The following is a 144,179-nucleotide window of genomic DNA, read 5'->3' as shown; positions in this document are numbered from 1 at the left end:
ATGGAGAAACCCTCAAAACATGCAGCAAATTCATGTTAGTTTGTTTAAAAACTTGTGCTAGGAAAAACAAGCTGGGAGAAATTATTGGATTAAAGATGCACAGTTGGGGGATTCTGAGAACAAGGAACAGTAATTGAGGCCTGGCACACACAAGCTGGGAATGGCACCATTTCACTGAATGGAATGCTGGATTCACTCGCTTTTGCTCTGCCTCAGTGGAAGAGAAAGGCTGAGCGGAAGATGAGCGAAGCCAGTACCCTGTACAGCCAAAATGGAGGAATGATGTTCCTGAGAAACACAGGCTGTTGTCTGATCATATTAACTAAAGTGCCTGCAGTTTTAAAGAAAAAAGAGACAACATTATCAGGACACTAGGTGAACACAGACCTGCATTTCTGAACATGTACATAGGGATCGATGGAAGGTCACAGCAGCGGAAGAGAGAAGGGTAAATATGAGGACATACACAGAAATAAATATGATGGCAAGGAAACCTGGGCAAAGATTGGGAAAGTGATTGTTAGTGTGGCAGCCGTATCACTCTCAAAAACTGCCACTAATCATTCATAATCACTGTTGAATATGTGACAAGAGGAGAGCTACAAACCATGTCAGAAACTGGTTTCTTAGACTGAAGAATATACACATAGCAGAGTGATACAAAAGAGGTAATGGGGTTGGGAGGAAGAGGTACATGTACAGAGAAAGAGAAACAGCATTATAAAGAAAGAATACGTTATGTACTTAAGAGAGAACAAGTCATCGGAAAAGATGGATAAGGTGCTGAACAAAGGACAGTATGTGGACATAGCAGCTACGGCTGTTCCACAATCATTTGCACAAAAGCTTACCATGGGAGATCTGTAAAGAATCTGTTAAGTAAAACATTTAAGGGTGCCTCCATAAAAATGGTCTTTTGACACAATCTGCTGAATGTGAAAAGACCATGGAAGAATTAGAAGTAGCATCTTTTAGGGTGTCTTTCCAATTAAAACAGATGTTTCCAGACATCTGTGCATTTAAGCAATTATCCAGAGCAGTTGAATCATGAGAAACATTCACAAGTGAAGCATGAGTATTTTATCCAAAAACATGTCTCAGCAAGATAGTTATGAGCATGGATCCAAAGAAATAAATGACTTCTTGGAAACTCATACATTAACAAATTATCCATAGGAATATGCAAACCACAAAATTTGATCCAGCCATGGGGCACAGAAGAGGGAGACCGGCAGATAGAGGGGGGGAAAAAAACTACAAATGGGTAAAAATAGCAGTACTGTGGAGATGAGGAGAGACACAAGAAAAGTAATGGTAAAATCAGTATACATGCTAAGATGTTCATGGCCTTTTAAAACTTAAAAACGGCATAATTATATATATCAAAGATAATCAGAAATGCTACAAGTAACGTGAGGCCGTTTTAATTATTTCATGTTACAAAAGTAAAGTATATTCAGATCCTTTACTTGGACTTCATTTCTAGGGAGATGGGCAGTCCAATCCTGAGCTTCCCAGCACCCAGGGCTGCAGTGGAACCAAAATGGCTACTGCTGCATTCCATTGGGCTGGGAAACAGTGCTTGGGCTACTCGGGATAAGGGATCTTATGAGCCCTTAACCCGTGTAGCAACCAGGCAGACCTGATGGGTTTTCCTTGGATATGGATCCACTATTGAGTATGTGCTCACATCCAGGCTAGGCGTCCAGGCTAGACGCCATCACCACATCCTGTGCTCACATCATGGTGGGTCACAACTTCATGGCAAATCTTCTTTAGCCCAGCTCCAGGGGGTCTGGGAAGGCACCTCAGCTGTATCTTTCACTGGGGCATCAGGTGGTAGTGGGCTTCCTGACAGGCTTGGGACTTCATCGCTTGTCAAAGATGAAGTGCTGCTCAAAGAACTGAGGGAGTCCAGGGATGTTTTTGACAAACAAAATTGGCACCTAGTGGACACAAAGATATACAAGGCATTAGAAGTCCAACTCACTGATGAGCAGAAATGAAGTTGAGCTGAGCATTGCTGAGAGGTGCATAGACACTCCCAAAGAACCCGTAATCTATGACACGAGATGTGAAATCGGGCTTCTCTTTCCAGATATAGGAAGTTATGTCAGGGCTAATGTAGGCACCAAAACAGGGCTAGAAGGGGACCAAAACATGGCAGGTATAATGCTTGTATGATGTCATATCCCCCTCACCTACAAAAAAAATCAGTGGGTCTAAGGTAGATGCTATTGGGTAGTGGTTCTCTGTGAGTACAGCGAAAGGCTGCCACTTACATCCCTCTTGTAGCCTTCTTCTTCTTCGTGCAGTAGATCTTGCAGAACACATTGCTGTAGTTTATGATGGAGCAGATCAATAATGCTGCAAAGAGGAGATGAAGGACCATGTGAACCGATGGGAGAAGGTGAAGACACTGGAGGACCTTCCACTTCTCATGAGGTCTCTGACTAAGAGAGCAGCTGCTCACCAGTCCATGTCTCTTTCTTCATTGAGTGCCTGGTTTTGGGCCCACAAGCCTGTTACACAAATGGGAAAGAATAAAACACTGAGAAAGTGTGGGGATATCTAGTCTTTGTTTCTTTTGAATTCATATGTTATTTTTCAGTTACAGACTGCCACACACTCTGCTGCTGCTTAATTCTTAGGGGATTTCCCACATTTGGGGTTGACTTTTCATTTGGGGGGGTTTTCTCAAGGAGGTTTCCTTATGTAGGCTCTCTAACTTTGGGTGGTGGCAGTGTGAGCTACCTTTTCCCTGTTTACTCTCAGTTAAAAGGGTGAAGCAGGGAGGTAGGTGTTAGTCATTGACTGCTAGGTGTTCCACCCATGTTGACAACCTTCAGTCTCGAGAGACTATGGTATCACGCTCTGAATGGTGGTTCTGGCACAGCGTCTAGTGTGGCTGAAAAGGTTGATACGGGAGTGACAATCCCTTCCACACTGGGAGCAAGTATAGTGTGTCCCTGGTCTGTCTCCCTGGCTATGGGCCTTCCTTCTTTGCCTCTTTACCTCAGTCTGTTGGCAAAGTGTCTCTTCAAACTAGGAAAGTCCATGCTGCACAGCCTGCCTCCAAGCAGGCCGCTCAGAGGCCAGGGTTTCCCACTTGTTGAGGTCCATTCCTAAGGCCTTCAGATCCCTCTTGCAGAAATCCTTGTATCGCAACTGTGGTCTACCCGTAGGGCACTTTCCCTGCACAAGTTCTCCATAGAGGAGATCCTTTGGGATCCGACCATCGCCCATTCTCACGACATGACCAAGCCAACCCAGGCGTCTCTGTTTCAGCACTGTATAAATGCTGGGGATTCCAGCTCGTTCCAACAAACTGTGTTGTTTGGAACTTTGTCCTGCCAGGTGATACTGAGGATGCATCGGAGGCAGCGCATGTGGAAAGCGTAGCAGGCAGCGCAGTAGTCCGTTAGTCACAAAGTCAGTCAGAGAATCCAGGGCAAAGTCCAAAGTCAATAAGCCAAGTCACAGTCCAAGGTCAGATTCCAGGTAAGTCAGTCAAATCAGTCAAAGTATCAAAGTCAAAATCCAAAGTCCATAAGCCAAGTCAGTCAGTCTCCTCTCCTACCTGCACTCCTTCTACAACCCACAACCCTTCCTCCCTCGGGTGCTCCTTATATCCCTGAGGGCCCTATTGCCTTCCAGTGGCTGCAGCTGTGCAGCACACTCTGCTGGATGCCCAGGCCTTACCCTTAAAGGGGCCACTGCTGACACCACATCTACCTCCTCATCAGATCTTCCGCGATTCCAATACATGTGGGGCGGGGGAAGCTGTATTTGTATTAATTGAAGAGCAGGGCCCATGTGAGGTAATTTGTACCCAGACTCAGGGTCAAAAAGGGGCCAAGGAAAGGACTAAAAAATTTCCTGGGATTTTACATATTCCAATCTCACCAGGGCCCATGAGAGAGGAGTGCAGGGGGTACATCATACCTGGGCCCAGGGTCTAAAAGAGGCCTGGGAGCCAATGGATGGGAACTGGAAATTTCCTGGAATCTCAGAAAATGTTTGTGTATATTGTGTGAAGACTAGCATTCACATTTTGGGTCAGCCCACTTAAGTTTATATATTGTGATTCACAGAAATTATAATCCAATGATCGTATGAAATTATGATCCAATGGAAAAAGGAAAGGGCACAAAAGAATCTTTCTACCCCAAAAGGACCCCCCAAAACCTTCGTACCCCTGATAAAATTTTTCTCAGAGGCCTTGTCTGCTCCCTTACCTTGAGGAAGCCTCCATGACTCACCCTCCACCACAGGATGCAGAGCACGCCCTTTTGGCATAGCTGCATCAGAGCTGAAAAGTTGGAGAGAATATTTGGAACAACTAAAAAGTCCTCCAGGACAGGGTGTTGTGAACAATCTGGTACCAAGAATTGAAAAAACCAAAAACAAAAGAAAGGTAAGAAGAGAAAATAAGGAAATGAAATAAATTTAGTATAGGTATAAATTGAGTATAGGTAAATTGAGTATAGGTATAAATTTATAGGAAGTCAAGCTGTATATAAGTATACAAGTATATACCGGTAAGCCAAATTGAGGGACGAAGTACAGAAAATAAGACAATCTCTAAGCAAATACCATAACTGGATGGTATTTGCTATGTGTGTGTGTAGGTGTGCGTAGGTGTATAGGGACACACTACACTTGCTCCCAGTGTGGAAGGGATTGTCACTCCCGAATCGGCCTTTTCAGCCACACTAGACAATGTGCCAGAACCGCCAACCAGAGCGCGATACCATAGTCTTCCGAGACTGAAGGTTGCCAACTAAGCAAATACCATTTTTTCTGATGGGGCTAGAAAAAAAATACTGAGACTGCAAATCCTATCTACACTGCTTGGGAGTAAGCCTCTTTGAACTCTATGGCACTTCCTTCTGAGTAGACATGCAAAGGGTGCACTGTAAGCTCTTGTTGCTTAAAAAAAATAAAAGGTCTAGACATAGTCTGTAAAAACATTATGGAGAACACAGACCCACACAAATAAAACTCAAGAACAAAAATGATTATAGTGATTTCAATGCACAGAGAAAAAGCTGCACATTTAGAGAGGATGGATGAAGAAATAAAGGCAACCAAAAAGCTCTCTTGAAATTATGGACACACACACACACACAAATGGAAAGGAATGTTATAAGAAAGTCACAATCCATCTTCTTGTATATGAATGTACTCTGCTTGAATGACTGAAAATGCAAACAAAGGCACTAGAGGAACTCAGCAAAAACTTACAAAGTAAGAAGCAGTTGCGTAGTTAATGATTGTGAAGCCCAGTGCTGAGCAAAAAATGATGCCCTGGAAGTGCTGTCACAACCAGAAATTATGTCACAAAGTGAAAATTGGGGGAAAACCCACTTCCTCCCCCAAGCAGCTCACCACCCGCTTGCTCTGCCACCTCCACCCAGCCAGTGGCATAACTAAGGCATCTAGCTGCTACTTGGGGTCCAAGATGATTTTGTAGTCCCCCGCCACGACAAAATCAAATTTAATTAAGCCATTTCTGTCCAATGTTGCATATATGTAACAGGGATCAAATGTGTACACCTGTGGGCTGGGCAAAAATGGGTTAAGTAAATAAATAAAAAATGTGCCCCATACTGCTTAGAGACTCTGTGCTGGGGTGACGAGGGATGTTTATTCTTCCCCTGCTAAATATAAGAGGAGCACCACTTGAAAAAATGCCTCTTTACCCAGCAGGGGTAGCTGTATTATGATACATGGAAATTAGAGCTGAGTCATTTTAACAACTTATTGGTTCCATGCTGTATCATAATAACATCTCATTGGCTCTCAGAATAATCAGTCTTATAGGTCCTCTGAGTAAATAAAATCCACTTTTTGTTCCATAAGGCAGTTGTCCTTTCATTTTTGGGTTAATTGTCCATAGCGCTTGATATAATACAGATATTCCAATGAGTTCTGTTTCATTGCATTCTGCATTAAATTACCTTTCCAATGATATATAACATGATGGTATTACTTGTACATACCAAGTAACACAAAATTTCACTATCTTGGCCACTAGTGTCAAGCTCAGCTTGTAGCTCCCCTAAAGCTTGTTGCCCAATGTGGTTGCTACCCCCTGCACCCCCTTAGCTACCCCACTGGTATGAAGGAAGTTTTAAAGGGGGGAATATACATATATTTTTATTATTGAATTATTGCTAATGTGTATCTACAGCACAAAAGTTTGTATTTTAACACTTAATTGAAAAGAGCTTTTTTCATAATGCCAGAAACATTTTAAAGAAAAATAGGAATAAATGCAAAGATAACTAATATAATTGCTTGGTAAGTACAGTTGCTGTGTTTTTAGATCATGTGCACACATATACATACAAAATCACAAGCATGATAAATAACCATCTAGTTATTTGATTTTTTTCTGTAAACCGCTTTGTGAACTTTTAACTGAAAAGTGGTATATAAATACTAATATATTTACTAATAATAATAATAATAATAATAATAATAATAATAATATTAATGAGACATGATCAAAATATATAAAATTATGCAGAGGATGGACAAGGAAAGTTCTTTTCCCTCTCACAAAATACCAAAACCAGAGAACATCCAGTAAAATTGACTGGCAAGAGAGCCAGAACAAATTTCTTTACCCAGTAAGTAATTAATTCCTTGCTACAAGATGTGATGGTACCTGGTGTAGATGCTTTCAAAAGGGATTGAATATATTTATAGAGGAAAGTCCCTCACAGGTTACAAGTCATGATGATTGTACTCAACAGTCAGGTTTTAGGAAAAGCCTATCTCTGAATGCCAGATAAAAGGGCACGGGAACATGATACATGTATATTGCGTGCTCCCAGTGGCATCTTGTGGGCCACTGTGAGATACAGGAAGCTGAACTGGATGGGCCCTTTGTCTGATCCAGCAGGGCTCTTCCTATGTTCCATAGTAAAATGTTGCAAAATTGCCTAGTACTGATGACAGATCACAGTAACTGATGGCTTCTATATCTTCCCCCTCCCCCCAAAAAAGAGACAATGGTGATTGTGTTTTGTTTTGTTTTTTGCTTTGTTTCCTGGTATAACCAGCTAGCTCTGAACGACAGAAGTTGCATTTTACCTTCTTTTTAAATCTGCGCTGTATTTCCATTATACTGTAATTTTGATTGCTTGTTTTATATGCTGCTTTACAGGGCTTTTATAGTTTCATGTTTTTCTCAAAAGCCACCTTGCTTATCATGAAAAGGTGGGGTACAAAAGTCAAAAATTTGCTGCAATGTTTTGCACCAAGCACTGTCTCACTTATTTAAATTAGCATAACATTTCCTACACTACATCTTAACAGGGTGGTTACAAATTGTAGACTTGGTGTCAATCTCAGAGGGTAAGCCTACCCAGGCATGTCCCAGGGACCCAGGTCTCCAAAAGGCTCCACAAATGTATATAAAAGTCCACTTTGAACATCTCAATGCACAATGCCTCTAGATTTTCAAATGGGGCTTTTCAGCCACAGTGAGCACCACAGCGCACTGCAATTTCTTCCAGGAGCCACCTGTAGCCCTGAGAGCAATTCCTAATGGCCTTTGGGGAGGGGGGAGGATGAAGAGCTCTTCCTTTTCTAGAAGCAAAGTGGGCTACTACTATCCAAGGAAGTGAGATTGCTGCCTGGAAACATTTCAGAGTGTGAGTCAGAGATTGTTCAGCCAAGGATGAGCCCTAGGACCCAGGTAAGCTGCAGGGCCAACCACAGGGTGAAGGAGAAAGCTAAGGGTGGGGAAGAGCAAGGTGAGGGAGGGGAAGGCCCAGAACCAAACCATGCCCCAGAGACCAGAGGGCAGGGGCACCATTCACAGGCAGATTTTCATCCTTTTTGTCTCACTCTCTCCCCCCTCTGGTTTCAAAGACCAGTTCTGAAAACTCCAAAAGCTTACTCAGTACTTTGAGGCATTTTAGTTGGCATTAATGAAAGCATTTCCCTACTGTGAAAATTACATACAATAAGCAAAATAAATAGAAGCTAGAAAACCATGTTTAAAATCAAAAGAACGGGTTATATATCATCCCAAGTTGTTAGTCCATGGCTATAAGGGTCTTCTGTTTGTGCAGTGGGGAGAAGTGAGCCCCTTCTTTCCGCTAAAGCCCCCTTGCTGCCCTGGTTTCAACCATCTCTTACCCTCATGAGCAGATTTGGAGACGGGATTCAGGAGACTACAGAGAAAGGTGGGGGATCAACCCCCACCCCAAAAACATTCCTTGTCTTGCGCAAATGGAAGTGCCTTTTTTGCTGGAAGTAACAATGAATTGTAGTTAAAACAGTGAATTGACACAGTGAATTTTAGTTTACAGTAAAAAGAAGGAATGTGGTGCAACAAAAACAATAGAATTAAAAAATACACAAACTACAATATTTGCAAGGTTTTCACTTGTATATCTGCTTCTTCAGACAGTGCATAATTTATCTACGGCCACAAGTTTGGATGCTTTAAATTTCTTTACTCAGCGTGTGGTCGGACTGTGGAACTCCTTGCCGCAGGATGTGGTGACAGCATCTGGCCTGGATGCCTTTAAAAGGGGATTGGACAAGTTTCTGGAGGAAAAATCCATTATGGGTTACAAGCCATGATGTGTATGTGCAACCTCCTGATTTTAGGAATGGGCTATGTCAGAATGCAATGCAAGGGAGGGCACCAGGATGCAGGTCTCTTGTTATCTGGTGTGCTCCCTGGGGCATTTGGTGGGCCGCTGTGAGGTACAGGAAGCTGGACTAGATGGGCCTATGGCCTGATCCAGTGGGGCTGTTCTTATGACATATCTATAGAGAACAACCCCATCAATGGCTACTAGTCATGACAGCTATGCATCCCCTCCAGGTTCAGTAGCGGTAGACCTCTGAACACCAGTTGCAGGAGAACACTGGTGGGAGAGAACAATCCTTTCTCTCCTGTTTGTGGGTTTCCCAGAAGCAGCCTGTGAGCTTCCCAGAAGCAGCTGATGGGCAATCAGAAACAGGATGCTGGACTAAGGGCACAATCCTAACCCCTTATGTCAGTGCTTTCCAGCACTGACTTCCAGTGCTTTCCAGCACTGACATAAGGGCAATGAAGCTCCGAGATAAGGGAACAAACATTCCCTTACTTCAAGGAGGCCTCTGCAACTGCAGGATGCAGCACATGTCCCATTGGTACCACTATGCCAGTGCTGGAAAGCACTGACATAAGGGGTTAGGATTGTGCCCTAAATGGGCCTTTGTCCTGATCCAGCAGGACTTTTCTTATGTCCTTTTCTCATAAGCAGTTTATAAACAGGAATAACTGTGATGGACTTGGGATTTCAAGCATGCATTTGTGATGTGTGAAAGCAAATGAAAGCAAATACCAAACAAAACAGTTTCACCGATTATCACAGTTTATGCTCCTATAGTTTCTGAAGTATTCTGGCACTCTGCCAATACTTTTGTTTTTCTTCATTGTCTCAAGAACAGCTATTAGAGGTGAAGATGAGAAAGCCTGCTCTGAGAGGGAAAGGTCATGTTGCATATTTCTCTTTACATAACATGATCAAAATCCTTGCCAGTGGGCTACAAAGTGTTATTTAATTTCACAGGCCACAAATCCCACTATGAATGGATACGCCCCTGCTGCTACTGACAACACTGTAATAAAGCACAGAACCTGAGAAGTCGTGTTTTAATGTTATGAGCAAGAGCAGCTTCTCTTTTGAATTGGCAGTGCTAAAGTTTTAAACGTGAGGCAATCTGACCAGGTTGAATTCTAAAATGCCAAACATAACTCACCTTATGAAGAGAACACAGAATTACCGATGCACAAAAAAGCTTTTCAAGTTTATGATGTCTATATTGTGCTACATTGGAACAAATAAGGTCAGCAGAAAGCTGAAAAAGGTGAACGAATATTAGGTGTTTTTCAGACCATGATCCAAAATTAAATAACCAAATGTGCATTAATGCACCGCTTTCCATTTTCCATTAACCTTATTTCTTTCACAATAGGAAAACACAGCAAGATCAATGAAAATGATGGCTGAACTGAACCTACCTTTGGTTGTTTTTTAATATTATATTTTTGATATTTCATTTCTTTACATGGATTGGATCCAAAGTTGAATCAGCAATTGCTAGTCACCTGTTCAGACCACATGCAGTTCATGTGTTGAGGGGATTGAAAGGATCCCACTTAACCCTGTCTCCATGCAGAAACACACCCAAATCCCCAGTCTGTATCTGCTGTGACAAAGAGTGGGAGGTGGGGCTTTTTGGCATGCTGTGGGGGCATACTGACTTGGGAGAGAGGCTAAGCAGTGTATTCATGCTCCCCCTAACACGTCAACTGTGTCCATGTGAGGTCTTAATGCCTGAGCAGGGCATTGCTGATTCCATCCAGTATTTAAGCACCTGCAAGAGCCTTGCTGAAAAGCATTACAGCAGATAGCATTACAAGGTGCCATAAAATAAATGTTTCAGGCACTATTAATTATACTCAGCTAAAATTGAACTGTCACAAAACATGAGACACTCGCAAGAAAAATAAAAACTACAAAAGTAAGAACCAGTCAGCCAGAAAAAAGGGCAGTGATTTACTGCGCTAAAACTGCTTTTTATGCAGATACAGTACATGAAAACATAATGAGAATGTTGTGATCAAAATACAAAAATAATGGACACTCTCTAGCCTGTGATATGATCACAACACCGAAAAACATATTGAGTTTGAACTTTGGATTCAGTCCACTGCAGGTTCAATATCTTTGCACTATGGGATCCATACTGGACTTCTCAGAACAATGTTGATTACTTCCTCCATGACAAATGCAGTGCATTCAGTGTGTTGGTGAACGGAAGGACTCTGCTTGGTCAAGAACAGAGATCTCAAGGTTCCTGTGCTGTGATCAGGCAAGGAGGAGGAAATATAAATGGATATGTGGGAGGTGTGCACAACCATCCCTGTATCGCTAGTACATAGATATCTATAGACATTCACATAGGCACATAGTAGAAAACAGCATTCTGTTATGTCCAATCAAAATTCTTCCACACCTAAGACCGCCCCGAGAAGGACTGGATCTAATTCTAATTTGAATCTAAGATCTAATCTAATTAGATCTAAATCTAGTTCGGCACTGAAGAATAGAGGAAGCATTACAGCACCATTTGTGTACTGATAACTATCTTCTTCATTTAATTTGCTATGTAAATCACTTTGTGATTTTGTTGTTGAAAAGCAGTATATAAATCTTTTTGATAATTTCTCCAATTAGCCCTTATAGACTGTGCTCAAGGATCATATGCATTGAACAGATGACTGATGCTCTTAGCTTTGTCGATGAATGCTGGTCATCTGTTAGAGAAGGGAGAAGAAAGTGGAGAATGAATACCTCCACCTCTTCACGACGTGCCATGGATTTAAGTGTTAGGATGAAGTTAAAGTATTAGAACTGTGTTCATTTCTCTTGGTGTAGTGCTTTATGCTGTCAAGTATGAGCTGCTGCATTCTGAAATACAAATCTGAGGATAATAACCTGCGTGTACAAGATTGATCTGCTTTTACTGAAATGCTGGCTGCAACATATCTTCATACCTTATAACAAGGAACCACCATCTACTGCCGTCCCCAGTGACCTCCGCGCACACACGTTTGTCTCTCTTTTGAACATTTCACCCATATCATTTCAGCTTTTTCTGTTCAAAACAAACAAACAAAACTGGGAAGAAAAGAAAGCTACAAAGTTAATGACTAAATAAGGGAACTCTAGAACTAAAACCATTTCCATTGAAGTGAGGTTGGTTAACATTTCACAGGGGTTTTTTTTCCTTTTCTTTCCCAAGGAGACCATTTGCCACAACCACTGTGTGAAAAGTTACACTTCTGAAGCATAAGGAATCACCATGTTTTCCTCTTGTACCAAACTAGCAACAGTTGCATCTAGGGACATGTGGCACTGCCGTGGGGCATCTCCTTGCAATGCATCAAATAGATCATGCCGAGTTTTTTGTCTTATAGTACCTTCCCCATTTTTCTTTATGGGGTTACATACACCAGCTCTGCCATTGGTGTTGCATATTTCTAGCCTCAGGGACATGTCCGTCTGAAGGGGAGCTGGGATATGATCTATGTAAACTCCTCCTCATCCCTCCCACGTGTCCCGTCCCCCCATGTCACACCCAAATCTCCCTGTTTTGGCATCTCTGCCAGTGGAGTTGCTCTGGCTTCCAAGTTATGTCTGAGTTATGTGAGGTGGTATTTTTCCAGCATTCTGCCATGGTTTATTCATCAGCAGATGAACTTCTACACAAGTGGGGCTGTCGTTGAACCAGTATGCATTGAAATATGCCAACATATCTCAAGGATAGGATTGGACCTTTTGTTTGCTTAGTTACTTTTCTTTTCATAATCATGCTCACTCATATAATCATCTCTTTAACTGAGGATATCATTATTTATATCTGTATTCTTGTTTTAGTCATATTAATTTTTCTTAATTAATTAGTTTTTTGAGGAACTGAGTGAACTCTAATTCACTTTCCATCTCTCCTAATAATGGCAGCTGGTGAGATAAGGGAACATTTGGTCCCTTGCCCTGAGGTAAACTCCTGCAGGTCCGGTGGGTCAAGTTGGACTTGTAGCAGCGATATCTTTATTTTTGAATCCAGGAAGCAAGAGAAAAGAAATGGGAAGAGCAGCAGCTGCACTTAGGGATTTAAGCTTTGGTCCACCACCTCAATCACCAAGAGATCTTAGAATCATAGAATGTTAAGAGTTGGAAGGTAGTGCAGGCAACTGTTACAGCATCCCTGACAGGTGCCTGTCCAGCATCTGCTTGAAAACCTCCAAAGAGGGAAAGTCCACTACTGCACAAAGCAGACTGTTCCAGTGCCAAAAACTCTTACAGGCAGGAAATTTTTCCTCATATCTAGCCTAAATCTACTCACCTGTCGTTTCAACCTATTGGTTCTAATCCTGCCCTCAGAGTGTAAGTCCTCCCTTTCTTTTTGTGCGAAGGGCCTATTTGTTACACAAACAGTGCACAGAAATGTACTAAACTACATTTCAGGAGGGCAGAGGAAGGCGGTCCCAAGGGCCAGTGGGTGGGCAGGCAGGGAGTAGGAGGCGGGGCTGTGACCCTGCAGTTATGCCAGATCCCAACCCCATTCCCCAAGCAGAGCAGAGCGGCTTCAAGCCACTCCACTCTCCTTGGACTTGTGGCACCTCAGGAGGTGGCGCAAGTTTGAGGAGACCCATAGGGACTGCAGTGGTTTACCTGGCGGTAAGGGGAAGAGTTTCCCCTTCCCTTTGGCTGAGCCACTGTGATACCCTATCTCATGCTGGATACAGCACAAGCCCCCTGGCTTGCTTGTTCTAGTGCAAGATAGGATTGTGCCCTAAATGAATGCTAATAAACAGGGAAGGAAGGATGTATATTAGAACAAAAGAATTAAAGACACTGGATCAACATCAACGGAAGTTCCAAGCATAGGAGGATGGCCCTAGCCTAGCCTTCACTTTTACCTGCTCCTTCTCAGCTCTCCAACTGCGAAGTGGACATACAATATAAATTACATTTGATTACCCTATGCACACAGACACCCAGCTGCAGGAAGCTTGCCTGTGCCCTATGCAGCCTTGTCATGCAGATACAGACCATAAAGAAAATTCATGTATGGGGGGTTTATATTTCCCTCCCTCAATCACTGCAAAGTGTGGAACACATAATAAAAAGTAGAAGAAAAAAATCTTACCTTATATTTCAAAATCTGCATAAAAAGTAAGCAAAGATAAACAGACCCATCAACAAAGATTTTGTTGAAGTTAGAATATCGGAAATCTGTCAGAGTTTCTCTGTCATGAAAATTTCATCCATTACTAAATACAGTCCAATCCTATCCTGTGCTGGGACAGGTCGGCTGGCTAGAATGCACTGGATACAGGGCATGGTTGGGGCTGTCTTCGGTGCAACCTCAGGCAAGGTGTTCCACTTACCCCTTGATTCCTCTTACCCCAGGTAATGCAGTAGCAGCCTGAGGGGGCTATTTGGATCTGCACCACCTGAAGAGGTGGTACAGATTCGAGCAGCCCGGCACTAGGCCAGGCCACCCAGGAGCAGGCCTAAGTGCCAGATCCTCCCGGGCGGTATACCCACGGGCCCACCTGCTGCCCACTCTCCCCCATCCCAGAATGCCTCTATTTTGCCCTCCCCCCCACCCTCCCCAGACTCCTGCACTGGCCAAGGCAGGCTGGCACAAACATACCTGGCGCTGGCACACCGGAAGCTGCATTTGGCCTCTGGAGGCCGGCGCACATCCTTGTACCAGCCTACTTCCTCCTGCGGTGGCCTAGGAGCTGGCACAAGGGACTTGCACCAGCCCAAGCGGGCTTTTATATTGCACCCTTAGACTAGCTGTTTTTAAATTCATGTTTACACATCCTATTATACTGTTAAAAACAAAGTGGAAAGCCAAGACATCAATCTAGTTTAATTTTTAAAAAGCAATGAGACAATGCAGCAATGGCTCCCCCATCCTGACAAGTTGGAACACAAAATTGAGGCAGAGAAAGAAGTATACTGAGAAATTATGGTCTCTCTTCACATTGCTTTCAGCTTTCTTTTCCTCAGATTTTAATAAGTTTTGTGGCCAAATGGGACTTCTGTAAGACGCTTGTTTGACTTCCAGAATAACACAGGTCAGAGAATTTCCACTGGATCCTGTCTGAAGGGAATCATTATTCTCCGCTATATAACCCAAACATGTTCCACATCAACAATCTGAGATGGAATAACAGCACTTTTATATGCTACCTGCTTTAATGAACTATGGAACTCAGCTACTGAAACGGTGTGTGGCGTGTAAAAGTTAATTGACCCATCTAACAAACGTAGTCTGCATGCTGAAACAGACTTTTGATCAGTTGTACTGGATAGCTGAGTGCTGTTTCACACTTCACTCAACAGTTGTGTTTGTATTAGCAGTACAACAGTTTTTTCCTGCAATAGAAAAGAATAAAGGACAGGCATATATAAAGGACAGGCATATATAGGCATATATACTTATTCTTAGCCAGGGACAGACTGCACTTGCTCCCAGTGTGGAAGGGATTGTCACTCCCGAATCAGCCTTTTCAGCCACACTAGACACTGTTCCAGAACCACCTTTCAGAGCACGATACCATAGTCTTTCGAGACTGAAGGTTGCCAACTAACTAACTAGACAAAAGTGCTGGCAAGAATGGATTAGTCATGGCTCCTCAGCAGATGACCATTGCACTGCTACTTTTTCTTTAATCTCTAGAATGAGAAACGTCCTGACAGTTAACCAATCTTCAATTGCTAGATATCAAAGTATGTTACTGAGTTGTTGTGCTAGGTGAGGATGAAGACTTGTTGGGTTCTTCAGCCAGGAGTCATATACTTCATCTCTTTCAGGAACTGTCCAGTTCTCAGTTGTTTTTGCAAACTTTTTATTTTTATAAGTAGATCTTCCATTGATTTTCTTTTCAATTTTGTTTCTACATCTTTTAATCTGATAAGTTTTTTTATTGTATTCTTTTGAATCTTCCCAAAGGTCTTTCCAGAATGCAGTAATTTCTTATTTATTTCATCTCACTTCAACTTTCAAATCCCTTTACAGCTCAATCCTGTGCAGGAATAGAAGGAATCCTGCAGGAATCCTGAAGCAGGTTAGAAGGTGGCTGCTGTGCAACTTGGAGTAATGGGATAGATTTCCTTTTACCTCATACCATGTGGCAGCCACCCCTATGGGGCTACTCAGGTCTGTGCCAGTGAAATTGCTGGTGCAGATCTCAGCAGTCCAGTGTAATGCCAGGCTGGTCAGGTTAGGATCTGGCTTAAGTTGCCCAGGCCAGGCTGGTCCCACCCCCCTCCTGGGCCCAGACCACTCACTGGTCAGCCCTCCCTCCACCTTCCCTCTGCCTTAAAACACCCCGTTCCACCCTCCCATTACCCTCTTCAACCCCCGCACAGGCTGCCCTCATCTAGTGCAAACTTACCTTTCCTTGGTAATGCGGAGGCTGGATTTGCCCTCCGTGCACTAGCTCAGCCAACTCTCCAGGAGGTTTACGACACGTTCACCACACTCCTGGGTCAGCGCAAGAGACTTGTGCCGGCTCACCAGAACTTCAGGATTGTGCTCTTAATTTTTTATAGCAGTGTTTCTCAAACTGTGGGTTGGGACCCACTATTTGAGTTGCGAGCCAATTTCAGGTGGGTCCCCATTTCAATATTTTATTTTTAATATATTAGACTTGATGCTACCAGGCTTTCGACCTGGTCAGCAGAGACGGCCTCTTCAAGATTCTCCCCAAGATTGGATGTCCACCCAGGCTCCTCAGCATCATCAGATCCTTCCACAAGGACATGAAGGGCACTGTTGTCTTCGATGGCTCCACATCAGACCCTTTTGACATCCGAAGCGGAGTGAAGCAGGGCTGTGTTCTTGCACCAACCTTGTTTGGGATTTTCTTCGCTGTCCTGCTGAAGCAGGCCTTTGGAACTGCAACAGAAGGCATCTATCTCCGGACCAGATCAGACGGAAAGCTCTTCAACCTCTCCAGACTGAGAGCAAAATCCAAAGTCCAGCTGAAATGTCTGCGTGACTTCCTCTTTGCCGACGATGCAGCTGTCACTACCCACTCTGCCAAAGATCTCCAGCAGCTCATGGATCGTTTTAGCAAGGCCTGCCAAGATTTTGGACTGACAATCAGCCTGAAGAAAACACAGGTCATGGTTCAGGATGTGGACTCACCTCCCTGCATTACAATCTCTGAGCATGAACTGGAGGTTGTCCATGACTTTGTGTACCTTGGCTCAACGATCTCCGACACTCATTCTCTCGATGCCGAGCTAAACAGGCGCATCGGTAAAGCAGCTACCACGTTTTCCAGACTCACAAAGAGAGTCTGGTCCAACAAGAAGCTGACGGAACATACCAAGATCCAGGTCTACAGAGCTTGCGTCCTGAGTACACTTCTGTACTGCAGCGAGTCATGGACTCTTCGCCCACAACAGGAGAGGAAACTGAGCGCTTTCCACATGCGCTGCCTCCGACGCATCCTCGGCATCACCTGGCAGGACAAAGTTCCAAACAACACAGTCCTGGAACGTGCTGGAATCCCTAGCATGTATTCACTGCTGAAACAGAGACGCCTGCGTTGGCTTGGTCATGTTGTGAGAATGGATGATGGCCGGATCCCAAAGGATCTCCTCTATGGAGAACTCGTGCAAGGAAAGCGCCCTACAGGTAGACCACAGCTGCGATACAAGGACATCTGCAAGAGGGATCTGAAGGCCTTAGGGATGGACCTCAACAAGTGGGAAACCCTGGCCTCTGAGCGGCCCGCTTGGAGGCAGGCTGTGCAGCATGGCCTTTCCCAGTTTGAAGAGACACTTTGCCAACAGTCTGAGGCTAAGAGGCAAAGAAGGAAGGCCCATAGCCAGGGAGACAGACCAGGGACAGACTGCACTTGCTCCCGGTGTGGAAGGGATTGTCACTCCCGGATTGGCCTTTTCAGCCACACTAGACGCTGTGCCAGAACCACCTTTCAGAGCGCGATACCATAGTCTTTCGAGACTGAAGGTTGCCAATACAATACCATGGTATGGGACTGCATTTGGGGAAATGTTACAGACCTGTACTTTTAACAAGCTACTATTATTTTAACAATGATAGTAAATGGGACTTACTCCTGGGTAAGTGTGGGTAGGATTGCAGCCTAGGTTTGTTCAAAATTTTCCTGCTTGCTGATGTCACTTCCAGTCATGACATCACTTCTGGTGGGTTCTGATAGATTCTCATTCTAAAAAGTGGGTCCCGGAGCTAAATGTATGAGAACTACTGATTTATAGAACTGTCTTTGAAACTGAAAATTTTGTATATATTGCCATATCCTGCCATTGTATCTGTTGATCTTCTTAAATATTGCAATTGTCCTTTGCTTCAATTCTTCCAGAACCTGGGCTATGGTTCTTGCATTTAGTTGGTATTTATTCTATATACCAACTAGATTTCATTGTTTTGTTTTAGCATTTTTGTTTTCGCATTCCTATTTTGTTTTAACTTTGCCTTCTTTCATTTCCTTTAAGGCACTTATGTCTGAACAATGTCGTTTAATCTTTAGTTTGAGTCTTATTTGCCACCTTGGTTTTTTGATGCTATTATTGATCTTTTTAAAATATCAATTCCAAGTTCAATTGCTGTTACAGCAGCAGCACTGTATATCAGCTGATTTGTTTCAGTGGTGTTGGTTGTTGGAATTTCTTCAACGGCTGCATTCATATATTTAATTATTTTTACAAGTTCTTTTCTGATGTTATTCTGAGGACAGGCAACCATTGTCTATCTTGATTGGTGTTGGTGTGTTCTAATTTTTTTTTATTTTCAATTCTTCTTGTCGAGCAGGTAGCTGATTTTGGAATTGCAATAGGACATCAATATTAACTTTTTCTTCTCTCTGATTTCCTTGTTCTTCGTTGCTGATAGCTATTATAGGTTCACCATTTTTCACTTCAAACTGGCTGTTGTGTTCTCAAATTCTTCCAGTTCCACAGCTGTAAACATGCTATTTCTCATAATAAAACAATCTTGGTCTGCTAATTCCTGTTCTGGGATGGCGGAATTCGGACACTTTCATTTTGATATTTCATCTGTAGCTTCAAATATCTTCACTCAGATGGTCTAGACTGAGAATAACACTGCATGATTATTGGTTTTCTTCTTTTGACCACTTTCTTCTTTGTTTATTTCTTGGATGCATATTTCTTTTCAGTAGTTGATCAGATCTCTGCCCTGGTTGCTTAACAGAAGATCCAATTTCCAGTAACACGTCACAGTTTTGTCCTGGTTGCACAACAGAAAGGACTGTGCCTTGTAATCCATGTTCCACCAAAAGTCCAGGGATACTAGCTTCTGACGCAGTCTGTGGTATCTCAGAGTATGAGCAAGTTGCAATTTTTTAATTAAGACATAATAATGCATGACCAGTTACAGTCAGTTCTCTTTTTATGTGATTTGCTTATTTGCGAGGGGCAGAATTGCCACTTACCTCATTAACTGATTCTGTTCTTATTATCTGTGAATCCAGCCAACTATACTCCTTGTTTTTAAGAAAATTGTCTGGATTGGATCAATTTTCTGCATCAAACAGACATTGGTATTGGCCCATAAAAAATTGTCAGACACATCTGTGTCCACTTTTAGAGTCCGTCCCGTCCCCCCCACCAATCTTAGCCATCATCTTGGAGACTCAAGCTGAACCTTCACAATCCTGGAGATGATGAAAGGCTGATGATGAAAGGTCTCTGGAAGGCTTCCTAAGTGCTGCTCAGGGCTGGGGCAAGCCTAAGGAAGGAGCCAACAGGCAGGTGGAGGACAGGTGAAGCAACCCCCTCCCCGCTACTGAATTCTGAGGCCTTGTTGTTAGGCCAGCAACCTTCAATAAGTTGAGGGATAGCCAGCATGGAGAAATTGCCATTACCACAACCTTCAATGCATTGAGATATGCAAGCACGGAGGAGGAAGCATCAGATGTTGATGAGCCCTTGCTATCACCCAGCCCCATAGACTTCAAGTTAAGATTCAGGTTCTTAAAGTTCATAGTGTATGGTGAAGAGGGTCCCCTGGAACCTAATCCCATTTTTCCCATAGGTGCCATGATTCAGTATCCGCCAACGTATTAGGAACACAAGCCAGTTATAAAAATATTTTTACGTGTGTATCCTTTTGAACAAGTGAATTCTTATCACCTTGCAAGAGTCACTGTCAGATTAAAACACTTTAGATGGACTCCAACAGGATCAACTGGAGCAGTTTAGAAAACTACATCCTCAAACTGAATGCGTAGTAACTGATAGATTGTGTCATTCAATCAGACAGCTGTCAGATAGCTTCCAAACATAACGTCTTGTGACAGTACTTTACATTCACCTGATCTTCTTTTCTTTATATTAATAGAACGTCAAAGATAAGACTGCACAAAAATAGTGAATATATGCCACAAATGAATATCTTCATTTATGTTGGTAAAAAATTGGGACGGTAAGGTTAAATCAGTATTATTTCTATATTAGAGTTTTCTTAATTTTTACCGTAAGACAATAAGTTAAGGACAGGCATGGCTGCAGGGGAGGTGGAGGGCAGGGACTGGGTTGTTCCCTTACCTTGAGGAGACCTCTGTGACTGCCCCCCCCACCGCAGGATGCAAAGCATGCCCTGTTGGCATGGCTGCATTGGTGCTGGAAAACTGGATAGGATTGGGCCCTCAGGATACTCCCTAATGTTGACTATGTTTACATCATGTCTGTTTACTGCCATCTGACGTTCTGAGGAAAGGGAGATTGAGAGATGGGGCCACCCCAGAGCAGCAATCATCTCCCCACACTCTCCAAGAGCAGAGCCAGCATCATCAGCATCAGGGACTCAAGCCTGAAGTGGCTACAGGGCCAGCCCATCCATGAGGCCAGGTGAAGCAGTTGCTTCAGGCAGCAGATTGGTACCAATTTCTGTCCACTGTCCCTTTTTCTACTTGCACTCCCTTTATTGGAAAATGAAGAGCAAGGATAGAGGAGGAAATGGGGGGGGGGGAGTACAGGGCTGATCTAGAACATTGGAGAATGGAAGGAGCAGAGGATGGCACACTATCAGGTAAGTGGAGGTGGCATTTAGCTTGTTGCTTCAGGCAAAAGAAGGTCTTAGGCTGGCCCTAAGCAGCTGTATTCCAACGTGGGGCCATAGAACTGCAAACTAGGCCTGAAGGCCTAGCCCTCTCCTCAGCCCCTCCTATTTTGAGTTGTATACCGATTCACCTATAAAACTGTATATGTATTTGCATTGTTCCCCTTGCTTCCTCCTGTTCAGTTTTCCTCCCTATGAAACAAATCCCTACGGTTGTTTTCCCTCTTTTATTAAGGGCGCAATCCTAACAATTGGTTAGACCAGTGCAAGTCCCTTGCACCATCCCAGGAGGATTGCAAACATGCCGTAAAGCACGTTTGCACCTCCTCGTGTGTCAACTGGGCCGGTGCAGGGATGTGCACTGGTCTAAGGAGGCTGCATCCAGTTTCTGTGATGACTCACGGAGGGAAGGGGTCTGGGAGGGCGGACGAAGGACTTTCCAGGGGGCGGACAGGTGGGGAGCGGGAGGCAGGGCTGGGACTCAGCAGTTATGCAGAGCAGTTCCAAGCCCTCTGTTCTCCTCAGACTTGTGTCTGAGATGGAAATCTCCTTTCCATCAAATGTTATGGCCAAAAAACCTGAAACAAAAAAATGCATGGAGCCCCATGGAAAGTGAAACCGAGCCATATCGCGCGTTTACTCATGAATAGGCAAACATGCCTTAGTCCGTCGGAAAGGGCAGGCTGAATCCAATGACACCAGGATGGTTCCTATCCAATAAAAGCAGCCCCCCAAAAACAGCCAAGAAGGACGTCCCTCCCTCATAGCAGAGGAATGTTTTGAGCCCGATGGAAAATGAAAGTAAGCCACATGGTCGCATTTACTCATGAGTAAGCAAGTGTGCCCTGGCTGCTGGTCAAGTCAGGCAAAGGGGAATGCAAGGTTAGCTGCCTGGTCCCAATCTGATGAATGTGGAGCTCAACAAATGCTCCAGAAGGCAGCACCTCCCCCCCCCCAAGAATAAAACAGAGGCTTGAGCTGGTAAGGTGGGCATTGGGGAGGGCTGAAAATCTCACTGATTTTTTTTTTTGGGGGGGGGTGTTATTGCAGGCAGGCTACAGAGAAAATTCACTTGGTGAAACAGGGTCCTGGACAGATTGTCATTCTAAAAAGTGGGTCCCAGAGTTAAAAGTTTGAGAACCACTGCCTTAACTCAAAACAGGCCAATGAGACATCCTTGGGGGGGGGGGCATCCTAGTGACCAAAATTCTGGAAATCATGGCTTTTAGGAGTAATACCATCATTATATACCATTTGATGCAGAATTTCATCCATTGCTTGTGGGGAAATATTCACTGCATTTATTTTCTGGCCATTATTGTTAATTTCATGTCATGACTATTACTATCTCTGTCTCACTTACCTCACAGGGTTGTTGTGAGGACAAAATAAGGAGAGGAACCATGTACACCATCCTGAGCTGCTTAGAGGAAGGGTGGTATAAAAATGTGAATTAATTAATATAATTAATAATAATTAAATAATTAAATAATTAATTATGTCATATGGGGTGACAAAAATTTATGGGTCCCAGGAGACAAATGACCTAGCTACGCCTCTGCCTGCTAGTGTGTGGCAGTGTGGGCTGGGGCTAGTGGGTTGGAGGTACTGTGTATTAATTTGGAACCTGGGATAATCTTCCAGTCACCCAGTACACTGCACTACAGTCTGTGGAATCCAGGTCCGAAAGCCTCATTTCCCACAATCTGACACTGTAGTGATTGAAAGCAGGCTTAGACTTGGAATACTTTTAACACAAAAAAGGCACTTAAGTACCTTGAGTTTAAAAAAATTTCATCTTTTTTTCTTCACTCTGAAAGACGGGGACAAATTGTTGTTTAATGTTGCTGTTGAAATATAAAAAATATTTGTCTTTTTTATGCCAGCCATTTTCAACCACTAGGCCAGTGTTATTCAAACTGTGAGCCGCGGCGCCAGGAACTCAAAGGGGAGGCGCGGGATGTCCTCTCGCAGCGATACAGTCACACTCCTGGCACAATACAAGCCCGTCTTCCGCCCGTTGTCTGTGCTTTTTTTAAAAGTAGAAGAAACGGGAGTTGCTCAGCTGCGAGTGGCTGCTGCCGCCCCACCCTCTTCTCCCTCCACTCTGAGGCTGCCACCTTCTGCGTTCGCTGTATGTTGTTTCCAAAGCTCTTCGACTCCAACCCCCATCTGACAAGTACCAAGCATGCTCAGCTTGCAGTCCTTGTCCTTGCTGACCGTCAGAAAGAAACCCTCCTTGATCCTTGTCTGGTTGGTTCCTAATTCCCAGCCTGGGATTGCTTCTCATCAAAGTGAAATCTCTCTTTTCAACCCCCTCCCTCTTCCACTCCCCCCTTTCAATCTCCAAACCTTCCCGCTTTCCTCCCCCTCCCCAAATAAAACGCTTCCTATTTTACCAGTCACCAGGGGTCTTAAAGTTGTTTCCATGCAGTTGGCAAAGGGAGAGGGGAGAGACAAGCACACATTTTACTTAGCCAGGAGCAGAAAAAGGGGACTGTTTTTAAAGTGATTTATTAATCTTGTTGTTTGACTGAAGAGGAGAGGCTGTATTTTTAAAGTGATGAATCTTGCTATTTGAAGGGAATACTTATCAGCCACTGATGAAGTGATTGCCAGCCCAATCCTATCCACACTTTCCTGGGAGTAAGCCCCATTGACCCTAAGCCCATTGACTTCTGAGTAGGCATGCATATGATTGGGCTGTGCATCTCCTAGTATAGGAGACAAATCAGCTTCCTAACCAAGCCCTTATCAGCTCTGATATATTTTCATGGTCTATTTTTGTTTTCCCACCAGCTGCTGGAAAAATTTAATTTCATTAAATTAATAAAGGGTTCAATCCTATCCAAGGAGAATGGGAGAAATGACTAGTTGGATTGGGGTCCACAGGGGTGGGTGTGTATAATGTTGGTCAGGCTGGTTGTTCACAAAGTTCATTTGATAAAACAATTCTATTGGTATGCTTACAAAGTTTTAAAAAATGAGTCTTCCTGGACCAGACAAAATCTACCTACTCCAGCGTCCTGTCTCCAACAGTGATCAGCAGCTGATCATTTATAAAGCATGTATATTGATGTGTATTAATAATATAATTTTAAGATCTGCATTTAATTAATGATATGATTAATATAATTAATATTAATATAGCTAATATTTCTGGCCACTTCCTGTTTAATGATGTCACTTCCAACCCTCAAGAACATGCTGGGAGTCATGGACAATAGCCACGGGGGGGGGGGGTCAAGGGAGGCACTGGCTAGAAAAGTTTGAGTACCACTGCGCTAGGCCATGGCACATTGATGTGCTGCAGATGGTCTGCAGATGTAACATGAGAATTTGGGGAAGGGTCTTTTGTTAATAGGGCCACTGGGGGGGATGTGAACCCCTGCTGTCAATGGGTGTGCCTTGTCAATTGTCAAAAAACTGATGGTGTACCTTGACAATATTAGCACCTTGTCAGTAGGCCATGAGATGAAAGAGGTTGAAAATTGCTGTTTTATGCATTCAGTGCTTTGTACACATGCTGCCTGTTTTCAGTCCTGCACATTTTTGTTCCAATCAAGGTTTCAACAAACTTCAAACTTGTTCAATTATTTGCATCCTTTACTTCTACCTACTAGAATTCCTGCCAAATTTTCAATTAATTGAATTCAGTACTGTTGGGCTACACAGCTGAATAGCACAATATTGTCTAAATGCTAATTTGGAGTTTGCTCAGACACTTCTTAAAATTTCCATGTTCTCCCACCCTGGATGTCCTATTAAATCATTTAAAAAACCAATTAGGGTGTCTCTGTTTGCCACATTATACCATTTACTATAATGATAGACTTAACTTTTTATTCTACCATCACTCTTTCTTTCTTTCTTTCTTTCTTTCTTTCTTTCTTTCTTTCTTTCTTTCTTTCTAATGAACAGTGGAAATAGCATATTCCACCTTGGGGAATTTAATACAAGAAAAACAGAAGGTCAAAGCAGAGCAAAATCCCATAGCAATACTAGAAAAATCTCAAGGGATTCTGAGACATTTTTTCAGTAGTTACTTCTCTCAGCAACCAATGAACAAAGCTTAAGGCAGTGACATGAATCAAACTGTATTCTTGTCTTCCTGTAGTACTTTAGCAGTATGAAGTTTCTCACACTGCCTGAATGCAAAGAACCACACAATGGTATGTACTTGATAGCACAATCTTATGCATATCTACTCAGAAATAAGGATCCAGGAGAGGGCAGGATAGGCAGAAGCAATGCATGCCAAATTCTGACCTCTTTCCCGGGCCTGATCTGCCTTCCCAGGGCAACATGAACTTGTGCCGACAATTGAGCAGGCACTTGTTCAAGTTGCCCCACAGCAGCTGTTGGGGCTTATTCCAGGGCAAGGGGCAGGGGAGGAATATTCCCTTACCTTGAGGAGATCTCCAGCAGAAAAAACTCCCCTGTGGGATGCAGCTGAAGTCGCACCATCACCATTGCAAAGCCATGTGGAAAGTTGGATAGGATTGGGCCATATGATGCTTTAAACTTCAGTAAGTGAACTTCAATGCCCTTCGAGTTAGTGTCCACATTCCAGCATATAAATTATGATAGATGTAATACGGAAATAACTGGACTTAAATGCAGTTGACTGTGGCCAATATACTTGTTACCTGATACCAATCAACAACCCAATAGTAAGGTGGTTCTGAAACTGGAGAGTCGCAACCCATCAGTCTGTCTCTGATGTCCTGTCATCAGAAGTCCTGTCTCTGCGCCCTTAAGGGGCAGGGTGGGGGATGGTAGTGATGTGATCACCGGTATCACACCACTGCCAGAGACAGAGGGCTTTTTAAACTTGCCACAGCATGCACCGACCTCTGGGGAGGGGGTGCGGGGAGCTCCGGAGACCGCTCTGCAGGGCTCCCCTTCAGAAAATGTAAAAATAATGATTGTGACCCACTTCTGGCTTCAAGATCACAAACCGGAAGTCATAATATCTATTTTTGCCTTTTTCAAGGCACAGACAACCATACAGAGGGATCCACAGGGCTCCCTGCACCCCCTCTGTCCAGAGGCCAGCACAGGCAGTTGTAAGTTTAAAAAATCCTCTGTTCCAGGCTGCACAATCGTGGCAATTGCATCACCACCATCTCCACATCCCTGCAAAGACTTAGGGCACAATCCTAACCCATTTTCCAGCACTGACATAAGGGCAATGCAACTCCAAGGTAAGGGAACAAAAATTCCCTTATTTGGAGGAGGCCTCCATGACTGCCACCCAAGTGCAGGATGCAGCACATGTCCCATTGGCACAGCTACGTCAGCACTGGAAAGTTGGCAAGGATTTGGGCCTTAGAAGCAATTATCAAACTCCTGGAGAGTTTGAGAACCGCTGGTATAGGACATTTCATTGAGCAAGAAAATAGTTCTTTGAATCCTGCAATGTTAGAGTCCAAGACACTTTGCCAACCTCCTGCTCAGTACAGGTGTCTATATAATATCCCAGAAAGATAGCCATCCAGCTTTTGCATGAAAATATCGAACAAAGAAGGGCAAACAACTTGGTATAACGTTCCAATGCTATACAGTGCTTCTGATAGCTAAGGCCAGAAGGGAGAGAAGCCAAAGAAACTTCTAAAATATGAAGTATTATAGGATATTTGTTTCTGTGTTGCCCAGCAACCAAAAGGTGCTTATAGCATACAGCATGCATCAAATGAATAAAAGGCAAGTTTAAAAGTTGGCATCTGTGTTGTTAATAGGCTATAGAAGTTTTGTAACTGTTTCAAAATATTTTTAAAAAAATCAAGAGTATGAAAGGACACAGAAATGGAAGAAACATTAGCAGATGTTTTATAACCTATTCGCTTTTAGAATGATCCCCTAAGAATAAGCAGTTACAATCTTTTTTTAAAAAAAACACCGAGGACATAAGACACAAATTCCTTGGCTAAGCACAATATTCATTCAAATTGCTAAATTCTAACAGAAGATCAGATATTAGGACTGAGCTGCTAGAGAAACAGATCAGTGTATCTGTTCAAAAGCATATCCCCAAAGATAACCACATGATGAAAACCACAAACCCAACAGTCCAATTGCAGAAATAAAAGGCCATGCTTTCCTAATCATTTCTGAATTAAGACCATGTAAAGCAAAAATCATATTTTCAATCAAGGTATGACCAAGAAACATAGACAAGAGGGAGGAACCATACAGCTGAGCTCCTAAAGGAAAGCAACATTTCTTTCAGTCAAGGCAGTTACTCAGCTAAAGACTGAACATCTCTTTGATTTTTTGAAACCCACACCAGAAACAACTTCTTTCATAAATTCTTCCTTTATTATATCCTTTTGGGTTTCACTTCAAACACGATAACACAACTACATTGGTTCAGAAAATAGATGCATAACTATCATAGTTCTCTTGCCCCTGATTTCAGACACTACTTGGGATGAACACTTATCCAGACAAAAAAAAAAAGGCAGGTGTCTTCAGTGTTTTTTGTTTCTGCAGGCATGGCAAAATTTAATCTGCCAATTTCGCTGTGCTGAAATGAGAATGACCATGTTCAAAGTGTAACTGTAACATTCCTTTTGTGTAGCTAGAGTGTACTGCTGCCAGGTCCAGCACATTCATGAGGCTGACTGAAGCAGTCCCCTCAGAAGGCAGACTGGGAGGGATTGGGGGGATCTGTCTCCACTGCTTTCCTTCTCCCAGGACTTGAAAAAGAAGATGAGAATGGAGTGGAAATGTGGAAGAGAGAAGAGTGATGGGCAGGGGTGTCAAACCTGTTGCATACAATGGGTCAAATAACATTCATAGAGCCTGCTGAGTACTGGAAGTGAGATCATTTAGCAGAAAGTGACATCATTAAATAGATGGTCAGAAATAAGCACATAGGAACAAACGATCAAAATGGGCAAATCTTAATAATATGATCAAAATGGGCAAATCTTAATAATACAGGTGGGAGCTCCGTATTCACTGGGGTTTGGTTCTGGAATTCCTCACAAATACCAAAAACTGCATTAAATAAATGCAGATAAAACAAACATAAGTCAGTCAAGCAGTCAATTAGAACTGCTATTTTGTAGCTCGTTAGGAGAAACGTGACCCCCTCCCTTTGCCCTGGCTCATGGCCCATGATTAATCATGTCCACATTCCATTGTTCAACTGAACCAGGGTGAGGTCACATTTCTGAGAGTGAGCTGCAAAATAGCAGTTTTAATAATCTGACTCCCTAGAAAAGCTTTTTTTTTTTTTTTTTTTTAAGAACTGGGATTGTAAAAGGACTCCCCCACCCCTTCTCCAGGGATCAGCAGGGCCCTTCTTATTTGCAGTGGCCATCAAGAGTTGAGTCTAATCCATGGATTAAAAACTCAGTGTATGAAAAAGTTGGACCTGTTTTTTTCAAGATACAAAAGAGCCCGGTTAATGTGTGTAATTAACATGCCCAAGTAACACCCTTTCAGCATCGCCACTTCTGCCAGGGCATCACCTCACAGCTCAGCAGATGAGAGGTGGTCTGACACCTAAGCAAAAGCAACACAACTGAAAGGTTGGCCCTTTAGGTTGGCCTCCGTGTGGTCACCGGAGCCAGGCGGTTTGACTCTGTCAGCCCGCTTCTCCGGGGGCTGCATTGGCTGCCCATTCGTTTCCGGGCCCAATTCAAGGTGCTGGTTTTGACCTTTAAAGCCCTATACTGCTCTGGGCCAGGATATCTTAGAGACCACCTACTCCCGTACAATCCGGCTCGCCATCTCAGGTCATCAGAGAAGGCCTTTTTGCAAGTGCCGCCACCCAAGGAGGTCCGGGGGGTGGCTGCAAGAAATAGGGCCTTCTCGGTAGTGGCACCAACATTATGGAACTCCCTTCCCCTTGACTTGAGAATGGCTCCCTCTCTTGAGAGCTTTCGGCGAGGCCTGAAAACACTGTTGTTTAAACAAGCCTTCTGATTTCTGGCCTTCTTAACTTTTTATACATCTTTTAGTTTTACAGGCTTGATTCCTCGGTGATCTGCTCTTTTACTCTTTTAATCTGACTACTGTTTTTATGGCCCTGTAGTGTGTTTTTAAATGTTTTTATCTGTTTGTATTAATGTTTTTTAAATTCTATTGTTTTTAATATGTTGTTAGCCGCCCTGGGTCCCGTTAGGGAGAAGGGCGGGATAAAAATAAAGTTTTATTATTATTATTATTATTTAGGTGATAATTGGGTTCTCCCAGAATCTCAGCAGTTTTTCCCTCTCTCACTCCTCTTGGTCTACCTCAGGCACTAGGAGAACTTTGACCCAAAACCTGACTGCCCCCTTTAATATCTTTTATGAACAATCAATTCTAATGAATATGTGTATATGGGAGGTGGAGAGAGAAGGCATGGTCATATATGGGAGCTTAACTGGGTCCCCACTGTAACAATTGTAAAAATTCCACTACTTGGTGCAGTCCTTGCGAAAAAGAGACTCTAGGAGAATGGCAACAGCTACCGTTGTCACAACAACCAAGAAGCAAACAGAAGACAATTAAATACCTTCAGACACAACCAGAAATGCAAAAGAAACCCAAAGTTTCTCATGCTTACTCCTCCTCTCCAATACAGGTTATGCAGTCTTTAAATTATTCTGGCCATGCACAGATATTCAACCTCAGTGTTTCTCAACCAGTGCTACTAGTACCACCACAGATATTTCAGGTGGAGTCTGGTGGTACTCATGGGACCCCCAGACCCTTGCTGCCTGGCAGTGAGACCAGTAATGCAATGCAACAAGTAGCAATAGGAGGCTCAGAGCTCCAGCATGTGCTTTTCTCATGCTCAAAAAAAAACTCCTGTCCACCCTGAGCCTCTTTACTGGTGTTTGTCGTGTTGCATCTGACCTCCCAATCTGGACATGTGGCAATGACATCATAGTCATCATAGATACTTCCAATAGGTGGACAATATGAAGTGGTGCGGCAGGGGACAAACTTTGAGAAACGCTTCTCTACACTCCCAAGGATCAAGAACAGTGAATGCTACACATTTAGACCCTCATTCAAGCCAGCAGCATGTGAAGAAGAAAAAAATCCTCAGTGGTAATGCTGTGGAAGCCTATTATGATTTGGGAGACAAAGAATGAACTAGGATATAGCTGGAGAAGAAATGTCTACACTGCCTTCATCAGTGCAAAGCCCTCTATCGGTTCATACCATGATACTAACATTGACATTAGACGTTGTGGCTGCTCCATTGAAACTACTTTAAATTGTTCCATGTAGCATTTCATCCACTTAAAACTGGCAGTTCACCACAACTATTTTGGTTTGCAGTGGGGTGCCATCAAACACATGTCCTGCATGGTAAGCCTCTCCATAAATTATTTACCACACAAGGCAGCCACCAAATGGAGCAATGTAATGCCATTTGATGGCATCAGCAATGAGAAAACTGGCCCTGGTGCCCAGTCATGGGTCTTTCCAGGATGTGGCAAACAGAAACATAATCCACTTTCGCAAAGAGCTAAACTAATCTCTTTTTTTTTCTAATCTGGGAGAATTTATGATATATTATTTTGATACTTCTGCAAACTCTGAAAAAGAGCTTAAATAATTTATTGAGGCACCGAGGCGTTATCGCATGAAATAAAGATGAGTTTTTTTTTGTGTCACAAAGAAAAAAAAATCTGTTAGCATTCAGATCTTTTCACATTAGTCTATTGACTTTTGAAGATTGAAATGGCTGTGCATCTTCTACCAAACGCTCCCCACCTAAAGACAACAGGTGCACTTGATCAGCAGCAATGCTCAGCAGGAATGTGTGAGGAAATAGAAGAAGCACAAGGTAATTACAACTCCAAAAATCAGAATCTGCATTAATTCTAGCTGTAAAACTCCAGGTGAAGGGCAAGGCTTGGAACTATGCACACCTGGAATTAATACAGAATCCAGTGTCCTAAGTATCTTGAAAAGGTATTTTATTCTCCCAACAATCCTATGAGGGAAATTAGTGACTGGTTTCAGATTAACCTACTAACAGCTCAATCCTAACCTGTGCTGGAACAGGCAGGCCATAGCGGCCTGCGCTGTATCCAGTACAGGTTAGGTGCAGGCTGGAAGTCACCTCGGAGTAGGAAGATATTTTTCCATAAGAACATAAGAACAGCCCCACTGGATCAGGCCATAGGCCCATCTAGTCCAGCTTCCTGTATCTCACAGCGGACCACCAAATGCCCCAGGGAGCACACCAAATAACAAGAGACCTCATCCTGGTGCCCTCCCTTGCATCTGGCATTCTGACATAACCCATTTCTAAAATCAGGAGGTTGCGCATACACATCATGGCTTGTACCCCGTAATGGATTTTTCCTCCAGAAACTTGTCCAATCCCCTTTTAAAGGCTTCTAGGCTAGACGCCATTACCACATCCTGTGGCAAGGAGTTCCACAGACCAACCACACGCTGAGTAAAGAAATATTTTCTTTTGTCTGTCCTAACCCGCCCAACACTCAATTTTAGTGGATGTCCCCTGGTTCTGGTTCCCCTTATCCTGTGTTGAGTCCCAGCCACCCCATGGGGCTACTCAAATCTGTGTCAGCTAATTCGCTGGCACAAATCCAAGTGACCCACTTTAGGCTGTTTGGTCAAGGGATGGGGGTTAGGATGCAGCCCGTGCTGCTGTTGCCGATCCTGCCCCCCTTCAGGGCCCAACTGTTCTGCCCTCCCCCCCAAAAGCCTCCTCACCACCACCAGCTTGGCGAAATTCACCCCATCAGGCTGGCACAGGACCTGGTTTATGGCACATTTGCAACACTTGGGAGCCAGCCAGGACAGCTGTGTTGGCTCAACATGCTTTCAGGATTGTGCCCTAAATGAATACTAAGTGAAGATTCAGACATGGCACTTCCCAGCCATCATACATCATATTTTATATACGCCATGTATATACCCCACTAACAATACACTTACACCATGCAATTTAATCAGACATTACAATTCTTCCACAGGCCGATACAAATGTTTACTGTTATTTAGAAACACATTTCGAACATCATAAAATATCATAACCAAAAAATAAACTTCTACATAACCTGACACAGATAAAGATAATTCATATCCAGAAACATAAAGGCTAGGATCTGTCTTTCATCCATAATCAAGCTCTGAATATGATACAGTGAGATAATCCAATCAACATTCAGCACATTGTTTCAATGGAAGATTTGAGCACATAGCTACATTTTTCACATAAAAGCAAGGGAAATTAAAATTGTTGAAAGAAGGCTCTGCAATATTGCCATTCTGAAAGCTGCTGGCATAACTTGGTTGACTTCATGAATGCAGTGCAAAATCCATTTCGCCTTCTGATTTCATACAAAGCATTTTGCTTATCAGAATATGCACAATGTTCCGCTCCCTTTAAAATACACAGAGAGAGTTGCCCCTCATACACATGGGTTATGCTCCAAGGTCAGTGCATAAAACTAAAATTACATTTTAAAACCCTTACATGAGAAAAAAAAATATATGTCCTGTCTCTTTAAAAATTGCAGGACACAGGTAGGAACTGAGGCAACAGCAGCTTCATTCTTCCATTTCAGGCTAACCCTGGGGTATGTATTTAGTAAGTGGAATCACCTTCACTGTTTTAACTGATGGGTTTTTTTCTGGGTGCGTTTTTTTGCCAAACACATATAATTGAATTTGTGCAAGTCATCTGCATCTAAGATAAGGGACAACTGTACACACACATATGGTACTTTTCCTTACACCAATGAAGAGTTCTGGAGAGGGCATTTTTTGCACTCAAAACAGGGTGGGGGGAGAAAATTTTACCATAAATGGTTGAAAGGAAAGTCAATAATGTTCAGAAAATGTTAACTGGGTTGGTACTACTCTCTCTTTGTTTGTTGCAACCTTTTCCCTTGACACAACCACAGCAAAGCACACAGCATTCTTTTGACATTAAGAAATGAAGAATCACTTCATACATCATTGTCAAAAGTACCTGGTAAGTCTATCCACAGACTCAATTATTCAGAGGGCACAATGAAACAAAATAGAATATTTCTTTTAAGTTCTCCCATAGGCATGTTACAACCTGTGAAAGAACTAGGACAAAGATGGGCAATTGTGGGCCATTGTCGTCCTCCAGTTCATTCTTTGTAAAACCCACAAATAATGAATTGAAATGGATTTGCGTGTACAGAAAAGCGACCAGACTGCAGAGCCACATGACTGCTTTTGTGACTCATCAGACCTTTGTGAAATTGATTACCACCACTGATCTAGGATATCATGATGCACTTCATGTAGGACATTAAATGCACAACAACCTTTATCCAAAGCACTAGCTTCACTTCTTGAAAGACCTGTTTGCAAAGTTCCCATTTACAAGAATGCCACTAATCATATCCTGTGGATATCCACAAGATATGATTAGTAGCAACACTGAGCTAGATCCCCTATCTTCCATGAAGACTGTACAAAGTTAGAGGCATTTGAGATTTTTCTAAAGGAGCCTCTTGCTGACTGTGGTGAGTGACTCATGCATACTTTCCAGTGGCCATCGAGTTGGATGTGGTGCTCGCAGGATGGCACAGGTCTTCCCACTGGTGCTGCTTACTATCCGGGTATCGAAAAGCACTTTACAATGCTTTTATGACACCCAGCACCTGTGCAGCGGTCACTGAGCCAGAGCTCATCATCAGTAAGATTTGGATCTGAACCTGTCACAAGCCAAGGCACTGAAGGCATAAGAATTCTGCCCTAAACTTTGCACCAAGGTGCGAGGTAGCAAAATAAACTAATGTCTTTATAGCCAGTTCTATAAAATACAGTATTCAGTATTAAGATGCCATGTTTAAAGTTTGACAATACTAATTGAATAGAATCCTGATTTTAAAGTCTAATAACATTGCAGTTATTCCCTCAAAAAAAAAAAAAAAAATCTCAGGTGTTCATCTCAGATAAGCATTCACTTTGTTAACATTTCTACATATAGTATTTTTCATGTATATCTGTTTAGTTTAAGATTAATTTCTCTTACTGCTTCATGTTAAACCTAATATGTTAGTCATCAAGACCCAGAATTTGTACTTTCTTTTTTTAAAATTTTTTTATAGAACACAGATAAACAATATAGACAAGCATATGAACACAGGAGAGAAGGGAAACTCTGATCCCAAACCTCCACTGCTTTGTGGCTATATCCAGTTATGGAAAAGGCTTCAGGAGTCAACTTCAAGGCAAAATCCAGAGCCGGAGTCCCTGCAGCAGTTCATGGCTGAACACAGTCACGTTCTGGCAACTCCTGCGACGCCGCTGGAACCAACCTTATTGGCTTCTGCCTTTCCATTGGACCATTCCAGCGTAGTGGAGAGGGGGGATTTGATGCATGGGTAACAGTCTATCTTCCATATCTACTTTACCCAGGCTTCACGGACTGGAGAGGACATTCTGTTCCAGAACCACCATTCAGAGTGTGATACCATAGTCTTCTAAGTCTGAAGGATGCCAACAACAATGAACACAGGAACCAGGATTATTAAAATATGATAATCGGGCATTAAAATATGCCACACACGGGCAGTGGCGTCGTTAGGGAGGTGCGGGGGGTGCGGGCCGCACCGTGTGACGCGCCCAGGGGTGACGCGCTAAAATTGCGCCTTTACAAGCTACCATGTCATGCCATACACCGTTGGGTGCGGAATGACCAGCGGAACACAATGCAGAAAACCCCATTGAAATCGTTCCTTTCGTTCAAATGTTATGGCCCAAAAACCGGAAGGAAAAAATGCATGGAGTTGTATGGAAAGTGAAAGTGAGCTGTATCGCTCATTTACTTGCGAGTAGGCACACTTGCCATAGTCTTTGGAAAGGGCAGGCTGAGAGGACTCCAAAAACGTCAGAAAGGTCCTGATCCAATGAGTGCAGCCCCCAAAAACACCCAAGAAGGAGGTTCCCCCCCCAGCTGCGAGTGTGTTCTGCTCTATGGGAAGGGAAAGGAAGCCAAGTGACCGAGTTTACTCGTGAGTAGGCAACCTTGCTTTGCTCCATCAAAAGGGCAGACTGAGAGGACTCCAAGAACGTCAGAATGGTCCTGATCCAATGAATGCAGCCCCAAAAACACCTGAGGAGGAGGTCCCTCCCCCCCAGCTGCGAGTGTATGGAGCCCTATGGGCAGCGAAGCAGCCTCAAGTAGTGTTTACTTGCGAGTAGGCAGACATGCTTTGGATGGTGGTCAGGCCAGGCAAAGAATGTGAGGACACCAGAATGGTCCTGATCCAATGGGACTGGAGTGCAACAAACGCCCCAGAAGGCAGCCCCCCCCCCACTAGAAAGGACCAACAAAGAGGCTTGAACTGGTATGGGGAAAGTTTTCTATTTTGCACTTGCAAATTTTCCCTCACAGCCCAATCGTACCGACACTTTCCTGGGAGTAAGCCCAACTGACTGTAATGGCACTTACTTCTGAGTAGACATGCATAGGCTTGGGCTCTGAGGCTGAACTTTTATTCCCACTTTCCAGGGCGTAAGCCCCATTAACTCTAATGGGACTTACTTCTGAGTAAACAGGCATAGGATTGGGCTCTCAGACTTGTAAAGCCAGGTGGGTCTTTGTATTGATGCGCTTGTAATAGAAGGACTTTAAACAGGGCACTGGGAGGGCTGAAGATCTCACTGATTCTTTGGGGGGGGGGTGTTATTGCAGGCAGACTACAGAGAAAACTTACTTGGTGGAACAGGACTGGCTCCCCCTTATTCAATCATTTCTTTTATTTTAACTATTTATAATTATTTATTTTAATTTGCTTGACGATGTCACTTCTGGCCTTGACATCACTTCCAATGGGTCCTGGACAGACTGTCATTCTAAAAAGTGGGTACCAGTGCTAAAAGTATGAGAACTGCTTAGGTGTTAGTAAGTTGACATGGGTGCGTGTGTGTGTCTCCACAAGTTTTCAAAATCACTAAAATCAGAATTTGGAGGAATAATACCATCATGTTATATATCAGTCAATGTGTAATTTCATGTAGAACACAATGAAACAAACCACATTGAAATATCTGTGTTCTATCAAAAGGTACTGCCAAAAAACCAGTGGGGGTGGGGCAATGGTACATCACCACCCCCACCATCTGGGGTGTTGCCCCGCCCACTGCATGGGGTGATGCGCATCCCTCCCAAACTGGGGGACGCGAATCCTAGTGATGCCACTGCACATGGGTCTCTCTTATAGGGGTTATTTCTGCACAATTGAACCTAGATAAAATTATATTTTCTAATCCAGTGTTTCTCAAACTGTGAATCAAGACCCATTAGGTGGATTGTGAGCCAATTTCAGGTGGGTCCCCATTCATTTCAAAATTTTATTTTAAATATACTTGACTTGATATGGTATGTGACTGCATTTGGGGAAATGTTACAGACCTGTACATTTAACAAGCTACTATATATATTTTTTTAATGATGATAGTCAATGGGACTTACTCCTGGGTAAGTGTGGGTAGGATTGCAGCCTAGGATTGTTAAAAAATTTTCCTGCTTGATGATGGCACTTCCGGTCATGACATCACTTCCGGTGGGTCCTGACAGATTCTCATTCTGAAAAGTGTGTCCTGGTGCTAAATGTGTGAGAACCACACATTCTGTATTTGTTCACTATATATAATAGATTACAGATCCGTGGGGCTGGTTAATCATCTGAACACTGTAAGCAACATTTTTGTGGTGCTTTTGTTTTAATGAACAACAGCCCAATCCTATGCCTGCCTACTCAGAAGTAAGTCCCATTAGAGTCAATGGGGCTTACTCCCAGATAAACGGGGATAGGATTGGGCTGTCAGTTAACAAATATCATAACAACCCAGAGTATCGACAACTATTCTTTTGGTGGGTTGTGAACCATTTCCAGTTTCTTTCCATTGACAACTGTAGCTATTTGCTAACAAGTATAAAATTACATTGCAGCATTATTTTGGAATCATATTTTACATAATTTAGAAAAGTTACTGTTGGATCCATTGGCAACAAAAGTTACCACATTCCAAACAATCTATCAACCAGAAACTTGGATCTTTCAGCAAATCATAGCAGACATGCATAAAATGTTCTACATCTCCTAGGTTGTTGGCTGACAATATTACTGGTGTGTAGCAGAAAAGAAAAAAAGTATCAGTAGAGGAGGCTCTTACTTGTGTTTTATAATAATCTAGAATATTCCATGTTATAGAGGAGGTTATTATATTGTACAGTGATTTTTTTTGAAAAGCAGCAAATCATCTACCAGAGTTATAGGTAACATTAAAATGTCTAACTCCAACTTTAGAGCAACTAAGGATGTATTATTTACCTTTAAAGACTATTCCATCAAAATTTATGAACTAAGAGTAAAAAAAGAGATGGGAAAGAAATACATTGATAGAATTAGCAAACTGATAATAGACTGCAGAAAAGAAAGCTTCTGGTTTATGATTCGCCAACCATCTAATAGCTAAGTTTTCATACAAACTAATCAACATTTATCATATTCCAGTTTGGTCAAATCACTTTATTTATAGCACCTATTATGCCCATGGAATCAATTGTTCCTACTCAAATGGATGCTTTTAGTAGTTCTTATACATAGGATGGTGCGGAAAGCATGATGGGATATAAAAATCAATGATAAAACTAGTACATATTCATCATCGATGCCGTCAGTGTGTAAGAAATAAAGATGTGTGCCACAGTTTTTATAAGGAGTTCTAAAACAAAATAAACATGCAAATGGTATACAAAATAAACACCTAGGCAGATTAAAAATATTTGGGAGAACAGTATCCTGTAAAACAGAAACAGTGGAATAATATACAGGGGTGTGCCTCTTAATAACCTTCTGGCCAGTGACAGGTCACATATGTGACAGCTGCCACTGGTCAGGAGGTTGCACTCATCAAGCCTCCAGAGGCGAGGGGGGCGGAGCTTCTCCTCGCCTTTGGAAGCTTCACATAGTGTCAAGTCCTGCTTGATTACAGGGATGTCGGTCTGCATCCCTGTTGGTCAGTGACACATGACTGTACTGTACTGAACTAATGTCTTAACTCTGCAGATGCTTAAGCAACATGCTGCACTTTAAATACATTAAGTACACAGCACATGGTGTCTTGAACCTGTGCACACGCATCAGTATTTGTACAAGCTATGAACTGGGCTGCATGATCTAGAACAGTGCTTCTAGATCATGCTGGGCTGCATGATCTAGAACAGTCACGACCCAACAGTTCATGTTACACTTCCCCCGTTTTCCAGGAGGTGCTTTGCGCCCGCTTATTTTGCAGGTTCCAAGCATCAGGGAGCACTGCAGAGGGCTGCACAGGCCTCCCCACACCTCCTGCAGCCTGCTACAGCCCTACAGTGTAAAAAGTAACTCACAAACACCCCCCTCACCCCTCTTAGCTGCCCTAGGCCCTCCCCTGCGAGAACTTACTGAGGGAGTAAAGGTCCCTCAAAGTTTGAGAAACCCTGATTTAGAACATCAGATGGTCAGAGTTGAGATCCAAATATATGCATCAATAACCAAATATATGCATCAATAACCCACTTGCTTGCTCTGTCTGTCTTACTCACTCCCGCATTAAAAGGCCTGATAATACAGAGAGACAGTGACCACTTGCATTCTAGGGAGTTTTAGGGAATATCAAAGAATTACAGTAAGTCTTGTTTATGTATACAAAACAATAATCAAGATCCATCACTTCTATGATTTCTTTTTCTGGAGAGAAAAATAATCCATGAGTAAAGAACTTCTCTACTATCTTTTGTCTGAATTGGCACAACCCCATTTTTAAGGAAGAACATTCTGTAATAGTACAGATGTGGTACATCTGTATAATAGTACAGTGTAGCTGATATTGGGTTGGATGCTAAGGGTTGTATGCAGAAAAAAGTGACATTTTGCACTGCTTCATGTGCAGTTGCACAAGCAGAAGAAATTGCACAATAATACCAAACTGAGGCTTGTGTGTGAGAGACATCTTTTGCAACATGTTGAGCAAGCGCAAAGCCAAGTCAGGATTCGCATGCAGAATTTATATTTGCATTGCAGACACCTTGTGCGACCACTTCTGCATGCACAAGGCCCTTTATGCCAGTGTTTCCCAAACTGTGCACCACAGCACCCTCAGATGCCACAGCAAACTCACAGGTGTGCTGCCGAAGTCCCTAGCAGCCTGGCTTGCCCTGGCACAGCCATTTTGGATCACACAAAATCTCACAAGATCCATGTGAGATTCAAGATAGTGGCACCTGGGACAATTGGAAGAAGAGGGTGCCCTGAAGAAGGGAACTATGATCATGGCACCGAATATAATCATGAAAAGTCAAAAAGGTATGCCTTAGAATTGACCTGCAAACAAGGGTCGACTTATACACAGGCCAATATGGTGAGTGAGGCTTCTAAGAGCAGCTTCTTGGTGACGTGAGAGTGGTAATGGGCTGAGAGGCAGAATGTAGGGGTTGGAGGGAAGGGAAGAAGCAGTTTTACATTTCAGTAATTGTTTTGAGGCAGCAACAGAAAGCAAACAAAAAATAATAGCCATGTTAGCTTCCTCTTCAAACAGGAAGAGAAATGAATGCGCTTATGGGAATTACAGACTCGTATAGTCTGTATGAAGTCTGCTCCTATGGAAGTGTAGCACTGCACACAAAACCTATGATGGTCCCATAGGCACCTTCTTCTCCCTTCCTGTTTGGAGAAGAAGCTAAAGTAGCTCCTTTTCTTCTTTTTGCTGCTGCCTCAGAACAATTCCTGGTAAGTTGTTGTCAAAGAATTTCACGCACCCCTAAGTTTTACCCCCCGATTTATCTGAAGGTCATAGAAAATTTCATGATTTTTGACTCAAAACTTGCCCTTGACTTATCTGTACGATCAGCTTATACTCAAGTATCTGCGATAGGTTTGGGAACTACTGCCTTACCTGAATTGAAAGATGATGAAGGATACAAACCTATATTCCTCTTTCTTTCGATATGAACACTTGATTTTGGAGTTTACTTGAAAAATGGCAAAGCTCTTGGTGAAAACTTAAAATCCACAAAAGAGTTACGTTCAGAAAGCAACTGAAATCAGCAGCTATATGAGCTAATCAATGTTGAGTTGCAACTAAGGTGTGTTTTGTAATAGGAAGATTAATGTGATTTCAGGTTAAGGTATCATCTTCTATCAGCTTCTATTAAAGCTTAGGCAAGACACTCAATCAATAGTACCCATGCGACTAAATCTATAAATATGAGTAAGCAGAAAACCCATTTACCCCAAATATGACACAATCTTTTTTCACCTAAGCTTAATGGTGGAAAATATCCTAGGCAAACAGACACCATTAATTGGCCGAGGAACATCTGCTACTTGGCATTTGATCTTAGCAAGAAAGATTGCAGTACCTTTTGATTTCCCTTCTGGGAGCCAATAAAATGCAAATATGAATGCTTGGATGGAATCCAAGATTTGTTTACAATGGATTCAAGCCAAGACGAAAAACAGACATAATGCTAGGAAAAGTTTCTACAAATGGATCAGATGCAGGTCAGATGACTGATTATTCCCAAATTATTCCACTCTGCCATTGATGAAAAGCTAAACACAGGCTCTCAAAAAGTTAAACATTTCTGCATTTGTCTTGGGTCACATATATTAAAACTAGATGCATACAAGCAAACTGCTTCCCCAGCCAAGAAAGTCTGTTGCCTGTGGTAAGTGCTGCTAAGGCTCTTCACAGCTGCCATTGATTCTGAACAGCTGAAGTCATTCTCAAGGAATGTACGATTAACAAGGTGACAGAAAAGTGCTTTCTGAAAGCCTTTGAACCCTCTTAACATATCACAGGTGTCAAATTGTGTATGAATCCTGTTGGGCTCAAGCTGAGCACACTCTCCACTTGGCTCAGCAACTGGAAAATTGAGACAGAGACAAGCACTTCTCACCATGTGCATCAAGTGTAAAAAAAAAAAAAATGTGGCCATGGAAGGGAGCCAGCTCATAAGTGAAATTAGTGAGCAGAGTAGCACTGCAGGACTCCTCCACAAATGCTCATCAAACTTTGAGATTTGTGAAGTTTCTTTGGCAAAGAAGCAATGTGAAGGTCAAACATTCTCCAGCATTTGAATGAACAAACATTTCTTCTGGGTGGAACGAGCCTGTCTCTCAATGGCTGATCTTGCCACGCCCCCACCAGCCATGTGGAAAAGGCGGCAAAAGCAAGGCACATGATTGCTGCATTTGTTTATGAAGGGAAGGAGCACAGGTCACTGCAAGCAGCATTTCCCACTGCTCCTGTCAGTCAGGCTACAGACTGCAACCTGTGAGGTAGCATGTGGTGTTTTTTCAAAGGCTACTTTGATCATTGTCCTCGTTGGAAGCATCGTACCCTCATGCTCCACCTTCTGGAGCTGCCCACTTGTCCTTGCAGCATGCTGCTTGAGAATTGGCTCCTTATATCCAATTCACTGCGTTCCTTTGCCTTTTTCCCTTTCCACTCAGGGGAGGGGTCTTTTCTGTTCTGTCCCTGGCTTTGTTTTCAACATTGAAATTCTTTTGCAGCCTTTATAACAAAGTTATAGAGTTAACGTTTGATAACTTTTTAACACTTGTTTTGTAGCTCATTTTTTGGCGCCTTTTTTCTCATAAATTATTTAATTGATAATTATTTATCTATGGCACCTTTTTCCTCATTAATTATTTAACACAATTCACATTGTAACAAGATCTATGAAAAGTACAGATGCTATATTCAAGACATTTTCTGCAGAATTAATACCAATGGAAAAGATGATGATCTTTCTGAACCATCATGACAGACAGACATAAATAAAGAAATAACTCCACAGCCTACAGATGAAACATGGACTAAGGACACAATTCCATACACCTTCCCAAACTTTTTAGCACTGGGACCCACTGTTAAAAAGAATAATCTATTGCAACCCACTAGACAAAAAAAAAGATCTGGAAAGATTTTATTTAATTTTATTAATAATAATGGGGTTCCTGTGCTTCTGAAGCTTCTAGAGGCCTCTAGACACTATGTCTATGTGTATGTAGACATTTGCAAGATCACCTCCCACCAAAATGAAGTTCAAGAACTGTTCCCCCATACATTTACAGTCATTCCAGGGTACCCACAAGATTGAACTGAGCAAGATGTACAGTTAGACAAAAGACAGAAACTGGGTTCACACATGAATGAAGTTCAAGAACTGTTCCCCCATACATTTACAGTCATTCCAGGGTACCCACAGTTGAACTGAGCAAGATGTACAGTTAGACAAAAGACGGAAACTGGGTTCACACATGATGAACGCCAATTACTACAGAAAATTGGAAAATGTGTTATTTTAATTTGGGGATATGAAGATTACCTCATACCAGCAATTTCTTCTGCAAACCAGGCAAGGGTGCTTGTCAAAAAGTTTTTTAATGTTTTAAAAACTTTTCGCAACTCACCAAAAATTGGCTCACAACCCACTGGTGGGTCCCAAACCACAGTTTGGGAAACATTACTATACACACTTACCTGACAAAAAGTCCCATTCAACATCATGGAACTTACTTCTGCATAGGATGCATAGGATTGTGCTGTATATCACCTTGGTGTTTCCATGATAACAAAGAGTTAGTGCAATAGTCATGTGTAATAAGGCTTATGCAGCTTAGTAGTTCAAATTGGAAATGCTTGCAAGACCTGGGAATATGAGGTGAGCCTCATTGACCTGGGTGATGGTGAGCTTGTCCCATTCTCTAGAATACATGCAGTGTGGTTAGTTACCAACAAACTGATCTTGACAACACGCAACCCTAAGTCTTTTCTGACTCTGGTGGAACCATTTGCCATTCTATCCTTGTTTATTTAACAAAACAATGTAAAGATATTGAGAGTCAAAAGTGTATTATTTAATTGATCATTTCCCCCTGAAAAAGTCCTTTTTAAAAATTGCCAAGAATTGAAGACAAGAAAGGAAAAGCACACAGAAATAGACATGACTAATCAGTAAGAGACAGTAAAAAGGAAAAGTCATTAATCTTATCTTCAGGAAGTCTCTGTAAATAGCAATAAAGAATTGTCTGAGGATTATATTCCCTTCAGTTATACACCTATTTGTTCAAGACTTTAATTCCAAGCAACATACTGATGACTGGGACTAGTCTACCTTCTCCCATCAAAGCAATATTTTGTCAATGCAGCCAATCAATAGCCATTAATATTAATCAGGGTTTTTTTGTGTTCCCAGTGCTCATTCGCCCAAAATTAAAACCCATTTCCTACTGAAGTTGCATTTGCACAACTTTATGAAGTTGCACTTTTGAAACATGTTCAGGGGACTTCCACAAAAGAGTTTCCAGTTCCATTCTCGATTATAATATTTGCACAGTGATAACAGAACACAACTCTCTCTTTCTCTCCTCCCTTCAGAATAAGTCTGAAGGTTTTTCAGGGAGTCCCATGTATGAATTATCATTATTTTTTTACTGAGGCCTTTCCAAATTTGTTATTTTACCTAGACAGTGTTGCGTTTACCTACTGAAACACAGTCTGAAACTGCGTTTACCTACTGAAACGCAGTCTGAATTATCATTATTTTTTTACTGAGGCTTTTCCAAATTTGTTAATTTACCTAGACAGTGTTGGGCTTTATTCTTCCATTAGCTTTCTTTACCAGCTTCCTTCCTTCCTGTTTTCTATGCAGGTTGTAATTCTTGTGGAAATGAATTTGCCTTTGTTCATTTCATATATGTACAGCCCCTTGTTTCTTAGGTGCTCAAGTATTAATAATTATTACTACTATTATTTTTATGACATACAGAGTAGTTATGGGACCCCTTTTTCAAATCACAGGTTCTGCATCTTGATAGGTAATTACTCCCTTGAGAACAATTATAATCTGCATGGAAAGCCATAACTCTGGAAATACTTAGAGGTTTGCAGCACTTCAGCTAAAAATTATGTATATAAACACAAGCAGTTAAAAAACCCAACGTAGTAACAGGTGTGCTACAAGCACTGAAAAGGAAATATATTCAGATGTGATTCAGATCCATGCCTCTTTAACTAAAGAATTATTAAACAGTGAAAGATGGCTGTCACTGTCATTAATTTGTTCAGTAGAGAATGAAGCCATTTCAAACTGAGAAGTGTGTTGCAGAAGATCTAGAAAATCTGGATTTACAGTGACTATGATTATTTTAGAGTGCAATCATTTCCAACCACAGAAGTTTTGAAATGGGCCTACTGACATGCCTGCATAAACAAAAATTTAATAGCTTTCCACCTGTAGCAGCTGTGCAACTGAAGGGCTCCAGCCGCTCTAAACAGAACAGCTGGTCCTTATATTCCATTCTATCCAGTAATGCTATAAGGGCTCATCTGGTAAACACAGCAACTAGTTATGGAGAACCAACAGCAGTTGGCTCAGAAATGTATCAGAAATGTAAAAACAGTCTGTCAGAAATGTCTCTCATCCATTTTGTATTCATTTCCTCAAATGACAATTCTCCCAAAACTGTTACCTGAAGACAATTGAAAAAGATAGGACTCATTTAGCCATGTCTCTAACCAGAATCAAGCAGTCCATTATATATCCATGGCAATTTTTCCATATTTTTAACTTAAAAAAAGGAAAGAGAGAGAGAGCAAAACCTTATGCTAGGATGTATTTCTGTTGGTGTGCACACTGTCAATAGCTCAGTTTGAAAAATGTAAACTAAAAAGGCAAGGCCATAAATATGTACAAGGGATTGGGTTGCAGGTGAGTAGTGCAATCGAAATTTCTCACCTTATAGGTGAGTATCTATGGTAAACTTGCCATGTTCTTATCTAAGCTGTGTTGTTTACACAAATTGACCATGAAACGCCACTGCTTTCCCATAGCTATTAACATCTCAGTAAAATAATTAACTACTAATGTATAGGAAGTCATTACACAGAGACATGAAGCCTAATTAGCCAAACACATACATTGCTAAGCATTATTGGCAGTACATATTGGAGAAGTGATTATATCTCTACCTCATTAGAACCCTCATTTCTTACCTTGTTACAGTATGAGGATGGTGCATGCGCAATCTGGCAAGACTTGTTTGTAAAGTGTTTAATGAAAAGTGAAGTACAGAACTAGAGTCATATATTTACTTTTAATTCAGACTAGGCACAGCACCTTGCAAAGCTGCTGGGATACTGGAAGGAAGACTGGAGTCTTCCTGTCCTCCCCAGAGGACCTCGAGTCACCCACTGAGCATGAAAAGATGGCGGGGAAGGTGAGGTGAAATGGCGAAGGCAGAGCAGGGCAGGGTGGAACAAAGTGGCAATGTGGAGAGGAAGGAGCAGCCACCGAATTCTAACTCCCTTCCTGGATCCGATCCCATGGCAGTAGCTAATCTGAAGTCACTGCATCAGTGGGGGGGGGGGGAGATAGGATTGGGCTCTTACAATGATGAGAAATATCAAAGCAGAACTTATTTGCAGATGGCCACTCATTTTGAGTTTATCTGGGCTTTCTACTCTTCAAGCCCAAAGAGTTGACACAAGCTCAAATGCTCATCCAAGCTTTTGCTGTACTCTCCCATGGCCTTTTCATCCTGCCACCTTCTGAGTTGGACTCTTACAGAAACAGTGCACAACAAGTTTAGCTGGTGGCTCTAATGGTTTTTCTCACCCTTTCCCATAGATTGAAGCTGGCTGGAATAATCCCTAAACCGATATGTTCAGCAATACCTTTGCCATAGTGCAACATTTGTTCTTGTGACATTTGAAAAACTGTTGGAAATCAGTATGTTCTGAGCACTGTTCTAAAGCAGGAGATTAGATTTAATAATCTCCTGGTAACTCTCTGTCTTGTGTTTCTAAAGATGTAAAGGTAATTTGAATACATTGCATGGAAACTAAGATCAAATTTGTAATATTCTGTTCCAAGTCCATAGAGAAAAGAAGCTTGCAATTTTTTCCTCCCGTAAACAGTCTTTTATAACTTTTGAACACAAGATAAAAACAAGAGAGGGCAAGGCTACATTCTAAGGTCACGGAGTTCTGAGACGGGTATGCTCAGGATTTTGAAATAACAGTCTAGGTGAGAGCACAATGCAAATATGAAAACGGTAATGTCTTAAGAGATCTTTCACCTTACAAATGCCATGGGAAATCAGCTATCATTATTATGCAAACTTCATCAGCTGGGGCCTCAGAGTTCAAGGCTTATCTCATTTCCATTGCTCCTATGGGGAAAAATTTCCTCCAGCATTTAATAACTGTAAGGGAATGTATCACACTTCACTTCTCGGCATCTGCTCCTATTACACTCGCTAATCATTTTTCAAAGCCAAGAATCAGGATTCTACCTGTAAAAGATGAACACTAAAATGTGCTGTCCAGCCCCCCGCCCTTTACATTGTCTTTGTCAAACTAAAAGTGTCATTTGCTCTCTTTTTTTTCAATAAACAGCTGAGTGCACTTGACCCGCACAGGGCATTTTCTGGAAATAGCAGAGCTCTGAACATCTACTAATATTTCCATTTGTGTTTTCATTTGTATGTTTTTTTTAAGCCTCTATCACATCTGGCTTGAATATTTCTCCATGAATGACTATCATCAACTGACAGGCTTAACCCAGTTGTAGCCCCAACTTTTTGCATTAATAACTACATCAATGGCAAATTATTATTATTAATTATTATTAACAGTATTTATATACCGCTTTTCAACTAAAAGTTCACAAAGCGGTTTACAGAGAAAAATCAAATAACTAAATGGCTCCCTGTCCCAAAAGGGCTCACAATCTAAAAAGATGCAAATGAATACCAGCAGACAGCCACTAGAACAGACACTGCTGGGGTGAGGTGGGCCAGTTACTCTCCCCCTGCTAAAAGAAGGAGCACCCACTTGAAAAAGTGCTTCTTACCCAATTAGCAGGGGTGCTCCTTTGGACAATTTTGGCGGGCAGGAAAGTGTCATGAGGAGAGCATTTGTCCCTTCTCCACCTTATTTTTCTGACCCAGTTCAGGCTCCCCCTTTAACTAAAATCTGGCATTTCCATTTGGCTCCAATTAAATAGCTTGACTTCTGCCTTGGGGTACCTGACAGGATACAATTGACCTTCCAAGAGCTTCTCATTATTGGGTAAAATGGATACAATGCACCAGAAATGTTGTGTCCCCTTCAGGCAGAGTGCTGCTAAAGGGACTAGTCACATAACTGTTTCAGCACATAATAGCAGAAGGGGGGGGGTTCTTTTTGAAACCCAGCCAATGCACCACATGGTGAGACTGCTGTGTGTTATCTAACACCGCTCACTAGATTCATTTCTTGCCATGACTACTGCAAATGATACTTGTCTAGCATTCATGGGGAATGACTAAAGTTAAATTCAGCACTTGCCAGCAGGCACATGTGACCAACCAATGCAGCCAACAGCCAGAACAGGCCAGGCGTATCTCATAGATATGGAAGCTTAACTCTCTGAAGGCAGTTCTGCAAACAAGGCAGCTACTGTGCAGGTTTCTGCAGCACTCAGCTAAGGTGGAGACGCAGTGATCTACTTTAGCCATGCTCAAGCACCTTGGTACTGTTATTGTTGAGCTGGAAACACCAGCTCCTCAACATCACATCACAAAATGTATTTGGAAACTCCCTCAGTATCAAAAGCCAGTTTTCCATGTAGCAAATTGAGGCTGGAACTTTAAACTTGAGCACATTTTCTAGGGCAGTGGTCTTCAACCTTTTTCATGCCATGACCCAAATAAATAAATAAATCCACCACTGATCCTGCCCCCTCCCCAGCTCCCTACCTCTTGTGTCCTCACAGCAACCACGTGAGGTAGCAGCCTGAGCTGGGCCAGCCTTAGGTGATGCAAGGCAAGACAGCAAAAAAAGACTGTGCAGGATAATATTAAGAATGTCATTTTGACAAGTAAGTACCATTATTGTATTGGATCCAAGCCCTTTCTTATACAAACTTTGAAAGATTGCTGCAACTCCCCAAATTCTTCAACCCAAAGGTTGAAGAACACTGTTCTACAGCAACCAAAAGCCTTCAGTTGCTGCCACTGAGTATGCCCCATCATTCTTGAATACATTATGTGTACAAACCGGTCAGGTATAGGTAGAAAGTTGCTGCACAGGCTGCTTTTGCAGAAACAAACCCCAGAGCTACCTTGGGGATGTATACATGTCTATATGTACAAGGCATTCTAAGCAATAATTAGATTAACACTCTGCCTCACTTTTAAAAATCAGACTTATTTTGTAAGAATACAGGAGAAATAATACATTAGATTGGGGTGCCCAAACCCTGGCCCTGGGGCCACTTGCAGCTTTCAAGGCCTCTCAATGCGGCCCTCAGGGAACCCCCAGTCTCCAATGAGCCTCTGGCCCTCCAGAGATTTGTTGGACCCGCACTGGCCCGACAGAACTGCTCTCAGCATGAGGGCGACTGTTTGACCTCTCGCGTGAGCTATGGGATGCTTCATGTCTGTGATGCAGTAGTGGCAGCAATGGAAAGACCAGCCTTGCTTTGTGCAAGGCCTTTAATAGGCCTTGAGCTATTGCAAGACCTTCATTCATTCATATAAGTTCATCTTTAATATATTCATTTATGTAAACTTATGTAAACTTACTCAAATTTTAAATGTAAATTAATTCTTTTTTCCCCCTGGCCCCCAACACAGTGTCAGAGAGACGATGTGGCCCTCCTGCCAAAAACTTTGGACACCCCTGCATTAGATCATCACTTCTGAGTTTGCAAAGTGCTTCACATGTATTGTCTTGTGGCAATCTTTTCAGTTAACTGTGTAAGAGAAGTGTTATTATACCCATACTGCAGATGGGGAAGACTGAGACTGCATAGCCTTGCCTACAGCCACCTAGTAATTTTCTGTCAGAGGCAAGATTCAGAGGGAAGTCCTGAAGCACAGCATAGCTTCTTAGTCACTATGCTATGTTAGCACTCAGTAGTACATGCACACAGCCCAATTAAATGCAATCATTTCATTCAAAAATACATAACTCCCCATGTTCTAGAAAGCCTCCCTAGCACCAGCCTTAAGTATCTGATGACCACATGAACAGCTCTGATGTCAGCCAACCAACTGAACTTGTATATGATATTACAAGCAATAAAATAGAATTTTAAATGTCCCTACATTTTACTTCCAAAAGAGAACTAATGCTTGTTTCCTGTTAGGCTTTTATTGGTCGCTTTGGTTTTTGTGGATGTTTGCTAGAGAAAAGCAGATTAACAATGAGTGCAGCTGTTGTTGCTACAGAACTGCATAATTTATCAGTCAGGTTAGGGTTTTTCTATTTGCTCAGCTCACCTGAATGAACTAAAATGCCCTATAGTTAGTGTTCAAGTCCATCAGTGTCATGTGAAGGACTGTTTGATTCATACATCCCTATATGGAAGTGGTTCCCAAGTGACCCAATGATGTAGAAGAATATCGGGTAGACAGAGCATGCCCGATTTCTTCCCACTGCCCATCCTTCCAATCAGCCTGAAACACTGCCACTGATACAGGGGGTTCGGGACATGACACATTAGAGGTTGGCCTCTAATGTGTCCAACCTCTGTGTGTGTGTGTCCAACCTCTGCCAGTGTCCAACCTGACCAATTCCTTATAACATCTCTGGGTGACCCACACATTTTGTGGTACTAGATTGTTCCACTCTAAAGACAAGTAAATGCAAGACTGTGTGACCAGATTAACTGATTCAGTATGATCGTTGAGCATTTTAATTAAGATTTTAAGAGCTGAGGAATGAAAACAAATGATGAGGAATGTAGGAATTAAAGTAAAACCAATAGGATTTGAAAAATCTGGACCAGATTGCTGGAGATCCTGGTTCAAAGCCCACTGCTGGATCCCAGGACCTATATGCCTCCTCCATCTCATAGTGGACCATGGGAACCACCACTGCCACTGACTCAAGGATTCAGGGCTTGGCCCAGCTGAGTCTGCCTTGTAATGAGTGAAGGCCCTCTAACTGTGTCCCACTTGCCCCACTCTTAGTTCTGGAGTCTTCAATGAAACAATTTTTGGTCTCTCTCTCTCTCTCTCTCTCTCTCTCTCTCTCCAGCTAGAATAAAAAATCCAAGCAAAATAAATAAATAAATAAATAAATAAATAACTGTAATGAAAAGTACAATGGAAACAGCATTAATTTGTTCAGTTGTTTAGCAAATCTCTGTAAGAAGTTACAGGAATAAAGCTATAAGCAAAGCTACTTTAATCCCATAATTACTGGATGCAGATTTGGAAAGATACCACCCAATGCATATTATGCTGTATACTCAGTCATTAATGTGACATTGTTCTTGCTAATTGCTTACAGTGATATGATCAAATCACTGGTTCAGATTCTAACAGATAATGGAATTAGCATCTGGTTCAATAAAACTACCAAAATAGATATAATTGCTGTAACTGTATAATGCATAATAGCCAGGCACATTATCACCTAATATTATCTCTAAAGGACATCTCCAGAGGACATCTCTAAGCAAGTCATTATAATACTGTGAATAAGAGCTTCTGATGAGATGTCTCTAATTTCCATAGCCCTCCCTCTCTCTCCCATCCCATGAACAATGAAATTGACTGTTTTTCTGAACCGAAGACCCCATTTTAAGACACACACATTTTGCATTATTAGGTTGGATTGGAAGATTAAATATTTGAGCAAATTATGCAATCAGTGCAATTCAATGGAGCTAAAGAAAACATAGGCAGCATGTCAAACTTTTCTGCTTCAGGTTCTGTAACAAGACCACAGGCACTATATCCTGGCCATCACCCAGCATGGACAGATACCACACCCAGGAGGGAATTGGTGTGGTGACATAGATCATGTGTCAGAATTATGAGGAAGGCATGGCTTCAAATCCCAGTCCTAGAGCATGTCAGGTTCAGCCTGACCTACACTGAAAAGTATAATAGTTCCAAGTATAATAATAACCTTTCATGTCATGAGCACCTTAGTTCCTATTTGATAATGTAACTATGGTTGTCTCACCTAGGTCAGTATCTAGACCAGCCATTTTCAACCACTGTGCCATGGCACACTAGTGTGCCACGAATGGTCTGCAGGTGTGCCATGGGAGTTTGAGGGAGGGTCACTTATTAATAGGGCCATTGGGGGATGTGAGCCTCCAACGAACAGCATGGTGTGCCTTGTCAATTATCAAAAAACAGATGGTGTACCTTGAAAATTTTAGTACCTTGTCAGTGTGCCCTGAGACAAAAAAAAATTGAAAATGACTGATCTAGACTGTAAGCCCTTTGGGGCAGAGACCTGCTTTTTCACTCTTTGTAAAGTACCATGAACACTGATGACATAATGTTACAAAATAATAATGACACACTTCCCACAGCAGTGTTTTGCTCCTAAACACCCATCCTTAGGAGGAAAAAAGCCCTGTATAGTTCAAACATCATTTCTCTGACTGCTATAGAGTTGGCTAAGCAAAGGGAAAGGACCTCTAAAGATAATACAATAACCCTCTTTTCCAGAATTTGAGACACTTGTAAAGCACTGTACTCAGGCTACGTTTCCACAATGCCTGGATATAAACAGCAGTCCAGAAATATCCCAGTCCAAAGCACAAAAAATCTCAATAAATACCTGTCACAGTCATGGCACAGAGATGTGACAGTTACATTTAGCTAACATAAAATGCAAATGCACACCAAAAGGAGCCCAGTTAACACAAAAAGGATTAGGCTGCATTTCAGCAAACAGTCACTTTCATATTGCATTAGTCTTCATCTCCTCAAATGATAAGATGTAGTCCCCTGATTGGGTTTTCAAATGACACGGTGCTGCAAATGAAACGCAAAAGTACTATACAGTGAAAACTGGCAGCAAACCTTTCAGGCTGCAGTGTTCTGGCACTGTTGAATGAGCCCTGCTCAGCTCTTCCAGTGGTCAAAATGACACTGACAACCGAAAGAAAGAAAGAGAGAAAGAAAGAAAGAAAGAAAGAAAGAAAGAAAGAAAGAAAGAAAGAAAGAAAGAAAGAAAGAAAGAAAGAAAGAAAGAAAGAAAGAAAGAAAGAAAGAAAGAAAGAGTCACTCACTCACTCACTCACTGCCAGGCCACTTTGTGGGGAGTCTATGTTATAATCACAGAGCACCTTGGTATGCTTTATTTGGTATCAAAGTTCTTTACCAAAGATGTTAAATAATGGTCAATGAGCATGTTGCTTCCACTGCCAATATCCAAAAATTTGTTAGGGTCAGACTGCCAAATTCCTACCTCTTTCCAGGGGCATGCTTCTAAACTTTGGTCATGAAAATATGCTTGCCTAGTGTAAATACATGCCAGTTTCTTGTTGTGTTCAGATTTATGTCGGGATGGACATTATCTCATTCATTTATTTTATTAATTTCTTCCACAATGGAACTCAAGATGGCACACATGGGATTCCCAAGATGTCACCCATCCAGTAAAGATCTAGACCTGCTTAGCTGCATCATGTGACCTTAGACCATGCCCCAGGGCCATTGCATTTACCAACACATGATCTCATTTAGCTTGTCATGAAGGCAACCTACCTGTCACAGACACATAAGTGCTTTGTAGCCAGGGCTAGTCTCAAGACCGCTTGACACAGCATGCCAAATGCTGCCTCCCCTTACCAGCCTCTGCACCCCTCCCACTCTCCAGTGTTCTACCTCTGCACTCTCCTCCCTTCCACATTTTCTCCTCCAAGGAGTGAGAGGAGGGGCAGTGGAGGCAAGTAGATGGACAGAGATGGGCGCCCAAGATTAGCTGCATAATCCAAGATCTTTTTGGGCAAAGTAAATAATGATAACTTTACACACACTTCATTCCTTGAGCAGTGAGAAGTTTCAGGAGCAGCACTATAAGGTCGGGAAGATTATTTTTATCAATAAAAATACTCCCGTCACTGCTAATCTCCAGCACCAATGTAGAGAAACAGACAGACTGGAAGCAAATAATCACTCCCTATAACAGGTAGCAAATTCACTAACCCTACATCAGATTCCCACAGAGCGCCTTGGAACCTCGAAGTGCTTTATCCTTCAGTCAACTCACTGCTTTCTCGTTCCTCTTCTCAATTTAAACTGAACAGTGGTTCCAATCTGTTTCTCTGCATCCTTCCATTAGCTGAAAAGTATTACTTTTCCCAACTCTGATGGGTATTTCCAAAAGCCCACAAATATCAGAGTGGTTTATCAGTCAAGGCTCTTCACTTTCTAGCCAAGCATCTGACCCCCAACCCCTCCTCCAATATTTCAAGCACACATGCAACAAGCACCCCCAAACTAGAGTCTGCATGCCTGGAGACTGAGTGCTGAGTCAGGGGCCCTTGACTCAAGCGTTTTGCCAAGTCTTCCACGTGGGTGACTCAAGTGTACACGAGTCAGCAAAAAATGCTGATTTGAAAGTCAACTCTTTCCCATCCCTGGTGTCAGCTGGTCAGGTTCAGTCAGCTGACTGCATACGAGCAGGTATTATGGAAAGGCACCAGAGACTAAGTTCAGGGAACCCAGTTGAAGACTCTAATGGGACCCTACAGGCTCCCAATCATGCCCAGAGTAACACCAGAAAGTCCCCATAACAAGAAATAAAGGATTGCTCCCAGTTCCTGGAGAGTCCTGTGATTCAGGCTTCTTACAGATGAGTGGTCTCCCATATTTTGTATAAAGGCTGAAGGCTAACGAGTCCCATTTTGTATACACCATTTCTTTTTCATTAAAAGTCCCAGAATAAATCTTCATTTCCAAAAGTATGCCCACCATTAATTCACTGTTTAATTAATTTCTCTGATTTCACATAACAATGCTTGTTCAGCTAATTAGAATTTCAGACTGAGTGCTTGTTTGCATTTTTTTTCCCATGATCAAAAAGAAACCAAATAATAGATTGTCTTAAGGTGCAGCATTCCTCTGACTCAATTAAAAAGCAAAGATGCAATATTTCTGATGAACACAGCAAGCATTATTTATGGCCCAGAATATATTAATTACTGATAACATTCATGTCCCATTGCCTTCTCAGAAGAATGTAGCTAAAAACTAATTACCCTGCAGGCTAATCTCTTATCAACTTCACTCATTTTTCCCCAGTGTAATCCACCAGTGTCTCCAATGCAGACAATGAGGGTGGTCTGTGCCATCAGAAGCATGAATGAAAGCTGCCCCTATTACATATGCAAAACAAAAGAAAAAGTTTGAGAGCCTTTGTTCTGCTTTAGTCGCACTTACTGTTTGATATCTTCAAAGTACATCTCTAAATTGTGCACAGCATTCAACAGCCTGAAAAATCATCATATGAATACCTTTCAGAACTTTGCTTCTTGAGCCTTCAACTACTCTGTATGTTAGGGCAGGGGCTTTCTTTGGGCAGCCCTGCCCAAGGCAAGGCAGGGATGGGCTGCAACTGATTGGTGTGTCAAATTTTGGGGTGGAGCTTGGGATAGTGTTTTGGCTGCACAAGACTCAAGCCTGGCATTTTTAGTTTGGGAGGCATCATGCTTGGTCTTCTGGTACATTCCTGTATTGGAACGCAACTGTGGCCTACTACAGATCTGCTGGTCTCATCAGAGGTGACTTTTGTATCTCTTTCAAGAAAGAACTGTGGAGTATGGACATTGGAAGAAGGCTGGGAGCAATAGCATGGGTTCAGAGGGGTTGAGGAACTGGAGCCTGGGCTGTGCCCCCTCTTCATTGACCGCATGCTCTGTGGTTGGGGTCCAGGGCTCTCCAGGAGCTTGGACAATTGGTACCACCACATTTTGCACTGCACTTTCCCCATTCACTTAGTACTTAAAAAATAAGAATTACTGTAGTGTATATAGCAAGTTTTAAGGTCCATTGCTCTGAAGGAGTATTATTTGCTTACTGTTTCCTCAACACCTCCCCCACCCCATTTTTCTGTACAATACTTTTAGTTTCTTTTTCCTAGGAGGAAAAATTTCATTTGTATTCCCAAAGCTAAACTAAATTTACAAGAACATTTTTTGTCCTCGGTTATCCATTTTTCAACACAATAAAGAGCATAAGTGCAAAATGGAGGAAACAAACACGTGGACCAACATGGCTACCGACAATTTTACTCTCAGTATCCACTGTCATCACCGCCCTCCCCTAAAAGGATAGCTTGGAACACGTTCTAGAATGTTTCATCAGGCAAGTTAATGGAGTTAGGGTTCCCCAAAGGCAGAAAGTTTGAGAATCACTGGGCTACGTTGATCAGGCATGAAGCTTTGACTTTATCTCCAATTTCTTCCTCTCCTTTACTCTCTCATATTCACTCTGTCATGAAGTTATGCCACTTTTTAAATAAAATATTAAGAAAGAACGCCCTTCTGCCTTTTCAGTGAAGACTTTGCTTCACACTGTAGTATTTTGTGCCTGTTTCTGAAGCTCAGTGATAGAGAACATGATTTGCATACAGAAGGTCCCAAAGTCAAACCCTGTCAATTTGGGCGTGGGTAGGAAGAAGTCTTGTCTGAAATCCAGGAGAGCTTCTGTCAATCAGTGAACTCTAAACAATACTGAGCAGTGGACCATCACTCTGAGTGTTCCATGCTTTACGCCTCTTAAAACCACACTGAAAAACTAAAACAGAAAAACACCAATGCCCTGTGAGGGGGAGGAGGAAAGCCAGCAAGGTGAAGAGCCAACATCACCACCACCATCTCCTTACATTTTTTTTTAAGCTGAACTATGCTCCTCTCCCCTCACAGAGGAACACCAACTGCTCTGTCACAAGGAGGAGAACAAGGATGCTGGAGAAACAGAGTGGTACCCCTCCCTTTAGTGCAGTACAAAAGTAATGTGTAGAAAATATATGCTGCAAACCATATTGAGCATCTTCTGATGGAGACTGGCAATGTGGGCTATAAATATTTTAAATAAAACAAAACGCAGATCATACAAATTAATATTCAAGCATAGATTGTGCACTTTCTTCTGCAGAACAAGCAAGTTTTTTTTCTCCCAGAATCCTTCAACATTGGTGGACAACACAGGACAATTTAGGGCCCAATCCTATCCAATTTTGTAGCACCGGTGCAGCTGTAATGTAGCCCCAAGGTAAGGGAACAAATGTTCCCATACCCTAAGAAGGCCTCTGTGACTGCCTCCCCACCACAGGATGCAATGCAAGCCCCACTGACATGGCTGCACCAGCACTGGAAAATTGGATAGGATTGGGCCCTGAGTCTGCAAAAACCGCAACATGAAGGAGGCCACATGTTGTAACTGATACGTTTTTATGGCAAAAAAAAAAAAAAAAAGGAATGTCATGTAAAGGGCAATGCAAGGATAGACCACAAATCCCAGAACATGCAAACATTAAAAGTAAAGTTTTATTCGGCTATTTCAAAATTTAATTATCTCGGGAACAATGACTGACATGCCCTACAATCAAATTTCTATGCAGAGTGGAAATTGGTTCAGTGTGTACTACCACAGGCAAGTTGTCTTCCAAAGCATTCAGAAATGCTAACAAGATTGAGGAACCAAGTGTAAAATTAACACACTGGTGTCCTTTTTCAGGCTGGGTGAACCTTCCATGGCAATCCTAAATTCATCTACTTAAACAGCAAGTCCCACTGATCCGCATTTGCTTGTGTGAATCAGTGAACCCTCTGTTAGAAGGTTTTATAGACAAAAGCAAACTGTTCCTACACTGGCATTCAGAAAAAATATCATCACCCGGAGCTTGCGCCATTGTGTTCCAATTTAACCACATGTTTTTCCTACAGCTTATGCACTGGGGCAGTTGTTTGTCTTTTCTTTTTCCAAGAATAGTTTACTGCCTACTACAACAACAGTTAAAAAGAGAGAAATGAGCTTTCAGTTCTTTTGGAGATAAGGCCACGTTCACACAAATGAAACTGGCCCAACTGAAATCTGTTGCCCTAGCCAATTTCCTGCCATTCATATTCAGTAAACACATTTGGAAAGATGGTGGTTGGTAGAGGCAAAGAAAGATAATGTGCATGTTGAATTTTTGCTTTCTTACATATTTACAGGATACCCAGAACAAAATCGGTGTTTGTCATGATATTGGGGTCATTAGTTAGTATTGGGGTCACATAGAAGTTTCTCACAATGAATTAATTCACAAAATTACACTGCCCAGAGTTTGACTTCCTATAGAGGCTAGAACTCTGGAGGTGTATGGTGTTTTGTAATAATTGCTTTATTTACAGAACACACAAGTTGAGCTTTGGAGCTCTCCTGACTTATAACAGGTTAAATCAGCTTCCCAGCAGCACAGGTTTCTCTCTCTATCTCCCCCTCCCCAAACTTTTGCATTTCAGGTCCTCTGTCACACTGTTCAGTTGTCTGAATGGCACAGAACAAGTTAATACCACCATATCTGATACATTCTTTTGGAAGATTTCCCTTTCATGCAACACTCATAAATTAGGGTACCCTCGGCTTTAAATGCAATTTCAGGGATGTCATTTTGACAGCTTTGAAAGGTGCTTTCATTTGTTAATCCATCTAAACTACTCTATTCTACAAGCATTTGCTTTTTATAGCCCCTCTCCCCTTTTTTGTTTTGGATTTTTTAAAAAGAATGCCTAGAAGATACCTGTATAATCAGATGTGAAGCCAGAAGCATTCAATGCTTTGGAGCATTTTACTCCTCTTATTAATGTCAAAAAATTTTACCCCAACTATCTAAAACTGCATACATGACGAAAAAAGATAAAACAAGCTAAAACAATCAAATCAATAAATTAAAAACAATACAATAAAAGCCAGCTATATCCATATTAAAAGGAATGTTGAATAAAAAGACCTTTAGGCTCCTACAGAGGCTATCAATGAGTGGGGCAGGGGTTAGCTTTTCAGTCAGCATCATAGTCTGGCTAGCACTATCTACCCACCAGGAAGGAACCAAGCCACTGCTTCAGGTTCAGGCAGGAACCTGAAGCCACAACCTGGCAAGACAACCTGGTGACTGTCCAGTATGCCACTATCACTGATTGTATCGAAAGCCACTAAGAGGTCCAACAGAGATGCACTGCCCCTGTTCAGTTCTTGACGTAGATTGTCCATCAAGGCCAGCACAGTCCCAAAGCCAGGCTGGAAACACGACTGAAATCATGAAAACAAGAAAACCAGTTTCTTTCATGAATCCCTAACACTTGATCATAATGACATGTGACCTTGCCCAAAAACGACATATGAAGATTGGCCTATAGTTTATAAATATATTTGTTTAATCAAGAGGGACTGGAAAAACCACCAACTGAACAGACCTCTTCAAGAAATGAAACAATGACCACCCTTTCCACCCATTGGCCAGTCTATTCCCCCCCCCCCCAAGCTCCTTTGATCAGCCAGGACAGGCATGGGCCAAGAGTAGACAGGGATGACCAGATACTTCCAAATATCCTGACAATGTCTTCAGGCTGCACAAGCCCCAAAGAACCCAAAACAGGACAAGCAGTTGTAGTGGTATCAATAGCAGGACTAGTCAAGACAGCAACTCAGTCATGATAATGTCAGCTATTCTGTTTGCAAAGTTATCATTCAAAGTGGTCACACTGGCCTACTGAGGAGTTCAGCTCATCTTCCTGAGGACCAAGTACTTAAAAATTCATTTACTTACTTCTCCATGATCCGTAGTCTCCAGCTGGCCCTCAGGATGCAGCGGAGGCCATGTCAGTCCCACTGCACCCTGCAGAGTAGGCGAGGTTAGGCTGGGGACCTGAATGAGTTAATGGCTAAGATGAAAATTGACCTGGGGACATTCTGATTGGCAGCTCAATTTCTGAGCCAATGCACTACACCCACACTCAAAAGGAGAACAGTCCCAAAGAAAATCATCCCAACTCTTGAGCCACTTTACTTCATATTCTCAACAGTATCTTTCCAGTGACTCTTTGAAATGTCATCACTTTAATTGGAAGCTATTGACTAGTCCTGCAATTTAATTTAAGCAGAGCTTAAGCACAGATACAACCACAAACCTGAAAAACAGGATTCACCATATAAGTGATATGCTAAATAAGGTTAACTCTTCCCTTCTGTGCACAATGCCATGCTGCAATGTGTTGTTCTTTGTACTTTAAAGCGGCCCTTCCACACAAGATGTATGTTCAGTATGTTCCTTATTGTCCAATATACAGTGGCTAATCAATATCAGGGATCTCTTTGATCTGACCTTAATGTCTCTTGCAGGGGGAGGGGTTTGACATGCTGCATGAGTTGCATTTGTGGACCTTTGGTCTTCTGATAGCAACTGGTCTGTCTTCACAAGTATCCTTCAGTGATTGCTTCTGCGGGCGTCTGTCAGTTTCTCACTTCACTTTCATCTGTACTGGAACTGAATGATGTTGCCCTGCAACATGCAACTCCATTCGCCCTCTAGGATGTTTTCAGCTAGTACTGCTGGCATTTGCATGGTGCCCCACTTGTCGAGTGATGCTGGTGATAGGCAGTGGCAGATCATCCATAAGCAACGGCCAGGGAGGCTTATGTGTATCCTTAAGCAAGGGCTCATATCTTGCTATCCCTTAATAGAGGGAAGGGCTGCCATGTTGTGGGCTAGAGAGGCTTATAAGAACGGAGAAACGAACTAAAGCACAAATGAATCTGATGCATGGCTTTTTGCTAACCTGCACTGCCTTCCTCTTAATAAAGGGAGAAAGCGACCCAGTGATTAGCACAATGGATCCAAAAGCTGTCCCTTGAATGACTTGGGTCATTGGAACACTCGTCAGTTACGTTTCATCTGCCATCTCCAGCAAGAACTCGAGATGCATTTTCCTCCCAGACTGCATCAAGGCCTTCTGGAGGCTTTGGTGATTCCTGCTCTCTCTCTCCCAGCAAGCCAACTGAAGTATTGCATTTCAACATCCTCTTTAAGTGACCCATTTAATGGCCTTTAAATAATGCGTGAGAATAAAAGTGAAATAGGGGCAAAGCCCATAATGTCTCTTGCCTTTGCTTCAGGCTGGTTAAGTGCTTCTGGTTGTTATGCCTCCAAGTCACTAGAATTGCTCTTAATGAGGTTATTCCAGAGGATTTCACTGCACCTCCGAACTGTCTTAGGGAATTACAGGCATCTGCACTTTGCTGTCGACAGGTGCATTCCTTATTAAAGAATAGCTTTAAAAATGAATGTGGCAATTAAAAGATGGGATCTTCGTAGCACCTCTCCTGTCCTAGGACCTGACTTTAAATGACCCATCTATTCAAACACCTCTACATGCAAAGTGTACATATTCGGTGTGCTTGGGATGCCACTTTCTATTCTTTTGCGCAGAGCCAACATATGAATACTTCAGACTATATGTGCGGTCGGGGGGAGGGACTGTAGGGTTGGTAAATGAGTTTGTTTCTCTAATTTCAGGACATGTTTGAGGTGTGTCTGGATGACTCCAAGTGTAGAAATGCTATTGGAGATTCTTATTTACAGCCAAAGCTGTCATCGTATTTGATACGCATTTGATAACATAAGATTGTTGTGTGAAGTTAATTTGAAGTCAGAATGCAAACAACTGTAAAACTATTTTTGTAAGAACTATAGCTCCAGGCTGACTTTCATAGGACACCACACAGAGCACCATGGGGGAGAGGGGAACATGCGACAGTAATCCTCTATCCTCCTGCTTCATCACCCTTTGTTCCCCAGGGAACCAATAGGAAATTCGGCTCCACAAGAGGGCAGACACACTTGCAATGAATCTAACTGAACATAGGATAGACTCCATGTGCCATTCTGACCTGGTCATAGTAGACCTTAATGACATTGCAAATAGACTAGTGAGGCTATCCTTGAAGGTGGTACAGTAGGTGCAGAATGCAGTGGTTTGAGTGGTCATGAGAGCTCAGTGATTCAAAGTCCAAGTCAAGGTGCTGGTTTTAACCTTTAAAGCTCTTACTATCTTGAGCCCAGAGTATCTGAAGGCTTCCCATATAGACTGGTTCATCCCCCCAGATCTTCAGAGGACCCTCTGTGTACTGTTCTTGACTGAAGTAAGAGGGATGGCAGTGAGAGGAAGGGCCTTCTCAGTGGTAGCCCACCAAATGTGGAATTCCTTCCTGAGAGAATTATGATCAGACCCCTCCCTGGATATTTTCTGATATTTTCTCAATTCATAGAAACCATCATGCCATAACAAGCATAACATCATGCTTGCTTCAGACTGTGCCACAGCCCTAGGCCTTTAAAGGAACATTTTGTTTTTCCAATGCTGGCTTGGTGTCCAGGCCCTTCAGTGTTTAGGAAAAGCAGGTCAGATCGATTGATACTACAAGGAAGAACTAATCTATGGAAAGAAACAAGACAGATGGGTGAAGAATCCAGAAAGTCTTGCACCAAGGTGTGGTACTGGCAGAAAACAATCCCAGAAACAATTCCCTCCAATATACTTATATTCTGACAGGTTCATCCTATTAAACCGATAGGTGACTCTAAGTTCTTCTAGTGTTAGCTCAATGGATTCATATAGGTCAGTTATGAGAAAGTGAGGAAACCAAACACATTTTTGCGCTGCCCCTCCCGGGTTTATAGCTATGTAGCAAATTATGGAATGGGGCAAGGCCAGGACGCGGATGTGTCTTCTATCTCTTCTTTTCCCCATGTATCTCATTATTTTAGATTCTAGACCCAGAAGCGGGGCCTTTTTCAGGACATCTCTTTGCATAGTGCCTATGTAAATAATAAACAGGAGCAGCCCCAATGAAAATGAGGCTCTCTGGAAGCCTGCGATCTGTAGCACTATATATCAATCCCAAGACACTTTCTGGTTTTATATTTTAAGAATGAAGAATGTAATTTAAGGAGCCAAAAAACCTAACAGAAGCATGTGAATGGTATCAAAGTATGTTTTATTTAACTGTTTTAGATTTGATATAGAAATATATTAAGTAAATGTGCTTTAAACTGGAAGAAGTTCTGAGGAAACAAGGATAAGGACGGTATAAAGGCTCGTAATGCAGAACAAAGAAGAGAGAACAATGTTAACCTGTCACAGCCACACCAGCTATCTGAATCTTCAAGAATCAAGGCAATTTGTTTATTAGCAATAAAGTCTGTTAGATGGGGTCTAATACAGAATTTGCATAAGCTGAAACTGCTCCTTTTCCTCTTCCTACTAGTCTAAACTCAATCCAGCAGGAAACTCAGAGCTTCGCATAGTCTTTGAGAATTGTCTCCAGCTTCTGGCTCAGTAGGATGTTTCCTTTAAGTTTCAGTTTACCAGAGAGAAATGCCTACAGCAAGCAGAAGAACGAGTAAAAGATTAAAATAGTTTGCCAGAGTTGCATGTCTACGAGCAGTCACAAGAAAATTAGACTTAACCAACAATTAACCAGACAAAAATCTACTGTGAACAGCAAAATAAAATTAGGGGTCAAGCTTGTCCAGTGGCCCGGAGGATCTGCCTTTTTTCTCAGAAAGGACGTTGTTGGCATCCTTCAGTCTTGGAAGACTATGGTGTCATGCTCTGACAGTGTCCTCTCCAGTGCGCGAAGCCTGGGTAAAGTAGGTATGGAGGATAGGCTGTTACCCATACAGCAAATCCCCCCTCTCCACGTCGCTGAAATGGTCCAATGGAAAGGCAGAGGCCAATACAGTTGGTTCCAGCGGCGTCGCAGGAGTTGCCAGAACGTGACTGTGTTCAGCCATGAACTGCCTCAGGGACTCCGGCTCCGGATTTTGCCTGGAGGTTGACTCCTGAAGCCTTTTCCATAACTGGATGTAGCCACAAGGCAGTGGAGGTTTGGGATCAGAGTTTTCCTTCTCTCAGATGAGCTGCCTTCCCAGGCTAACTAGTTCCATATACCCGGTGGCTGTTCAGTCGCCTCTTACGACAAGTACAGCCAAACTGAGGGCCTATTCTTATCCCCAGCCCCCAGCTTTCCTTCAGAAAGGAAGGAACAGAACAATCCTGAAGAGTTGGCAGAATATTTTCTAGGATATTTTACATACACTAGAAAAAAATTCAATTAGGATTGTAAAACTCTGATAAGGTTTCCCAATGTCTAGATTGAAGTGTAACAATGTGGGGGGGGGGGGAAGGACTTGTAGAATGCAATCTAAAATGGAACACAAGGAAAACACCAGTAACAACTGCTGAATGGTATGCTATAATGACACAAATAGGGACAGTCACTCTCCCTCTGCTAAATAAATGGAAGCCATTACTTTAAGTTTGCTGCTTATTGGTCTAGTAAGCAAAGATTTATTATTTTGATATAAAAATTGCTTAAGATAATCTAATTTATGGGTATGTGGGTCCAAGGCAATTGTAATGTTTGTCCTTAAGAAGGGAGCATGTCACAGCCAGAAAGGTCTTTGGATCTGTGTTTTTAGCATCTCTATCTGTGAATTAGGGCTTGTTCTAATATCAGTAATACTTAATATTGTACTTAACAGGTGACAATTTTCTATGACCCTGTTAATTCCTGTTTATACCTTTTGCGGATTCATCTTGCCTAGCACCAAATCCATGAAGTCTTCATCTGCAAGGGTGAAAGTGGTGTCAGCTTTACTTCGGGCGGGTCCTCGGTACAACTCTCCAGAGCCATTCTTTAAGTCTATGGCTGAGGAAGCAGAGTTTAAAACAAATTAAGTCAAATCAAGGATAAAGAAAATGTATCTTTCCTATCCAAAACTGCACAATGTTAATCTTTCAGCTACTTTGGGGGCAGGGGCGAGGGGAGACAAGAAAAGCAAAGAAAATTTATGAGTGACTTACAGTTTTGAACTTATGAACTATGTATTGAGATCTCTGTGGCAAACAACATTGGAAAGAAGATACGAATAAATGGTGACAGTTTAAGAGCAGTGGGCTTAATTTCTGTATTTAATTAACCTGAACAGTTAAACAAACCACACACACACTCACTCTCAATAGGTTTAAAGTGGAAAAGAATGAAAAAGCATTCCTTTTAGAACAAAAGCCTAGCTTTCTAGCCACAAAGTTCTTAAATTGTTATAATTTAATAACACAGGCACAATAACATCTACCTCATTATGGGCATCCTGTCCAATCGTTACAGTTACCTGCTGTGACACAGCTCTGCAGTGGCGTAGCTGGATTTATGATACAAATGCACCTTCCTGTTTCAACTATCAAAACGTGTTTTCCTCAGGCACCGGAGTCTTTATCTCATTCACTGTGTGGCAGGCTACTTAGATTTCCACCACATCCTGAAACCTACCCTCAATTAAATATCTGAATGAAGAGGCTGCGTGTATTCTTTCACAGCTAATTACCTGGGAAATTGTTTTGTTGAAAAGCACTGGCTGGCTCCAGAAACATGTGCACCAAGATCTCTGCATATAAGTTTTGAAGTATTTAATCTCCAAACAGCTTGAGATGCAACACAGTGCAGGATTGCGGACTGCTTGTGGGGGAAGGGAGAAAGCAAGATCCTTATGGGCACACACTTATTTTAAATACTTTTATTCTGCCTTTCCAAAGCTCAAAGCAGCTAAGAAAGTCAAAAGTACAAGAACATAATGAGAGAGCAATAAAACTAATAGCATTTTAAAACCTGGAGAATCTAAACCACATAAATAAAGAAGTTTGCTGAAATACGTATGATCCTTGTTTGCAACTTATAGTAGAATTAAACTACGCAAACATGATCTAACAACAATTAAGAGGAAGGGGACATAACAGGTTTATAAAATAATGTTTAGTGCAGGAAAAAAAGACAGATTACTGAATTTCTAGTAACACTAGAATTCAGAGTCAATGATTTGATTGAGAGTAGATTCAATCTATGTTAAAGAAAGTATGTCTCAGTAATTGACTTATGGAATTCAGTACCACAAGACATGGTAAGGCTGACCAGATTCAATGACTTCAAAGGGAGGTCAGGCTACATTTATGGAGGATTGCCCATCAAAGGCTGCTAAGCATAACAACTAAATGAAACTTTCATGTTAAGATGCATGATCATGCAGAGTTTCCGCTGCTGAGTAACACTGATAGAGGTAGCAAATTTATGGATGGGGCTATAGTTCAGCAAAAGTGCACAGGCTTGCATGCAAAAGGTTGAGTGTGGGCATCTGCATGTAGGGCTGGAGATCTACTGCTAGTCCATGTGGACTATACTGAACTAAATGGTCCAATTTTCTCTCATATACGGCACCTTCCTATATATTAACGCAGTGGTTAGGCTGGGTGAGGGTGATCCATTGCCCCTGTGCCCTGATTCTGGGCACCCCAGAGTCCCAGAAGCCTCTAGATATCTAATTGTCCATTGTCAAAAAGATGTTGGACCCAAAACCACCAGATCTCTTTTAATGTTATCCATTGAAAAGTAATGCATATTTTAAGATAGGTTTTGCCATTGCTTAATGCCTCTTCTCACCAGTAGTTTTTACTGCAGAACTTGGTAGAAAAGATATAATCTCTGACTAGCACTCTCAAGTATTGGCTAGAAAACCAAGAGGAAGAAGACTGATACTAAATACTTATGTCAGTTCAGCAGTGTATCTGTTCAGAAAGAGGACTTATACTGCTTAATACTGAACTCTTGTGTTACAAAAGGAAAGTTGCAGTTCTAACAATATTTTGTTCTGTATCATCAAGTTAAATAGAATTAAGCTGGATTTTTTTCCATTACAGATAGAAACAGGAATCATTCTTGAATTCATAAAAGCAGCACATTCATTTGATTTTCATGTAAAACAGTCATTGCAAAAATAAAGGCATCATTCATTTAATTCTTCAGCGATACATTTCAGGCCCAACTATTATTTCAAGATAGATTATTTCAACTATTATAGCCTAGTTTTTCTTTCGCATATAGGCTTGTCTTCATCAACTAAACAGCATCAGAATAGAATGCAAGATACTGTGTTTTGTAGCATGGAGTGTTGTGGGCTTTTTTAAGTGTTTCATTTCGAGAATATCTTAGCCAAATATCTCTTTTCTTTGCAGAACATCAACAATTCCTCAAAGTGTTCGTTTTCCAGAAGTCCTATTTCCTGCACAAAATGCGCTGCCAACATGATCTACTACAAGGCACAGGAGCTGCCAGGCATCATGTCGCTTGCAGTGGGGAATGTTATGACAAGATTTTGCTTTGCCAATTCATTTTCGCATTTTGCAAATTTCTCAAGCCATTCCCTCCTCTCTTGCCCCCGCCAGAAAGTGCAAAAACAACACTATTGCCAAGTGAATGTTTCTGCAAGGACCTGACATCTTTAATTATGTTAGCATAGCAATTTCACCATTGATAAGACAACATTTTGGAAGCAACCGTCTTTGCAGGTTGCCCTTTAAATGATCTCTTTACAGCAAACGGCATTTTTAAAGAGATGCTTTCACAAGATACTTTTAAACACAGTGCACTTTTCACCATCCATTTTAAGAGAGAGTTTTCACTTAGAAGAATTTAGAAACTGGCTGAGCACACCAGATAATTTAGGAGGCATTTTTAACCTCTTTCTCCATTTTAGACCCCCCACCCTCCCAGAAAGCCATTCCTGCATCATAATCCATCACAGAGGGTAAGATGGATCACGGCATAGACAAGACTGAGAACTCCTGGTCATTTTGATCATAAGTTCCTCCATGTTACAGAACTTTTCTGTGCCCATTGGCACTTGATCCATGTATTATTTAACATATTTTATACCGTCCTTCCTCCAGAGAGCACAAGGTACTGTACATAACTCCTTCCCTTCTATTGTCCTCACAACAACCCTGTAAGGTAGGTAAGACAGAGAAATAACGACTGGCCCAAGTCATGCAGGAAGATTCATGGCTGAGCAGAAATTTGAACCTGGATCTTCATGGTCTAAATCCAACATCAGAGCCACAATAGCATACTGGCTCTATTCTGACCCTGGGGTAACGCCAGGAGAACAGGAAACCCTTGCATGGCTAAAAACCATTTTTCCTCTCTCTTTCTTCTCCCCTCCACTTTCTTCAACATAAAAAGCCTACATGGAGGCTAGTTTTAGTGTGCACCTTATCAGGGCCCAAACACATGGCACAAACATTGGGATGTCCTGCCATCAGAAGTTTGTTTGGACAAGCAAAAGAATAAAGGCTCCTGATCCCTAGGTAACCCTGCCACTGTGAGACCCAACATTTCCCCTTCCTCATCTCAGTATTGGTAGCTGCAGAAATAAACCTCCTTATCAGGCTCTAGGCATTCTACCTAAATGCAACTGTCCCCTCTTGCTCAAGAACCTGGTCAGAAATGGAGAGATTCCTGGAAAGGATCTGTATTTTGAAGACCTCTGACCCAATCAGATCTCATCCACTCCATTGGCAAAAAGTTGGTAATTGCTCTGGTTTGGAGACCTCATTTCAAATTTTTGCTCCACTCTGAATTTGTCGTAATGTGAGCTTCCTATTGTGCTGTGCTAACATTCCTCCTCTCATCTAGTCTCTTCAGTGGCCATGTCAAACAGCCAGCACAAGGAACAGTATGCTGCATCTCTCTGCCATCTTCCTCCTTGGCCTGATCAATACACTTGCATCCACTTTTGATGTCTCTCTCTTGCTTCCTGTATCAGCTCTAGCCAGTTGGAAAAAACAGGAATTTCCATATAGCCTCTGTCTCTTTAATTGAAAATGAACTGAATTGCCTCCGCTTGATGTTATTGCTTTGTCTCCACCTCTAATATTGTAATTAATCCCTCAATAAACCTATATCGATTTGCATCAGTTAGTTCTGAAACCTGCTACTTCTTTAAAAGTCTTAAGTACCAATACATGGTGCATGTCAGCCACAAGCCAGTACTCCCTCATGTGTCTCTCTAGGACAGTGGTTCCCAAAACTGAGCTGTGGCTCCCCAGGGAGCTACTGAATCCTTGTAAGAAACTCATTGCCCTAGATAATGTATAGGATTGTAGCCTAAGGGGAAGCTGCTGCCAATGGCCCAGTAGCTCAGGGGGAGTTGCTAGATGAAAGAGTTTGGGAACCACTTGTCTAGGGAGCTACGTTCACATTAACATAGTTAACATGTGTGGCAATGCTCACCCTGTGTAAAATTAGAGTACACTGTTGGCTATAGAAATAATAAATGATCTTATAAAAAGCAGCTCAGCTCGGAATATTGCTAGCTGTTACCAGCCAATGGAAGACTACTTAGTTATTTACTTTATTTAAACCCCACCTTTCTCCCTGAAGGGACCCAAGGCAGCTTACAACAATTCTTAAAAACACAAATTAAAAACAAGATAACACATTTACAACAGACATCTTAAAAACAGCAATCAGACAAAGTGTAAAAGACCAAACAGTAGCCATTTATAAAAGGACCCAAGCCTGTAACCAGATTTGAAAAAGGTGTTAAAAGATGTTAAAAAGTGACTAGATGTTTGAAATCTGGTATGGCAACTAGCATACCACATTTTATCATGAAGAGCTGATTTGGCAAAGTGCCCAAGAGACAACCAAGACCAATCCAATTCAAGTTTCAGCTATGATTGCTCTAATTAGGCACCTACAATATGGGGATAATACTGGTCTACCCTACAAAGCTCTTGTAAGTCTTAATAATGAGAATCTGTATAGCATTTAAGTGCGCAAAACACTTCTATATATATTATCTTGACCTTGTCCTTACAACAACCCTGTAAATAAAGTTTATCATACTATTAATATTGCAGCTACAGGTTGAGCCTCATTATTTGCATGGGTTCCATTCCATGCACTCAAAATGCACTATAGCAAATCAATTTAAAAAACAAAGTTTTATTTGCTCCTGTGATTTAAGAACAGCCTTGCTGACCTTTGTGATGTTAAGATAGAGTTATTAAGATGACAATTCAACAATCAGTCTCTCTCAAGGTGCTTAGAAATGCTTCACTCTGACCCCTCCCTTGACCAATGCAAAGTATCTTGCTTTCAAGTGTTCAGGGGAAGGGAGGGGTCGCCAGGAGAGGGGATTGATGGATTGTCAGCCAGCTGCCCTCTCTCTCTCTCTCATTAAGGAGGCTATAGTTAAAGAACTGTTCAGTTTTTTAAACTGATTTTAAAGGGATGCATTTTTCCCCTTCTCCAGGGATCAGCGCATTCCTTCTCATTTGCAGTAGCCATTCGTGTTGAGTCAAATCCGTGTATAAAAAATATGTGTATAACAAGGCTGGACCTGTATTTGTAGCTTTTCTGAGGCCACCTAGTAAGTCTGTGGCAGAGGTGAGATTCAAACTAAGAAAGTTCCAATTTGCAGCTCAGTCTACGCTACACCAGCTCTCTTAGTGTTTATGCATGCATACTGCTCTGAATATTAAAAAAGTTCTATGTAAGTGCCAAGTAGCTTTGTTTTTACTGCCACGTGGGGCCCTTTCCACAAGGCTTATTTACTGCACTGAATGCTGTGGAAAAAATCTTTTCCCCCTTACAGTGTTGAAATATATCCTTAGATTGAAATGGGAGAGAAAACAGATAGTTCTGATTAGAGATATATCCCCTGAAATCTACACAGAATATCATCCTGATGCTAAAATCAGTAGTTAAACTCTACACAGAAGAATTCCGGCTTCCAAAGCAAATATTCATTCCAGTTCACATGCCCTAGTCTATGAAGGATAGAAGTGAAACAAAGAGGTTGGCATGATACAGAATGATACAAGGGAGGAGGTTATAGTCAATTGCACACAACAGTAAAAGCTTTTTTGGCACTTGTGAATTTGGGAAGAATAAAATTATTGGCCACGTCAACTAGAACTGCAAATCATTCCCTTAAGGGCTGCTTCTCATCATTTTTCCTCTGACGGCCCAAGGACACTGGAGGAAGACGCCAGAATTTCAGTCATCAGCCACAACAGCCGTGAGCTGCAGGGGCCAAAGATGCTTCTAGTGCTGTCAACTGCACAACAACAGAAAGGCAGGGAAAAGTGACAAAAGAGTTGAAGGAACAAAGCAAGCAGACTTGCAGAGCAAACAAATTTAAAGCAGGTAGGCCTCTCCTGGCATACACAGCATAGCAAAGCCTTGGCATGCTTCTATCAGTCTCAAAATTTCAGCAGAGACCCGAAGAGGACAGCAGGCTGAACAAGATCCTGACAGAAGCCCAACATCATCACTGTTAACTGAAAGGACAAAAATAGGTTGCCAACATTCCCTAGTGAAAATGTCAGACATCCTGAAAATTATTAGTATTTAGAAAAAGTTTTAGGAAGAAAGTCAGAATAAAGTTTAGTTAGCTGACATTTTACAGTCTAATTATCGCTCAAAGTCCAAGTATATTAACCTTTTGAACAGGATATTTAAGGTGATGAAAAAGGAAAGGCAGGCTGATAGCTTTGCAGGAGCCCTGCTTTGATGCTTCGTGAGAAAAATATCTATCTATATCTCAAGCTGAATTCAGGAACCTATCAAGATTGAACAGTCTATAACCAATCGGACCATGGCCAACAGTGTTTGTTTACTATGATTAAGCATTGACTAACCACAGTCTGTGCAGCAATTTTCTCCTTCAAGCATCCCATGAGAGCTGTTGACCTAGATGGGTTCAGCACTGTAGGCTTGTGGAAAGTTTTGGGTTTTAAAAATGAAAGGAAAAAGATCAGAAACCAGGAACTTTCTGCTGAGCTCTCAATGTTAAGGGAAGAATAATTCCCAGTGACTCTTGCACTCTTTTTTACGTCTCTCCTAGATAGAGTAACAATTCCCAAAAGATTATTCTTAAAGATTTTTTTTTTTTACAGTTTGAACTGTTTTTTTAAAAGTAGACTTCCTAAGGACTAGTTTCAGGTTAAACGCATGAAACTTTAAGTTACTTAGAAGTATTCCTCTGCAACAGAATGATATCTGGTTAGACCAGTGATTGTCAACCTTTTCCAACTCACAGCACACTGACAAGACACTAAAATGGTCAAGGCACACCACCAGGTTTTTGACAATTGACAAGGCACACCATGCTGCCAGTGGGGGCTCACATCTCCCATTGGCCCTATTAATAAATGACTTTCCCCAGAATTCCTGTGGCACACGTGTGGACCACTCATGGCACACCAGTGTGCCACGGCACAGTGGTTGAAAATGGTTGGGTTAGACTGACAAGATTCCATTTCCTTCTGGACAAATCAACAACGTTGAAATAAATATTTGATTACTTGGAACTCAAAATACACTTCTGTATTTAAATTCAGTACATTATGTGTCAGTTATTGATGATAAATGTGTATAATTTTTGAGTTGGTGTAAATTATTATATTTAACACTGAATAATGCAAATAAGTGTCTGTGTTGGTTATTATTCGCTGAACCTAAAAGGCACAAGTGAAATATAGTAGAGAGGCTCCAACCAGGTAACTAAAACCCACAATGCATTTCTGCTGCAACAGAGATTCTCTTCTATCACTCAGACCACTTAGTTTCTGTTTCATATACTTCACTTTTCCATCACAGCACTTGCAACAGTAAGTCTGACACAATACAATACAGCAAGTATAAGGTGGAACAGCCAGCCACACATTAAAAAAGGGCTTCCACTAAGGACAAGCATATTGAACTATCAGGATAATGGTAATGGTAAAGAAAGATGGAATTAATATGGACAGACTTCAAAGGCCAATACTACAGAATTGGGCGCAGCAGATGGAATACTACTCCATCGGGCGCAGCAGATGGAACGCTGGGTGCAGCACTACTCTGAGCTATATTCCAGAGAAAATGTAGTCACCGAAGAAGCGCTGAACAACATTGAGTGCCTGCCTGTGCTGGAAGAGCTTGACAGTGAACCAACCCTAGAAGAACTTCACGTGGCCCTGGACTCCCTTGCCTTTGGCAAGGCACCTGGAAAAGACAGCATCCCTGCTGAAGTCCTAAAATGCTGCAAAGAGATCATCGTCACTGAGCTGCATGAAATCCTCTGTCTCTGCTGGAGAGAAGGTGGAGTACCTCAAGACATGAGGGATGCAAACATCATCACGCTGTACAAGAACAAAGGTGACAGGGGTGACTGCAACAACTACCGCGGCATCTCTCTCCTTAGCGTTGTAGGAAAGCTGTTTGCCCGAGTTGTACTAAAGAGGCTCCAGGTACTTGCAGAGAGCGTCTATCCAGAATCGCAGTGTGGATTCCGAGCCAACAGGTCCACCACTGATATGGTATTCTCCCTTAGACAACTGCAGGAGAAATGCAGGGAACAACGACAGCCACTCTTTATAGCCTTCATAGATCTCACAAAGGCTTTCGACCTGGTCAGCAGAGACGGCCTCTTCAAGATTCTCCCCAAGATTGGATGTCCACCCAGGCTCCTCAGCATCATCAGATCTTTCCACAAGGACATGAAGGGCACTGTTGTCTTCGATGGCTCCACATCAGACCCTTTTGACATCCGAAGCGGAGTGAAGCAGGGCTGTGTTCTTGCGCCAACCTTGTTTGGGATTTTCTTCGCTGTCCTGCTGAAGCAGGCCTTTGGAACTGCAACAGAAGGCATCTATCTCCGGACCAGATCAGACGGAAAGCTCTTCAACCTCTCCAGACTGAGAGCAAAATCCAAAGTCCAGCTGAAATGTCTGCGTGACTTCCTCTTTGCCGACGATGCAGCTGTCACTACCCACTCTGCCAAAGATCTCCAGCAGCTCATGGATCGTTTTAGCAAGGCCTGCCAAGATTTTGGACTGACAATCAGCCTGAAGAAAACACAGGTCATGGTTCAGGATGTGGACTCACCTCCCTGCATTACAATCTCTGAGCATGAACTGGAGGTTGTCCATGACTTTGTGTACCTTGGCTCAACGATCTCCGAGACTCATTCTCTCGATACCGAGCTAAACAAGCGCATCGGTAAAGCAGCTACCACGTTTTCCAGACTCACAAAGAGAGTCTGGTCCAACAAGAAGCTGACGGAACATACCAAGATCCAGGTCTACAGAGCTTGCGTCCTGAGTACACTTCTGTACTGCAGCGAGTCATGGACTCTTCGCTCACAACAGGAGAGGAAACTGAGCGCTTTCCACATGCGCTGCCTCCGACGCATCCTCGGCATCACCTGGCAGGACAAAGTTCCAAACAACACAGTCCTGGAACGTGCTGGAATCCCTAGCATGTATTCACTGCTGAAACAGAGACGCCTGCGTTGGCTTGGTCATGTCGTGAGAATGAATGATGGCCGGATCCCAAAGGATCTCCTCTATGGAGAACTCGTGCAAGGAAAGCGCCCTACAGGCAGACCACAGCTGCGATACAAGGACATCTGCAAGAGGGATCTGAAGGCCTTAGGGATGGACCTCAACAAGTGGGAAACCCTGGCCTCTGAGCGGCCCGCTTGGAGGCAGGCTGTGCAGCATGGCCTTTCCCAGTTTGAAGAGACACTTTGCCAACAGTCTGAGGCTAAGAGGCAAAGAAGGAAGGCCCATAGCCAGGGAGTCAGACCAGGGACAGACTGCACTTGCTCCTGGTGTGGAAGGGATTGTCACTCCCGGATTGGCCTTTTCAGCCACACTAGACGCTGTGCCAGAACCACCTTTCAGAGCGCGATACCATAGTCTTTCGAGACTGAAGGTTGCCAATACATACTACAGAATTGCTGTTCAGTACATTCTCCCTTGATATAAACTTGGGATTCACGACTCCATAGTTTTAGCTGCAATATGGGGATAACACAATGGACTAACTTCTCAGGTAAGTAAGGATAACCAAATAAATCATGCCGAACAGTGGTTCTCAAACTTTTAAGAGGCCCTAGAGGCTAGTGCCTGATTTATGAATGCCAAGGGGTATGGCTATAATGGTGATTGGGCAGCAGTGCCCCCCACCCAAGTAGCAGTCTGTTTAACCCTTGATGCAAATAGCCTAATCTGCCCTGTCAGTTTCACAAACCACCAAAAATTGAGTCATGACTAACTGGTGGGTCCCAGATCCACAAATTGAGAACCATCGACGTAGAGCATTCTGAACATATAGTAATACTATTTATTAGATACTGTTATTGACAAGGGAAATCTGGATGGTGGCTGAAATAACAATGGATAGTCTTGATGTGATCAGGACAATTCACATTGTGAGACTGTATTACTGACCCTGTATGGAGCTACTAACAGAGAAAACTGTTTTCACACACTTCCCATGTGTGAGAGGAGACTCTTAATGTTCCTGTGAAATAAGGCCAAGTAGAAGTTTGAATTAAGACTTACACAGCAGGATACATCAAGGGATGCTATACAAACAGCAGGAGAGCTTTCCTTAAAAATGAAAGCATGGGTGAGATTTCCTTATCAAACTGCTTTACCGAATATAATATTTGCATGCAAAACTAGTTGTGCTAAAGAACTTCTTAGCAATAAATATGCAAAAATAAAAATGTGTGCATTGTCCTTCAAGCGGTGAAGGGCAAGATAATGAATAAACATAATAAAAATTCTTAGGGTCCAATCCTATCCAACTTTCCTGTGTTGATTAAACTGTGCTAATGTGACAGGTGCTGCATCCTGAGGTGGGGGAAAAGTCACTGAGGCCTCCTCAAGGAAAGGGAACATTTGTTCCCTTAGCTCAGGGCTTCATTACAGCTACATCAGCATGGGAAAGTTGGATATGATTGGAACCTTAGTATCTATTTAGTGTTTTAAAGAACTGAAGCACTGTACATGAGACAGGAATAATCCTTACAGCTAACCTGGGTCAGAATTATCCCCATTCTTCGGATGGGGGAATTGTAACTGAGGAACAGGGGCTTTCCTAAGACCACCTAGTGATGAATCTGAATCATAGACTTACATAACTCTTAGCTTTTCATTGTGATGGCAAGATTAATTGCTGTGCTTTAATGCTATAGCCCTGTTCTTAACGTCCTCCTATAATGAAATATACCTTCACTGTATTAAAAGAAAAAAGAGCAGTCACTTACGCATGAAGCCCAAGAAACTTTAAGCCCAAGTGAACATTGTTTTTGTTACTGTACACCTTTCAACTAGCAGGGCTCAGAGCAAGTATAATGTCTTTCACTTCATTAAAGGATGCAATAGGGCATACAATAAATTAATTAAACATGCGACTTACTCCACTGCACTGCAGTCTTTTTGTCCTTAGTGATGTTCCACTCAAACACAGCATTTACTTTCTTCACCAACTCACTTCCAACCTCCTTGATGCGACGACCAATTTCTTCAAACACAAGGTCACTCTGCAAGCCTGATGCCTAACACATAAACAAAAGAATCCTGAGGAGCTACATAGCAAACACAATTCCATGCATGGCTATATACTTCTAAGCTCCTTGTTGATACAATATTTTGTGGTCTTCTCTTGGAATGTCAGGGGTACAGAGAAACTAAGACAAAGATTTGTATGCTGCCGTTATTCCCGGCAGCATACAAGAGTTGGATGGGCTTGAGGTAAACAAATTTCCAGAGGTGACAGAAGTCAGAAAATGTAGCTGAACTTCATGCCCAGCAGGCAGTAGCAAATGGCTAAGAATCCTAGATAACACAACCATCTATGGCATGTGTTATTCATATATTTAATTGATCTAAGGAACAGTGAAAGAATCCTTTCACCAAATAAACCTTACACTTTATTTTTTCTGAACACGTGCACTCAATCGCACAAAATGCTTACATTGCTTCTACATAGGTCTTTGGCTGCCACTTGTAGGAGCGATGTCTGCTGAACAACGAGAAGCTTAGAGGGCAGCTGAGTGCTCATCATGGTTTCAACTAGTCCTGGGATCGGCAACCTGTGTTTTTAGAGCCGCATGCAGCTCTTTCAGCCATCCGCTCTGGCTCCTGCAGGCTGGGATTTAAAGGGGCAGGACGGGCGGCTGCTGCTCTGGCTCCTGCAGGCTGGGATTTAAAGGGGCAGGACGGGCGGCTGCTGCTCTGGCTCCTGCAGGCTGGGATTTAAAGGGGTAGGACGGGCGGCTGCTGCTCTGGCTCCTGCAGGCTGGGATTTAAAGGGGCAGGATGGGCGGCTGCTGCTCTGGCTCCTGCAGGCTAGGATTTAAAAGGGCAGGACGGGCGGCTGCTGCTTTCCCCTTGGGCGGAGGGGGAGATTGTTTTGTGCTGCGGGGGAGGGAAAGGGGGGCTTGGCCGCTCCTGCCTGGGAAGATGGTGTGCTGGGGCTTCGCCTGCTCCCGTAATGCGTTGTGCACCCTCTACGTCCTGTATATGGTGAGTGTGGCTGACAGCAGCCAGGCTCCCCTCCTGGCTTCCTGCCACCCTGAGTGTGGCTGGCAAGGGGTGGGGGCACCAGGCGGGTGGGCTTCCAGTGGGGGGGTCGGTGGGGGGTGCAGAGGCAGGAGGGGGAGCCCAGGCAGGGCTGCCTGGGTGGGCGGAGGCAGGGGCAGCTCCCAGGAGAGGGCAGAAGGCACCTGCAGTCCCCTTGTGGGCACCTCCTGTGCACACAGCTGTGGGGTGGGGCTTGGCACAGTGAGGCAATGGGGATGACCTCACTTTTGTCTTGTAGGACAATAGGTGAGGCAGAGCAGTGGGGGGGAGTGTTGACTTTGCAAGAGTGGGTGGGTGGGGAAGAGGGAGGCTGTGGAAGGGCTGCCTGTGTAATTCCATCTTTACCTTGCTTTTCTGGGGTGCCATGGGTGAGCAGGAGGGCAGAGATGGGGCTGTGGGAGCCTTAGAAAGGGGTGCTCTTTCAGGAGCAAGAAAGATGGGGGTTGACCTGGGGAAAATGAAGAGTGCTAAATTCAAGGGTGCCGTCTTAGCATGCACCATCCCAGTGTGTGCCCAGGGTGACCAGAGGTCCTCTTTTCCCAGGACATGTCCTATTTTTTAGCCCCATGTTCTAGAAAAGAACTTAAATGTCCTGCTTTTCCCTGTGAGCAGGCAACGCATCCCCTCTTGTAATTAATAAATTATATGTAATACAGTTTTAAATTCAATAATAAGTAATTTTAAATTAGGCACATGAGATCAATAATACAATATATAATAAATATATAATCTATATATTGATCAATATATAATCAATATAGATGAGTGTTTTTAGCTTTTATTTTGTGGTCCTGCATTTTTCTTCAATATCCTACATTTTGGGGTGACTTGTCCTCTTTTATTGTTATGACATCTGGTCATCCTGTGTGTGCCTCAGAGTGCCGTCTCAGGGCCCAATCCTATCCAGTTTTCCAGTGTCGGTGCAGCCATTCTAATGGGGCATGCACTGCATCTTGTAGTGGGGAGTCAGTCACAGAGGCCTCCTCAAGGTATGGGAACATTTGTTTCCTTACATCTGGGCTGCATCAGTGCTGGAAAGTTAGATAGGATTGGGCCCTCAGTCAAGATATATCTATCTTGACAATAAGTATATTGTCTGGTTAGCACAGGAAGGGGAGCTTGCAGCAGATCATAAAGGTAAAAAAAACTATATATGCAGTGTTATCTTCATTTTAGATGTCAAAAGGGTTTTGTTGAGGTTTTATTTTCTCCGGAAAATGGGTCCAAATGGCTCTTTGAATGTTTAAGGTTACCGACCCCTGAACTAGTCAGAGGATTGTGGCTTCACTGGTTTGCTTCTGTTTACCTTGTACCATGTCTACCCCAGGCTAGGCAACACTAGCAAACTGACAATTTACACAATGCATATGGGACACCTTGGCAAATTATTTATTACAAGTTGAGACTAATTATTCTCATGGGTTCCGTTCCAAAACAGGCACTATAGCAAATCAATTTAAAAAACAAAGTTTCTTTGCTCCAGTTATTGAAAAACAGCCTTGATGACCTTTTGACTCTAAGATAAGTCATTAAGATGACAATCCTTCAGCACTTCATTCAGCCCCTCCCTTCACCAATGCAAAATGATCACCTTTCTTTCACATGCTAAGGGAAGGAAAGGGTCTGCAGGAGAGAGAAGGATTGATTGAATGTTAGCCTGCTGCCCCCCCCCCCATTAAGGAGGCTGTTGTTAAAGGACTGTTCAGTTTTTAAAACTGATTTTAAAGGGATGCATTTTCCCCTTCTCCAGGGATCAGCACATTCTCTCTCATTTATAGGGGCCATTCCTGTTGAGTCAAATCCGTGTATACAAAATCCATGTATAAATAGGCTGAACCTGTATTTTTAAATGCAGAGCATACAGAACTGTGGATGTGTTACACAAAGAAAGCAACTGTGGCTTCCCTACCAGAGCTGAAGGTATTTTAACTTCAGGTTGGGAAGAGGTTGACAACAGATCTACGTATGCTCCTGCAATCGCAATCTCTCCAGTCTCTTTGACCTGTAAAACATTTTATACCACATTGTCAGTGGGTTTCTGGTAAACATGGGAACAAGAATTATAAACAGCACAATAACTATATTTTACCAGAACTGAGAAATCCTTTTGCATCTTAAATCACATAGTTCAAGGCAGAAAAAAATAGGGCTGTAACAAGGAATAGTAAGGGAAGGCTTGAAATAATTAGAAATCATTAAAAGCAAACTATGCTAACACAAAAAAACCTCTTCATAAAGAAAATTCAAGCATGGCTTAATGAAAGAAAACCCAAGAACAATTCCTGACAAAAATTACAAGCATAGCAAAGAAAGAATCCATTTCATTGTTTCTAATATTCAGATCAATAAAGGAATGCATGTTTTAGCCAAATTCAGCATTACTTGTTGGAACATACATCAAGGCCATGCTGCGGCTATTTATCTGATTTTCTTTTAAAGAAAATATTCCCTTTTTTCCCCTTCATCATTACTTCTAAAGCTCTTAGTTTCTCAGCGTGCCTAATTCTTCGGAGTCGTATGATACAACAAGCAAAGCTATTTTCGAAAATAGCCAAGGGACTCAAGTCCAAGGGCAGTATCAAGAAACTCTATTTCCATGCATTTTTAAGACAACACCAACAAAGTCTGAGTGTGCCTCTTAAAAGGGGAAGAGATATCCAGGCACATTTAACATAAGCTTTTTAACAGCTAGCCTACTGTAGGTCTTTCTGAATTGCATCTTTATGTTCAGTAAAAACTAGTGACCCCAGATAAAGTCACTGAAGAAAAGTTCTAGAAGAATCTTTTCCAAAAACTGTGAGGACAGTTAGGAAATTAACTTATGTGCACACCCGGATGTGTCAAGCACAGCACTATTTTCCCCTCTTCCACTTGCAATACATCCTAGGCCCAAATCCTAACCAACTTTCCAGCACAGGCACTGTGCCAATGGGATGTGTGCTTCATCCTGCAGTTGGGTGGCACTTATGGAGCCCTCCTCAAAATAAGGGAATGGTTGTTCCCTTAACTGGCAGCTGCACTGCCCATATGCTGGTGCTAGAAAGTGGGTTAGGACTGCGCCCCAGTCAAATATTATCTTGAATCCTCACTGAATCTAATCAGGCATGGCTGCATCACATATAGCACCTGACTCCTCTCTATTTTGACTTCTGGAACATTACAAGAGCTCTAAAGCCTAAAGAGGAAAGCAGCCTACAACTAGCAGCTTAGAGTCAATTGCTTAAGCCACTGTTCATTTAGGGACATGTAATGATGATTAGGAATAATGCTTTTGAGCAAACAGGAAATTGGGTCTTCTTCAACAGATTATAAAATAGTGGGGGAAGGACAGGCCACAGTATATGCATGCCCTATAATTAGAGTTGTTTGAAAATGGTGTTTATCTTACTCAGAAGTAAGCCCATTGTGTTCAGTAAGACTTGGGGAGTAAACCAATCTTACTCATTGGAAACAAACACCTCTAACTATAGCAAGCACATCTTGGAAATAGTGTGGAACTGAGAGAGAGAGAGAAGAGGAGAAAGATGGCAACATAGTATTTTAAAATATTGCCAACTGGTTTGAAAATATGGATGGTCAAAATCAAAAGTCTACAAATCAACAACATAAATACAGCCAGAATGCATGCGAGTGCGCACCTGATTCTCAGCCCCCACACAACCCCTCTATGTCTTTGTAAAAAACTGTTTTATCCACTCAACTTGAGTGCTTAGAATGAGTGCTTTTCAAATATTTTCCAAACACAAAATATTCAATTACATAAACTTCATCCCTTTTGAGAGCAATAAGATTTACGTGTGTACAACAGAGTACTGGGCTGAAATAACTCTCAGCACACTGTTTATTTTCCTCAAGCAGTTCAAAATCTGAGTTTTATTGTTCTGACCTTGGTGCAAATGTGAATCCTGTTTCCTTCTTTCCACATTTCAGTCTGTAAAGTCTGTCCTGGAAAAACTGGTTTCGCAAAACGAACCTACCAAGAAGAAAGATTAGATGCCTTAGTTTTTACTTCAAACACAGATGTTAAAAAAACTTCCTATGATTACTGCTGTCTCATATTTGCAATAAATATTCACATGTCAGAACAGTACGATGTTCAGATTATATACATCAACTAAAAAAGTTATGAAAGCATGCCATGTCAGAGGCATTATTGAAGTACATGAAGATCAAACAAGAAGATATACATAGGGTATTGAGTTAGCACAAAAATCAGTTGTCATTGTGGCACAATGAACTTGTATTTTATGCATACATCTTTCTTTCAGTAAGTGTGATTAAGAGCACTAATCTTCAGTACTAAATGAACAGAAAATATCCTCAAAGAAACATACAGACCTTAATTGCTTTGAACTTGGTCACATCATTATTTGCAAAATGTTTCAAGACGTGCCTGGCAGCATATCCAAATGAACAAAGCCCATGTAATATGGGCTTCTGAAACCCTATTAAGGGAATTCAAACATAATAGGTTTATCATTTAACATGCCTGCATTTGGATGCATATAAAACATATATTTATTATTCACATATACAGCAGTACATCTGATAACTCTGCTTCTTTCAGTGCTAATTCGTTACAGAAAGAAGCAGAAAAAGTATTATCCATTCCTGACAATAAATGAAGTGAAAAAGGTGCTTTAACTTTTACCTCCAAGGGCAGCAAAACCAGGTTCAATATGTAAAGGATTCCAATCCCCACTGAGCCGATACAAAGCAGCCTAGGGACCAAGCAAGAAAAAAACCTAATTAATTTAAAATTTTTAACACCCTACCTGCAATTACAACATTGTTTATGGCCATGAGTACAATTTTCACATCACAAGGCTGATGGAATAGTGGGAACTAGAGGGGTGTCCAAACATTTCGGCAGGAGGCCACATCATCTCTCTGACACAGTGTCAGGACTGGGAAAAATTAATTTATGTTTAAAAATTGAATATATTTACATAAATGAATATATTAGAGATGGAAGTTATATGAATGAATGAAGGTCTTGCAGTAGCTCAAGGCCTCTAAAAGGCCTTGCACAAAGCAAGCCCAGCCTTTCCTTCGCTGCCACTGCTGCATCACAAACACAAAACAGTAAGTTGTGGAGGGAGCCCTCGTCCCACAGCTCAGGTGAGAGGTCGAACAGTTGTCCTCACACTGAGAGCAGTTGTGTTGGGCCAGCACGGGCTCCAGCAAGTCTCCAGAGCGCCAGAGGCTCATTGGAGACTGGGGGCTCCCCGCAGGCCAGATTGGGAGCTCCTGAGGGTGGCCCCTGGGGCCAGGGTTTGGGCACCCCTGCTCTATAAAGTTGAATTCCTTCATCAAGCACACGGAGTTGGCTGGATTGGGGTGGTCCAGAGCTTCCATTCCCCATAACACCCTGGAGTAGTGCTTGCTTACGTGTGCACCCATCCACAGACACCACAGCTCTGTAATGCCCTAATGCTAGTGAACTTTAGCAAATCCAGATTTCAAATGAAAACAAAAAAACACAATTTCTTTATCTGCCACTACATGAAGTCAACAAGCCTATAAAAAGTATCAAGAATGACATCTGTATGTGTATCGGTGACTATTAAAGATTGCAAGAGAACAAAATTAGTATAAATGAAATGCAAATAAAGCAGGATAGACCTACCACCATACTTTGGGACTACATTTAATAATTATTTGATCACAAATATGAGTGAGAAAATGATTCATGTAAACTGTGCTATAAATCCCACTTTTCTCTCAAGCATTCAAGTTCCTTCAGAATTCACAGAGCAGTCAGATTTTTTTGTTTTCAAAATCTCTCTATTTTAAAAAAACATTTGTTAAAATCTTTTAATGGCTTCATTGGAGTAATATTTAAGGATACTTCAAAATAAAAAGTAGGTTATATATATTTAGCCTGGAGCCACAGAGTCACAGCATTTGTTACTTTCACAAAAACCTTCAACATTCAGAGAATCATTCATGTCACTTCTTATTGCTTTTCAGCCCTCAGACTGATTCTTTGGGCAGTCACTTTTCTGTAGGCACTCTCTACAGCACGGGTCTCTAAACTTTTTGGCCAAAGGACTGCATCAAATACCTGGCATGGTGTCTAGGGCCGAAAAAAAAATTAAATATACAATTTAAATAAATACATTAGAGATGGAACTTAGATGAAAGACTGAAATGAATGAATGAGTGAATGGGCTCAAATGTCCAGGATTTCTCCAAGCACCAACGCAATCCAAGAAATAAATCACACACACTTAAATGAACCCCCATTCCCTCATCCCACAAGCACAACTCTGGTTGTGTTTGGTCAACTGGGCCAGAGCCTCTCAGGGGATCAGAGGCTGGCCTCGGGCTGGATAGAGGCACTCTGCAGGCCACATCTGGCCCCCGGGCCGGGGTCTGGAGACCCCTGCTCTACAGTATTGCTTTTCCACAAGCTACTTGATTAGATGTGTGACTGAACAAAGCTCAAATGTATGTTTAGAAAGACTTTATCACAGTCCAGTTGCTTCTTGCTATTTTCCATTTGCAAAATTTTTCAAGTCACTCATATTTAACATTGATTCTTGGAAATGCCAGCATTCAATGGAAAGAAAATATCCAAAAAGTCTAAACTACAGACAAGTTTTCAAATCCATATACATCAGTGCTACAAGCTCTGAATGGCATCTGATCAACACATGAAAGAAAAATGCTCATGGTCTATTGAACAGATCAGTAAGAACATGACTCCAAAACTTCCAGCTGAATCTCAAGCTTCTTCCTCAGTTCAAGAAACATTTAAGAACCATTTCTATATGCCAGTTTAGAGTGAAAAAACCCAGGCTAATGACTTTGCGATTGCCTGTGCTGGAAGTTAAACCAAAGAACTCAACATGCAACAAGGCAGTGGTTTCCAATTAATGCCATGTGCAATGACAGAGACATTGATCTGTACATGCAGTTTCATGATCCTGCTTTTCTATCTACATACATAGCTTAGTTTGACAGAAGCACCTAGGAAGAACCAAGCAATGTATTAGACCAGGGGGGCCATATCTGGCCCTTGGGAGGATTTTATCCAGCCCCCGAGGTTCCCCAGCCTCTCAGGACTAAAAATAACTCAAGATGCACTTCTGGGTATATACCATATTCAGGCATTAGAGGTTCCGACTGCAATGCAATTTAACAAAAGGAAATCATTGCATTACATTCAGCATCTCTAGTGGCTAAATGAGATATATACTGATGCCAAGAGATCTGGAATAAAAATAAAATGCTAATTAAACTAAAAATGGAGCAGAAACTGAGACAAAAAAAGTTTGTGATTTGTGTCATAGGTTACCTGAGGCTTTTTCAAAATCCATTCCCCCCTTTACCTGTGCAAATAAATTTCGCTCTCTGCTCCCCTCCTCCTTCCACCCCCACCCACTTATTGTATTCAGTCAACTTCTTAGCACATTGGGCCTCCATTTATTTATTATTTATTTTCTGGCCCTCAACACTGTGTCAGATTGTGTTTGAACCCATTCAGAGTCCCATCTGGGCCTTGCTGTGAGCGTAAGCAGGGTACTTGGCCAAAGTAGGCCCTATATTCAGCTGCTTGGGTCAGCAAGATATTTTAGAAGATACCCCTTGAATGCCTTTTGTGTCTAAAGGGTGATATGCGCAGAACTTGGGCTCAGTTGACTGCTGTAAATTGGCCTGAGGGGATCGTAGCCTGTGCCTTTCATGAGCCAATAGACATTCAGTCTGAGTTTGTCTGAGCCAATCATTATAAAGTTTTGTTTGAGCCAATGGGGTCACTGTTGAGGAAAGTGAACTGAGTACCTTGTAACAAGCCCTTGAGAGTTGGAGGACCAAATGGAAAACTGCTTCAGGAGAGAAGGCTGCAGTACCAGTGAAGGAAAGGTAGAGGCTGCTGTGTGCAGAGGAACTTGGGGAGACCACCAGAGAAGCTCTGCAGAGAAGGAGCTGGAAGAGTAAGCTGGAGAGACCACCAGGGAAGAGCTGCAGAGAGGATCTGAACCCTGAGTTCTGCAGGAGAGCTGAGAGAGCTGCTGGAAAGAGCCCTGGGAGAGAGAGCCTCTTGCTGGAGCTGAGAACCAGAGGGGAACTTCCATCAAGCCTCCAGCCCTTGGCCTGCCTCGTCCTGCTGCCTCCTGTCTGCCTCCCTCAGGTCCTCTCTCAATTGGGGGAATTTGAAATGAGGTCTTTCCATTTGTTTGGTTCAGGTTCCATTCCTCCCAATAAAAGCCTTAAACTTAGTTTGGTGTCAGTGGTCTCTTTTGATCCTGCATAACAAGGGGAAAGGGTGTTGCTGACCAAGCTTTGACCACAAGAAGTTGTTTTGTAGAACTTTTGCAGTTAAAAAGAAAACAGGACACTGCTAGCTTAACTGCAACAGACAGGTGGTTGGAAGAGAAAAGAGACTTTTGCAAGTGTGCTATTAGCCAATGCAGGGAGGAGAGATGGGACTTTTTGCATAGAAAGATTTCACATATTTAAAGTGCCATATTTAGCCAAACAACATGCTGAGCAGAAATTAAGTAGTGGGATATGTGGGCAGAGACAAGCTTCACGTGATATGCTGTTTGCCAATCAAGAATGTATCCAAGGCTCCGCAATTTGCATTTTGCCAATCAGAAATCTCACCAATGCTTTACAATGAAGATTTGTTTTGTATATCAACTCAGAGCCCCGAGAAAATCAAGTGTCACAGACTTTGGAAGCTATTCCTCTGTGACCAGCAGCTGGCTGAGAATAAAAGCTTGTTTTCCTTGAAACCTCCTTGGTGTCCACTTCCATCCTTGCCTGAACCTGCAACAAGATACGCAATGTGGTTCTCGCACCAAAAAGTTTGGACACCCCTGTGTTAGACAGACAGCAATTAGTCCTTTGGTGCCCCTTGACTTGGAATGATTGTAGGCAAGACAAGCTTGAAATAGTCCTTCCACATGCACAGAGCTTGAACCATGTACTTTTGCAACAGACATTTAGCAAATCTGCTAGACTTAAGATTGCAGACATATCCAAGTTGGTTGGTTAATGTTTATACTGCCAGTATCCCCAGAGCCCCAGGCTGATCTATAGTGTCTACAGAGAGGTGCCAGGCACCAGCTCTTACCATTTGGGGGGAGGGGTAAAGTGCGCAGGTAGGGGGGTGCACCAGAAGCAGCAATTGCAACTGCTTCAGCCTGGTGAGCAGAGTTCCCCAGCAAATTATTGGGACTATTATTTGGGATTCTTACCACCTTGTCCAATCTGAGGATGTGGAAAAGATTCTCTGCAGTGTGAGATCAGTTGCCTGCACACTCATCCTTTATCCAGCTTGGTTTATTAAATTTATCAATGGGAGGGGGTTTGCCAGGTTAACAGGATAGGTTTTTAAATCATCTCTGATAAATGCTGATACCAGCAGTGTTGAGTCTGGCTGTGATTTGCCCCCTCCTATCCTGGATTCCACCAGTTGTCTGCTGGATGAGTATCAAACCTCTGGGCAAGATGATCAAGAAGGTAGTGGCATCTCACATCCAGAAGATCCTGCACGAACTGGATGATCCCTTTTCATTCGGCCTTCAGAATAGAAACAACCTTGGAACCCTGGTCTCTATTGTTATATGCTGCTTGTTTTACATTGTTATATTGTATTTTAATATGTATATTGTATTGTATTGGCAACCTTCAGTCTCGAAAGACTATGGTATCGCGCTCTGAAAGGTGGTTCTGGCACAGCGTCTAGTGTGGCTGAAAAGGCCAATCCGGGAGTGACAATCCCTTCCACACCGGGAGCAAGTGCAGTCTGTCCCTGGTCTGTCTCCCTGGCTATGGGCCTTCCTTCTTTGCCTCTTAGCCTCAGACTGTTATTATGTTTAATTCATTGCTTTGTGCTGCCTTGGGTGTCCCATTTCTTTGGAAGGAAAAGGCAGGATAAAAATGGCTTAAAAATAAACAAATAAGCAGCCAGTAATGCTGTCTGGAGAATGAAGTCAACAGAATTGGGTCTTAATCATACAAATAAATGTTCAACAAAAAAAGGAAGTTGCAAAGTCAGAGTTGTAAAGAACTTTGCTTTCCATGCTCCTGAAAAAATGACATTATTTCCCTATGTTTCAACAACAGTACTGTACATAAAACACTGGTCCCTCTTTGGATCATGGGAAAAACCAATTGTTTAGAAACTTTAGACTGAAGTCAGTCATAATACGGTTAGATTGTTCTCCAATTAATAACACAAACTGTCAGGTTTTATTTCCTAACCATTTAAGAGTTCTGCCAGATCAAAAGAGGAAAGGCAATATTCAACCTGTCGGTACCAATTTTTCAGTATTGCCTGCTGTCAACAATAAAGGTCACAAGCAAAGCTAACATAAATGAAGCCAGCTAGATACAACCACAAATTCTTTTATAAATGCAAAGAGGGGCTGATTTTTTTGTCCATACTTCCAAGTGTTTTAACAATTTACATACAGGTGGTGCCTTTGGGGGACCACATACATGGGGGAGCCATTCCTGGACCCCCCGCAGATACCAAAAATTGCAGATAATCAAATCAGCTACTTTTGCCCCCCCCCGGGCTCTGAACGCGACTGGGGTGTTGCTCCAATCGCATTCGGAGCCCTTCCGAGTCTTGGAGAGGCCCACACCACTGTGCACAGCCTCCGATGCTCAGAATGCTGCCTGGACCCTTTCTAACGTGACTTCCAGTTTTTAGCGAAAACTGGAAGTCACGTTAGAAAGGCTCCAGGCAGCATTCTGAGCCTCAGGCAGGCCACACATGGTGGCACACGGTCTCAGAATATCTCTGAGACATAGCCGGAATGAGGTTCCGGTTGCATATGGGAGGTCTACAGGGCAAGGGGGAGGAATCCAGGGGTTCAGCATCCACGGTCAAATCCATGGATGCCGAATCCACAAATAAAGTGGCCCCACATGTATTCAGGCAGTATTTTGCATAGATATTTGTTCCCAGTGAGTAAGATAGGATTATAGCTTAAGTTTTATACTAAGTTTTACTGAACACTTCTATGCATATGAGAACATTCAAAAAATGCTATCTAAAAGGGGTTCTACCACCTTATTCAGCATAAGACGTAGAATGGCTCCAAGTCTTCTCACATTACAGAGTGGTTTAGGAAAAAGCGGTGTTGCAGCAGCTCTTAATTTACTGGGTGAACATGAGTCTTGGGCCTCAGGCTTCATCCAGAAGCCAACTTTTCACGTGCACAATCCTGCCTACAGTAAGATTTACGTGTTAAGATTTTTTTGCATTACATTATTAGAAAAGCAGGTACCTGTGCAATTCTTGCATCTATTCCCATTCAAAAAGGCTTATAAGTGGCCCATTCTTTTCCACCGAGTCCTGCCAAAGCAAGCACTTTAAATGGCAAATAGCCATTTTATCTCAAGTTAGAACAGCAATATAAAACAGATTCAGCAACGTAATCTAAATACTTTGTTAAATTATCAACTCAGGTAAGATAAACAATCATTGCTTCAAGTTAAGCGTGCCTTTACACTTTTGGCTGAGATCCTATTTAAAGTGTTCTAAATTAGATTAATTACTGCATCTCTATACACAACCAAGTGCTACCACAGGCATTTTTTTTCCTCTTTTGTTCTACTGGTGCTAGCAATTCTACAACTCTGACAGAAGTGGATAGTATTAGGGGAACAATACAGCCCTGCTGAGTGAGTTTGACAGTCACAAGAGCACTTTAAGCAATGCTATTGTTTATCAAGAACCGATTAACAATTGGTTGGGATTGATGAGAAAATCAATCCCAGCTCCAGCTCTGTTCCACATCAAAAGGGCTCCACATCAGACCCTTTTGACATCCGAAGCGGAGTGAAGCAGGGCTGTGTTCTTGCACCAACCTTGTTTGGGATTTTCTTCGCTGTCCTGCTGAAGCAGGCCTTTGGAACTGCAACAGAAGGCATCTATCTCCGGACCAGATCAGACGGAAAGCTCTTCAACCTCTCCAGACTGAGAGCAAAATCCAAAGTCCAGCTGAAATGTCTGCGTGACTTCCTCTTTGCCGACGATGCAGCTGTCACTACCCACTCTGCCAAAGATCTCCAGCAGCTCATGGATCGTTTTAGTAAGGCCTGCCAAGATTTTGGACTGACAATCAGCCTGAAGAAAACACAGGTCATGGTTCAGGATGTGGACTCACCTCCCTGCATTACAATCTCTGAGCATGAACTGGAGGTTGTCCATGACTTTGTGTACCTTGGCTCAACGATCTCCGACACTCTTTCTCTCGATACCGAGCTAAACAAGCGCATCGGTAAAGCAGCTACCACGTTTTCCAGACTCACAAAGAGAGTCTGGTCCAACAAGAAGCTGACGGAACATACCAAGATCCAGGTCTACAGAGCTTGCGTCCTGAGTACACTTCTGTACTGCAGCGAGTCATGGACTCTTCGCTCACAACAGGAGAGGAAACTGAGCGCTTTCCACATGCGCTGCCTCCGACGCATCCTCGGCATCACCTGGCAGGACAAAGTTCCAAACAACACAGTCCTGGAACGTGCTGGAATCCCTAGCATGTATTCACTGCTGAAACAGAGACGCCTGCGTTGGCTTGGTCATGTCGTGAGAATGGATGATGGCCGGATCCCAAAGGATCTCCTCTATGGAGAACTCGTGCAAGGAAAGCGCCCTACAGGTAGACCACAGCTGCGATACAAGGACATCTGCAAGAGGGATCTGAAGGCCTTAGGGATGGACCTCAACAAGTGGGAAACCCTGGCCTCTGAGCGGCCCGCTTGGAGGCAGGCTGTGCAGCATAGCCTTTCCCAGTTTGAAGAGACACTTTGCCAACAGTCTGAGGCTAAGAGGCAAAGAAGGAAGGCCCATAGCCAGGGAGACAGACCAGGGACAGACTGCACTTGCTCCCGGTGTGGAAGGGATTGTCACTCCCGGATTGGCCTTTTCAGCCACACTAGACGCTGTGCCAGAACCACCTTTCAGAGCGCGATACCATAGTCTTTCGAGACTGAAGGTTGCCAATACATTGATGAGAAAATGAACCACAGCAAGGAAGAGTGGCAAAATGAAACTAGACAACTTTCAAACACAAAAACAACTTTTACAAAAGTACATGTGTTTAACTAAGGATGCAATCCTAACTTGCGCTGCAGCAAGCAGACCAGTAGGCCTGCGCTGTATCCAGCACGAGTTTGGGGCCAGAATTGGTGCAACCCGAAGCAAGGGGAGAACCCTCCCCTTTCCCTGTGTCACACTGCACTGGCCCCAGTGGGCCCACTCAGATCTGAGCTACCTCAGGAAGTGGTGCAGATCTGAGTAGAACGGAGTAGCCAGAGGCTGCTCCATGCCGTCCGGGAATGGGGTCAGGATCCAACATAACTGCCAGATCCTGGCCTCCTGCTCCCCGCCTGCTCACTCCAGGAACATCCACTGCCTGCACTCCCTGCCCTGAAATGCCTCCTCCCAACCTCCCCACCCCAGACCCCAGCTTGGCCAATGCAAACTTATCCCTCTGGGCCTGGATCAGGAACAGGGAGGCCGGCACAATTCTTCCCTGACATGCATTACGGCACGTTTGTGACACCCTCAGGTCAGCACAAGTGATTTGTGCTAGCCTAACCCAGGGGTTAGGATTGAGCAACACATCTTTCAAAAAACTGGAACTTATTTGCAATGATCTGATGAACAAATCTCTTTACGTTCAAAAACCATCATTAATCATGTATCGAAATGCAAAATATAAATCACTATCAGTGCTGGACTTCAAATTTTACAAACACAGAGCTCAAGCAAGAGACTCATTGTATTCATACCTATCTGTAGACAGTAATTCAGTAATGGGATTTTACTGCTCAAGTTGATTTTTCCCACCTTCAAAACCTGAAGTTCACCTGTCTCTTTGTAAAGACCATAAATGCCCTCTTTACTACACTAGCTCTTTATACTTACTCTTGTCATGGAGCAAAAGAATTAGCCTGGCTGGTCAAATTAGATACTAAAAAGTTAACTACAAGTGCTAAAAGTTAATACATTCTGGCTTGATTACTCCTTTATCTCTAATTAACAGCGTTGCCATACCAGTTCAAGTGAGTCACTCATAACAATGATTAAAACTGACTTTAAAAACAGATCAATTACAGTCCTAACAGTCAGTTGCTAATAGTTGTGAGAGGTTATTCACCTGGGTATTACCTACAAAGCCACCTAATAAATTTATTGCTGATGGTGAGACAAACTGTTGACTTCCTGGCTCACATTTCATAGCTCTCCATAGCTATGGATAGTTCTTCCCTGTGATGTGTAGAAATGTTTAACTGGAATTAAAACTCATAAGCATAGTTCTACTGTTTTTCTCCTACAATTATTTCAATCTAGTTGCAAGAGAAAAACAAAAACTTAAGCATTGCCTATCCATAGGTATACACATATATTCTTCCCAGAAATCTTTACTGAGGCCCTTAAGATAGGCCAATATTGTCAACATACTGAAGATGAAGGAACTATGTGCATATTCCACAGGGCCACCTAATAAAACTCCTTGCCAAAGGTGTTACTTACTGGGGGCTTCCTGGTTCACATGTCAGAGTCTTAGATTGCAATCTTAAGTACACTTGCAAAAGACTAGGCTCTGTTTTACTTACTTAAGACTTATGGCTGTGCAAATATGCTTGGGATTTTGTCACTGTGCTATAGGAGCTAGCTTGCAGATAAGAAAATAGGACGTGTACATAGACAAAGGCTATAAAAAATGACTTTCCCTTGCATTCTGAAAAGGACATGCAATGCCCAAACACAAAGACGTTTCAGGCTAGTAATGAAGAGGCACCCTGAAGTTTCAAGCAATTCTTGCTGCATGCAGCATAAATATGCTGTGATGCAAGAGGGAGCAGAGCTCAGTTAAGAGATCCCACCAAAAAAAAGAGATCCCACCAAAAAGGTTTGCTTAACCACCAGAGCCACATGCACGCTTCAGAGAAAAGCAAAGAGGTTGGAATAAGTTTTTCAACCCTTAACAGAGCTCCTTGCCACTGAAAATGGTTATAAAAACAGGAAAACTGAGCACAGCATGGAACCTAGCTCCTGTAGCACAGTGATAAATTCTAAGCATATTTCCACAGTTGTAAGTTTTATGCAACTACAAGACAACCAACTCTTTAGAAAGGATACTTAAGACTGCAATCTAAGAGTAAGAGGCGTGAGCCAGTAAAGATAACTGAATTAATAAATGACTATCCCGTCATAGGAGGGGAAAGCACATGGGGAGGCGGAGACTGAAGACACCAAGCTCCCTTACAGGTCAGTGTTTTTTTTCCATCACCCAGGACTCAATAGGCTGACAAAAAGGACAGAACCAAGAGTGATCCATGATGGAAATAGTTCCGCCCTCTGCGAGATTAATTCCACAAGATTATCTACTAGATTAACAAGCAGCAGCACTACGAATTCAGGCCAGACCTCTTGTGTAACTCCAAAACCCCATGGAAGGGCATCTGAGGTAGCAAAAGGAAGATGAAAGCATTCAACGCAGACAAAAATACCTTTGGCTGTAGGGACACGCTCTAACCTGCAGTAAAGCAAAACATGTATCTTCACTGCATCATATTCATAATCATGAAAAATGGAATACAAAAAGGGCAGATATCACATAGTTCAAAGGTTTTATCCCCCCTACATAAATGCCAGACTATCCGGTCTGTCCCCATCCCCTCCAACTTTTCCCCTGTAGCTTCTGAGATTCATTGAGAACTGAGAAACAGTGTGGGAAGTCTGGTTAAACAAATGAACAACCAGCTAAACTAATACAAGTCAACAATCTGGATTGTTACTGAAATGCATACAAGTCGGAGAGACTTTCGTTTCCATGTCATGGATGTTGTTTCAAATCTCATTGTAAAATATTTAGTGTGCACTTCTTTTGTTCATAACTGTTTATGGTTTTGTTTTTTAAGTTTCACTGTTCACAAAGCAGTTTACATAATCAAATAATTAAATGGTTTCCCTGTCCCAAAACAGATCACAATCTAAAAAGTTGCAGAATAATTCCAGCAACAGCCGCTAGAAGAGATTTTGTGCTGGGAGTGAAGACGGACAGTTACTTTTCCCCCTGTTGAATATAAGAGGAGCACTACTTGAAAAAGTGTCGCTTTGCCCAATTAACAGGAATTTTTTGTAGGTTTCATGTAGTTCTATTTTACTTTCTCCAACTGCTTACTAGAGTTGTGTACAAAGTCTTGTAATTGCCTGGGGTGCAGGTAGAGAAGAAACAGCTGTGCTTCTAATGAATTGCAGAAACATTTGTCCTCAACTAAGGTTCCTAAAGTATCTCTTGGTTTCACCACTACCATCATTGCTGCTGTATCATCATAGATAGTACAGTGAGAGGTACAGTCTGAGGTGCGAAGTGTCTCCCCACAGTAAAGAAATACCTTTAGCCTCTTCAAACAATGTAACACAGCAATGGTAGCAAGTATGTTGGCCAGTGTCCACAGCCTGGGCAATAGCAGAAACCACAGTGACCATCAGTGAATGCTCTAGCAGCGAGATTCAATGGATGAGGTGGAAAACATCTATTTAAGCTAAGAACCAGGTATGAGAGCAGCTTTGCATCAAATACCACCAAAGCAATTCTTTCTCGCTAAAGTGGTGTGCACAGTGTTTACAGTAATTCTTGCAGTCATTCCATACTATTCCTTATTACATTCAGCAGTAAACCAATGCCAATTTTTTTAAACAATTCTCTTGAAATATATAGCAGTAGGCAAGCCAAAAAATGGTGATTAAAAAGATGGATCATGTCAAGAGTAAGGGTAAAGCCTGTGCAAATTCAGTAGCTTATAGAATTCTAGGTGTGGCTTAAAGTGAATATAGGGAAGAGGATGCAATCAGGTTGCAATGCTCTCAGTCTCTCTAGACCAGCCATTTTCAACCACTGTGCCGTGGCACACTGGTGTGCTGTGAGTGGTCCACAGGAATTTGGAGGAAGGTCATTTTTTAATAGGACCAATGGGAGGTGTGAGCCCCCACTGGCAGCATGGTGTGCCTTGTCAATTGTCAAAAACCTGGTTGTGTGCCTTGACCATTTTAGTGCCTTGGCAGTGTGCCATGAGATGAAAAAGATTGAAAATCACTGCTCTAGACCCAACCATGGCATCAATAATTTCATGCACATTCACTGGACTGAAGTGCAACTGCAGAAATTAAACTATACTTCATTGTCTAGCCACTAATAAAGGTAGATATTTTCATGTCAAGTATTCTTAGCTCATATTGCAGTATTACTAGAACAAAGTAGTGAAGTAATAAAATAAAGAAAACAAGGAAAAAAAATAATGCATGCAAACCATTGTTGAAACCAATGTTTATGAAAATCTGTCTATCACCATCTGTCACATCCAGTACTACTACTATTACTACTTTCAACTACTGTTTCAAGAGTCATTCACAAAGCGGGTTATACAGTAAAATCAATCAATGGTTCCTCAGGCACTAACAGTCTTAAAAATGCAGAAGAGACACCATCACCAGACACTGGGAAAGACGCCATGCTGGGCGAAATACTACAAGTTCAGAAAAAAAGTCAGACTTGAAATTAATTCCAACTTCATTAAACCGAATCTCACAGGAGAAACACATAAATAAGAATATCACAGAATCCCTTTATTATGATGACACAGCCTTTACTTGTGTACTCAGGAAGGGGCCAAATGTTCCATACATGGTCATTTTCTTTTTCACTGTAAATCACAACTCTACAATTCTTTCTGCTGGTATCCATTCCAAGATGTTTCTTAATATGGCTTTAGGGGAAGGGTTAATGGGCAGAAATCAGTCTGGTCACAGGATGCATAGTTCAATAGTGTGATTAATCCCTTGGCAGAAAAATTCTTTGTTCATTGATTTAAAACATCAATCCAATAATTGGCAGGAAAGAGTAATGAGATGATACTTTTAAACTTTATAGCAGAGTGTCACCCATGGGGCTGAGATTGACTGATTCATCTTTCTACAAATTGTTAACAATTTAAATGCTTGTGGACTTGTTTTGATCTTCTGTCAACATATCCACTTTACTCACAGATTTATTGAAATAAATGCATTGCAACACTGCTCACTCCACAGAGAAGTAAAAGTGCAGCTGCTGGCTACTTATAGTTGAAGGGTAAGCATTTATGAGTATTGGGAGAATATTGTATTAGTTTCTCTTACTCAAAAAAAAATTGTGCTGATACATTTAAAGTTAGGTCAGCTACTCTATCCAGACAAGGACACCCATGAAAAAGCTCCCTGAGATCAACCACTACACTCATGGTCTCAACTAGTGGACCATGACCCAGTAGTGATTACAAGTGGTCTGTGATGGATCATGTTGCCACCATTTTTTTTAAAGACTTGTTTGAAGACAAGTCTCAGGGATTGCTCAAAGAGGAGAAAAATGCAGGGAATTTTACATCTGTGAAAATTTCTGAGACATGGCCACACAATCATGAAATTCTTCAGATGTACTACCCAGCTGCTATTACTGTCTTCAGCCACAGCAGACATGCTAGCTTACCACCTTATGTAAGGTGCATCTGAAAAGATGCAAAGCTAGGTCGTGAGAAGGAAGAGCAAAAAGGAGGAATGGAATTTCATTTTAGGGATCAAACACAGAATAAAACCCCTCTTCATGTCAGAAGAGCCACTGGTTTCGCCCATCTTCCTCTGTCCTCTCTCCTTCAAATCAGCCATGATAGGGAGTATAGGAAGTTCTGACATAGGATAAGTTCAGGAATTGGCTGAGAGGAGGAGAATGGTCATACTAGCTATTTGCTGGGGATGGGACTGCCATGTTCTCAGCTTAAGGAAGGGAAATCAGAAGAGGTTATTCTTTTTGTAAACATACCAGGATGTGTTTGTCATGCCATCTGCCCAAGCAGTCATACCTCCACTTTCAGATATGAATAGGGTGTGTGACAGAATCTGCATATCAGTGAGCAAGAACAGATTATAGTAACTCAAGGATATGGCAGAAAAGCAGTGTGTGCTTATGCTTAGTCCTGCTATATATTTTCAGGTTGAACCTAGAATGCTTCATAGGAAAGTTTTTTCCTCATAGAATTGAGTTGGGGCTACTGTATTTTGGCAACTTTCCTGAGCTCTGCAGTGAGTTCTTTTGGTGCAATTTATGGTTTTGTTTTTATTGCTATTTCCATTTATCAAAAGTATAGTATGTCTGAAGCTTGGGGCAAAAAAGGTCACTCCTTAAGCCACTTTCTAACTGCCAAATTTAGATACTTTTTGTGTCATGATTTGAGCACTAAGATAGTCTATTCTAGTAGTTACAAATTGCTGCAATGATCAATGAGTTGTATTATAAGGTTTCCCTGCTCTAAAGAATCTAATGCTTACATTTTTTTAAAAGCCTTATGCAACACTGTGCTCATCTTTCAACCATGATAATTTTCATAACATTCACAAGTCACATGGGCTAAAAGATTCCTCAAATGAAAACTTAAACACAACACTTTGTGAAAAAGTAAAATTGTACCTGATCTACTGTAGTGACATCAGTGAGGACAGAATCTGGTTTTCTGTTGGGTGGGTTAACTGTGGCCTGCAAGCAAAATATAAATATGTATTGCAACTTTTCTTTAGCAATACTAATACATTTTATCACTAGATGCTTTATATTTGCTTTAATTCTAAACACAAAGGACATGACACAAAGGACATAGTTTTAAACACAAAGGACAGCAAAGAGACTGATTACTAGATCGAGGAACATGCCAACTTGACTGCAGAAATGCCCAGTACAAGGCACCCTTGAGCATTAGTGCAAACAGGTATTGTGCAGACAATCTAGATTTGTGAACATGATGCCGCATCCCATCTAAAGCACTCAGGCATGTGCTATAAGTATATCACATGAAGGGTGGCGAGCAATATCCTGACAACTGCAGATAGGAACACCACTCACACTAGTTTCCTAAACCAGTGACACCCAAAGTCGTGGCTGCTGTCTGACAAAATGTGGTCCCTGTTCAGACTGCAGCTTTTCATTCTGCTTCTGTGCAGCTCCTCTTCTGGGTAGATCTGGGCACCAGGATGCTCTGGGCAGTTGTGTCTGTTGCCCGGCATCCCAGAAGGCTGCAAGACAGCCCAAATCTACCCAGAAGAGGAGCCACATGGAGGCAGAACAAAAAGGTTTGCCCACCAGGCGGAAGGAACTGTCCGAACCCCAGATCTGGCCCATGTCCTAAACCAAAAAACTAAAATAAAAGAAGGTGCCCCACCTGCTTAATAATTTTGATTGCCTTCTTCTCTGTCTTTTCAGCTCTACATGATACTTTTCCAGCCGTAGCAACCAGAATGGCAAATGCTATCCAAGATGTGACTATGTCATAGCCCTGAGGTATTCAATCTGTGAGTCCCGCCTCCCTAGTGAGGCATGGCTAGCCTCCAGGGCATCGCCAGCCTCCTAACTTGCTGTTTTTCCGAGGCTGAGAACAAGGTGGGTGGGGCAGTGTGATGTGAGGTGAGGTGGGTGGGGCAGTGTGAAACATGGTGGGGGGAGGTGGGAGAGAAGGCTGGCTGGGCAGGCAGAGGTGCCGCATCTTATCATGGAGCTCTGTCCATGTGCAACGTCACCCCAAGGACTACATTTCCCAGTGTGCTCCCCACCCTGGGCTTCCTGGGATTGGTCAAGGCTGGAGGAGAGAAGAGTGCAGAAGTACTGCATCTCATCAGCACAGAGGCGCTCCTGGCAGGCTTCAAACAGGGAGGGAAGAGCAAGTACAGGAAGTGCAGCACTTTCCTCTGCTCCTAGTGGGGGGAATGCCCAGACTGCATCCCTCCATCTTGCCTGGGGGAACAGGGGTAGCACCTGCCTGCTGGGTGTATGTGTGTGAGCAGCCCCTGTCTATTTTGGGGTGAGTTGTAATCTTGCTGTATATGGCTGCAATACTTTCCACACTTTCCTGGGAGTAAGCTCCATTGACTCAAATGGGGCTTACTTCTGAGTAGATCTACATAGACTTGGGGTCTGTGTCAGCTTAACCCAGGATCTTCACCTTTCTCTTCCCCCCCCTTCAAAAAAGAAAAACGCCACTCTTGATAGATTTGTCTCCAAAAATTGATTAATAAAAATAAAAATCCCCATTCTTTTTCAGCCATTCCCCTTTCCCTCCTGCTTCCTCTTGGGGGGAGGGAGTACTCTGTTGGCTGCTATTGTAAGACAAAAGGCACAATCCTAGCTAGGTTTACTCAGAAGTAAGTCCTATTGTGTTCAATGGCACTTATTCCCAGGAAAGTGGGGTTAAGATTCCAGCCAAACAGTCTCTGGGTCTCAGTTTGCATCAGTTTGCAATTAGCAGATACATACAAAACAAAGTGTTCCCCTCCCCCAGCGGATTCATCACTTCCCCCCTCCCTTTTCAAAACCCCCCAGGTGTGCTGCTAACAAACTCAGGGCACAATCCAAACCGGGTCTACTCAGAAGTAAGTCCTAGTTTGTTCAATGGGGCTTACTCTCAGGTAAGTGTGGTTAGGATTGCAGCCTCAGAGCGCTGGCAGCTGTTTGTTTCTAGTATATAATTATAACACCTTCATTCCCATTTTGGGGGTAATTGAGGTGAGGTGTTGTAATGGGGAGCCGTGGCCAATGGCCACAAGGATCAGGGGAGGCACAAGCCAGAAAAGTTCGAGAACCACTGTCATAGGCTTGGCCAGTGAAAAGCAACAAAAGGGTATTTTTAAAATGTATAGACTAATATTCACAATATGTATTAAACTAAGGTTACGATTTACTTTGGTTTTTTCAGATGATCGTTTTCCACCAAAACCGCCGGCTCCAACAACAAAGACAGAGAATTGATTATAACACAAAAGGTCCTTTCCAGAATATGTGTAAACTAGTAAAGAACACAAAAGCAAAGTGAGAAACAATTTTAGTTTAAAGGTACCAGGCATGCATTCCTTTGAGAAGAAAGGTCAAGAATGACACAGTTATAAAAATCTTACTAAGATCCTTTCTAAGTGTGCGGTTCAAACAGCCAACTACTGGGTACGTAATAGTTATTTCAGTACTATAAGAAAATGGAAAAATATCAACCTCTTAGAAGCTTATATGAATCTCTGGTATAAACACACATACATTAGCACTGAACATATCAGTGCCAGTATTGTAGATTAAGAAATTCAAATGCATTTAAAATAAGATGGCATATTTTACTGACTAGCAAATATTGAAGAACTCAAAAAAGAAGATATTTTCTTCCCAGTTGAGAGCCAGTTCATACTTTATGCAAAAGATGCATTTAAGCTGAACAGCATTCATGATGCCTGCTGAGGGCTGGAAGTGATATCATTAGGCAGGAAGTGATGTCATTAAACAGGTCATCACCAAAAATAGGCACTTTTTCTCACTTAGGAGCTCATTAGTTGCAAGTGACAGAAGAGAAAATACACAGATCTTGATAATATTTTAAGATATGGGAGCAACCAATTTTAATGTGGGCTGCCCTGACAGCAGTAACACCTCAGCACTGCTCAGCAACTGAGAGCCAAAGGGCCAGATAAAAAGCTTCTGCGGGCTGCATGCGGGCCCCGGGCCTTATGTTTGACACTCCTGTTCTAGAGCAGTGGTTCTCAAACAGTGGATCCAGGACACACCAGTGAGTTGTATTTTTGGTGGTTCACAAACCTGACAGGGCAGATTAGGCTATGTGCATCAAGGGTTAAATAAGCTGCTAGTTGGAGGGGGGACACTGCTGCCCAGTATCATTATAGCCACACTCCTTGGCATTTATACATTTGGTAGTAGCCTCTAGGGCCTCTTAAACATTTGAGAGCCACTGAGAAACTGTCACTCTGAAGATGAGAGAACATACATTTCACATGCACATGCAGATTCTAACATGTACCGTAAAGACTGCCTCTAAAATATCTTTAAAGCATAGTTAGTAAGTTACATTTAGAAACTATTTTCTCTGACAATTAGCCCAAAACAGGAAACAAATATCTCTTACCATCCAAGAGTATCACTGCTCCTGAACCTTTATCAAGGATGTCAGCAATAGATGCTTCTGAAGTTAGCCTTCCTGTGTAAATGACAAAGAATTAATTATTATTTTATTTATTTGATTTATACTCCGCCCTTCTCCCCAAAGGGCACTCAGGTGGCACCCAAGAATGAAATATTTTATATTAACTCAAAACCACTTATCCAGAAAATATCACATACTAAAAAGCATGCCATGGTTTTAGTTCTGATAGAGCACCTCACTGTACAAGATATACAATTCTGTAGGAAAAAAATCCAAAGTAGCATACCATATTTATTCAAAGGTATATAAGGACTGATTGGTCATGCTTATGACTAACCTGATGTTGGCAGTGGTTTATACAGCTCCAGATATTGCTCACCGTGCAACACCTGTAGAATGATAAGCATGGTTATTTATCTATTTACCATTTTTCTACCCTATCTCTATCCCCCTAAGAGGACCCAAGGCTGCTTTAGTAGAATTAACCAGCAATTAACAGAATTTGATATCATTTTTCTCCTCTGGGATGCAGTTCTTTTAGAAGGAATATTGGAATATCAATATAAGTGAATATTAATTTCCTTACCCTAGTACACAAGAGGTTATATACCTTCAACAAAAAAATTTTCAAACTTCTTTATGGACTCCTACATGGAGAAATTACTGTCAGATTAAAGACAGTATTTTCTCTGGAAAAGTGACACAAAGCACAGAGCCCTAAAGTTAAGTTTTCCTTTTTTTTTTGTGGAGACACAATTAAAGTATAGAAGCATTACTATTATCTACGTTTTATGTATCCTAAGTAAGAATGAGTTTTGTGGCACCATAGAGATTAACACACTTATTTCAGCATAAGCTTTCATGAACTACAGTCAACTTTATCACATGCATAATTTTATAACCTTGTACATTTTCAAAGCATGAAATAGACATATTACAGTGAACCCTCAATTTAACAGACTTCAGTTTTTCAGGTTTGGAGATAATGGATAGTTTCACAGCGGTCCACTGTGGTAGGGTAGTGGTACCCTACAGAACTTTCTCAGCAGTCCTGGAAGTATCTTGTTAGTGAAGTAGGAAAGCAGGCTCAGGAACAGGCTTACCTACCTTCCAGGGTTCACTCTGGGTCTGAGGCTCTCCTTTCTGCTCTCGAGCGTAGTATTCTAGGAATGGAGATCTCCTTTCTCCATTCTTGATGCCACTCTAGAGAGGGCCTCAAGAATCAAGAAACAACAACATTTCTATTTCTTGAGTGCCCTGCTAGAGGGCAAAAAGGAGAGCTGCAATGGCACTATCAGAGGAGCCCTGGAAGGTAAGCTTACCCCCAAGTCGTCGTCCCCCATCTTAGAACACTCCCTCAGCACTCTTGCTCCACTCTCCACTAGGGCACTCTAGGAATAAAGAAATTTCCTAGAGTACCCAAGTGGAGAGTAGAGCAGAGAAGGAGTGCAGAGTGAGTTTTCTAAGATACAAATTTAACATACTTTCACTAATTGGTAGTTTTGTATAATTGTAATAGGTGGAAACAGGTGTCCCGATTTAATAGACTTGTCATTAACAGCCATTTATCTATAAATTGAGGGTTCATTGTATATACTGATTCTTACCCATACTTTCCCAAATGCTCATGGAAAGACCAGTGTTTAATTCATTCCTTCTTTCCCTTTTGTCAAGTTTTAATGTATTAGGCAATTAGGCAACACCTCCTTACTGAAACTATTCCCTCCTACCTCTGTACTCCACCTTTAGAAGTACAAATTAAAAGGAAGGAATGCTTGGAGCCTCAGGACAGTTTCCGAAAGGCTCCCATGTGTTACAGGAGGAAAAATTAAGTGATACACTAACAGCACAATACCATGCATGACTCCTCAGAAGCAAGTATCACTGAGTTCAATTGAGTTTATTCCCAAGTAAGAATGCACAGGACTGCCGCCTAAGCAATGCATATTCAGCTCCCTTATCCTTAACCCCAAGAAAATGCATCAAATGAGATCTGAATGATGCAATGTCATGTATGTAACGGTTTCAATAACTGAGTGCAATAGGAAAGGAACATCTCCAAGGATTTCTTTATAACTGTTACCTGGAATTGTTTCCTGACATTTGCTGGCAGTATACCTGAAACAACTGGACTTAACAACCTTTGGTTTTCATGACTGTCCAAAAATTTTAATGCAACGTATTGATTGTGGAAAAGACTTACTGGGAGAAAATCATGCTGTTTTCAAGACAAGCTATATCAACTCCACAGTCAGTGCTAAAAAATATAAAGTATATTTTATATAGCCAAAAATTCTTCTAATAACTAAATCTGTATTGATTTCCCACGTCATTTGTCAATACTTCCATACGCAAAACCAATTTCAGAACTGTGTATATTTACCTTTGTAAAATCAATATTGAGTCCCGGAACACTAGACAGTCCACCATCAAGCATAGATGACTGAGCTGGGATAACCGCAAAGGTAGGTAGACAACAAAAGCCATCACTTCCTTCAAACAGAAATTTCAGGTGGTCTGGGTCTTTTGTTGACATGCCCACACCAAGTGCATACAAAATGGGCTGCATATGAGTATACTCATACTGAGTTGAAGACAGCTTCTGGCCAACAAACTTTGCCTGCGGGTATCAAAAACACACAGACTAAAAACAAGCACTATTCCAAGAGCCCACAGATTATTTCAACTGAAATAATCTTGGAAATGACTACTTGCCTGAAGCAAATAACCATCATTATTCTTCACATTTTTATACCACCCTTCCTCCAAGGAGCTCAGGTGGTGTACATCTTTCCCTCCCTTTGTCCTGTGAGGTAGGTTAGGCTGAGAGACAGTGAGTGGCCCTAAGTGACCGGCCCAAAGTCAGTAAGGAAGCTTTGCGGCTGAGTTGGGATTTGAACCTGGAACTTCCAGATCTAAATCCAAAAATCAGAACCACGGCATCCTGGCTAACTACCATCAGATAGTTATACAAGTAAACAATAATAACAGGCAAGAGATTTGGTTCTAATGTGCCACAATTAATTAACATAGATGGGTAGGAATTGATGGGCTACTATAGATATTTATAGCCTACTAACTTTTGGAGGATGTGCCTAAAGCAGGAATATGTAAATAAAAATGTCATTTTAATGCAAATGACATTTGTAAATGTCAGGATAAAAACTAAGTCTCTTGATTTAACAGACCAAGACACTAAAGGCCCGCCAAAGCAGAAAGGTCTTAACTTCGCTGGACGCTACCCATGCTTTGGCAACTGCCTACGAGAAGAGTTCATAAACAGGAGAGTAGTGACTGAAAATAGAAGTAGCACCTGCCCGTAACAGACAGACTTTATGCAAATACAGCCTGACTTCAAATAGCAGCCAAAAGCCCACAAGTCATCTTGGTTGATCTTCATAAGAGATTGCTTCTTCTCATGTTCTAAGTATGCATATTAAACATTATATACTGATTCTCACCCCTGGAGGCTGGGGACAAGAACAGGCCCTTAGTTTGGCTGCACTTGTCATAAGAGGTGACTAAACAGCCACCAGGTAGATGGGACTCGTTAGCCTGGGAAGGCAGCTCATCTGAAAGAAGGAAAACTCTGATCCCAAACCTCCACTGCCTTGTGGCTATATCCAGTTATGGAAAAGGCTTCAGGAGACAACCTCGAGGCAAAATCTGGAGACGGAGTCCCTGAGTAGTCATGCTCTGGCAACTCCTGCGACGCCGCTGGAACCAACCGTATTGGCTTCTGCCTTTCCATTGGACCATTTCAGCGACGTGGAGAGGGGGGATTTGCTGAATGGGTAACAGTCTATCCTCTACATCTACATTACCCAGGCTTCGCGCACTGGAGAGGACACTCTGTTCTAGAACCACCATTCAGAGCGCGATACCATAGTCTTCCGAGACTGAAGGATGCCAACATACTGATTCTCAAGTATTCGTTAAGATAGCTGTCTATAATCTTAACCAGCAGTCAACAAATTCGCAACTGCTGTGTATCGCAGCAGTGGTCCTCTGTCAGGCTAGTACTTACCATTCCACCCTGTAGCTCTGGTAAGAAGGCCCTCTGACTGCCCCTGTGCAACACTCTAGGCAGTTGTGTCTAGCCCACTGTCCGAAGCAGGCTTTGCCTGGATTTCCGGGCAGACACAACTGCAGGGAGGGCCGCGCAATGGCGACTGGAGAAGCTTCTAATGAGCAGTGTGGCAGAATGGTAAGTGCTGCTCATAGAGGGGAGGGAAACAGCGTTGCACCGGATCCGGCTCACAGGCCACTTTTGTTGAATGCTGATCTAAACTAATGCTGCCACATTTTCTAATAAAGTAGGGTACCAATGCTGCAAAACTCTCTTTACACCATGGGCACAATGTGCAAAAACAAGTGTAATGAGGCAGATAATTAGGTGTAAACAAACTTAGGACAAGGACTGTCAATGATCTGCAAAGTATAGTAGGCTTTCAAAAATGTGTTTGCAAATCACATATGTATATTTGAAGGAAACATGAAGTTATGATGCCACTATTTATACTAATAACCTATTATTAAACAAGGATAGTGATGAATAATTATCTTGAAAATTTAAGGCTATTTCTTTTACAATGCACATAGAACTCACAGCCCACAAAATATTGAGAGCTAGGTGGCTGAACTCTCCAAAGGGCAAGAAACAGGTTCTCCAGACTGATTTATATAATCTTTTCTCATAAACATTATTTTATACAACAGAAAGAAAAGAATGGGAGAAAGATTCTCATTTCCCAGACTTCCCTAGCTCATTTTAAAATTGACCTTTTGAGACAGTACACTACATCTTCTGATTCATATGTCACTGTAGTTTTTTTTAAGGTTTTTTTTTCTTTTTTGCTACACATCTTCAATCTGAGTACCTTGCAGAAGCATTTTTACTTACAGAGTCAAAGCCTGTAGAGAATGCTGGAGCACGGTAGCTTGTGGGATTTGGGGAAACATCTTGAGATTCAATTTGACGTAGCACATCATTCAGTTGGCTAACTGACTCTGGAAACAAAGAAACAATGATTTTCAAACCACAGAAAATGTTCCCTAGTTACATTCTGAGCAAGCCACCACTTAGAACACTAACACAGCATTTCAACATTTGGGACACATTTATGCCCTGAATTCCACACAGTGCTTCATAAAAGTCTCTTACTTTTCCATATTCTGTTCCATAAAGAACATGTCAATGTGCACTCTCATCTGAGAGCTAGAAGGATATATGGAGTAATCTCAGCCACTGTGGCAATGTTACTGAATTTTGAATGAATAGGTTGTCCACACTAAACAAAGATATGCGACGTTGACTGTAAACTGCAAGCAATTATTACCGTCTACGTTTTATCAGTAATATGGTGCTATAATCTGACATCTTTTCTACTAAAATATCCAAGAACCATCATAAACAGATTGAAACAAATTAGAAACTATAGCTGCACAACATCAGATTCCTTAAATATATATATTTGTTATTTCATATCAGCATAACTTGCCAAAGTTTCTAATCTCAGAGCATGTATTTGCATTTATTCCAATTCTTGGCTGTAAGTTTTTTTTGTTACTGTTTGCGTCTCCTCGAATTGCATATTCCCAATTCAGTCACACAACTCCTACTGTCATTCAAAAGCATAATTTGTCAGCCATTATTTCTTCAGGCATAAATGACTGCAAGGTGTACGGTTCTGTTCTCCCCTTTCTAATGTGTATCTTCTGCAATGTATTAATTTGCAAAAATGAATAGCAATGAGTAAAATTAATAAAAGGACTGCTCCAGCTCTGTGTCGTGACCTTCTGCTGTCTGTTTGTCAAAACTGCAGTCCCACCTCCAGCATTAGGTTTACAATAATATGTTAGCAACTGAGCAGGCCGAGTCAGTCGCGTTATGCAAGGTCACACATTTCAGCATTTCCAAGCAAGACCAAAGAAACTCGATTACATGAACTCCCTGCAATGCACGTTGGGCACTGTCCAAGTAAAATAATTTAAAAATAAGCCTCACACACTACATTAGAAATGTTGAAATGAGTGTATCTATACATTAGATGAAGTTACTAAACTTTTGTCTTACATTTGTAAGCCAGGTAGAGCCTGTGGGATCTATGAATGCAGTATGATGGCTAGAGACTGGCTTTATCATAGAAAATCAAAGTTCAGATGCCTACTGGATTCTGAGTCTCAACAACTGTCTTTGAACTATCTGTTATTCTTTAAAACTTCATTCTTCTCAGAGTTGTTATGAGGCTAAACTACTCCTCTGACATTTTTCCTGGAAGAAAGGCAGGACAGATGACAAAACCAGAAGATGTCATAATTTTATATATAGTTCTCCATATATACATTCTCTATAAGTATCTATAGTTTTCCAGCTCCCCTTTCAAGCACACATTTTCTGCAGTTTGTACTGCAGAAACCTACGGCTATATTATGTGTTTTCTCCACGTATTATCATGTATCTGGACCCTTATAATTGGGCAGGATAACTAATATACACTGGGTTGTATTGAAAGGAAAATATAAGCAAAAGGAAAATAGTTATTCCACATCTGTGAAACCTTGCATGAGAGCACAGAGCTCAAACTGCTAGCCACTATAGTAATCCCTATGGTTTCACAAGGGCCGTAGAAACATAAGAACATAAGAACAGCCCCACTGGATCAGGCCATAGGCCCATCTAGTCCAGCTTCCTGTATCTCACAGCGGCCCACCAAATGCCCCAGGGAGCACACCAGATAACAAGAGACCTCATCCTGGTGCCCTCCCCTGCATCTGGCATTCTGACATAACCCATTCCTAAAATCAGGAGGTTGCGCATACACATCATGGCTTGTACCCCATAATGGATTTTTCCTCCAGAAACTTGTCCAATCCCCTTTTAAAGGCGTCTAGGCTAGACGCCAGCACCACATCCTGTGGCAAGGAGTTCCACAGACCGACCACACGCTGAGTAAAGAAATATTTTCTTCTGTCTGTCCTAACCCGCCCAACACTCAATTTTAGTGGATGTCCCCTGGTTCTGGTATTATGTGAGAGTGTAAAGAGCATCTCCCTATCCACTCTGTCCATCCCCTGCATAATTTTGTATGTCTCAATCATGTCCCCCCTCAGGCGTCTCTTTTCTAGGCTGAAGAGGCCCAAACGACATAGCCTTTCCTCATAAGGAAGGTGCCCCAGCCCCGTAATCAGCTTAGTCGCTCTCTTTTGCACCTTTTCCATTTCCACTATGTCTTTTTTGAGATGCGGTGACCAGAACTGGACACAATACTCCAGGTGTGGCCTTACCATAGATTTGTACAACAGCATTATAATACTAGCCGTTTTGTTCTCAATACCCTTCCTAATGATCCCAAGCATAGAATTGGCCTTCTTCACTGCCGCCGCACATTGGGTCGACACTTTCATCGACCTGTCCACCACCACCCCAAGATCTCTCTCCTGATCTGTCACAGACAGCTCAGAACCCATCAGCCTATATCTAAAGTTTTGATTTTTTGCATCAATGTGCATGACTTTACACTTACTGACATTGAAGCGCATCTGCCATTTTGCTGCCCATTCTGCCAGTCTGGAGAGATCCTTCTGGAGCTCCTCACAATCACTTCTGCATACATTCTTCTAATGATGGATGGCTTTGGAGCAAATGACCCACTCCCATGTTATATTTTCTAATCAATGCAGTCATGTTGAACAGTACCAATGGGGCAGTGATGTATTACTGGAAGCATTAGCCTTATGGTCCCTGTCCAATTTCAGGTCATTGAGAGAGGCCAATTTTCTGACCTTACAAAACTGTGGGCTAACATCTCTCTCTCTCCCCCCATACACACAAGCAAGGCTGGCAGTCAGACAGACGACACCAACTTACTCTGCTCAACAGATCCTGCAATTTGTCTTTTGCAGCTGTGCTCGAAGAAATCTCACATTAAATGCAACTTAAAAAAATTCTGGCTTTAAGACCTACATTACTTTCTTGTTTTGCTCTAGATTTAATTTTTTAAAAATTTGTATCCCACACTTCCTCAAGAGTGGCTTTCTAGCCTAAAACAAGGTTATGCTGCCTTGCAGTGCTGGCACCAACCGGCTGCAGACCCTGCACCTGCAATGATGTGCCCCACCTTCCTTCTGATGGTGCACAGGGCACTACAAGTGCCACTAGATTCCAGGTTGCAGGAGCTGGCCTGGTCAGTGGAGCCTCCGATAGATATGGATCTTCCATCAGTGCCAATCACCAAAGTCATTCATCTAAAATTCTAGGCAGGCAATTTTCAACCAGTGAGTCACATACTGGTGTGCCACAAAAAGGTCTGCAGGTGTGCCAAGAGAGTTAGGAGTACAGCAGTTGAAAATAGCTGAAAAACTCTTCCAGGTTCTATTTTTATGGAAACTGTTTGTCCTCCTTCCTCTGCCAGATTTAAACTACAGATATTTTCACAGTACACGTCTTCTATTCCAGCCACTCCTTTATACAATGATGTTAAATTCCTCTGCTGGCGGAGGAAGAGGGACAGACAATTTGTTACTACAGACAGCTGCCCTACAAACAGCTGCAGAACTGAGAAGAGTCCCCCAGATGCCAGAAGCGGCATTACAAAAGGAGAAGTCCATATGGGTTAGTGTAGCTACAGCATGAGAAGAAAAGTGTTGAAAATCGTTTTTTCGGACTGTAGCTCTCAGTTACCATTTCTGCCCAGACCACAAGTGTACACATTTGGCCCCTGTTGTGTATATGCAACATTGGGCACAAATGGCTTAAAGCTGCCTAATGAATCTAGCCCCAACAGGAGGTCTGAATCTGAACTGCTCAATACACTAGCCCTAAGCTTACGCCACTATAAATTCATCTCTCTTTGGGAGACAACAGAATTCCAGAAGAGCTTCTATCCAAGACAATCAATCAGCTTCTCCGATAGCATTTTCAATAACAGCTGCAATTCTAGCACGGACACACACAGACCTTACTAATGTCCGTTAATGAGGATTAAGTCTAATTAGTGAATGTTCATTATAGAAAAAGAAATCACTTATCAAAATTGTTCAGCTCAAATTTAGTGTTTTTTAATCTGAGGCAAATGAAAATCAGGCCACATATTCTGAGTCTAAACATCCGCATAGCATTATAAGCAACACTTTATGGGTCTAATTCTAGGAAAGTTTCACAAATGATAGGCAAATGCTTTCACTAATTGGTAGTTTTGTATAATTATATATGATGGCTCAGTATGTAATAGCTTTTCACAGCATTAAATTACTTACATTAATGCTGGTAATAGTTTTTAATGAAATCTTCTGGGACAGTTTGAACTTGCAGATATAAAGCAACATAGCCTTCATTTTTAATGTGAATACGAATTAGTTTTCCTTACTTAACAGTTCTGTGCCTTGAGGCACCAAGGAGAGGGGCTCTCTTACCAAGGGAAACTTTCTAATGTCATTACACTGAAAAACTAAATGAATTAGTCTGTCAGATTTCCCTGCGCCTTTTGCTTATTCTCACTGACAATAGATTAATTAAAAGGTGCTCCCCCATCACCACCATCCAAGCCCCAGCTATGCCTGCAGCTTGATATTGTAAGAAAAAAACCCCTGCTGAATTCTTGACCTAAAAGAAAATTAAAGGAAGTGTAGGATCTGGTAATCCTTACAGAAATTACAAAAAAAAAAAATTGCTTTAACTTTCTGCATGCAAACTAAGAAGTAGGTCTAGTTATTTTCTGTATCACAAAGCAGGATTGGGGTATGCTCTGTCAAATATTTCACCTATACCATGCATTCCATTTATATGAACAAGCAATAATGCTCACATAAACTGGGACTATTTGTCCTAATCAGACAATAAAATTTCTAATTTAGGACTTCACTTGGCTTTGGTCAAAACCAGGGGAGCTAGAAAGTGTGAGCTGCACGCTTTCAGTCTGTAACATCAGTTCTTGACAAGGGCTGATGCTGCATTAGGAGACTATATGGTTAAGCATAATGAACCACAGTCCTTAAACAGTGTGCAGGGCTTTGCCGGGAGTCAGGGAGAAGTAAATAGGCCAACTGGTCCCTTTCCCATCCTAATCTACCTGATCCCGCCTTGCATTACCTTTCTAGTTGTTCAAATAAGTGCCTCATATACAACAAGGGTTGTTCTAGTGACAAGAGCCATGATTAGTTAACTGTTGTGCTGTAGGAATTAGGTTGTAGTTAACTGTGTTGCAGTTAATAAGCTTTGTTCTAGGAAACTGGTTGAAGGCTGGCTAGAATCTCAGCTTTTTTTGGAGCGGTAACCTTATGAGTCTCTACCATTAGTAGATCTTCTAAACTTGCTTGTACCCAATCCAAACGAGCATACAATAAGACCAAGGATAAATCCTAAAATATGAACATGCCTGGACCCGACTGACTGAAGGACTTCTAAGGTCACTTGCTGCCATTATGCAAAACATGCCGTTCGATGGAGATGGGTCTCCATAGTCCTTTGATAAAAGGTAGGATTCCCCATTCTGACTCAACGACCTATCAAGACTCTTCTTACTATGACTTAGTACTGTCATAAGTTTCTACAAAGGAGCAAAAACTCTAAACATCTGAATTGCATGCTGCCTCTCTCAATCTTGTCCTGAGTCAGAAGTGTATGTACTACAATACAGTTCTTACGATTATGACAATTTGGACAACACTGAGAACTACATATTCTGATTCAAAGAGCTGATAATTTTGTACTACTTATTTGCTTAGCACAAATGTGTTACTGGGTGTGCTTGTAAATGCATGTGAACATGTGCACATGGAGAGAAATTTATTTCATATGCTGTGATGCTGTGCAAGCAAAGTGGCTGCCCACAGGATTTTCCAAGAGTCCGGCAGAGGTTCCTTGAAAGGCGGCTTTCTTCTGGGCCTGTGAATCTGAAGCCCCTTCCTATCAGACCTGGCCTGAGTCATGGTCACCTGACCACATATATACCCATCACACCTTACACATTAAATAAAAAGGAATAAAATAATTTGCCAAGCGACAGATGCAAATGCGATTTTAAGGTTAACACTAGGTTAAGCAGAAAACTGAAGTTAATTGGCATCTCTGCCTATCTTGAGATAGCAAGTTAAATAAGTTTGCTATACAAGCAAGTAACCAAGGTGCTGTTTAATGTGGCTTTCACTGTAATACACACTCTGAGTTAGACAACAGGGTACGGCTAAGTTAAACAGTCTTCGCCCATACATTTTGTTCTAAGGCCTGACACTACCAGAACTGCAATATTCACATATCATTTATTTGAAAACATATACTCTGTCTTTCCACCCTTGCAGGAACTCAACACTATGCTTTTATAATAATACTTTGAAAGTGCAAAAAAACACAAACAAGTATGCTATTTCTTCTAGACTTCCCTTCAAGGGAAAAATACAGTGTATAATTATAGAAATCACAGTGGTTTCAAACCGCATATACCTTGAATAGTATGAGGTTTGCTGGCATTATGGAAGTCACAGATATTTTCCCATTTATTTCGAACAGCTTCAGGTGTCATTGGATGGTTCTTCTGTCTGACAATAGCTCCCAAGGATCGTTCCCAACGCACTGAACAAGCAGCAATAAAAGAAAACAGTCAACAACAATTCAATATCAAGAAAGCACTACTTATATGTACATGGCGATAGCAAGAGTACAACCTAACTTCTACATTTTTGAGAAGTCTGCAATGAACAGAAGATTATGTTCCATACTATAAATAGGAGTGATACTGGGCTCTTCCCCCCCCCCCCCGTTTAACTACATGTACTTGAATTTGTAGATTGTGCCAGCTTGACAGCCAAGATGGGCCAACAGCTGATTAACAAAGATGAAATCCCCATTCAAATGTTAAGGAAATCCATTTAAGCATCTAATTCTCTACTGGCTTATTCTCAATAAATATGGCAAGAAAAGCCCTCCAGCAGTTAATGCAGGTGGAGGGAAGCTTGTCCGGTTCCCCACCTGCATGACGTGGTGAGCAGCTATTGGTCGGGGGAGGGGGCAAGCTGGGGCGTAGTTTAAAGGCTGGCGTCCATGCTTTCTCAGCCTCTTTGTTCCTCGGCAGCAGTGGAAGAAACAGCGGGAGCTACAGCATTGAGGCGACGAGGGACTAGCCTGCCAGGCCAGAGGGGCTGGGGAGGGAAATCTGGTGTCAGGGTGGGTTGCAACTTTCCTTTGGAAGCTGCTGCGGAGCTTTGCTGCAGATTCCCCACCTGTGCTGGGCGGCACCCACGTGGCTTTCTATTCATTTTCTATCCCAGCTGGGCAGCCAGGAGGAGCATTTTCGCCAGTTGGCACCCTGCGCAAGGGAAGAGCCGGACCCCATGCCCCAGTGGTTGTGGAACCTTGGGTGCGAGAAGTCAAGAGGGCAGTGAATGCCTCCCTGGCCCCAAGCACCTGGACAAGTTATAAAAGGAGTAGGCAAGTTTGAGGGCTTCAAGGCCACTGCTGGCCTCCCAGGTGTTTGGCCCATCCCCCTGGAGCATGTGATGCAGTTTTTAGTCAGACTCAGGTCAAACGGCAGGCAAGTAATACACATGGCGGCTACTTGGCGGCTCTGGCTTTTGAGGCCAAGGCGCGCAGGCTGTCTGACTGCACCAGGGATTTCCGCATTAGGAGAATGTTAACTGGGTGGTCATGTGAGTCACCTAAGGGAGGGGACAGTAGGCAGCCTATTATGTTTGACCTCCTGGCCTCCCTATGTGAGTCGTTCAGTGCAGTCTGTTCCACTGCATTTGAAGCACTGCTGTTTAGGGCTGCCGCCCTTGTCCCTTTTTGGGGGGCCTTCCGCCTGGGTGAGGTTTTGACACCAAGTAGGTGGGACTCCTCTGAGCGTGCCCTACGGGTCATGGATGTATACTGGACCCAGGCTGGCGTGAGGATGAGGCAGTTGAAGACAGACCAGGTTGGTCATGGACAGTGGGTCCAACTGAATGGGGCATGGAACTCCCCACTTTGCCCAGAGGTGGGGCTGCATGAGTATGTGGCTCAAAGAGGTGTGTCCGACGGGCCACTCTTTGTGCACAGGTGGAAGGAGCACTGTTGTGCTGGGAATGGGGCCGACGTAGCGCAGGAGGCGCACAAAGTGAGCGAATCCCAAGGTGTCAATGATGGTCCCCCGATGGGGCAGAGGAAGCTGGGGCCCCTCACCAGGTTCCAGTTCCTGGCTGTGGTGAGGAAGTGTTTGGATGGCCTTGGCCAGGACTCAGCCAAGTTTGGCCTTCATTCATTTAGGATAGGGGCAGCAACAGCTGCTGCTGGCATGGGTTATGATAGTGGGGAGATCAAAAGGATAGGTAGGTGGAGATCTCGGGAATTTAAGAGCTACGTGCACCCCAAGGCAGGCAGGTTGACTTAGTTATCACCTGATTATTCGTGTTCACTTACATTGTTTTGTTTTTCCTTCTTTAATTGTTAGGTTTGAGCCTTTCCCTGCCAGCGAGGGCACTGGTTTGTGGCCACTCCATTGGCTTCTGGGCTCACAAGCAAGCTCTCAAGAGTGAATTTGGATCCCAGCTGGGCCTGGGAGCACAGCTTTCAGTGCAGTGGGCCGCAAGAAGAGGGATGAAATGGGGGCAGTTACTGCCCATGGTATTTGAGTGTATACAGGGAGCTCCTCCTCCCCAGGTGCTTCTCATACACCTTGGCAGTAATGACCTTTGCCTGAGGATGGGGCTGTCCTTAAGGCAGCAGGCAGCAGAAGACCTCGCCACACTGAGAAGCTGGATGACTGGCCTGATCATCATATGGTCAGACCTGCTTCCGCACTGGGTTTGGAGGTGTACCACAAGCCTGGCTGGAGATGATAGAGCCAGAAGGAAGGTGAATGTGCACCTGGGAAGGGAGGTGTTGGCAGCCAGCGGCCTGGTGCTTCGCCATCCAGATATCGTGAGCTCTCTGCCGCACCTTTATAGAGGAGATGGCTTGCATCTCTCAGAGGTCGGGAACCATATCTTTCTGTCAGACTTGCAACGGGTCCTGTGAGGACTCTTAGATGGGGCAGGGGGATGCTAAGCGTTAGGCTAGTCCCCCTGTGTGGCAGGGTAGTGCGGGAACTGGAGGAGAAATAGGGAACCAGTGTCTACCTTCAGGCAAGCAACAGGCCGGGTTAAGGCCAGTGCTGAGCCCCGAGGCTACCCGGATTGGGGGCAGCCTGGCTTGACCCCGGAATGGAATTGGGATGCTCACCTTTGTGGTTCCCCAGCTCAGGGTGGGCAGAACAATTCAGTTGGCTGGACCCCATTTCCAGGGGTTGGTGATGAAGAACCTGGAGGAGCCTTGGGTGAGCTCAGGTTCTGAGTCAGGGTGGTTCACCCAAAAGGAGGGCTCAGACAGGAACGGTCTCCTCCTAGTTAGGTGCCCGCAGTAAAGGGGGGTGGAGTATAGTCAGGACCCGTTGCAATGCACCAATTGCTGCGCAGCCTTGTAATGGAATAAATCATGGCCCCGTTTCAACCAAGTCTTTTGTGTCATGCATGTTTCTGGGGGGATACCTGGGCAATATAAATGCAATAACACTTGTGAAAGTTGGTCTTATACAAGAATTTCCAATGAAAAGGAATTCAATGGATGTTGCAAGTGAGAACTGAACTGACCTGTGCTATATGGCACAGTTCATACTTACCAACAAACAATATGATATTAATTAAGTGGGTTTACATGTGCCTAAAGAAATGAAATAATCACTTTATCCACATCATTAGAACTGTCATTGTGGTACAATGTTCAAATCTAATAAATTCAGTTTTACTACAATATTGGGGGCAAGAATCATTTAGCTATGTGAACACTTTGTGAACTACTTTTTGATCAAAAGCAATATATAAATATTCTTAATAATCAGAGTTAAATTTTGAATATTCTGATTTTTTTCTGAAATATTAACTAGACCAAAAGTACAAGGACAACTTACACTTTCCAATCCATCCAGCTCCAACCTGTCATATAAAATTGAAAAAGAAAATAAGACATCAAAAGGAGATGGAAGAATTTCTAATATAGGAGCAAATCAACTTTTTCACTTCAGTGAGAGTGACAAAAGACCTTACAGAAACTAAATGAGTTTAGTTTTGCTCAGTGCTTGGATAGAAGCACCCCCTAGGAACCCTATGTATATCACCTTGAGTACCATAAAAGGAAATTGGGAAATATTTTATTTTTTGTACATTACATTCTCAAGAAATATACATCCTTAAGAAAAATAGCCTATTACACAGGCAAACACAATTACAGGTCATGACTGTATACATTCAATTACCACTTCCTTGATTAGCTGTTAACCCTAACTCACACATCTATATGCAGCACTTAATCCACTTCAAACTATTCTGCTGGAGGCAATGCCAGGTTATATAAATGTTGTGTTTGAGATGTATAATCTACAGCAGATATCTGATACATGCAAATCATCACTTGAGATTGCTGTTATCTAAATGAATGAACGGGCTCAAATTTCCAGGATTTTTCCAAACACCACCACAGAAATAAAGCACTCACTTAAATGGACTCCCATTTCCCTGCCCTTGAAGCAGTTTACTTAAACATACAGGAGTAAAATCATCAGAACCAGCACATCATAGGAAACACCTGGAGCAGGTTCTGAGGGCTGGGGAGGCCTCTTCGAACTTGAGAAAGCCTTCTAAGGCCTTCAGAGGGCACAAAAAGCTACTTCTGGTCTTTCAGGAAAACCAAGAAGTGATGCTTTAAGGCAGTGATTTTCAACCTTTTTCATCTCTTGGCACACTGACAAGGCACTAAAATTTTTGAGGCATACCATCAGTTTTTTGACAATTGACAGTTGGTTGGGGGTTCACATCCCCCAATGGCCCTACTAATAAATAATCCTCTCCCAAACTCCCACGGCACACCTGCAGACCATTGTGCTACATACCAGTGTGCTAGCACCAGTGTGCTATGGCACAGTGGTTGAAAAATGGCTGCTTTAAGGCCTTCAGAACACCTTCTGAATGTGACTGAAGCACAGCTCTGGTTATGTTTGGTTGAATGGACCATAGGCTCTCTGGGACCAGAGGCAGGCCACGGACAGGATAGAGACTTGCCACAGGCTGCATCTGGCCCCCAGGCCAGGGTTTGGAGACCCTTGTTATAACCAATACAGGCATGTATTCAGTAATTTTTTCTAAAAGGAAGGACTTGGACCAATATGCTGAGGAAGGAAGGTGATCTCAATACTTTTCAGTCATGTGATTTCAAGAGTTGTAAAGTCTAACAACAGGATGTAAATCATAGGACCTATCTTTGACCAAGTCAGAAAACTGATCCATTATACTCAGTATTGTCAATATTGATTGGCAGCAGACTTTTCAGACAACAGAAAGGTAGAAAGCCCCAAATGGTACAACGCAGTATTTATGAAAAAGGAAGTCCAACACGTTCTGAGCCTCAGAGATATTAATGTCATACAAAGACAGATCTGCTCTCTCTGCCTACATGGAAAACATCAAAAAGAGAAGCTCAACATGTGCCTTTTATAAATATTACTTTGTACCATTTTAAACATTTCTCCTTTTTTGTCATTGTACTTTAAGTTTACCAGTTTTATTGGGAAAGAAAAAGTGTTTTTACTGAGAATTGTAGCAATATTATTGGAAGAAACATAGCAGGAACTCTCCTGGAATACAAACTATTTCCAGGCATAACTGTATGTTTAAATCATTTTTCCTTAATTATATGAAGCTATGTAATGATAGCGTAATGCATTCTACAAGTTTTTTTCCCCACAGATCTAGATTGCCAACATTTTATGACTCAACATTCAAACTTAAAAACACACTTAAGTTCAAAAATACATTGCATGCAGAAAAAATTCATTTTCAGTTTTATCCATATTCAAGGACAAATAATTCTGATTGCACATACTACTGACTTTTGTAGTTTTATAAATATTTCAGTACCAACATGTAAAAAGGGGAAAGAGGATAGGATGCAGAACAAGCCACTACCAAGAAAGATACAAAATATTACCTCGAACAGCCCACCATTCTCTTTGCAGCTTTCATGGCAAAGCCAAAGGACTAAGGGAGCCACATATTCTGGTTTAAAAGCATCCAGCATATCTGAAAATTAAATAACCTAAAATTGAGACATACTAAATACTATATGCTATAAACAAGCATCAGATATGTAGGAGAGTACAGAATTTCTCAGGCTGTGGTTCGGGGCCCAGTTAGGTAGTTTTATGAACCACTTTCAGATGGGTCCCATTAATTTCAATGTGCATTTTATTTTAACTAGACCTGATGCTACCATGGTATGTGACTGCATTTGGGGAAATGTTACAGATCTGTACTTTTCTAGTTGGCAACCTTCAGTCTCGAAAGACTATGGTATCGCGCTCCGAAAGGTGGTTCTGGAACAGCGTCTAGTGTGGCTGAAAAGGCCAATTCGGGAGTGACAATCCCTTCCACACTGGGAGCAAGTGCAGTCTGTCCCTGGCCTGTCTCCCTGGCTATGGGCCTTCCTTCTTTGCCTCTTAGCCTCAGACTGTTGGCCAAGTGTCTCTTCAAACTGGGAAAGGCCATGTTGCACAGCCTGCCTCCAAGCGGGCCGCTCAGAGGCCAGGGTTTCCCACTTGTTGAGGTCCACTCCTAAGGACTTCAGATCCCTCTTGCAGATGTCCTTGTATCGCAGCTGTGGTCTACCTGTAGGGCGCTTTCCTTGCACGAGTTCTCCATAGAGGAGATCCTTTGGGATTACTATGCATATGTTTTTAGCAATGACAGACAAAGGGACTTACTCCCGGGTAGGTGTGGTTAGGATTGCAGGCTTTGGGATGTTTGGGGAATTTTTTTAAACAGATCAGCAACTGCTTGAAGTGGTCAGGAAGGTTCTTTAAATAAATTTTTTAACTTATACTTACCGTAAACTTTAAATTTAATTAATTTATGTTGAATGGTAGTGTTAAAAATTTTCCTGCTTGATGATGTTCCTTCCAGCCATGACATCACTTCCAGAGGGTCCCAACAGATGGTTATTCTAAAAAGTGGGTCCTGATGCTAAAAAGTTTGAGAACCACTGGGATAGTATATAATACTAAGCTTAGATACACAAAAACTACCTTGGCTCATATTTAACCCTTGCTTCCTATGATGCTCCCTGCCTTTGTTCTCTTTGCCATTTTATTTTAGATAGCAACCTGGTGATAACGTACATACTGTAGGCGTACAGTGTATGTTACTGTAACAATCCTGGAGCAGGTTTGTCCTTCCAGTCTATACTCAAAACAATACTGAGTACAACCCTAATACAGACATGAAGTAAGAATTTACGCAAGACATTAGAAGAACATTATCTTATTCCTTCCGCATATAGAGACCATATAGAGGATTCACATTTCAGTGAAAAATTCAGACCTTGCATGTTTCACAGGAGCTTCTATTTCGTTCTGACATTTGAAGAAAAGCCCATAAACAGTGGGAAATCTATATCCAATTAAATGAACACAACTGTAGTCCACAATCATTGGGGAGGGGGAATCACACACACAGCAGAGAGGGCTGCAAGTATTTTTGGATAAGCAGAAGAGAGAGTTAGTCCTGCTCATGTTGAGCTAGCAAGCTGTTGCTTTCAAAAGCACCATCACCTTTTAAATTGGTCAAAAGCTGGTTGCTAAGAAGCACAGCATGGTAGACTCATGCCTGCATTATCAAGAAGAGAGCTAGAAACTGAGAAAAAAGCAACCTGGCAAAGGCTAAGGAGCTATACTCTTAAGAAGTAGAAACGTGTCGTATTTGGATGCTTAAGTAGCCTTTTGCTGAACTTCTTAATTCTGGGCTCACAATTCTTAGTACATTTTGGAAAACATTTTGTTGTGTCTTGCTCAGGTGCCCGAATTTTCCATTTCATGTGCAGTCAGTGATATCAAGTGAGAAAGAGTAATCAGTGGTATCAAACCATACATATGTAGATAGGAATCTGAAGTCACCAAGAAACATTTTGAAGACACTTATAGAATGAAAAGATGAACATGCAAGTTAGTCTATTGCGACATCACAAATAGGTATCTTAAAAAAAAAGACAGAAGGAAGAGAATAGAACAGCAAGGGCTTAAAAAACAGCTTTTGCAGGAAACAAGGGTGGAGGGTCTTCGCAGCTATCTTAAAACAATTGCAGCTATCTTGCAATTGGACTGCAAGAAGCAGTCAGAAATAGGTGGTCAAAGGAAAAAAGGGTCTGCGGATGAACAAAGGACCAGCATGCTCTTAGGTTTCTTTCACTGAACCTGGGTCCACATGATTTACAATATGCTCTGCAAAAGCAGACCCCAGAATCCCCTAAGAAATAAGTCCCATAAACCACTAGGATTCCAGATTTATTCAAATAAGAACTGGTAGTCTGCAAACACTGCTTTCTGGAGGAAGGGGGAGGAACAGTAGCATTGGAGTTTTTGACCCTACATCTAATGCACCTCTATGCTGGTTTGTTTTTTTTAATGATTCAAGCTCATTCAAAAACAAAATATAATTCAGAAGTAGAAAAGCTAAACTTCCAACTAATATTGTCGGAATTTCTCACCTTGAGGCATGACCGTCTGAGTCAGCCTGGATCCTGCAGTAGGAGCAATTGTGTTACAATGGATGTTGTACTTTCTGCCTTCAACTGCAAGCGTGTTCGCAAGACCCACAAGACCAAGTTTGGCAGCACTGTAGTTTGCCTGACCAAAGTTGCCATATATTCCAGCAGCTGAGGATGTCATAATTATCCTTGAAAAGTTTTTAAAAAAAAATCACAAGCACATGCAGACAGTTAATTTCTGAGTTAAATATCCTTGCAACAAAAGCTGTGAAAGGCAATACAAGGAGAAACACAAACCAGTAAATGAATGAGACATGTGGAGAAACATTTGGTTAAATAGCACTAACATCTTCATATAGCAGCAAAGCAATTTGCAAACTCTTAACGTAGCAAGAAAGAAACTAGGACACTTAGCAAGGTCTAAAAATGCCAGTAAATGACCGGCAAATAGGAAATACTTAGTTCCCAATATCCTCTCTTTCCATTCTATGAGGATAGACTCACAAAACCTGCTGAAGAGGCTGGGACCAAAGCACATGTTTATGTCACTGTGACTTGCAAGGACTACAGTCACATGGTGATGCTTTTTCTATGGGCAGATAGAGTGTAGGAAATGGCTATGACAAATCATAGCCGTTCTTGATATCGCAAGAATCCCCAAAGAATACTTGGTTGTGCTTAACAGTCCTTGCCGATCTGGTAAATGTGGGACCAATCAAATTAGTAGATCAACAAATATGACATCCTCAGCCTTAACCGAGACAACTAACCAAGAACAAAAGAATGCTGGAATAGTCACCAATGAAACCTAAATAAAGGTCAAATGATCTTAAATGCATCATTTACCCTGGCTGGTTCATGCTTTCTTCAGTAAATAACAGCCACAATAAAACTCAATGAGGACCACGGCAAACTGAACTATCACTTTGCGATTATGGTCAAGTCACATCTAGTTTGGTCCAAAATAGCCACCTGAAAATGGAGCATTACCACATACCTGGCAGTTTTAACTATTTATGTCTTTATGCAGTACTGAATTTGATCATGACTTAAAGTGAAGAACAGAGAAGATGCAGTAAATAAGGAAAAACTCCTTTTTCTGGAGGGGTAATGAAGGAGAAGCTTGTTTTAGGTTTGATTTCCATATACAGTAATGCCATGACAGCTGGTATAATGCAGAGGGCTAAGAGACTGAGTTGCAGATAAGGACTTCTCTGGTTTGATTTCCACCTCTGCCATGAATTTAATAGGCAGCCTTAGGCAAGCAGGCTCCCCTCTAACTCAGTTGATGAAGATAATAACATTTAGCTTACAGGATTATTTTAAGGTTTAGCACACTCAGAAAACACCATACAAAATGCACTATCATACTTTTATAACTTATAAAATATAATGTAAAAGTATTATATATACACTATACACAAGAGCTTATCTTACCAAAAGAGCAGAGATAATTGTAAGTAGAGTCTGAACACTTCTAGTGGGAGGTGCTGTACAGTAACAACTATAAGAACCTCCAAATTAGATTGAATGGATACAGTTTTGCTTTCAAGGTAGCTTAATACCAAGTCAAATTTGGGTGCCATTAAGATATGTGCAAAAATGACTTCAGATATGCTTCTCATAGCATATGCAAAGAAATGTATCTTAGCCCTAATATGAGGGTATGAAGTTCTTATATAGGAACTTCACTATTGCAGGATCTATGCCCTGAAGGTAGGGAAACCATCTAGATCTGAGACATGATGATAGGCTTCTGAGGATGAGGGATGTCGGCAAAAAAAATCCCTGCACCCTATATGGACAGAAGTCATCCGTTTGTGTATATCAAGGCTAGGATACACGAACTATTGGATAGCCAAGCAATAATTGCTTGCACTGTTGGAAATGCTTTGGTCGGCATTCCCAAAGTGTGCACTGTGATACCTTAGGGCAGGGGTCTCCAAACTTTTTGGCCAGCGGGTCACATCAAATATCTGGCCTTGAGGGCCAGAAAAAAAATTAAACATAACATTTAAATAAATAAGAGATGGAACTTAGATGAGTGAATAAATAAATGAATGAATGGGCTCATTCATTCAACCTCTCTGGACCGCAGAACACCCTCCAGACAAAATCAGAGCATAGATCTGGTTGTGTTCAGTTGAGCGGGCCAGAGGCTTTCAGGGGACAAGAGGCTGGCTGTGGGCCAGATAGAGGCTGGCCGCAGGCCGCAACTGGCCCCAGGGCCAGGGTTTGGAAACCCCTGCCTTAGGGCACTGCAGCATATTCACAGGGGGCGCCATGAGATGTTCCCAGTGGCCCCATCTGGGTGCCGCCATCTTGGGTTTTGCAAGATCCAAGATGGCAGCGCCCAGCTGAACCAGGAAGAAAAAGATGCAGGGGATGTCATGACCCAGAAGTTTGGAAATCATTGCCTTAGGTCATCCCTTATAAAAATGGATGGGCCGCTGTGAGATACAGGAAGCTGGACTAGATGGGCCTACAGGCCTGATCCAGTGGGGCTGTGCTTATGTTCTTATGGATGGTGAAACAAATCTTCAAAATATAAGTTTTTAAATTGTATTTTATAGAGAAACGTATGAGACTACCATAGCCATAAACGGTGTCTTCCTCTTAGTAATGTTGTTACGTTCTTCTATGCATTTATCTACAATAAAATAAGAGAACATTCAAACATGGTTACCTTCCAAAATTCTGATTTTTCATATGGTTCCATGCAGCTCGGGTTACTTGGAAGGATCCCCTCAAATGAATTCTTTGAATTATATCTAGAAAAAATGAAAGGAATAAGCATGCTTCTTGGAGGAGTACAAGTAGCATTCTATAAATGTATATAAAAAATGGGTTGGGTCCTAAGGTCTGCTTTTGGAAAGACATTTGTGGAGGAAACATCAAAGCCATATCTTCAGCACAGCACCTTCTTGTCTATTGAAAATCCACTCGGGGGGGGGCCTTGGGGGGACCACCTGGAACAGGACTGTATAGGGGTGCAAAGAATTGCAGAGTTGAGAGAGAGGGTAAACGTGCTTTCCACCTAGTGTGAACAGAATTGCCTTCCATTCACAAAATCGGAAACTAAGACTCAAGCGAACAAGACTATATAATAATGAACTTTGCTATTTAGTCAACTCACCCCAGTCATCATCACTTATCCTAACAAATGAGCGATCCCTCAGTATGCTAAAGAAAGGGAAGAAAAAGGGTCACAAACTGAATCAAAAATGTAATAACATAATGGAATGAAAAAAAACTATTCTCTACTTACCCAGCATTATTGACAAGAATATCTGTAAAACAAATGCATACAAATATTAAGGTGTATAAACATATCTATTATATTTCTAGTTTCAGCATGCACTAAGTAGTTTAGCATAACTTTACTATTGTATTGTTTGCATTTAACTAAATATTTCCAGTGCTAAATATGAATATGCATTCAGTTTTGGACGCATACAAAGCCCCCCTTGTGCTCAAGGAGAAGAAATTTCAAGCTTGTTACCATTTGTAACAAATCAGTTTCCCATTTCACTAATATAAAAGACTATCGTTTGCTACAAACTGTAACCAGAAGTTATAAACTGCTTCCCCTTCAAGTGTTTTGGAAGAGGGGTACTATGTGAGCCAGAGACGTACCATAAAGACAAATCATGTCTTATGACATCTTGATTTAGCCAGATTGAGAAGGTACTTCAGGAGGACCAAATAACAAATGCACTCACCAAAGGCTACTATGTACTAATGGCAGGGACTCTAATAACTGGCCTTAGCATGTAGAACTTTGAAGAAAAGCAACAAAGGAACACCTCACATTTTTGACTGGACTGCAGTTCTCTGAATCTGGTTTACACATGCTTACTAGAATTTGGACAAATGCAGGGTATATTCCTTTTGGTACTTTTTGCAACGAAGCACAACTGACTTAACAGCCTCAATCTAATTTTGATGCACTTGCATATCAGTACAAAGTTATGCTCTGAAAACACAAGGCCAGCTGCTGAAGTATATTTTCTAGGAATTTGCTAGCATAGCAAGTCCAAGGCCCAGGCCCAGTTAGCTGTAATATGTAATGGTGCTAAAATATTAAGAAAAGAGGATACAGATTCACTAACTAGTCTATTTCAAGTGACTGTAAAGCTTCACCTTATCCATGAGAAACTGCTCTTTTATATTGCATAAAACCCAGCATAAAATATGTAAAACAATGTCATGCAGAGTTCTCATTGAATTAACACTCCTGTCCTAAACACAGTACAGATCGTGTCTCATTAACCACTGGGGCTCTGTTCTGGAACACCCAGTGGATTAAAAAAAAAAATCAGTCGATACCAAATCAGTGGAAAAATAGCATTAAAAACCCAAGTTTCTTGCTCTCCATTGTCACTCCAGAATGCATTGGTAGATGCTATACTGCATTCAGCCACTAGGTGGGGTGAACAATAAAATCTAGTGGAATGAAATAATTATTTAACAGCACAAAGGGAAATTGCATTTTGGTGCTTTTTTCCTTATTACAAGGCATTTAAAGGTGGATCTCTGTATCAGTGGTGAGCTAAACCAGTGGATACCAAGGTCCCACCTGTAGACCCAAATCCAGAACTACTGGAGTGCCTTGGCTACAAACAGAGCTCTCGTACAAGCAAGAATCTCCTCTTGTCAATGGGGCAAGTCACTCTGGGTACACAAAGGGATGCACACGTGAAGCTACAATCAAGTAGGTAAAGAGAAGTTCCGTTTTAATTTCTGGGATAGATTCCCAATATCATTTACAATTACTGAGCTCATAACACTGGGTAACACAAAAATTGTTTATGTTGAATTTTTAATGTTTCTTAAACAATTCAGAGGCACTGATTTCAACAGTAATTTTCATTTTGTATCATCAAAACTTCTTTTTCTTGTCTTCAGTTTTGTGTATCTATCCTATTGCCTAATCATACATTTTAATACACATACTATACAACTGCTTAGTGTAAACTGGGGCTAAATTACTGACGCCATGCCAAAAATAGCAGCATTTCTGAAATCCTCACACCAACATTAAGAAAGATCCAAATATTCAGATAAACACAAAGTTGTTCAAGTTTTGTTACTCAGTATAATCTGCAAGCCAACATGTCCCTCATTTAAATTTATGCCCCACCTTCCCACATTGTCCACAAATATTCATGACTACTTTTGGTTAATATAAAATTAAGTGTAAGCTCCTATCAGAATCCATGAGGGAACAATTTTTATTTAAGATTTAAAACATACAGGAAAATTTGAGGGGCGGAAAGGCTACAAGCTATGTATTTTTTCTTATGCTACATACAGAGTTATTTTTCTTTGCTGATACTTTCATGCACTATTTATACTTTTAAAGAGCTTTGGTAATGCACATAAATCATCTATCATTTTAAAATTACCATGGCTGTACAAATAAAGAACAAAAAGAATGGACAGGGTTCTTGGAAGTGAACCTAGTAATTTTAATAGCTAGTATCGTTCTTTGCTTCTGTGTTAAACACCCTCACCTCTCCACAGCACAGCTGTGGCAAGTCTGCAGTGTATATGCAGCCAGTAAACAGCCAATAAACTGAAATGGGGAAAAATGCTGGAAAATGTCTCTGCCAATACCGGCTATACTGTATGAACTTGGTCAACTGACATTTTGTTAATAGGCACACTCAATTGACCTGCATTTTGGTTTGCCTGAGAAGTCAGGTGGAGATGTCAGTTAACCATGTTCACATTGCCTACCTGCCCACACCCTTGCCTACTAGATATGGCTCCCTCTACAGTGCCTTTCTACTATCCTCCTTCCTCACGAGGGCCCTCTAGGAATAGAGATTCTACTCCCTTGCACTGAAATGGAAAGTCCCTATCCCTAAAGGGCCATTGTTGGGAAGGAATGAGAGCAGAGCAGTGGAGCAGAGGAAGAATGACCTGGTAAGCAATGGGGGGGACTTTTGTTAGGTGCTGTAACAACATATTTGATTAAGCAGCAAATCCTATTCTTCGTGGATGCCTGTTCATAAAGCTTTATTGTATACACAATACAATACAATAATACAATACAATAAATACAATAAATTTAGCATCTAAAATAATAAATCTATTTGTTAGTTCTGGAAAATTCAAATTTCCAAATGCTGTGTGGTTTTTTTTAATGTAATAAAGGATGTAAGTGACAATATGATCAATAAAAGCATAGCAGAACCACAACCGCCTATAATCCAGAAATCATACCTATCCTCCCAAAAGTATCCAGTGCTGTCTGCACAAGCTTCTCTCCAGCTTCCACTGAATCTATGCACATAAGAACAGAACATCAATCCATAACTCCAGCTTTGCTCACGATCACTTCACACATTTCATACAAATGAGTATTTATCAGTGGATACCATGGTTGGCATAAAGGCTCTGTCACCAAGTTAGTGCCAGATTTTTAGTTTCCAACAGCTATAAGAACAGTTTTAGTTTCATACAATCAGGGTTGGACCAAAACCCATCCTGCCCTACATCTCAGGTGCCCTGATCAGTGTCTTGTTCTCCCGATGGTGCACAGTGCCCAGACTCTTCCATTTTGCATGTCATCCTACTGCTGTGACTTTAAAAAACCAGAGAGATATGAAAGATGAAGTGTACAGGAAAGAGGAGAGTAGTGGGCTAGAATGGGAAGCATCACCACTCTCCACACACTTTTCCTGCTTCCTTCTGCCTTTTTAAAATTGTAGGAGCAGAAGGGAAACAAACAATGCTAACACTGCAGAAAGCAGGTGGGGGTGGCTAGAACAAGGCAACCTTCTCCAACTCACCACTGCTTACTAATCACATTCTGAGGTAACTGCCATACTTCATTATTGTAACTCATGCAAACAATTTTAGGGAAAGGAAGATGAGAAAAGGGAGGAAGATACCATAGTTAGCCACTGCTTTTCCGCCTTTGGCTCTTATTTCTTCCACAACTTTGTCAGCAGCTGAGGAGCTCTTTCCATGTCCCTTGAAGTCACCTCCAAGATCATTCACTGCACAGTAACAAAAAAAATTAGAAGCTAGAACTTTAGCTGGCATGCACAAGAAAAACGTTCTCATCCTGTGGTCTCAAGAGATGATTCACATATTCCCTCAGGGGTGTAACTGCTGGGTAAAGCTCACTTTCATGGGGTCAGGAGTACAACTAACATTGAATTCTCTTCCCCACATTGGTCAGGCAGAGGTGCCAGAATGCATCAGTGCCTTTACACCAGTGTATAACTTCCAAATATTACTTGCACCTGCCGATTCAGGTGTTGGCATAACTGCACACAATCCTTACTCTGTGAGGAAGAAGCAGTAAGCACATTCTGTACGGAATTCATGGGCACAATAGTTGCTTCGAAGGAGTCATCACAATTGCCTCTATCCTAACTGCAGACTGGTCAGAAGGAAGCAAACAGGGCTGAATAAGGTCCTGAATGATGGTGCATATTCTAGGAACCAGCTAAACATTATCCCTTCCATTTCCCTGGTTATTCAGAGATAGTTGAGAGGATGTTTTAGGCCTAAAGGACACTGCCCTTGATCTGACTGCTCTCAGAAATGACCAGTGATAGGTGCAAGAACCACCAACCAAACTGGATCATATAGCACAATCACACTTGTAGATATGGAATGCTTCTCATAGCAAACCCCAATAAGTACCAGATCCAGTCAAATCAATACTGTCTACCAGAGGCACAAAGAAGATTTAGTTATATTGAAAAGTGGTTTCAATGGGTGACAAGAAGCACCAAAACCATCTTAAATTTCTTGTTTAAAACTTATAACTTAAAACTTTTACTAGTCTTATGAAACCAATATTAATTTTAAAAGCAACACTAAGTACATTCGCAAAACTGGAGGTGAAAAAGGAAATTCCAAATCAATTTACATAAGGGACTCATTCCAAACCACTTAGCCGCTATAGTTTATGTTGCAAACCAAGGCTCTCAAAGGTAGAGGTCGACAATTGGTAATACTGGGCTATGTATTACTATGGCAAAGCAATGAAAACTGGACAGCTGCCTCTTATTTGCATGCAACATGGTTCTCATATTTTTACAACCCTACAGGGGTCAGACATGCTGAACATCTCACTGTCAAATGTGCAAGCTCCTTCAAATTTAAAGGGCCAAGGGGTTATGCTCCTTGTCTTAGAAGATATAAATTATTCTAGCCTTTGCTTTGTCAAACACTGTTAGAAACATGAACACTAGAAATAGTTTTAAACACAGAGAAACCTCCAAGCTGGAATTATCAGAGTTCTGATAAGAGCTTGCAGGATGAGTGAAAATGCCTTGAGGCTATAAGCAGGCCATCTGTTGCCTATCTCTGTTTTAAAGGGGGGGGCATTTTTTTTTTTTAAACACAAGAGCCCAGAAGATCTTGAATGGAAGATGTTATTTTGAAAACTGTTTTGTCATAGTGCACCAATTAGAATTACAAGTTGTATCCTAACCCTTTCTTCCATGGACTGAAAGCACATCGGTTGAGCAAGGTATGGGGAAGTGATAATTGCTGCCTCCTCCATAACCCTGGAGCTCTTTTTGCCCCTTAGATCCCTTCTCTTGCAGGTCCTCCAATCCTCCAGAGTGATTTTTCAACGGAGCTCAGAGAGTTGGGAGGGAGGGGGAACCGTGCTTCACATACAACCCTATATTCAGTCAATCAATTTGGTACTTTGAAGCTTTAGAAAAGATTATATGCACATTTTCAAACATAAAGATAATGTTATCTACCTGGCTAAAGTATGCAGAAAATACAGATTATGTAATACTAGTGCAGAACAACTCATCCAGGAGTTGCTCTTTAAAAAAAAAAATTCACTTGCAGCTTGCTTTTTTCCCTTAAATGATTCAGCACTACCCCCCTGTGGATAAATGAGAGAATGCAACTTGTTCAGCTCTACTGCTATATTCAATACTTTCTCTCAGTTAATAAAGCATTTTAAAATATCCTATACTTTATATTTTATATAAATATAAAGTATAATACAAATTTTGTTTATATAATACAAAATTATATAAAATATTTTTGCATTTTATTATATTATATTTTAATATTTATATTTTATTTATTTATAATATTTATTATAATATTTTATTTATATAAAATATCCTATCCTTTAAAAATTTAAAGGCTTGTTCTAAAGAATGTGTCCAAGCCCGTCATGTGAAAACCCAATAATTTATTTAAAATCCTGCTGCTATTCCAGATGTTATTAAAACAGGGAGCAAAGTTGCATACTAAAAACAGGCTGCTCACAGCTGCAGACATCCTCCCTTAGCATCCTATTGAAACTATAGCTAAGGCTGTAATACACAAGAAAGTTAGAGAATGGCACGGGACCCAAAAGAGGGGCACACATCCATAGAGAAGAGCTACAAACCAACAGCCAGAGCTTTGGCTGCCAGCTGCTACTGCAATTCTCACTGCCAAAGAAACAGGCCACTTTGTCAATTGCTACAGTCGAGATCTGGCTGTATGTATTCTTGGCAATTAGATAGCTAAACAGGCAGGTTGCACAGAAATCCAACTACAAACCTTGCACAAACATTTGCTAATCTTGTTATCAGTGTGGATCCTACCTGCCCATCAGTTGGAGGAGCCAAACTGACATCTAGCCAAGTGTTACAAAATACACCTTTGCATCTGAAGACTTTCATCTGCTATAATGTATAAGTCACTGCTTGCCTCTTGCATCTGAATGGGTTCTCAAGATCTGGGTTTCATAAAACAAAATATGCACAAACATCCAGGACAACAATTGGGAAAATAAGGCTGATAAACTTAATGTAGTCCCATTGCAGAAAATGTAACCTCCAGGTTTTTCTCCTGACACCTCTCAAATGAAACCATTATGATCTAATGGGACCACTGTCATATACGTGGTCTGTCATCGACCTAAAAGCCATTATCCTGGACATACCTGTACATCACATTAGAAAGCAATGTAATATAGAGACTGTCAGCCAGCAGTGGAGCTTAGTAGCACAGCTTCAATCCACAAGCAAGCTCAAAACCAGTCTCTGATCTCACAAAAAGCAGAATTGCATGTAGGTTAGAAGTCAGATAAAGCCTCCCACAAGGTAAATGAGCACAGGAGCTGAGCTGCAGCATTGTGCAATACGGAGCATTGTGCAGCATTGTGCAATACGGAGATGTAAGAGATATCAACAGAACAAGCATGACTTAAAATAAAATGGGGCCATGGATCTCCGAGCCTAGATGCCTGCAAGGGAAATTTTCCTGCCATTTTTCTACACAGCCTGCCCTACAAAAATTGTCATCGCACCTTTAAGAACCTGGGCATTTTTCTCCCTTACCTTCCCTAGCAGGATGTCAGTCCCATTTTGGCTTCAAGGAGCCTCCCTGACTCTCACTCTGGGTGTGAGGGAGTTGAGGCTTCAGGGAGTGTTCCTACACACCCAGCCACCCACTGCTGCTGTAGTTCTTCCATTGGCTGTTGACTGCAATAAAAGGTTCCTGGTGAAATGGGTTCTGTGTCTTTCTAGAGAAGCGATTTCAACGTTTTTCTTCTTCTGGCACACTAGTCTCTATGGCAGTGGTTCCCAAACTTTTTATAGGCCACTGCCCGATTTATAAATGCCAAGGAGTGTGGCTATAATGGTGATTAGGCAGCAGTACTCTCCCCAAGTAGCAGCTTGCTTAACCCTTAATGCACAGAGCCTAATCTGCCCTGTCAGTTTTGTGAGCCACCAAAAAGTGTGTCATAACCCACCAGTGGGTCCCAGGCCCATAGTTTGGGAACCACTGCTCTATGGTCTTCTCTATGGCATTTGCCTCTTAAGATGTCACTTCTCACTTTCAAGAGATTCCTCTGGGTTCTGCAGCTTCATTTTGAGTGCAAATGTCTGTAGTAACAAGTTACCACAGGAAGCGGTGGAGGAAGAGGGACAGACAATTTGTTACTACAGACAGTTACCCTAGAAACAGAGTCACAGAACCTCGAAGAGTTTTCCCAGTGATTTTCAACCACTGTGCTCCAAACTCCTGCAGCACACCTGTGGACCTTTCACAGCACATCAATGCTACGAAATGTTTCAACCAATTTTCACACCAGTTGAAAACAGCTGCTCTCTAGAGCAGGGGTGTCCAAATTTTTTGGCAGGAGGGCCACATCATCTCTGACATTGTGCTGGGGGCCAGGAAAACAAAATTAATTTACATTTCAAATTTGAATTTGAATTACATAAATTTACAATGAATATATTAGAGATGGAACTTATATAAATGAATGAAGGTTTTGCAATAGCTATAAAAGATCTTGCAAAAAGAAAGACCAGCCTTTCCTTCACTGCTGCTGCTGCATTACACATGTGAAATAGCAAGCAGTGGAAGAGGCCTCGTTCCACAGCTCACATGAGAGGTCGAACAGTCACCCTCAAGCTGAGAGCAGTTGCATCAGGCCAGCATGGGCTCCAGCAAGTTTCCGCAGGGCCAGAGACTCATTGGAGACTGGGGGCTCCCCACGGGCCAGATTGGGAATCCTTGAGGGCCGCAACTGGCCCCCAGGCCAGGGTTTGGGCACTCCTGCTCTAGAACATAAGTTACTTACGACAAACTCAGCCTTCTCATCTGAAGTTGGTTTGGTTTAAAGCACTGTGTGCCCCCACCCCCTCGATAAACTCAGAGAAGTTGGTGCCTTCTCAGTAGTGGCACCAACGCTAGGGAATTCCCTTCCCCTTGACTTAAGAACTGCTCCCTCTCTTGAAACCTTTCAGCGAGGCCTGAAGAATCTTCTGTTCAGACAAGCCTTCTGAGTTCCTGGCCTTTTAAACATCTTTTATTATCTTTTTAACTCCTGGTATACAGGCCTGATCCTTTTATAATTTGCTGCTCTATGCTCTTTTACCTGACTACTTTTTTATCTGACTACTGTTTTTATGATGTGTTAATATGCTTTTATCTGTTTTAAATTATGTTTTTTAATTTGTTTTAACCTTTGTTGTAAGCCACCTTGAGACACTCCGGGGAGAAAGGCGGGTAAAAATAAAGTTATCATCATCAACACAGAGCTGTCACAGTGAGGTACACATATGCAGTGGTATTTCACCTTCTTTTGGAGATAATAAAAATTTTGGAAATTTCTGTGCAGGTGGTTACCCAGACCACTACCATTATTATTATTAACAACAACAGTATTTATATACCGCTTTACAACAGAAAGTTCACAAAGCGGTTTCCAGAGAAAAACAAACAGCTAATGGTTCCCTGTCCCAAAAGGGCTCACAATCTAAAAGAATAAAAAAAAGAACACCAGTAGACAGCCACTAGAAAAGACAGTGCTGGGGTGAGGAGGGCCAGTTACTCTCCACCCGCTAAATAAAAGAAGAGCACCCACTTAAAAAGTGCCTCTAGGTGTTCTATTTTGTGCCTAAACAAATTGACATGGGAACCAGATACTTTGTTACATGTATATGAGGAGGGTGGAAACCAATAAATGTTGGGAAAACTTCAAAATCATACATGCTGAAGTGATGCTGTACTTGTATTGTGACCCTTCTGATCCCCTAGTGCCAGAAAAGTACAAATGACAATGTAAATGTAATCTTCTGCTTATCTGGAAAGCCTCAAATGCAGACACTTGCACAAAAGCAAGCAAAACTAACAAATGAACTAAATCTAGCAATAATGTGCTGTAGATATTTGTGGCATTCTGTTTGAGACTTTTACAGATGTCTTTGATTGTAGGTTATAAAACACAGACTTGTTTGTGCATTAGCCATATGGAATTACAGATAGAACATGGGGTAAGAAGTGCAGAGCTCTGACTCCTCTATTTCAAATGCTTAGGTATTTTCCCCCTCCCAAAAGCAGACTATTGTTGAAAAGATTATGTTAAAGGAGAATGGCCTGAATGAGAATTCTTTAGAGCTGAATGGAAAATAAAAAAGTCAACAAACTGGCAATTCACAAACTCAAGGTTCAATTATGTCTGTTCTGTCTTAGAGAAACTCAACCTCTGAACAAAAGTTAAACATTAACACACACAAAAAATAATTCTGAAAGCTTACATTTCAACTGACTTTAACTACTTCCAGAATAAGGCCATAATCCAAAGCAGCTGTTAATCCAAATGAAAAACAAACTGCATGCACTCCTGAAACTTCCTGCCTTTGCTGCAGCTGCTCAAAAAACCATTCAGTTTGCATAGCGGATCTTGAAGCTGCTGCACCAAATCTTACTGGATCTTGAAGCTGCTGCACCAAAAACTGAATGAAAGTCCCCACTGCAACATCCAGCCTGCAAATAGGGTCCTTTGGAAACTAGCCTAAATTTGCAAGCCAGATAACCTCTTAGAACCGTTGGAAAGTTGCTTGTAACCAAGTATGAACAACAGCTTTTGTACTGGTCATAACCACTGTTAGTTGTCCACATCCATCTGCATGTGGGATAGTTGTTCTAAAAAGAGCAAGATTATGCGAATTGCAAAAGTGGTAATTTCTGGGTTCATTTCTAAGGAAACAACTCTCCAAATGAAGAATCTGAAAAGCATGTTCTCTGTGCCTTCATACATATTCATTGGCTAGTTCAGATGTACTCTTAAGCACAGATTTTCAACCTTTTTCACTTCACAGCACTTTGACAAGGTGCTAAAATTGTCAATGCACACCATCAGTTTTTTGACAATTGACAAGGTACACCATGCTGCTGGTGGGGATGGGTTCACATATCCCAATAACCCTACTAATAAATGACCCTCCCTAAACTCTCATGACACACATGCAGACCTTTCACAGAACACCAGCGCGTACTGTGGCCTTTTTCAACTCATGACAAGCTGAGAAGAAACTAAAATTGTCAAGCCATAAAGTCAGTTTTTGTGATAATTGGCAAGAAACTGCCGGCCAGCTCACATCCCCCAATGACACTACAAATATATGACCCTCTCCCTAGCTCTTGGGGTACACTTGCAGACCATTCACAGCACACCAATTTGCCAAGGTACAGTGATTGAAAATCACTGCCCTCAAGCATCACCTGTTCACCAATTCCTTTGTCCACCATCCACCCTTACTTTTGGTGACAGGCTTCTTATTTAGCACTAACCATAGTTTTATAATATTTAGTATTTGCACAGTGCTTTTGAGTACTACCCATGGTTTGCTACAATGGCTGATTCAGCAACCTATGACTAGCATCTCCCAAATCAGAATCAAAGAACAAATTTAAAGTGAACCACAGTAAGAATTTAAGAAGAGCCCTGCTGGATCACACCCAAGACTTAAATAGTTCGGCTTCCTGTAAGTTACAATGGCCCAACTGATGCCTTAAGGAGCACACAAGACAACAAAATACTGTTGCCATTCCCCTGCACCTGGAATTCTGAGGTAGCCTAATTCTAAAGCCAGGTGGTTGCATGTACCCATCCTGGGCTGTAACCTGTGGTAACAGTCAGGATTGAAGCAATATGGTGAACTATTGGCATGCACTATGTCCCCAAACCAGTTCTGGATGCGATAAGCTATCCAAAACAACATTGCAAATCAGCAGATGAGCATTACTGGGCTATTTAATTAGTGAAATAAGCTCAACTTCCTTAGCTCTACTGTTCCACTGAGTTTTGTTGCCTAGTTGGATAAACTGTGTTCAGTACTGCTAAAACTGAAGTTCTGAATGTTATTTCGGAACATAATTGAATAAGCCAAGTTACACAGGCAATGAAATGATAAGAATATCCAAATAATCTTGCAAAAACTAATAGCTACTCATTGATGAAGGAGCCTTCTCATGTGATAATGGGTTGGTTACCATGATTTGGCAGTAAATGAACAAACCTTGCTTCCATGCACATCTCCTCACTCTCTCCCAGTTACTTCTATTTCCACAGAAGTCATAGTGTGCCATTATATCCCAACTGTGACTGGCATAATCCCTCCAAGAGGGTGTAATAGGAATGAACACAATGTGTGCTCAAGCAATGCCAAAGTTTGGTGTTACACTTGAAACATAATAGCTCTTTCCTAAGTTCTGGCTATCAGATCTGTGCAAAGCTACTTTGAAAATTCAGGGTACATGTAGAGGTTGTCTGACAGCCATGCAAGTATTGCCCCAATCAATGTTATACAAGCACTAGTGCAAATCCGATACTGATAACAGGTTGGAGTAAAGTCTTTTTCACAGTTAATAAGCTTTGTAACCAAGTCCAAGTCCAACTAAGTTCAAAGTGGCATATTTCCTAATAGAAACATGCTTAGGACTTCAGGTGAAGGCTGAAAAGTGAAGCTAATTAGAAGAGCAAGACACAGAATAATGCAATACCTTGTAAGTATATTTTAATAGGAAAAAGGAGCATTAAAACATCTCTTTTGCAGAAAAAAACACACAACCTTCAGAACATTTCATGTTGCTGGTGTCTTTAGGTTCCAATCTCATTGATTATTTTTCCTTCAGTATATATTTAAATCAATTAATGTATACAGGCCTATATTTAGATCTCACCGTGGAAACACACCAGTGTCCATATATCTGTCCCCGAGAACTCTTCAGTTCCTCTGAGCATCAGATAAAGTAGCTAATGTCTGGCTACCTGTGAAAGCTCCTGCCAAATTCACCATTAATCTCTGAAATTTGCCTGCCCCATAAACGTTTTATGCAGGATGTTGACAGATGCACTCTTCAGAGCATCCCAGGTGACAGTGTGCTACGCTCAGCTGACTTTGTTTTAGGAAAAGTTTATACATCTCAACAGTTAGCTACTATAGCAATCTAACACTAGGTTTCCCATGATGATGCCATGCATGGTGAGAAAGACACTTTTCCACTAAGATGCCAGTATGATAAGCACACTGTTTTACCGGTCCTTGTAAGTACTTGCTAAACATACAAGTTCCAACACACACACACACACACACACACACACACACACACACACCCTGCTGCCTGAATATCTAAATTTAGTCAGATAAGTTTCAACAGAAAAGAAGCCCTTTTTTAAAAATCAGGAATATAATGATTAATTAAAAAGCACAAAGGTTAGCAGAGCAAGCGGCAGCACTTTAAATCACAACTACAAAAGACAAAGGTTGCTGGCAGACGATCAAAAGTAAACAACTTACCAACTACCAAGGCTCCTCGTTCAGCAAAGGCCAGTGCATATGCTCTGCCCAGTCCTGGCATGGATTAAAAACAAGAAGGCTTTTGATAAATCCAATAGTTTAAAATTGCACAAGAAGTCAAGTTTAACATAAAACAAAACCACAACAAAACAAAACCACAACTAAAAAGTAAAATTCATTTGGATTCAAATGGATGTTGCTCCATTTACAGTCATTTGCAATCTGTTATGAAAAGTTCAGGGCAAGCTCAGAAAAGGAAATCCAAAGCTAATGTACCAGATACTCCCAGCTTACTTTGTAGGCCTGACCTCAGGATGGCCATCACAAAAGAAGATAATGGCTTTATTTCGTCTACAGCTACTCCACTACACACACACAAAGGCAAACCACCAACAACTATGGTTCATTCTTATATGACAGATGGAGGGAACAAAAATCTTTGGGTTAATCTACTACATTTGAAGTTACTTTGGTAGTCTTGCAAGTTTAAGTTTATCATTAATTAATGTATTGTGAGAAGCATGAAAATAGAGACAGGGATTTGATATCCAGATTTGTAGGGGTGTTTAAGTCACACTCTCTTGGCCTGGACATCATGGGAAACTGCAGTTTAACAAATTGGGAAATTTTACATTCAACCAGGTCACAGGAGGGAGCATGAAGGTTTACTGTTCCCCTTCTGCGATCAAACAATCCCTGGTTCTTGGCTTATCATGAATCAAACAGGCCCAGTGCGGCACAAGTGGTTTGAACCTCTAAAGCAAATGCCTCTGAATGCATGCAGCAAATTAATCCCACTGCCATGACATTTTAGAATAGCAGTAGGTTGCCTACTTGGTAGTGAGCCTCAAAACAGTCATTTAGTACAAAAGAAAAATACTTTAGTTTGAAATAATAACCACTTGCACCGGTATAACACTGTTTGATAAACATACAAAGCATTTCACATATATTATCTTGCAACAATTTATAAGCAATAGCTTTATAAGGAAAGTATTATTCTCCCCATATCATATAATATAAAAACCATATATTGTTTTGTCTTATTTTATATTTATATATAAAATAACGGCTTGCCTATCTTGATATCATTGACAACTTAGCTAGAAAAGCCATTTTAATTAGCAATTTTTATTAGACATGTACAAATGTTTAGAAAAACAAAGATAGAACTTGAAGCTCTTTCCCATACAAATGAACTGGTTTCAAACAAACTGAATAGGGCACTTGGCTAAGCAAAACAGGCTGCATGCAAATTCAGAGTGTTTTTACAACATCCTTTTGTTGTGCTTATTTATGGGAACACTCATGAGGCAGCCTCTTCTCCCATAAAAGGAACAATTATTATAAATATGAACTGGCAATATGGTATATTAAATGCTGGATAAAAGCACTTGGAAGTCAATATTATTTATTCAAATGTTCACAGGTTGGCTACCAAATGTCACTGCATATCTACAGAACGATGCTTTCAAAAGGATCTTTCTTTCAGCAATAGTGAGAGAAGGGTATGCCTTTGCCTCCTGTTTGTAGGCTTCCCAGAGATGACTGATGGGCCACTGCTAGACTGGACCTGATGCAGCAGGTTTCTTAGTAGTGACATCAACTCCCTATTTTGCAATTACCAAGTGCAACCAACTTCTTCTGGTGGGTTTCAAAGTTACATGCTGGCCAGTCTTTGGCAGAAATCTTCGCAGTGGGCAGAAGTGCTTTACCTCTTGACTTCAGGTGGGACTCAGCAGTTCTACCACTACCATTTTGTTCTGAGGCTCAGGCCTGCAGAGGTCAAAAAGTAGCAAGGTAAATCCTGATGGAGACTTTGGAAAGACTGCTTTGGCCAAGCATCCCAATCTCCAGTAGGCCAGTATTCACAGCTAAAGATGCAAGATATCCATGCTGCAAAGATCTCTGCCTGGGTCTACTGGTAGACACTGTATGCTAAGCTACATGGACCTGTGGTCCAGCAGCTCAAAAGTCCTTGATCAGCAGTGCAAAATGCAGGGGAGAATGAACTTCTAGTGCATTTGTGCAATAACATTAGGAATGATGACGTCCTCAGAGAACAACAAAGTCCCACCAACAAATGTACAAAAGAACTCATAAGAACTGGGCACCAGGTTGAGAATTTTTCCAAGCAGCCGTAGGCAAACAAAGCTCTAATTTAAATTGAAATACACAGTTCACCTTTGTACTGTTAAGTGGCACTGAAGTTTCTCCTAGTGTGTTGTAACTAAAGGAAGGAGCAAAACTATCACTGACTCATGAGGGCCTGAGTCCTGACTATATTCTTCCCCAGGTTTTTAAAGGAGAAAGGATCAGGAGTAGGCCTGGGGCTATTGGGAACCACTCCAGCTCCCCCAGAGGCAGGGATTGCTGAACAGCTCAGCCAGGAGATTGCTCACTGAAATCTCTCTGACCCTGACAAATTCCACTTTCTAGACACAAGCTATCATAGAACTCACACTTGATATATAGGTATTTAGTTTTCAGACAGCCTAGTAACCACACCAAAATGTCTTCTGACATGAGCATGTATACAAGTTTAAACACCATACACATTTACTCAGAGGTAAGCCCCATTGTGTTCAATGGAGTTTATTCACAGGTCCTATGCACACTCACCTGTGAATGAGATCCACTGAACACAGTGGGACTGAGTAAACATGCACAGGAATGTACTGTAAAAGAACTTACATAAATGGCTTCAAGACAGAGTTTTAACCACTAAATTTAATTTTTAAACTGCAGAATTTCCATGTTTGTACAAGCAGTGTCGTAACACTTTTGGCCTTTTCAAATTGACAGTGTGGCAACACTTGTGTGTAGGCGCCAAACTCTTGTGAAACAATGCTATTTTAATTTAAAATACTATCACTATAAATTTATTCGAGGTTTTAAAAAGTATTTTGCTATATGAAGATTTAAAAGAATACTAATCCTATACTATTTAACAGGGAGAGTTAACTATTTTCAGGTACTACTAACTTTCCCCACACCATAGATAGCTTGCAGTTTTCAGTTTCTACTAACACCTTGGGTTTGAGATTTGTTTCTATAGAACTACACATTAAAATTAATCTCTCTTTTCAAACAATAAGCAGCAACATGTTATTTACTCAAATGAAAATCACAGAATAAATCAGTTATTAATTGGAGAGAATTCAGGCGCTTCCCTTCTCCTATTTCTCTTTTGCAAGGTCTATCCAGTTTAAACAACTTGTTCATGAATCCCAACATTAAATCTGCACTGTGCCTACAAAGAATTAAGAACAGAAATAAAAGCAGACCTATTAGTTTTAAAATATATCATGTGTTATTAGACTGCAATGTTTAATCAATTAACCAAGTATTTTAACAGACTAAAATGTGCCTCTGATTTATATGGGCAGCAGGCACGCATGCTCGTGTGTTTACTATTAAGTGTTTCTAAGACTAAAGATGGAGAGAGGCATTCCCTCTTCCCTCACACAAAAGATCAGGCCTGCCAGCACACACAGGCACATCCTTTGAAAAGAAAAGAAAAAAAGTACTATACCCCTTTTACTCAAATGCAATTGATCAACAAAAATGTGCACAAATTAACATACAATATTTTACTGAGCAATAGTTGTAGTTATTATTAAACATGACCATTCAGAAGTCAACCTTGTTTGTATTGACAAGACACTGCCTCCACTTAACTATTTCTCACTAGAAGCTAGTCTTCAGATTCTCACAAATTGCTGTTTCTTTGTTTTATTTTTTAAAAAATCTAAATAGGATTAAATAAGAATATTTTTAAATAAAAGGATCAGAGGCAGATACGAATCAGGGGAGTTTCAGAACTATAAGCCCTTCTAAACTGGATAAGCAAGTCAAGGACACACTCGGCAAACACAACATGAATTTGTTAGTTTCGTTGGGAGTTGTTTCATTGTTGCTTGAGTAGGCAGGAAAGTAGTATAATAGCACTATACTAGTATAAGATACAATCCCTGAAGGCAATTTTCATAAGTTCTTCCCATCTGACTTCAAGAATGTTCCTTTTTATTTTAAAGCTAAGTGAACAGGCAATCTTCTCAGCTCCTTGGTTCTCATCTCCCCAGTGTCATTTCTCCTGCTTACATAAACAGAATCAAAGACTCCTGGAATACCAAGTTGCCAAAAAAAAAAAAGTTATGCATAAAATACTGTACATAGTTGACTTGGGGAACTGATAACCAAAAGATGACCAGCGCTGGGCTCCACTATCAATACTTTGTAGATGCTTTGATGGAGATGGAGTCAGTGAACGGTTACCAACAATAAGAGCTAAAGAACTGAGTTTTTGTTTTTGTTTGTTTTGCTTTTAGCAGAGGCAGTATAATGTCTGAATACCAGGACACCAGGGACCTTTGGTGAGTGGGGAGGCAGGTGAGGCAGAGCCTCCCTACTGGAATCTTTCAAAAAGAACCACCGCTGTGTGAGGCACCCAAGCACCCTCAACCTGTGCATAGAATGGAATGTGTGGTGGGTAGGGAGGCAGGTGAGGCAGAGCCTCCCCTCTGGAATCTTTCAAAAAGCACCACCGCCGTGTGAGGCACCCAAGCACCCACAACCTGTGCACAGAGTGGGATGTGTGGTCAGTAGGGAGGTAAATGAGGCACAGGCTTCCCACTGGAGTCCTTCAAAAAGCGCTGCTGCTGTGTGAGGCGCCCAAGCACTCACAACCTGCACACAGAGTGGGATTTGTGGTGGGTGGGGAGGCAGGTGAGGCAGAGCCTCCCCACTTGAGTCCTTTGAAAAGCACTGTCGTCCTGTGAAGTGCCCAAGCGTGCATAACCCACACATGGACTGGGATGTGTGGTGGATGGGGGATGCGCTGTGCGCGTAGGGTTGTGGGTGCTTGGGCACCTTACACAGTGGTGGTGCTCTTTGAAGGAGTCCAGTGAGGAGGCTCTGCCTCACCTGGCTCCCCACCCACCACACAACCCTGCAGGGAAGAGTTGTTTCTGACACACCCTACTTGTCACCCCCAGGAGCATCTGAGTAGCCACTGCTGAGCACTGGATTACAGACAGACAGACCATGGTGTGGTCCCTGCAGTCAGTTCTTGCACTGTCCTACCACCGCCTTGCAGAGCAACTGCAGCCTGTCCCCAGAGAGCCCCCCCACTTCTCAGGCTCCCTTCTGAAGGCACCCACCTCCAAGACCCTGCAGGCACCCATGCCCCCTGAGCAGCCTCCCCAAGCCCACCCAGGCCCTGCCTGCTTACCTCCCCCAGCTCCAGTCACCAGCACCACCCGCCCGTCGAACCTCAGGGGAGCAGACATGCTGCTTGCTTGACTAGCCCAGAGACGCTCCTCCACCAGTCCTTCCAGAGCAGCTTCAAGAGCAAGTGGGGAAGAAACAGGGCAAAGGGCGCCGGAACTGCGCCTGCGCGCCCCGCCGCATTCTGGGAAATGTAGTTTGTGGCCAAGCTGCTGAGCCAGGCAAGGCAAGGTGTCGCTGGACGTTCTGAAGAAGCCAAAGGTGGGAGGGGTGAAGTGAAATCCCTGCAGCCAAACAGAGCACTCTTGTCACGTGCGTCTGTGGGCACTGCTGGGTTGCAAGTTAGCACAGCTCCATCCAAGACAATGCAGCTCCCTCTTTCAGCTCCCCAAAAAAGGAGGCTTAAAGAGGAATTTTGGCTTTGGTTCCCAATGATTTAAGAGCATACAGTGGCCTAAGATTTAGACTAAAGCAGTGGTTCTCAAACTTGTTAGCACCAGGACCCACTTTTAAGAATGACAATCTGTGGGGACCCACCAGCAGTTATGTCATTAACCTGGACGTGACTTGATCGGCTGAAAGTGACATCATCAAGCAGGAAAATTTTTAGCACCCCCATATGAAAAAATCAAACTAAATTAAAAGTTTGCAGTAAGTATAACTTTGAAAGTAAGAAGTAGGTCCTATACACTATAATTGTTACCCAGAAGTAGGTCCTATACACTATAATTGTTAAAAAAAATAAAAAATAAGGCACAATCCTAACCAGGTCTACTCAGAAGTAAGTCCTATTTTGTTCAATGGGTTTTACTCTCAGGAAAGTATTGTTAGGATTGCAGCCATATACAGGTCCAACCTTGTTATACACAGATTTTTTATACATGGATTTCACTCAACAGAATTGACCACTGCAAAAGAGAAGGAATGTGCTGATCCCTGGAGAAGGGGAAAAATGCATCCCTTTAAAATCACAGTTTACTGCTTCTCTTACTGTTGTAGAGAAACAGTCATGCAAGCAATCATTCAGCTGAGGGCCCAATCCTATCCAATTTTCCAGCCCCGTGCAACTACAATGTAGCCCCATGGTAAGGGAACAAAAGTTCCCATACCTTAAGGAGGCCTCTGTGACTGCTGCCCCACTACAAGACGAAGTGCATGCCCTATTAGCACAGTTACACCGGCACTGGAAAATTGGATATGTTTGGGCCCTGAGCCAGGCAAAGGCAGGGGGTCCTTTGCATTTCTAATTTCTGACTGTCAGCCCAATCCTATACACACTTTCCTGGGAGTAAGCCCCATTGACTCTAATGGGATTTACTTCTGAGTAGACCTGGTTAGGATTGTGCCCTATTTTTTTAAGCTGTACCTTCTCTACAACAGTAAGAAAAACTGTTTTTAAACCATGATTGTAAAGGGACACACTTTTTAATTTTTTTAAACTGCTTTTGTTTTACACATTTTATGGTATCAGCAGGGAGTCCCAGAGTCAAACCCCTGCAGATGTCGAGGTATGACTTTATTCCATTAGGAGCAATGGAGGGGCAATAAACCTGGAAGTTGGTCTTTAAATCTATTTTTCCACTGTTTTTTTTTTATCCACTGATTTTTTTTTTATCCACTAGGGGTTCCAAAATAGAACCCCAGTGGATAACGAGGAACGACCTGTACATAGTAGCCTGTTAAAAATATAGATCTGTTACGTGTCCCCAAAATCGGTCACATACCATGGTAGCATCAAGTCAAATATATTAAAAATAGAATATATATTGATGTGAATGTATATTCATCTGAATATGGCTCACATCCCACCTAGTAGGTCTCAACTCACAGTTTGAGAAACACTGTACTGGAGTAATTATATACTTAAATTGTATATTTTGCAACATACTTTTTAAAATGGCAAAAATCCTGAACATACTTTTCTTAATAGGGACTTGAGCTGATACTTTTAAATCTGAAGGCCTTAGGAATGGATCTCAACAGGTGGGAACCCTTGGCCTCGGAGCAGCCCGCTTGGAGGCAGGCTGTGCAGCATGGCCTTTCCCAGTTTGAAGAGACACTTGGCCAACAGTCTGAGGCAAAGAAGGAAGGCCCATAGCCAGGGAGACAGACCAGGGACAGACTGCACTTGCTCCCGGTGTGGAAGGGATTGTCACTCCCGGATTGGCCTTTTCAGCCACACTAGACGCTGTGCCAGAACCACCTTTCAGAGCGCGATACCATAGTCTTCCAAGACTGAAGGATGCCAATGATGATGCACATTCATCAGAGAATTGGAGAGCAAGACATGATGTGTCAAACAGCCACAAATAGAGCTTTTGTAGCACCGCATTAACTTGTGGTATGTACATCACCACCGACTTCATCATTGTGCTTTTTTCACTGTTCTGTACATTTACGGTTTCTTACTTCACTTCATATACTTGCAGAAGTAGGCACTTGAGCACGAACACTCATCCTTCCTTAGAAATGTGTCCTTAAAAGTCATTTCTGCCAATTTTGCATATATGCAACAGGGACCAAATGTGTACACTTGTAGGCCAGGCAAAAATGGGTTAAATAGGATTCTACTGTCAGGTATATGAATCCAGAATGATCTATAAATTCTGTTTGTACTTGTATGACTTGTAACAGGTACTGTTTTGCCAGTGTTCATGGTTCAATGTATCTTTCATGACTGGGAAAAGTGACTTTAGGAACAGAAATGTTGATCATACGTCAAGTTTTGCGGAACTCAGAAGACCATAATTTGGATACGGATCTCCAAGGAGTCAGTGTTAAAAGCTTTTATCCCAAGTACACATAACAAGTAAGTCCTAATCAGACTACGAGAACTAGAACTTCCAAGTATGTATTCTGAGGTTGAAGCTGTCAGCCTCTGTTTCTGGCATCTTCAGTTCAGAAGGCATGACTACCATTAAGGACAGGACAATTGTTCAAATCTAGAAAGTTGAAGGAAAAGTCATCTGGACTAAGACAACCAGGAGCATCCCAAGTTGGCTGAACGAAATATTGTACAAAATCTGTAATTTTTCAAGAGACCTATGTTTGCTACCCCCTGAGCAGTTACAGTCAAACACGCTAATGGTGCAATTTTAACCCCTTACGTCAGTGCTTTCCAGCACTGGCCTCCAGCACTTTCCAAAAAAAAAAAAAAGACTAAGGGCGCAATCCTAACCCCTTATGTCAGTGCTTTCCAGCACTGGCATGGCGGTGCCAATGGGACATGTGCTGCATCCTGCAGTTGGGTGTCACTCAAGGAGTCCTCCTCAAAGTAAGGGAATGTTTGTTTCCTTATCTCAGAGCTGTATTGCCCTTATGTCAGTGCTGGAAAGACCTGGCATAAGGGGTTAGGATTGCGCCCTAAGTGGCAGCAACTTGAGACAGTTTGAACATAACAGTTTAACAAGCACCAGGCCTAATCCTCCTAATGAAAGAGGTCCTCCTAATCCTCCTAATGAAAGAGGTCACATTAATGTAGTTGATGCCTATAGACATGCTCAAGGCTGTGGTCTCACTATCTAGCAATATTAGTTCTTGAAATACAGAAATTCAGAGCTATGCTTTTAGGTCAAGCCTGTAAAAACGAAGGAAGGGCAGAGTGGAACCTCAGCCTCTCTACAAGTCCCACTTAGGGTGCAATCCTAACCCCTTATGTCGGTGCCTTCCAGCACCGGCATAAGGGCAATGCAGCTCTAAAGCAAGGGAACAAACATTCCCTTACTTTGAGGAGGCCTCCGTGAGTGACACCCAACTGCTAGAAAAGACACAACAGCTTTTCTTCCTCAAACACCTATCTTTTCTCCTAGATGACCTTGGCCAGCTTCATCTAAGCTCAAAAGTAGGTCTGCATTATAACATGGTTTGGATGGTACAAGAATCAGCACTTTTCTGAAAACCCTAGAAGGGAAAAAATTATTCTCTGGGCTCAGTTCTATCTAACTTTTCAGCAGCAATGCAGTTAAAAGGTAAGGGAATTAATGTTCCCTTATGTAGAAGCCTTCTTTACCCCCACTCCAGAGGATTCAGTGCATGCCCCATTGACACAAATTCATCCTTGCTGTAAAGCTGGATAGCATTGGGTCCTGTAGTTATTAATATATGCAGGCTACAAAATTTATTCTCCAGAGCTGTTAAGGGTTATTTCTCCGAGTTTTAGTATAGTCTTTTGAGACTGAAGGTTGCCAAAGTGATGAGTATATATGATTAACAAGTATAGTATGGCTATCCTCCAGACTTGTAGTTTCAATGAAAAAAAAGAAATAAAATGCTGCATGGAGTAGTAACTTCAGTGTCAGGGGAGATTACACAGCTCCTACAGACATTTGGGGATGACACAGGCAGGATGCTGCAGTTGCCAGAACTATGCCATTTTCTCCACTAGGGGGAGTATTAGGAAAAAAAATCACGTGCCTGGGACACCCACTCCTCAGCTCCTGGGTCCCCTCATCATTAAAGCAGTCTCCTTGCTAGTTTCTCTGCCTCTCCAGATGATGATTTTTTTTAACACCTGTTTTATCAATACAGAAAAGAACCAACTTGTACTTTCAAACAATGAAAAATTAAATACTTAACAGGCTAGCTCAAAATGTTAATG

General features: G+C 42.0%; 1 protein-coding gene across 2 annotated transcripts; it reads right to left on the bottom strand.

Annotated features, from left to right (window-relative positions):
• Positions 1–61,474: 61,474 nt before the first annotated feature.
• Positions 61,475–139,707, bottom strand: HSD17B4 (hydroxysteroid 17-beta dehydrogenase 4). 2 transcript variants are annotated; one of them, XM_066613984.1, is made up of 24 exons: positions 139,587–139,707; positions 134,354–134,407; positions 125,171–125,278; positions 124,500–124,559; positions 121,537–121,558; positions 121,405–121,451; positions 120,955–121,039; positions 118,269–118,456; positions 115,719–115,810; positions 113,647–113,671; positions 110,172–110,300; positions 103,635–103,741; positions 101,115–101,351; positions 99,069–99,120; positions 98,714–98,785; positions 97,494–97,597; positions 95,236–95,301; positions 80,409–80,478; positions 80,096–80,202; positions 79,644–79,730; positions 77,667–77,759; positions 74,592–74,730; positions 63,082–63,209; positions 61,475–61,877 (listed from the first exon to the last, which is right to left on the bottom strand). In XM_066613984.1, exons 1-24 carry the CDS (start codon positions 139,642–139,644, stop codon positions 61,788–61,790), a joined length of 2,220 nt encoding a protein of 739 aa, XP_066470081.1. In that variant the 5' UTR covers positions 139,645–139,707; the 3' UTR covers positions 61,475–61,787. The 2 variants fall into 2 exon arrangements, with proteins under 2 accessions (XP_066470081.1, XP_066470082.1); XM_066613985.1 differs by having other exon boundaries at positions 97,494–97,534.
• Positions 139,708–144,179: the final 4,472 nt, after the last annotated feature.

Source organism: Tiliqua scincoides, chromosome 2 (genome assembly GCF_035046505.1).
Source record: "Tiliqua scincoides isolate rTilSci1 chromosome 2, rTilSci1.hap2, whole genome shotgun sequence".
Taxonomy (NCBI): domain Eukaryota; kingdom Metazoa; phylum Chordata; class Lepidosauria; order Squamata; family Scincidae; genus Tiliqua; species Tiliqua scincoides.
This window is presented reverse-complemented; position numbering and strand designations above follow the sequence as displayed.

Bases quoted from the DNA above. Each gene is read 5' to 3' on its own strand.
- HSD17B4 (XM_066613984.1), bottom strand. From the start codon at position 139,644: ATGTCTGCTCCCCTGAGGTTCGACGGGCGGGTGGTGCTGGTGACTGGA. The intron at 95,302-97,493 runs GTAAATCGTAAC...TTTTGCTTGCAG, and splicing joins GATCATCTGAAAAAACCAAA to GCCACAGTTAACCCACCCAA. The intron at 80,479-95,235 runs GTACAATTTTAC...CTTGGTCCCTAG, and splicing joins ATGTCACTACAGTAGATCAG to GCTGCTTTGTATCGGCTCAG.